Source organism: Crassostrea angulata, chromosome 5 (genome assembly GCF_025612915.1).
Source record: "Crassostrea angulata isolate pt1a10 chromosome 5, ASM2561291v2, whole genome shotgun sequence".
Taxonomy (NCBI): Eukaryota; Metazoa; Mollusca; class Bivalvia; order Ostreida; family Ostreidae; genus Magallana; species Magallana angulata.
In genome coordinates this window covers 34,895,585-35,027,777 of record NC_069115.1, presented here as the reverse complement: position 1 = coordinate 35,027,777, position 132,193 = coordinate 34,895,585, and the positions used below count along the sequence as shown (strand labels likewise).

The 132,193-nt window shown below is 31.7% G+C and overlaps 7 protein-coding genes and 1 pseudogene across 7 annotated transcripts; all 8 read left to right on the top strand.

Annotated features, from left to right (window-relative positions):
* Positions 1-9,982: 9,982 nt before the first annotated feature.
* Positions 9,983-21,093, top strand: LOC128184971 (cell death abnormality protein 1-like). The gene is made up of 7 exons (XM_052854632.1): positions 9,983-10,056; positions 16,767-16,831; positions 17,828-17,953; positions 18,033-18,113; positions 18,218-18,343; positions 19,462-19,584; positions 20,850-21,093. Exons 1-7 carry the CDS (start codon positions 9,983-9,985, stop codon positions 20,999-21,001), a joined length of 747 nt encoding a protein of 248 aa, XP_052710592.1. The 3' UTR covers positions 21,002-21,093.
* A 6,598-nt stretch (positions 21,094-27,691) lies between these two features.
* Positions 27,692-78,695, top strand: LOC128184585 (uncharacterized). The gene is made up of 50 exons (XM_052854128.1): positions 27,692-27,824; positions 34,160-34,393; positions 34,577-34,831; positions 35,594-35,728; positions 37,024-37,164; positions 37,932-38,066; positions 42,891-43,025; positions 43,756-43,890; positions 44,058-44,192; positions 44,297-44,431; positions 44,712-44,846; positions 45,082-45,199; positions 45,613-45,716; positions 46,066-46,238; positions 46,879-46,966; positions 47,081-47,157; positions 47,269-47,305; positions 47,500-47,597; positions 47,748-47,876; positions 48,020-48,162; positions 48,411-48,546; positions 48,862-49,011; positions 49,327-49,426; positions 49,756-49,829; positions 50,037-50,162; positions 50,620-50,744; positions 52,176-52,311; positions 55,179-55,230; positions 57,843-58,082; positions 62,971-63,225; positions 63,702-63,722; positions 64,280-64,420; positions 68,333-68,447; positions 68,739-68,839; positions 69,811-69,983; positions 70,412-70,499; positions 70,586-70,662; positions 70,795-70,831; positions 70,977-71,074; positions 71,234-71,362; positions 71,570-71,712; positions 74,358-74,493; positions 74,891-75,040; positions 75,340-75,439; positions 75,725-75,798; positions 76,026-76,151; positions 76,272-76,394; positions 76,583-76,707; positions 77,067-77,202; positions 77,377-78,695. Exons 1-50 carry the CDS (start codon positions 27,716-27,718, stop codon positions 77,446-77,448), a joined length of 6,210 nt encoding a protein of 2,069 aa, XP_052710088.1. The 5' UTR covers positions 27,692-27,715; the 3' UTR covers positions 77,449-78,695.
* Positions 78,696-81,899: 3,204 nt separating this feature from the next.
* LOC128183461 (uncharacterized) lies at positions 81,900-84,879 on the top strand. Its single transcript, XM_052852444.1, has 6 exons — positions 81,900-82,206; positions 83,302-83,363; positions 83,460-83,597; positions 83,684-83,809; positions 83,886-83,975; positions 84,165-84,879. The coding sequence occupies exons 1-6, from the start codon at positions 82,052-82,054 to the stop codon at positions 84,401-84,403; spliced, it is 810 nt and encodes a 269-aa protein (XP_052708404.1). The 5' UTR covers positions 81,900-82,051; the 3' UTR covers positions 84,404-84,879.
* A 3,475-nt stretch (positions 84,880-88,354) lies between these two features.
* Positions 88,355-92,644, top strand: LOC128185373 (cell death abnormality protein 1-like). The gene is made up of 5 exons (XM_052854981.1): positions 88,355-88,459; positions 88,595-88,720; positions 89,570-89,650; positions 90,780-90,863; positions 92,502-92,644. The coding sequence occupies exons 1-5, from the start codon at positions 88,405-88,407 to the stop codon at positions 92,642-92,644; spliced, it is 489 nt and encodes a 162-aa protein (XP_052710941.1). The 5' UTR covers positions 88,355-88,404.
* A 3,778-nt stretch (positions 92,645-96,422) lies between these two features.
* Positions 96,423-101,221, top strand: LOC128183460 (mucin-2-like). Its single transcript, XM_052852443.1, has 2 exons — positions 96,423-97,052; positions 99,857-101,221. Exons 1-2 carry the CDS (start codon positions 96,711-96,713, stop codon positions 100,985-100,987), a joined length of 1,473 nt encoding a protein of 490 aa, XP_052708403.1. The 5' UTR covers positions 96,423-96,710; the 3' UTR covers positions 100,988-101,221.
* A 4,060-nt stretch (positions 101,222-105,281) lies between these two features.
* LOC128185372 (protein draper-like) lies at positions 105,282-111,879 on the top strand (annotated as a pseudogene).
* A 3,514-nt stretch (positions 111,880-115,393) lies between these two features.
* On the top strand, positions 115,394-117,915 carry LOC128183465 (multiple epidermal growth factor-like domains protein 10). Its single transcript, XM_052852445.1, has 7 exons — positions 115,394-115,476; positions 115,654-115,715; positions 115,803-115,940; positions 116,064-116,189; positions 116,458-116,541; positions 116,667-116,756; positions 117,531-117,915. The coding sequence occupies exons 1-7, from the start codon at positions 115,406-115,408 to the stop codon at positions 117,707-117,709; spliced, it is 750 nt and encodes a 249-aa protein (XP_052708405.1). The 5' UTR covers positions 115,394-115,405; the 3' UTR covers positions 117,710-117,915.
* Positions 117,916-124,476: 6,561 nt separating this feature from the next.
* Positions 124,477-125,192, top strand: LOC128185371 (multiple epidermal growth factor-like domains protein 10). Its single transcript, XM_052854979.1, has 4 exons — positions 124,477-124,565; positions 124,664-124,800; positions 124,895-125,020; positions 125,095-125,192. The coding sequence occupies exons 1-4, from the start codon at positions 124,558-124,560 to the stop codon at positions 125,190-125,192; spliced, it is 369 nt and encodes a 122-aa protein (XP_052710939.1). The 5' UTR covers positions 124,477-124,557.
* Positions 125,193-132,193: the final 7,001 nt, after the last annotated feature.

The window sequence follows — 132,193 nt, the reverse complement described above, 5'->3', positions numbered from 1 at the left end:
TATTCTGTCAATTTATATCTTTATATAAACTCTTCACTACACGTAAAAATCAGAAATATTTTAATATTGGAAGCTTAAAAAATAATCAAAATACCTTTCAAATTCAAGAAAATTATAGAAAATGCGGGCTGAGCAATATAAAGTTTAGTTTGACTATTGACTTTCAAAAAGTAGTGTAAGCTGATAGACATTCTGATATTCTATCATTTCATTGAAGAATAGAATATCAGTGTCTAAAACAGCTATCTACATTACTGCAAAGAAATACATTTCATTTTATCGTACTTTAAGATGAGGAAAAAGGTAAAGACCTCGACCTGCAAAAACAAGGAGGTCAACTTTGATTAAAATTATATAATCATTTGGTTATACGACCTGTTTTACGGTGTCAAAATTTCATAAGTTTCTTATCATAAGAAGTATGTTTGAAAAATATGGTTTAAATCGTCTTATTCATCTGTAAACTCTGAATTTGGGGAAACTCGTTAAACTGTTGTAGAGGTCCAGGATCTGACTAATACAAAATATATGTAGCAGACACGACTGTCGCTACCCTTAGGTTTCTCCAACCAAGTATTGCGGGACACTTTTTCCCGCACGGAACTAATACTGGGCCAACTCTGAGCTTATTCTCTTGTTGTTGGACCCAACCTCTCTAAACCTCCAACAAGCAAACATGCGTTTTAGTTTTTAGACTTTTATATAAACCTTACATGAAATATACTTTTACGTGAGTTTGGTATGCATCAGCACCGAAGGTCTGATTCCAACTGACCATATATAATTTACAATTCCGAATAAAATATTATGAACAATAATGTAACACAATTAAGGAATAACATTATATGTACAGAAGTAAGAAAATCAATTAAGGAACATCTATTGAGTAAGTCGAATCATTTTAAGAACAGGTACATAAATGGATTAATTAGATGAAGTGTCAATAAAACTTAAACAGAAGTCAATTACAAGATTAGCTGTCCATCACTGATAGTGCCTCAGGTGGGATTAAGGCTGCGCGGAATTTAAACCTTTTTAAAACAGTTGTCGAAATAGAGGAAAAGTTTTGTAGCAATTAACACCAAGTCCGAAAAAGTTAATTTATACAATAATTAATCAAAGTACTGAAGTACTGAAAGCCGGGCTCTTGGTGTGTCTTTATGCATATTGTGTAGTAAAGACTGAAAATTTAAAGTTTCCCAAAATCTTCAAAATCCTAATGCAGGGGGGGGGGGGGGGGGGGGGCTGGCGTAGTATGTATCTTCAATTTCACTCCTCATTTCCTTATTTTCATATCAATTTGTTACATACTCCCAAAAAAGTGTTGGGGGGGGGGGGGGGGGAATTCCATGATAATTCAATTTTTTATATGTAAATTTCAAAAAAAAAAAGTTGCTGCGAGAAAAAGTGAGGGGGCAGGCCCCCCTGGGCCCTCTTGATGCTACGTGCCTGCAACAAGCGTTTTATATTCAATTCCCATTTCTTCAACGCACGGCAAAGTACAAATGTAGTTCATGGAAATTCATACGCATTGTATATGTCCAAAATGCATAGTTTTGTTTTTAAAACACGTTACTAATAAGAAAACTAAAAAAGTTACACAATTCTCTCGAAATTGGAAAAAAAGAAACAAAATGCCAACACTTTTGACAAAACGTGACTCTTTGTGTAACTATTTGGTATAACGGAAGCTTTTACTTTGATGCTGTTTGGTTTTTTGTTTACTTTTGAAGTTGTGCTATTTATAGTAACATTTGCGATTTGCCTGCATATAGCCAGGACTCTGCTTTCAGTAGAGCCCGGCTAAAAATAGTCCAAAAGAATGAATTTTACACTGTGACACTACCCTTGTGTTAGAGTGTTTCAAAATGAATGTTTAAGTTTAGCAAAAGTTTATCAAAGAAACTTTTGTTTATAGGGAGTGCAGCGTGTCAGCTGTATCATTTCATTCAAACTTGTTTTTGTTTACCTCAATTATATAACATGGCCATTTGACGCTAGTTTGAACACCTAGCAAGGTCATGTTGAAACTTTTATTTTTATCATTACTCCAGTATTTTGTTAAAGTTCAAATAACCCTATCTAAAACCAACAATAAACAGTCTTCCATTGTTGTCTCGCAAAATTCTTTTATTCAAACATCAGGGGAGTTCAATTATTTTTTGTTTAGAATCATCATACACTTTATTTAGATTAAAATCCAATATTTTTCAATTTTATTTTTTAGGTATTGTAGATAAAATAAGTTGCATATACATGTATAGCATAATAAATCAAATATCGAAGAATATAAGTAATGGATGATTATTTAAATATTTTATTAAGAAAGAAGGTAATGACATGAACACTTGCAAACCAACAATAAATTACTATCGATTTTATCAAATCCGTAATGAAATCTTTTCTGATGAAAGGCAGTGTTTATTCGTAATTGTTTCCTTTTGACTTCACAAATTCAATTGTCAATGGTAGGTAACTGTTTAATCCTGTCCAACAGTGTGCTTTCAGGTAAACTATAATTGATAATATATTATCATTTAAAAACAAGAATTACATCAATACTCATTTAGACGTTAAATATGTTGTATGTTAAAATATGACATAAATGGCATACTCTCTAATGTGACACTTTCTGATATTCAGATTAATATTTTCATCCGCAGTTCTTAAAATAAAAAGCTCTGAAAAACTCAACATACCAGTTTTAAATTATGAATAGTTTCAAAACGGAAATTAATTCCAAATTCCAAATTCCAAAATCAACCAGGAAGACTGAAACAGGTACAGCAATTATTTACATTTATCTTATTTCAGATATGTCAGGTGTATGCATCATATATGTTCTGATTTTACATGTATTTATTACTTATTCCGACATTTGTCAAGGGTAAGTTTCTAATATCCCATCAAATTATGTAAAACTGATTTCACTTTAAATGATGTGTCTAAGGCAATAATTTTATTTTAATGATTCAGATTCCCTCGAACAGTATTATTCTGAATTTCAATTTATATAACGAATAAACTTTGATGTTCATTTTTTTTTCTAAGACCAAATGGGACTACTTGCTGTCTTGGATATACTTGGAATAGAAGCCTTATGAAATGCACACGTAACCATCTTTTAAAATATGTTTCATAATTTACAGAAAGATATCACGTTCTATTAATGTACAATAGTTAATTTAAAGGTTGTAGCGTCGGTTTTTTGGGGAGAGACTGTAGTGAACGATGTCCACCTCCATCGTATGGCGTCGACTGCCAGTCCATATGCGAATGCAGTAATGACAACTGTCACTATGTGTTTGGATGTCCAGTGTTAGGTTATTCATATACATGTATATGTAATCCTTTTCTTCTGATTTTTTTGCAAGTTTATTTCATCAAGCATATTTTTAAATGGCTACTGTTCTTTATACCTATTGTATTTGATCAAATCTTACTCTTTAGATTGTGAGCATGGGAAAATAGGCCCGTATTGTGAATCACTTTGTCCATACCCAAACTATGGAAAAGAATGTCAATTAAGATGTCATTGCAATAAGGATCTATGTGATCCTGCTAATGGGTGTAAAGGTAAGAAGGTGTGAATTGTTATTCATGCCTTGAAACGCCCTTCTTAACTATCTATAAGAGGAGTTTTGATTCCGTTTCAACCGAATTAAAACATTATGTATTTTTATTTGTTCGTATTAAGAATTCAGACCGTTAACATATAAACAAAATCGTTTGTTCATTTAAAAGCAATTGCTCACCAAAAGCCCTTACAATGATATTAGTGACGTAAAAAAGTGTTATATCTTGACCGTTAAAGGGGCATGGTCACGATTTTGGTCAAAATTATTTTTTCGATTTTAATGTTTACAATGCTTCAGTAAAGCATGTTAAAAAGGCAACCAAAATGTGAGTGTCATTAGTTGAGTTATAAGCGAGTTACAGAGCTTACAATTCTTCGCTATGTAAACAAAGCTTTTGTTTACATTTTGAATGTTAAAGTGAAAATTCCAGTTTTAGACCTAAACCGAATGTGTTAATCGTTAGGAACTGTTTATTTATGCTTAAAATGAATAAGAATATAGACAAATCAGCTTGAAAAAGATTTTTACTGGCATATTGAACCTATGTAAACAAAAAAAGGGCACTAGCCTTGTTTACATGACGAAGAACTGTGAGCCTTGTATCGTGCTTAAAACTCATCGACTGGCGCCCAAATTGCACACGATCATTAGAAATACATTCCTAAAGCATGATTGTAAATAATAAAAACCGAAAAAAAAATTCACCAAAATCGTGACCATGCCCGTTATAGGACGTTGTTTACCGAGGGATTGAGTTCTCAAATTTGGAAAGTTATAAAGTTCAATGTCATGAGTAAAATTTGTTCTAAACACAAACGGTATTCTGATATGAAATATTTTTGACATAAAAACGATAGTTCTACTATGTTTTGAAATTAAGCTCAAACAAAATTAGGCTTTTAGGAAAAAAGCGGAAATTCAAACTAAATTTTAATAATTCTAATTTTTTTTTTCTGTGAAATATTTTTGGCAGTACCGTGATATTAAAAGTTAAAATTTAAATTGTTTATCAGCATAGTTTTGCATATTTTTCTGTTGGTTTTATCTCACCTTTTTATGAAGAAAAACATAGGTCTTATGCACTACAAAAAAATTTATTGTTTAAAAACGATAAAGACACTATGATTTAAAATATTAATCGTTGACTTCATATAATGTAGATGCCAGCAGAATCAGTTCAATTTAATAAGTTAAATACTATAAATGTTTTTATATTATCATCATTCAGTTTTGGGGGGAAACTTAAACAAAAAAGGGTAGGGATTTCAAATATGATAGAAAAAGAAACTCGGACCTGAATATTTATAAAACTTGTCAAAAAAAACCTAAATGCTTTGTATCTATTTAGTGCTACTGCCATTCATAAACTGTAGTTCATTTTAATAGACGCAATTTGTTTTATTTTCACAATATAGAAAATTTCATATTGTAAAATGATTAGGAATTTTTTCCTAAATTTTCCAAAAAATATTCAATTGCCATTAACTTATAATGCTGGTCATTGACCTACTTTTTTTAAAATTGATATATAACACTACAACTGAAGATTTACAAAACGTAATATATATTTTTCATTATCATCAGTAGCATTTTGTTTTTCATTTTGAGTATCAATTGTTCTTCAGAAATTTGATCTACTTGGGAAATAAATTGCAAATGAATAATATATATTGTTAACCGTTGCTTACATAACATAATGAGGATAAAATACAATGGTGGTGAAGTATTGTATATTTTATAGATTTGACAGGCACAACAAAAACATCACCTTTGAAGGAATATATTGGCATTCCACATTCAACTGATTCAAAGTCTTCATTAAGACACTATGATTATGGTAAAAAATCTATTTTCAAGGTTTCTGAAGTTAATTACATTATCTAAGTATGCTAAAATGTTATTTTATGACGTTTTGTTTAATGCAGTTTGATTTATTCATAATCACTCATTTTTAATGTGCTCAATTTTTGTAAAGAGAGTACCAGAATTACCATCATCACCAATAAGAACAAAGCGCCTAACATATCCAAGTCAACATTTAACACTTCTCCAATAATGGAATACAGTAAGATTTTCAATTTATGACAATCCTCTTTAACTTGACTTGTTAAAGTATGTCAATGTTTGTGTTTAGGAGGAAGCCGGAATTGCCGTTATCGGTTTCAATTTTACACTTGACGAAATAGAACCTAGTAAATATGGAAACACTCGGTTCAAAACATAATCTTAATAAAGGGACATATTTAATTTTAAAAAAAACGCCGTAAGCTGATTAGTATATGAAGTAAATGCCGACAGCCAAGGACGAGACATCACTCTGACGATACATGTATATAGTCGATACCAGATGTTTTGTCCGTGTATGTGATCTAACCATTAGCTTTTGGTAAGTCATCAGTATCTCTATATACTATATTCAAGATTTTGGTGTGTGATTGCATCCTGTTTTTTTTTTTTTTTGCAAATATACCACGAATAGAATATATATCAATAATATTTAAATTACTACACGTTAAACGATGTAAACAAAAAAAACCCCAAAAAACTGTAGTAATGTATGATGTCTATTTTGCATCATTATTAGACCAATGTACATGTATTATATATATATAACAAAAGTGATATTTGACAATGTATTGATAATATTAATTTATTCATTTACATTTATTGATCTTTACATGTATAAATTATAAAGCGAATTTATGCAAATTCGTATTTGTTTGTAGTTTTAAAACATTAATGATTATATCTTTTTTAGGCTAAATTTCACAAAATGATATTGGTCGAACCATCGCATAAATCATTCCCTGTAAATTCGGCAAACGAATAATTGCCTAAAAAGACAGGTTGTCAAAAAAACAGGCCTATTGTTGAGTTTGTCAGTTAATATTTGTTTGTTTTATTCAAATTGCAACAAAGCATGCTTTTTCCATGACTTTGATATCATATCTATAAGACACACCTTTGGCGTTTGGGTTCGTCCTTGACAAAAACACACACTTCCGAACCACCAGACAAGATTTCGGCAGCGATGATTTTAATTAAAAAAGTTGATTTGAGGTGTCCCTGACCAGTTGTCGTTATATATTTTTTATGAAGTACATTAGAAAAACTATAATTTAACTAGTCTTTTTATTTGATTTTTTTTACAAGCTGTGATCGCCACGTCAGATATTTATACCTAATAGTATAAAATGCATTAATATTTAAGAATCATGCAGAGAATATCAGTATTGCCTTTCTCCTTCAGTTGCATAATACTTTTATTGTTTTCATCAACAGGTCTGCTATTACCATCCAGTTTCAAGAATGAATCGGAGAAAAGTAAATGTAAGATAGTTATTAGGACTTTAATGATCTGAATCATCAAGACACGCTTGATTGCATCAGTGTTTCTAATATCGTACCTTGTTTGACTGTTCATTAACGTTAATGTTAAGAAGTCTTTCAACAAATATATCTTATTGTAAAAAGGTTTAGATAACAAGATATTTCTTTTATTTGTTATCATTCACAAAATCGACATTTGGTGTTTATTTCTTTGTAATTGATAAAGTATTGTAAAAAAAAAAAACATAGTATCTTCTTACATAAATTAATTCATTTATTGGTTAACTTTAAATCAGGCACGAACAGAAATTACAAGATATGTTATTGTCCATAAAAGTTCGATTTCATTTCATATCAATCAATCATGCAATGTTGTTGTTTTAGGAATATCCAGTAGTAATTCGCTGGCAATTAAAACTGTGTTATAATGTAAATAAATTTTCGAACATAGTGAAATTTTGTCGATTTTTTTTTTCCAAATGAACATATTCTACTGGCATTTAGTACAAGTAGTTGGAAGTTTCTTTCCTACTGATGAAAATAAAAAAATGTGCAAAATCCTTGGGTTTTGCTACATTGTTTCAAAAAAGGAACAATGAAAATATTTTCATTTAGATGGACATTATATAATTTATGTATTTAAAGGCCGGGGTCGACCTAGATTTTCTGCCACCTGGTAGACAATTAATCCTATAAGGGCAAAAAGGCGGGGCTACCTTCATCTCTGTCGGTGATGCTGATAGGATGTGGCTCAGTCTGCTTTGTTTATATACTGGGGAAAACCCAATCTATTCAGAGGGGCTGTATAAATTTTCATATAGAGGGATTTTGATCAGTTTTTAATTTTATTTGTGTTGTTTTGTAACATATATGTGTGAAGATGATAAAATTTCAATACTGATATATGGCATCCCTGAAACAATGATGGTTTCAAGCATGAAACTTGATCCAAGTAAAATTTAGCAGTTCCCCCGCTTACAAAGAATAATCAGAGGTTCTCTAGGGATATTTTTCATTCAACTGATTAAAATCCCAGTCGATTTTCATTATGATGTGAGAAGAAAATATGAACACTAATTAACAGCTGGTTGTTGAGAACTCAAATACGACGTTAATAAAACTTTCATTTGCTTTTACAAGCAAACATATATTCATATAACCCTTATTTACCCCATATTAGTTATCCTCTGGTGGGAACTAGAAACCAGAGTGAAATTGGAGGGAAATGGAAGGACATCACAATAAGCAGGGGGAAATGAATATTCCAGCTTTCAAAGTTACTAAATGTCGTGGAGAATCTTTTTTTTAGCTTTTGACACACTGAGTTGGGATTTTAATGAAGTTCCTGTTGAGACAGTGATGGGGTTATTACAAAATTCTTAGGACAGTGACCCACATTTTGATGACTTTGTGATAAGTCAGGTTCGGCAGACTGAAGATTAAAGAATGTCAGCATTGCTTGTGTTGTGTCTTACATCACAGTGAAGTGAGCGAAAACATTTCTTTAACGTATTTTTTTTTTCTTTAACCTGATATTTTGTTGGATTTAGTTCTTGCGAAGGTAAGAAACGCACGGACAGAAGATTAATATCATCCAAATTTTAACAAAACAAGTATCTGTCTGAGTCAAAATTCGGGCTAATATACTCTGTCCCAAGATATCTTGGATTTACATTATCCCTAATTGCATAATATTTATAAATACCTCAGGTTCAAACGATGTTCATTCAAAAGTATAAAAAATTTCCAAGATTTCTCAGTCGAAATGCCCCTGTTAGCTTATCAGGTTTCAATACAATGCTACAAAATGTGATGTCTACGGGGATTTTGTATTGCAATAAGCCCGGATGATAACGTTGTAAAATTGCACGATGTATTCCGAGTGTATTCCGAATGAAGAAAAGATGTAAACATTCCCCATTATAAATCTCCGTAAGGAATCATTTTTCGCTCCCGTGAATTTTTCCGAGTGAAAGAGGATAATGTGTAAATGAATTTATCTTGGAAATTATCCATTTCAACTATTTCAATTGCACTTGTTTCACAGGTATGAGTATTTTTATTAAAATTCGTCCAAACGTGCTGCATAAATATCTTGGGACAGACAGTATTATTTACTGAATTATTAAGAGTAAAACAGATCGAGATTCAGAAGACACAATGATTATTATCGTCAACATTAATCACTAAAAATTATCTAATATCAATTGATGCAAACCTATACATGTATGTCTTCCAAAATATTTGGGTCAAAATACGACATCGTTTTCTTGAGTTTTCCAGAGAAAAACTACAGATCGCTAGATCATGTTTTTCAAATTACATGTAGCCATGTTTAATATTTATTTTGAAATTTTGCTTTTACTAATCGTCTGATATAATGATTATTGTATTTCACTGAATAAAAATAAATGATTAAACTTTCTAACGTGTGTTTTATTTCCGCTAGTAATAAGGGAAACTCACCAACCACGCAAATGTAACACCCCTACCCCACAAATATACACACACCCCCAAAGTTGTTTTGAAAAACTTATATTTACGTTCCTCTCAAATTAATATGTTCAGATGTACATATATGTATAGTATATGCCCTGATTTACGATGTCTTTATATTTTGACTTTTAAGTACAATAAATATTTTGTTAAAACAGACAACCTAACACGAAAGTGTCTAATAAACATTTACCTATCTATTGTTCTTCGCTAATGGTCTACATAAACGAATCAAAATATTTTTTTTTAACATATAAGCGGGACAAGTATGATTTATACTTCCGGTTAAGTAGAAGGATTCAATTTTTGTCGATAGATTTAATTTTTACCTTGTAAATATAACAACTAAGCTTCACTTCTGACAAATGAAAAAATGCTGTAATGAATGGTTGTTTTATAACAAAGTGTTTATGACTTAACGTTATATTACAAGAAGGAAACATTATTTAGAGGAAACTTCAAACTACTCTACTAAATGCAAGTATACTTTGAAGTGGTATTGAACCGGACTTAATTAAAATCTATTTAAATATATAGAAAATAATTGTCATTAAATCAGGTTTCTAAACAGTGTTCAGATGTTTTCCATCTACGGTGTCCTTTTGCTTCTGCGATTTTTTGTTTTCCTTGTATCTAAGGAGATACCTGCCAGGTAAAAACGTTTTTTTTTACTAATTGCATTTTAACGTCACCTGGAACGCTCGGTTTGCGTAATGCAATTTTTAATGTCGACCTTCTTGCGTTCATAAATCTTTTTAACTAAAACGGATATCCGTGATCCCTAGAATAAGGATTCTGAATACAGGATGGGCGAAAATGGTCAAAACGTATAATGATGTATAATGTTTAAAAACCTTCGTCTGTACCGACTACGTATTTAGAAATACGATACAGCTGTTTACTTGAATTAAGTTGTTTTCCTAAATTTAGCTATCTACTTAAACTTAGCTGTCTTCTTTAATTTAGCTGTTTACTTAAATTTTAAATTTCATGATATCTAGAGCAGTATGGGGTTAGGGTGGTCATAGACTATAATTATTTTGCTTAAAAATCTTCTTTTTCTCAGCTGTTGAATTTTCTTTGGAGCTAAGTAGATATTCAAAGGAAAGAATGAAGCTGTTTATCAAACTAAAGATATCATGATAGCCCTTGGGGGATTTAGTTTTGGGTGGATGAAAAAGGGCTGGGTTTTATAATTTAAATACCTTGCATATTCAAAAAGATCCCATAGTTGCATATTATACTGTAATACATCATCTTTAAATCCTTTTCATTAAAAGCAAATAAACACTCAGTAAAAGTGCTTCAAAAGATGAAAGTCATCATACCTTTGGAAAAGTAAATTTTAAAAAATATATTGCAGTTCATGAAAACAAGAGTCCTTGTCATATGAAAAAAATGACAATAACAAACTGTCAACCATCTCAAAAGTCCATAAAACGAAATATAATTCAAAGCAGAGCAACACAGAGCTCTAAATAGATAGAGGTAAGATCAGGTGCTTAGGAGGAGTGAGCATCCTCTGCTAACCGGTCGCACCCGCCGTGTGCTCCTTGTCACGATTGGGCATGTTATAATCGAGGTAAATATCAAAATCGGGAAAAATCATTATAGGGAAAAACAAAACGTTGATGATTTTGGTTTGTTTGTGATGGTCAAAATACAAACCTTGAGCTAACTCGGACCTCCATTACATCGAAGGTAGGATCAGATGCCAAGGAGGAGTGAGCATCCTCTGCTGACCGGTCACACCCGCCATGTGCTCTTTGTCGTAATTGGTGATAAAACGAAAAAGTAGTTTAGATGATTAGTGGAAGATTGTATTTGCTGACAATCAAGGTCGTTGTATTGACCATAGAGCTTACAAAAAGATATCTAAACTGAAATATAAAGGCAGATATATCTTTTTGAGCTTAAAAGTTATGCAACGATACTTTTTGAAATGATTTGTATCATTTTAAAAGAAATTGTACATGTTAGTAAAGGAATTGAGACACAAATATAAAGTACCATCTGTACTATTTTTTAAAAAAATTATATCTACTTTTATCAGTATTTATTCAATTCGGTAAAAATGCAGAAAAAAACAAGACTTTGAAACAAGGATAAGAGAATATTGAAATAAATTTATAATTTTATAATTCAATTTACCTTCATTATAAATAAAATGAAGCAAGTACTTGTGAATGCATCTATGTGATAAGTATTTTGTTTACATTTGTAATTCATTTATGATTGGTGTAATGTACAAACATATTTTTATGATACAAGTCATTATGTCGGTAAATTTGAAAAAAAAAAACTACTCTGGCTTAAATATCATTTTGTCAGTTACCGTAGTTTGAAATTGTATTGAAATTTCCTCAATTATTTTTGATACTGAGTATACTAATTAAATCCTTTATCAAGACTTCTGCTTTTGTTTCTGCAATGCAGATACATGTAGCATTCGAATAAATGTCTGAAATTCCGCAGACTGAAACTAAATTGAAATTTACTGAAAATAACTTTTATTACAGTAACTGTTATGCCTTTATCATAGTTTATCAAGTAGCATGAAATGTTACCCAGGTCACACAAATCTGTGAAAAACGTGAATTTGATAGACTATACATGTAAACAACAAGTGTATCCGTGTAGATTCATAAAATAAATTAGTTTACGTGAAGGCCCTGGTTCTGGGGTTTTTTTGGGACTCCTTCCTAATGACATTTTAATTTACAATCTTAGCTTTAGACCATTCCAATATGTTTTGTTTAAACATTTTGAATAAACCAAACAATAATGCTATTGATGGTATTCCCGTGAACTGTCTGATCTGGTGACCGTCTAAAAAACAACCCTCTAAAAAACGAGTTTTTTGTCAATTAACACATCAATCGTTTTATTTATTCCATCTGAACAAATGAAACGTTTATTTGGCATAAAGTGAAAATGGTGACTGGCTCTTTATTTCCAGTTTTACAATAGAAGTGATCTGGTGGTGGCATCAACCGCTTGTTGGAAAAGAGCGTTGGTATAGTTGCACCTTTTTTGTATTTAGATGCTTCAAATTGACTTCACGTCGAATCAGCCGCAAACAGCTTTATATTTATCCCCTTGCGCAACTTGATGCGAAGGGGATATAGCATACCTGCTGTGCGTGTGTGTGTATGTTTTGTCTCCTTAAGCTAATAGGCAAGATTCAAAGAAAACCTTTACATTTTTTTAAAAACTTCATACACTTCTTTAGTATGGTAAAGTCACAAACATCGCCATTTCAAACTGGAATTATATGTACAACTTGACAATAGACATTTCCAGTAGTAAATGAAACGTAAACATTTCAAATCAATAACTTGATATTTTGTTGGATTTTTTCTTGTTAAGGTACGAAACAAACGTTTTTAATACTGGTAAGTTAAAAGGATGCCAAAAGGGGAAAATAAATTGAAGCAGACAGAAGATTATTATCATATAAATTTTAACAAAACAAGTAGCTGTCTTAGTAAAAAAAAAACCGGGCTACTGATATTATTTCCCGAATCATTAAGAGTAAAACAGGTCTAGATTCAGAAAAGACATTGATTAATATCGTTACATTTATTATTCGAAAATTATCTAATATCAATTGCTGCAGATCTACATGTATATCTTCTAAAATATTTCGGTCGAAATACGACATGTTTTCTAGAGTTTTCCAGAGTAAAAAATACAGATCGCTAGATCATGTTTATCAAATTACATGTAGCCATGTTTAATATTTATTTTAGCTTTTACTAATCGTCTGATATAATGCTTAATGTATTTCACTGAATAAAACTAAATGATTAAACTTTCTAACGTGTGTTTTATTTCCGCTAGTAATAAGGGAAACTCACCAACCACGTAAAGGACGAGTGCACTTATGGGCCCCGGTAAAAAGTGAAAAAATAAAGATTCAAATTAGGCATATTTTCCCCCTAACATTACCTATTGATATCTTTTCCATAAGAATTAACAAGTTATAGCGCTGAATTTATTGTATATAAAAAGCACGAAGCCTTACAACATAGTAGGGGTCAGCCGACATTCGTGATTTTGTATAGCAAATCGAGGACGGGCATTCATTTCAAAGCCTTTGTTTACTGTCGGCCTAACCGAGTACAAACTTGTGGAAAAGACAAAATACGCATTATACATTTAGAAAACTCCTGTGAAAATAAGAAGTTTGTGCTACATTAGGCTGGTACCTAAAAAATGAAAAACGTATGAAAATTTCAAGGTTTTTCCTATAGCAAGCGATAGCTATTACCTGCGTGACCCATGTTTGAAACAACGCATGGAATAAATTATTTTAAACAATCACGTGGGTTTTATCAAGGTAGACGTTTGTCAAATGTGCTCACTGTAAAACATTGACACGTAATAAATCGCTTTCCATTAACTTTGTATGGTCAGAAATATTTGTTTGATTACTATGGTAATATGCAACTTCAAAGCTTTATTCGATTTTTTTTCCAGACATAAAATAATGCATAAAGTATAATTCAGCAAACGCGCCACTCGATCCACCAACAGAACAATGTTGATTTAAATGTCTCCTCCCTCTGATTTAAATAGACACAATTCAAGCAGGTTCGGTTCGATTTTTCCGGATTTAAATTGTTTATAGACATTTAAAAATCCTCAATTTTTTAAACTGTTTTCTTATTTTGGAAAACTTAAGCGTGCATATAAATCTGAAGTTTCCTTCAGTCTTTAACTATTACGAGAAAAAAGCAATTTGTTGACATTTTCTACATAAAAACGGCACTGAAAAAGGGCCCATTCTCTATAGCTTAAGTGCACTTGTTCTTTAACACCCCTACCCCACAAATAAACACACATCCCCAAAGTCGTTTTGAGAAACTTCTATTATATTTACGTTCCTCTCAAATTAATATGTTTAAATGTACATATATGTATAGTATATGCCCTGATTGACTATGTCTTTATATTTTGACTTTAAAATACAATAAATATTTTGTTAAAACAGAGAACCTTACACGAACGTGTCTAATAAACATTTACCTATCTATTGTTCTTTGCTAATGGTCTACATAAACGAATCAAAATATTTTATTCAACATATAAACCAGACAATAATGATTTATACTTCAGGTTAAGGAAATGAATTCAACTTCTGTCGATTGATTTATTTTTTACCGTGTAAATATATCAACTAAGCTTCACTTCTGACAAATGAAAAAATGCTGTAATGAATGGACGTTTTATAAAAAAATTGTTTATGACTTAACGTTATATTACAAGAAGGAAACATTATTTAGAGGAAACTTAAAACTGCTCTACTAGATGCAAGCATACTTTGAAGTGGTTTTGAACCGGACTTAATTAAAATCTATTCAAATATATAGAAAATATTTGTCATTAAATCAGGTTTCTAAACAGTGTTCAGATGTTTTCCATCTACGGTGTCCTTTTGCTTCTACGATTATTGGTTTTCCATGTATCTAAGGAGTTACCTGCCAGGTAAAAAATTATTTTTTTTTACTAATTGCATTTTAACGTCACCTGGAACGCTCGGTTGGCGTATTGCAATGTTTAGTGTTGGCCTTCCTGCGTTCATAAATCTTTTTAACTAAAACGGATATCCGTGATCCCTAGAATAAGGATTCTGAATGCAGGATAAAGCGAAAATGGTCAAAACGTATAATGATGTATAATGTTTAAAAACCTTCGTCTGTACTTCTGCTGACTCTAAGTAGAAACCGACTACGTATTTAGAAATACGATACAACTGTTTACCTGAATTAAGTTGTTTTCCTAAATTTAGCTATCTACTTAAACTTAGCTGTCTTCTTTAATTTAGCTGTATACTTAAAATTTAAATTTCATGAGATCAGGTGCCTAGGAGGAGTTAGCATCCTCTGCTAACCGGTCGCACCCGCCGTGTGCTCCTTGTCACGATTGGGCATATTATAATCGAGGTAAATATCAAAATCGGGAAAATGTCATTATAGGGAAAAACGAAACGTTGATGATTTGGTTTGTTTGTGATGGTCAAAATACAAACCTTGAGCCAACACGGACTTCCATTATACATCGAAGGTAGGATCAGATGCCAAGGAGGAGTGAGCATCCTCTGCTGACCGGTCATACCCGCCATGTGCTCTTTGTCGTAATTGGTGATAAAACGAAAAAGAAGTTTAGGTGATTTGTGGAAGATTGTATTTGCTGACAAGCAAGATCGTTGTATTGACCATAGAGCTTCCGAAAAGTTATCTTAACCTGATATATAAAGGCAGCTACATTTGTATATCCTTTTGAGCTTTAAAGTTATGCAACGATACTCTTTGAAATAATTTGTATCATTTTAAAAGAAAGTGTACATGTTAGTAAAGGAATTGAGACACAAATATTAAGTACCATCTGTACTTACTTTAACAAAAAATTATATCAACTGTTATCAGTCTTTATCCAATTTGGTAAGAATGCAGAAAAAACAATACTTTGAAACAAGCATGAGAGAATATTGAAATAGATTTATATTTTATAAAGAATAATTAATTCAATTTACTTTCATTCAAAAAATGAAATGAAGCAAGTACTTGTGAATGCATATATGTGATAAGTGTTTTGTAATTTATTAATGATTAATGTAGTGTACAAACGTGTTTTTTTATACAAGTCATTATGTCAGTAAATTTGAATCAAAAAGAGGCTTCTCTGGCTTAAATATCATTTTGTCAGTTACTGTAGTTTGAAATTGTATTGAAATTTCCTCAATTATTTTTGATACTGAGTAAACAATTAATTCCTTTATCAAAATTTCTGCTTTGGTTTCCGCAATGCAGATAGCATTCGAATTCTAAGTCTGAATTTCAACAGACTGAAACTAAATTGAAATTTACTGAAACTAACTTTTATTACAGTTATGCCTTTATCATAGTTTTGCTATTTTTCTTCGATGCGGAAACCTTCTAGAAATAAAGTATGTTGCTTTCGCTGACTGAAACCTGATGGAAAACTTCCTGAAGCAATGTATGAAGTTGTGCATTGCGGAAACCATACATAAACTATCAACGTCAGATTACACCTACGTTTCCATATACATGCTGTCTCAGTTTTGCAGAATCTAGATTTTTCATCCAATGCTTTGCACCAAAATTTTAAGTTTGATAGTCCCAGTTCAAAGATTTTATGCAAATAAGAGGGTCATTACTATAGTTTAAATTTCTGGAGTATGTAATTAAGGTTTAGACTCCAGAAATAAGCTTGAATTCATATGTGTTTGGACTAAGATGCTAAGCTGAACATTTTGGCATGTGAGCTTCTTTGTCATTACCAATGTTAATTTCTTTTTTACATTTGTGAGAAAATCTCTCCCTATGTCTTATTTAGAAATGGTTCTACTTTTAATGCTGATGAAACGAACATTCTGGACTACATGCAAGAAAATCCTCAAGGTTTATTATTTACTTTTGAATTTATTTTATAATATGTGGTATTTAATTTTTTTTATTGAAAAATGAAGTTCTTTTTCATCATTTTATAGTTATAAGAGTAAAACTTTTATATATACTGCTTTTTTTACAAGTAACACATTCATTTGCATTCACGTATTCCTCAATGCTGACATTGATATGTTGTATACAGGGTTATTTTCACCCCGTGGTATTTTTGCTCTCCTTCTCTTGCAAACGGTTTTTTTTCGTCTTGAATCGTTAAAAAAAAGTTCATCAAAGTAAGATGATATGCGAAATTACAATTAGCTCATTCTTCAATTCGTCCGCTGACAACGAGGGCGAAAAAAAAAAGACGGGGGAAAATTTTACCGTTCAAAAAAGACATAATTAATATATTTTTCATCGAATTAAACGTTTTAGAAAAAAATTGAATATTATTTACTTAAAACAATTAAATTTGTCTTTGTTGTTTCACAAATGCATGTGAAGTTGTTGCAAGCATGATAGTGAATTGATAGCTGTACGACCATTTTGTAATTTTGGGCAATGATTGCAATCGCTTAGTATCTGGGGGGGGGGGGGGGGGGTACATGTATTTGTTTTTGTTATTTTTTTAATCTAAATTGAGTGTACAAACATATTATTTCATGAATTATTTTGTAGAAGGGAAACTTAACGTATGATTATTCTCTCTACGTTCATTCTCATGAAAAAAAAATTTCCTGCTTGAAACGGATACACCTAATACTATAGTATCGTTCTGGTTGTTTGTTTTTTATTGTTTTTGTTTTGTTTGTTTGTTTTCTTATTTTTGTTTGTTTGCTTGTTTGGTTTTTTGGGGTTTTTTTTTTTTTTGTTTTTTTTTTTTTGTTTTGTTTTTTGCGCTTTATGAAACGCAAAGATTTATTCCAAAGTGATCGCGTTATTTCTGATGTAATTTGTTTATTAATCATAATTTGCTTTTCTAATATCATACATCATTTAATTTATATACAGCCTGCAATGATGGATATACTGGTCCCAAATGTACACTTCGATGTCGCTATCCGAGCTACGGGAGGACATGTCAACAATTTTGTAATTGTGCAGAAAGCTTATGCAATAGTACAACTGGATGTGAAGGTAGTTTGACCAATAGTAAAAGTGTTTAAAGTGTAAAAATTGTTTTTTTTTACTAACAGTATTTCTAACAAATTCAAAGGTGGATCGCCGACGTTTTCAGTGGTATTTACAAAAAGTTTTAAGACCGACGCTGGCGTTCAAATACCCACAGATGCAACAGGTATGTACGTGTAGTTGTTAAATTGTTTCCATTTAATATAAAATGTTTCAAATCTAATTGCTTTCATTTTTTCATTTGATCTCTTACATATTGTTTATTTAAAGCCTGCCGAACTGGATACACGGGATTGAATTGTGATAAAAAGTGTATATATCCCGGGTTTGGAGCTGGTTGCCAATCGGAGTGCAATTGCAATGTAAACCAATGTGACCATGTCAAAGGATGCATTAGTAATGTTATTTTGTTCAATTAAATCCTTAATTTGCAGATATTCTGCGCATGCAGTATTTGCCTAATATCTGTCTTTCTGTATCAGTATTTTAATACTTGGCAATCTCATGATCACTTAAAAATGATTTGGGCATTTTTTCTGTTGAATGTTTTACATTAAATCATCGAATTATTCCTGGTATTTTTATTAGTCCCCTACCGGTGGCACCGGAGGGGACTATAGCTTTCCTCTGCGTCCGTCAGTCTATCTGTCCGTCCGTCCGTCCGTCCGTCCGTCTGTCTGTCCCCTTCAGTTTTCCACACTTTTTTTTTTTATGCATTTGAGGAATAATATGAAATTTGCTGAATAGCCTCAACATGTCAAACTACAGATCAATTTTACACTTTTGTAGCGTCTTATTGACATATTTTCGAGAAAATTAATTTGTTATATTCCAATTTTTTAATGTTCGGGTTCGTTATCGGGTTCGGTGTGTATTGAATAAACGAGGCCAGTATGTAGTCAGTAATAATATCGTGCGTTACTTGTACCATTCCTTTTATCATTTCTAACAAACAAATAGATTCTGTAAAATAGTGACAAGCATTGTGTTGTAAATTTAATCGGCAGTTTTTTTTTTGGTATTATTACAATCGGGTTCGTTTTCGGGTTGGGCTGTTTAACTGTTTGGTTTGATTCGGGGCACAGAAGACGGTAACAAATGATATTGTGCATAACAGTGCATTGTTTTCACAAATTTTTACCAGCGAATACAGAATAGACTTGGCGAAATTCCAGGAGGTGAAATAAAGAGTATTATTTTACCTATTTTGTACAGTATTTAATTTCTATATCAACTATATAGTTTTAATTTCCCGGCTCTGTTCTTTTATCTCAGATTAAAGCATGACATCTCGTTTACAATAGCTTTGAAATAGTTGTATGTTTGGAAGCTTTCATAGAATAATACAAACCGGTAGGGGACGTGTATTGCTTATGCAATACTCTCAGAATGCTTGTTTAGTTTGTTCTGTGGTGATGACGCAATAGTGGCATTTTAATCAAAACAAATAAGTTGAGATACTTTTTTTTGGAATCGTTTCATGTTACGCTAACAAAATGAATTATCGTTTTAAGGCATGCATGGATTCAGTAGAAACAACAGTACGCCTGATATTGGATGTCTATATCCTCGCTATGGAAAAGATTGTCAAATGACGTGTAGATGTGAAGAGATGTTCTGCAATACAAGAAATGGTTGTATAGGTATAATAACAATAAAAATGATTAACATTTTAGCAGTAATTAACTTAATTTTAAATTTCCGAGGCAGTCATTTTAGCTTTAATCGATATCAATCTTATATTTGATACTGTAAACAAATTTTTATACGCAACTACTTTATTTTGCGATTTACTGGAGAATACTAGTTCGTGTCATAATCAAGCCTTATCTTCATAAGATTCGTTCTTAAAGTCATACGACAAGGATCAGATTGCATCTATATTAAATTTCTATATACCGCATTCATTCTTATATTCTATAAGCAGTGGTTTAGAGGCACAAATGGAAAGTATTTGGGTGTGATCTTTTTGGAAGGGGGATGAACACATCTGAAATGTGTATACAAACACAAGAAACGTTGCTTGACAAATAAAAATTCTAGGTTAAAATAGATATTAGCTTTAAAAAAATGCGTTTATAAATTTAATGAAAATGGGTAACCTGCATACGCACAGAATATTTTTAAAAACCATATTAAAACATGAAGACTGCCAAACCCAAACGAGGAAGCACTCTATTCCATTATCCCCGCCAATAGAGTCTGATGGAAAATATTTTAAGGTGGAATAACACATCGTCACAGAATGGCTGACCTCTCATCGAAACGACATTTCCTTTTATTAAAATGATTTTATCGAAAGCAAGATGTAACTTACTTCAAAGGCGAGTGGTTAACGTGTCGGGCTTGTGATCAGTACTTCCCGAGTTCGAGTCCCGCGAAGTCTTTTTTGCTATTATAGCTTTTTTATCCCCAAACTGCAAATTTTTCACTCATTTGACATTTGTACAGTTTGTTTATTATCTGTGATTTTATATCTTTCCTAATTAAATAATTTACTGTTAATCTGAGTGATTTTTTCCAGGTGTGTTATTCAACCTTAAAGGGAAAGGAACGTAGAAAGTGGTTTTGGCAATACTTGATATAACCCCTTTTTACAATTTATGTTCATCTAACTTGATGAAACTTTCAAATTGCGTCTGCAGGTTATGTTTAGTATTCCATTTTGATTCAATCAACTTTCTTGTAAGTTGATTCAATCTATATGGATAGGTTTGTACATGTAAAAATAATTAAAAACGCTATTTCATTTTTTTATATATCTATTAAAGTTCCGGTGTTTAAAATAAAATATGGGATTTACATGAATGTGTGGTATAACGCAATTATTAAATGTCGTCTATTTGCATCATTAATGATTAAAGAAAGAATTGTGACGTTTTTCAATGTAACTGCAAATAAGGTATAGTACGTTTTTATCATTTTTCACTGACAGATAATTGTACATCAGATAAACACCACAAAAGAAAGCAAGCAATGATGTTTACCACAGTCATTCTAGGAGTATTGGCAATGTTGCAGTTCTCTGTCTATTTTTTATTGACATGGACTTAAAAACGACTGTACAATCATTTAAAAGCCTTCATTACTAAAATAAATTACAATTTGAAGGAAGAATGACACAAAACTTCAAGGAACGCAATATGTCACATGCCCTAATTACAATTCAAATTGCGCTCTGTGCACGTAACTTTTTTTTTTACAAAAAAAAAACATCCGTATGCACATTAATTGAGGTCAAATTTTTTTATGCTAAGAACTATGGTAAATCTGTTTCTGTCAATATGCAAATTAATGTCATTTTAAGAGATAGAATGTCGTTGAACTTTGAATTTAATTTTTCACCATTTATATAACGTTTTTTTCATCATCCAGATTGTATCTCATACCATATGTAGTGTACATCGATGGAATAAAATGTTTTAAAATTTGTCTTCTCTGTATTAATTATGAAATCATTTTTTCCTTGTTTTATAATTTACACGCAATTTAGAAAATGGAACTAAAAACGAGGGATCAGTAAACTTAATTAAATTATTATTTTACCTTTCATCCTACGATTTTTATTAAAATTTTAATAATCGTGAAAAAACCCAAACGATTTTTATCACGATTATAATATTTCATATTTTAAGAAAGTAGCTCTTTGTCGATTTTTTGTTTTTATCAACGATGAAAGTGTCATGGAAGAGCAGGAATTAGATATTCATCTGTCATCCAACAAGTCCTAAATGCTATTCTGTTAAATGCAATGGTCGCGATTATCACGAGTGTCTGACAGCTTCTGTAAATGTACAATGAACGTGTTATCATTTCCATCATTTATTTTTTTGTGAGCTTGCTCACAGTACCTTTAGTTGGTTTTTGTTGTTGTTTTTTTTTTTTTTTGCGTGTTAAAACAACGACGAATTAATAAAAATACAAGCTAAATAGAACTTGTGTATTTTTCGTTTATGTATTAAAATTGCCTGAATGCTGTCAATTACAACACGGAATTCAGTTCATTAGAAAGATACCAATTAAATTATGATTATTCTTTTCTAACAGGAGGTTAATGCTTTTATATATCAATTTATCACTAAACAACTAATCTTTTATTTATAAACAAAAATCAATCAAGGAGAATCAATACCCTCATACCCTCATAATTGTTATTTATTTTTAATATATTCATGATTAATAATATTCTGTTTGTAAAGCGAAGGGTATAATTTTTTCCGTAAAGCATAAAGTGATTGATCTGTATACAAGTACGAGAACACATTTAGAAAAACAAGTCTTCAATTGAATTCGACCGGTGTGGGTTGGGGTGGTTGGTGCTTATTGCTAAACAACAATGATTACATCAAAAATAAATTAATTAAAACATACTGTTTTTTTCAAATAATATTTATTAATATAACTTATTATAACTTAAGGTACTGTGAGTAAGCTCACAAATATTACCCTCCGCGAAAGTACGAGTGTAAACACGTTGCCATTTTTAAAGTGCTAAGCATAACTGCAGCGCTTTTTTGTCGCCAGATTTCTAAACCTACTTCCACTTTCGTTTTCGCGTTTCCTATATACCGCCACCTACTGGCGGATGCTGGAGAGGCCGTACCCTGGAGATGAAGTACAGTTGAAGTATCATATCTTTGCAGTAGGGAGAACTTATTTAAATTGAGGTTATCCTGCATGCAGATGCATTTGTTCTACAAGTATTAAATTAACAATAAGTTTCATTTAAATGTCATTATTATATATCAGATCCGGGTGCTCCAAAAGCCATATCATGATGATTTATTTCGAGAGAAAAATGGATTTTATATGCATTAAGTTGTGTTTTAGGGGTTAATTAATAATTGGAAAAATTCTACAATATCAATAGGTTTTGAGTGTTTTAAATGTAATATGTAAACGGTGTGATCGTTGGACCGAGCGCAGATTTAACACAATGCAGTTTGACTTTTGTTTTAAAAAACGCATAGAATAGGATCCGCCTGCCTACTCATACCATTCGTCAAAGTTAAACTAAACGTCGCGTGCTCAGTCTACATTATGACGTCATATTTCAGACGTAAAACGTTCAAGTTTTGTCTTCGGAAATAGCCGAAGAGAGTTACGTGATTCCGAACTTTTTTTTATTTCTTCTTTCATTGTTCATCAATTGAATTCATATGAATGCTGCTGTAATGAAATTAGATATTTTATTAAGTATCTAAAAGATCAGTTCCTTGACGTTTATGTTTTTATTTTCCATCTGATAATTTGATAAGACATACATAGAACAAGTCGTGTTTTTTTATTGAAGCACTACTGAAACTTATCTGGTTTCCTTTTTAATTTCTTTTAATTCAAATTACCTTCAAATGAAACATTGGAACTTATTTAATCGGGTTCAGGGACAATAAACATCGATAAGTACCAGTCAATCAATGATCGAACTAACTTTTTAAAACAAAATGGCTGCCAATATGGCGGCGCCCAGGGCTGGAAGAAATTTTTTTTGGCCTTAGTACCCCTGATTCAACTTTCATTTTTCACTGATTTTCTTACATATACGTGTTACCATTAATCCTCGCTTTGCGAGGCGGGGCCCGCCTCTCGCTGCGCTCGGTAATATTTTACAGTTATGAACACCATGTTTTATATAAAAATGCAGAATTTTTGCAAATATGATTTTATTAATGATCCAATTTATGTGCAGTATGGACAAATTACGCTTTAATAAAAACACTTAGTAACAGTAAAAATTGAAAGTGATTTGTAAGATTCAACATTGCTATGAAATATATATATATATATATATATATATATATATATATATATACACGTAACTATTAGATATTTAAATTAATTCGCGTATTATGTGATAACTGTACCCATTATATAAGTATATATGAAATGAAACCTTGCAGATTTAATATTGCTTGATAACGTCGAAAAAAAAACCTTTAAGTTTTCTATCTGAGTTCACTTTTTCTTAAAAGAACTCGTACCCTATTAGGCCTACATAGCGACGAGTTTTTTTTTAATACGACCTCTGAACCGCTGGTGAAAACAGTTCTTCCATCCAAAGGCAACTTCGCGGGCCTTTCCGGCAGACCTTGTATGTATTGCAGGTGTCACTACATTATTCAAGTTTACTATATATTCCTACCATAAATGTGCATCTTTAGATAGAAGTTTAAAATTCAAATCAAACTTCTGCGAAAATCCTTTTGATATTTTTTAAATCAAAGCTTCTACAATTTAGTAGCAAAACACAGGTGCATCCAGCAAGGAACGAGAGTTTGTTTACGTCGAAGTTACACGTGTGCTTGAAAAGCACAAGACCACAAGCCAAGAACCTATCACCCCTCTTCCCATAAAAAACAACACACATCACAAAAATGACCTACCTCGTATTATTACAAAACGTGAATAGTCAGACATCTTACACATACCGGTAGTTTTTCATCTCATAAAAAGGTAGCCCCTGTTGCAGTCGGATACGGCCCAATTCGAAGAAGAATTCGAATGGTTTTGCCTCAGCTAGGTTTTGATGTGAACCTACGGTGAAATACTGGTGTGACATCTGCATAAGCGTCCATGACAACATCCTTTTAATAATACTTGTTAAAAACACGATACTTTTTACGTCTGATGAGATGTGAGCTAGACTTCATCAAATTCAATGATATACCCAAAAATATACCCCAGAAGAGACCGTCTAGTTGATGTTTAAATGAAAAGAAGCGACTCCATTTTGATATTCTAACATCTGGTAATGTTTATTCATTAGGGGGTCTATGCATGGTGTATTGTTAAATAAGGCTGGAAATATTGTTCGAATACCAAAGCTTATACTTTAAAGAATAAGTAGCATTCCATGCAAGGAAGATCTTTAATGCAGTTAGTATTATCTTACTTTTGTCAAAACTTTTTGGCTTTTTATTTTGCAATAATATTGGTATCGTAATTTGTCACTGTTTTTTTTTAGTGTTCATCTTTTTTTGTTTGGAAGTTGTCAGATGTAAAAACAAAGAAATGATGAAAATTAGCAAATAAACATAAATAAATATTAATCATCATTTGATCATTGTTATTGGCGACAATCTAATTTTACAAGAAGCATGCACTCTGTAGCTCTGCTAAACAGTAGCGAAATTTGTTTAAAACTAACAAGCAATACCATTATATAATTACTACAAATGATCTCGATTTCCAGATATTGCTAAAATTTTAAAATCAAGCAATGTCTTTTTAAACATGCTTTAAGGCAGATTGTTATATAATTGTAAATTTGAAATTTCGATTTTATATATTAAGTGCATGTTTCTCAATAACGAACAATATGATTCTTTACATATATTTCATATCAATCGATATATTTTTAACACCTTCTTCCCGGCTTAGCGCTTTTCAGTACTTTCAGTACTTTGATTTACAAATATTCTCTCTCCTCTCTCTCTCTCTCTCTCTCTATCTCTCTCTCTCTCTCTCTCTCTCTCTCTCTCTCTCCAATTTACAAAAGTTTTTTCTCAGTGCCCGCTAATAAATATGAAAAAGAGAAGAAAAAAAACGCAACACTAATTGCAAAAGGTAACCACTTTCATTTCTTAAATCACAGTCGTTAAAATCGTTATATTATTTTTTAATTGTTTTTTTTTAAACTATTATTTTAATTTTAACGACTGTAAAACGTCTGATGATTTAAGATATGAAAGCACTTACGTTTTGCAATTAGTGTTTCTTTATATATATATATATATATATATAGAGAGAGAGAGAGAGAGAGAGAGAGAGAGAGAGAGAGAGAGAGAGAGAGAGAGAGATGTTTTTCTTATGTTATGATTGAAAAAAGCAGGTACATGTTGTTGATTGCATCGTTCGACAAAACATCGAAGTAATATATTTAAAATACAGAATTTATGACTGTTTTATAGATTATAGCGTTATCTGTAGTCACCCGTTCTAAACGGATTTTATTCAAGGGCTTGTCAATACATGAGCCGACCAGGAAGATTATAAATTATATCTTCTTAGTCCCCTACCCTTGATTCGATCAGCAAACAACCACTACTAAGGCGGCACTTTATCACGTTTTGATATCAACATAAGCTTAAGGACACAGAATGCCTAGGTAACATATTCTTATTATGCTGATTTATTATGCTTTCCAGCGAACAAGTTTTGGTTACCATATTTTGTAATATACGTATATCTGAATTAAAGCTTATATCAATGATACAAAGGCAGGAACTTACATACAGCTTCCCTCTCTCTTACACGCACTAAATTTAGCAATCAAAAATTCTTCTAGTCTAAATAAAGTAATCACTGTTGAAACAGACCTGTAATTCATTTACAAAAACGAACTACAATGCGTATCCTACCCAAGGATGATAATCCTTTTAGCATTTAACATTGCATACGGAATTATTAGCCGGAACACCCTCTCATTTTTAAAATAACCGACCCGCTAATGCAGCAACGAAAACTCCTTGCGACAAAACTAAACCACCTTCAGAACAAACAACAACTACGTCACCATTTAAAAACAATACGTTACATTAGGATTACGGGATATGGCATTCAGCATTACAATTAAAATTTTTCTTTATGAAGTAAAACTATAAAAAAAAAATACAATAAATTAAATTAAATTAAAGGTTTCATGCGTTATGCCTAAATCTCATAAAATACGCTCCTAATTTTGTTTTTCGGGAGGGGGAGGTGGTACAAATTTTCAATAACCTTTTTTATTTAAAAAAAATAAAAGTTTTTCAACTTTCGATCCCTGTTAAGTTATCAAAAAAAAGTTAAAAAGTTGTTGTTTGTTTTACCCCATCCTCCACCTCCCCTCAGTCGACATTCAAACATTTCAAAAGCCCAACTTAAATTTCTCAAATTTGTTAGTATCAATAGTACGTGCCGACAATGGTATACACACATGTATACACGATATGATGTATTGGGTCGTGTTTAATGTAAAGGAAATGTTTTTGCTATTATTGTGGCCTTTGTTTTATGCGCAATTATGTAAATATATAAATTAATTAACACAGTTTCCAACATTTTACAAAATAGAAATGATTGTGAATAGGGTCAGGTTTAAATGTAAAGAAGTCAAGTGACATTTGCTATCTCTGTGACCTATTTCTTTGTGAAATGACTTGGTTGTTAAGTAATTATAGTCCAATACGCGCATACGAAACCATTTGATTGTATTTGTTAAAAGGTAATATAAACCGGCTGGCTATTGGAAACGAGATGATTTAATGAATTTTAATAATATATTTCGAGACGTGATATGCCAAATCTGTCATAGTTTATTTGAGATTAAAACACCTTTGAGCTAAAATACGCTAAACATTTATAACATCATATTGTAAAAAAAAAAAAAAAGAACTTTGTTACATACAAAAAATGTGATAATTGTGCATGTAGTTAACCCATGCCGATACTCGGTATTCGGTTCAGGTTTTAGGGGCAATAAAGAAAATGTTTTTTTTTTTCTGTTTCGTTGGCATTTGTTTCATCTTTGATAACAATTTAAGTGTTAATACTTTTTTAGTTGCTGAAAATACAATATTTTTTCACTTTGCCCAGGGTGCATATTTGTATTCGCTGTTAGTTACTTCTCGTTCAATATTTACATTGGACATGGTTTTCTCGCGGTGTCAGTTTTGGAAGTTACCCTCCCAAAGAGGCACTATTTATAGAATCGTATATCTGTCACAGAAACATGGGTATGTTATCAGCAGTGTTGACAGGGTTAAAGTGTTGTAAACATGTGCGATAATGACTAAACCCGGAAGTTTAAAAATATACGTATTAAGAAAGATGAGGTCGCATCTAGGAACAGAGGTAGTTTTTCTACAGATAATGATCTCGGGAACAATATGCTTTGGTAAGTTTTGCTGTTGTTATGCTTATGTTCTAATTGTTTACATTGAACAAATAATTCGCTTGTACATAACTCATTAAAAATGACAAAACTATCATATTTATATTATGCTTGATAAGGTTACTCCACTCAACTAAACATATGAATAAAAGTTTATTTGAAAAAAATCCGTATGCTCTCTTTGTACTTTTACAATTTACTTTGTAAGCCGTTCCAAGCACCCCCCTCCTTATCGCAAATATTTGGGGTGGGGGTTGTCACAAAGGAAAACGCGACACCAATATACATGTAGTTTCTTTTTTTAGTTCAATGCAATCTTGACCTTTTCTCCGATTGAAATTGAATGAATCTGATTGATTGAAATATATTTTCAGCTTAGAATCACACCTTTAGAAATAACAAATACTATACAAAAAGGTTAAAGCGGTGTTGCAAAAATTGTCTTATTTGAATTGAATATCTCAAAAATTCAGAAGGATAAGGTACCCGATGCCCTAAAAGTTGATAAAATTACCGCACATGATAATTGTATAAAATGTTACCTGAAAAAAGAAATACAATACAACTGTAACACAATTTTATACCCTTATATTTTTTTTCAAAGGAGAATGAACTGGGATTTTTTCAAAAAAGAATTTTGATTTTTAGCATTCTGTGATGTAATCAAAGTACAGAAAGTATTGATAGACGGAGGCATAGTTTCGGAGCAAAATTAATGAAACTAACAATGGTATATGATTTTTTTTAATTTAAGGTATAGTACATGTATGTTTGGGTTATGAAAGCTCTGCGATACCAAATGCCACAGGATTGAAACTAATTCGAGAATCTAATATATCCATGCTTTAATAAATGTTTTACAAAAAAAGATAATTTAACGGTTGCGATCATAATGAATGATTTACAATATGTACTAAAATAATTGATACAAACACTTGAAGATTGAACTATCATCTTCGCATGCTTGAGCTCATTTTGTGCAAATACCATGAAATGACAAGTTTCTCTTTAAAACTTAAGTGAATTTTCTTGCAAAGTTAAAAGTATGAACAATGCTTTCAATTTAAAAGTCTTCAATTTATCATAACAATTAATCATTTTAGATGGTTCATACAATAAATATTGCCCAAACAAAATTTTTTCTAAAGAAATCATATCAAAATCACTTAAAAATCATATCCAACTCACAAATTCATGATTTTGTTCTATGATTTAGACATGATCCATTAAATGAATCATACCCAAATCATAGGTGACAAATAAGGAAGTATGATCCTGATGTGGTTTGTTTCTTGGTTTTGAGTCTGCTATGATTTTCTTGTGATTCTGGTATGTGCTATTATCTTAGAAGGCAACAGAGCATGCGTTTGAAATGATTCGTTAATTGCCAGATAAACTGACCACTAAGAATTAAGATTTCTGCATAACAGGAAGTTGAGTTGCAAATTTTGAATGTTCATCTTGGAGCCTAAATGTGATGTACATGTCAGGAAAATTTGTTATTGTTGGGCATCTTGCTCTATCTTAGCATATTTATAAAGTGAATTTATGGAAATATTTTGGGGGAATGTATTCTTATTCACTTGAGGTAAATAATATTTTATAAAGACTAATTTACAATACACTATCAAGTGATTTATTAAGTGAAGCAAGCAACTAATGCATGGATGTACATGTATCATTAGTTCAGACCGGGAGCTACAGACCTGCAGCTAGGTTTTGAAATGCATACATGCTATTTTAATTTGAACAATTCATGTAATAATTGCTAGAAGAGTTTGAAATAACAGTATAATTATCATCTAAATTATGGAAGACTTTGATCCTGCGTTCTAATTCAGATTATATTGGCTTAACGATACAGTTCATGTGACATATATGTATACTATTTTTCATATTTGGTAATTGACAATGTATTTCAAATATTAAAAGTATATAATTATATGTTGCAAAATATTAATTAAGTGGTCATTTTTTTCTTTAAGAAATTATTGTATAATTGTCCTTTAACAGGTCATATAAGGATCATGGTTTTGATATGAGTTGTTAGTTACAACAGATCATACCAAGACAATGGTTTTGATATGAGTTGTTAGTTACAATAGATCATACCAGGATCATAGTTTTGATACGAGTTGTTAGTCACAACAGATCATACCAGAACCATGGTTTTGATATGAGTTGTTAGTTACAATAGATCATACCAGGACCATGGTTTTGATACGAGTTGTTAGTTACAACAGATCATACCAGGACCATGGTTTTGATACGAGTTGTTAGTCACAACAGATCATACCAGGACCATGGTTTTGATACGAGTTGTTAGTTACAATAGATCATACCAGGACCATGGTTTTGATACGAGTTGTTAGTCATAACAGATCATACCAGGACCATGGTTTTGATATGAGTTGTTAGTTACAATAGATCATACCAGGACCATGGTTTTGATATGAGTTGTTAGTTACAACAGATCATACCAGGACCATGGTTTTCTTGCAATTTGTTTAGTTTAACAGATCACCCGAGAATCATGATCCATTAACTCATTTGCATGTGAAATTTTCCTATACCGAAATCATCTCAAAACCATAATTACACACAAGTCATTGATATGATCCCGTAGGCTATTTTTTCTGTTTGGGTTAGTTTTCTGGTGCCTCATTTTACATTACGTTCCCTGGATATATTTATAATGCCCGTACCTATTTTTACCAAAATAATATCATTGTAAAATGAGTTATAACACATAAAATACTCCCGTAATTCACTATTTAATTAATAGAAACCATTTTTGTTAAATGTAATTATTTTTTCACGCAATACATTTATCAACTTGTAAAAACATGCTTACCTTCCAAATCACTTTGATATTTATCAACAGCGCTAGCCAGACATGCAGGAATGGTCACGCCTCACCGCACGTGGCCTAGGTACTCTACCTATGCACCACGTACGGACTGTGTTACTTTCTTTCGCACTAAAGAGTAAAATCTGGATGTTTAATGTATTTGTTTGTGTTGAAAGCTTTCATTATCCTTATAGTTTGCATGTTATGCATATGTCAAAACACTTTACTGATAATATAGTCAAAACGGAATTAATCGTAGAAAGTAAACTAAACAACATGGTATACGAAAACATGTCATACTACGATCACGTGCATACTACGGATTTATATAATTTAAGTTTTACAGATAAACGCATAGTCTACAGTGGTTGTTGACTAAGCAGGTTAAGAATCAATATATATATATATGGGGGGGGGGGGGGGTGCAGCGTTAAAGAGCAATACGTCTCAGCGGGGGATTGATCGATAATACGCCAACGAAATGATTTGCAATCAAGACAAAGAAGCACACCATGTATATTCCCATACGTTGCACGAGCTCTCGCATGCGTTGGATACGTTTTAGTGCTCGCATCAAGACTCCACAGAATAGTGAAAATGCACACTACTCAGACGCGACCGAATGCGATCCAAATCATCACAATGCAACGCACGAACAATAGTACGAACGTTTCACAACGTTTTGTGTACTTACAAGAGTGATGCACAATTTTTAAAGGTCGTAAGATGAATCGCTGCTGTATATGCGTGTGATTTGCTACAATGAGACTGTTGCTCAACGTGTCTCATGAAATCTTGCAACGATTTACTATCATTGCACGACTGATCGTCCTCAGTATGCCATGCTTTACCACTAGAATATAATCCCTGTATAAGCATCTCTGTTTCAGACCACAATTGACAATATACATTTATTGCATGATGGTGAGGGAAATATGAAGACTTATATTCCAAGAAAAATCATATTTCCGATCAGGCTTCGCTCGATGGAAATTTGTTTTTCTGGGGGAGTAAATCTTCATGTTCCTGGAACATTAATATAATAAACGTTTTATTATACCGAACAACATATGAATATACAAAATACGTTGATTTTTAAAAAAAAAAGTTTGACTTTTCAACAGCAATGACGTCGCGATTGTTTGATTTCCTATGTTACTTTCTCACTTTTCTTTCATAATTTCAAATCATAGATACTTAAGTTGGTTTTGTGATATAAAGAGAACCATAATGATAAAATATTTTTGATTTAATCAAATTTGTCTACATCGTATGCTCATATCGGCTTTTTCATTCATAAGAAATATCCCTGTCACGTGACTTTCTAGACCAATCAGATACATGTAAAATAGAATAATCTTATTGTGGTAAAATGAGAAATGCTGTTGCATATCTGCTTCTTCTTGGGCGCCAATTTCTCTCACTTTCAACTACGTCTACTGACAAGCGTCTGAAATAGGAGTTATATATACCCCCTCTGACTCGCACGAGCATTCGTACCATGGAACGCATGATCAAACGTCCTATCGCATTGGCACACGTTCAATAGTTCGATCACCTGGTCTCTCGCGCATTCTTATTGCATTATTTTTCAACAGTCGCTTTAATTGTACAACAGTCGCATATAGACGCACGATAAATCGCAAGATTTGATGCGTTTACATCGCACAACGCTTTCTTAGATCGGGCGAATTTCGTATAAATACTTTTTCAAATGCGATTATTTCGGCAAAGGTTTGCGATTTATATCTATTTTTTTTCGGTCGCACGAATATTTTGTCGGCTCTGCTCGTGTGCCAATTGTGAAAGGGTCCTAAGGAATCCTCATTATTTGACGTCACGGGCAAGACAACCGCAATATACCACAGGCACTTGTTTCTGAGAAAAAAAAATTACCCTATAGTATAATAATAACACAAGGTATCTAACTCCGAATGAAGTAAACCACCCCCTCCCGTGTGTTGCAGTCGTTTTTGCTTTTATACGAAATGCAATGCATATGTGTTTAGTACCATTTTTTTCTACAATAAATTATCTAAACAACCATATATAGCATGCTTACTTTTGTTGTATTCTAATGTGCATAATCTGCGTCAAAACATGATAGACTCCAATTGAACCGTAGGCACTGACATGATGGTATCGCAGAGAATGAAAAAAATTAAATAACGTGATTTCAAAAACATTTTTAGTGTCTAAAATTTGCAAAAAACTAATGATGTTTAAATAAAATAAAATGTTGCAAAATAAATGGTTCGTTACTTAAATATGAATTGATGATCAGCCACTGCTAGCTGCTATTTTTACCTACTGGTGAATTCCAAGGTTTTCGGTATACCTCGGGGATTTTCATTGCGTTGAAAGAAAAAAGAAGATAGATTTTAAAAACATTTTAGGCGGTAGAATTTGAAAACACAGTGAATTTTGCATTGGAGCATAAAGAAGGATTTTGTTCATGGTATGAATTAAATACAACATTAAACTATGAATTAAATGAATAACTATATAACAGACAGCTTACACATATAAAGAAAATTACAAAAACAAAGACTTGTTTGGCATCCATGTTTTCCTTCGAGGTTATAAATAACTCGTTCATTTTTCCTGTGTAATTTTAGAAACAGACTCCTAACTAATCAGAATCCGATTTACTATTCTCTGCGATACCATCATGTCATGCTATACAGCCTCAGATTTGATCACTCCTTCTTTTTTCATTATACTTCTTAAGTCATAATATAAATTTAGCACAATTTGCTGATAACGATTGCAAAGTCTCTCTCTCTCTCTTTCCCCCCCCCCTCTCTCTCTCTCTCTCTCTCTCTCTCTCTCTCTCTCTCTCTCTCTCTCTCTCTCTCTCTCTCTGATTGCTGATACCCTCTCTTCTTTTTTGACAGAGCTTAAATTTCTAATATTTTGTTCGTCGGAAAGACGCAAAAGTATAAGAAGTATGGCACACACTCTAAGAAAACGGTTATGTACATCATTTCGAGGTTGATTTGTAAAACAAAACAACAATCAAAGCGTGCTTAACATCTGTTTTTTATCATTAAACACTTCAACAAATAAGCACAGGGATGGTTTTACTCTATCATCAAATGAGCACATCAAATACTCATCAAATTGCTATCCACAAATAGTACTTGTGGTGTATGGGTGTGCAGTGATCATAAACTTAGTTTATGATTCAAAAGTCAAGATCATAACAGGCATCAGTAAGACAGATGTCTATTTTATGTTTCCTTCTATTGTTAAATCCAGTTTTAGTTTCACAAGAAAAAGTAGAGGTTGTGCTGTGACCAGAAACTAATTTACAATAAAACAAATAGTTACGCAAAGTGATTTGCAATGTCTTATCCTTTAATAAAGCAGGGCTATTTAAGAAGTTTAAGATTCAATGATGTATCATTTTGAAATTAAAAAAAAATAGAAAAATCAAAAATATGAAATCATTCTACAGTTTACGATAATGACATATTTTTTTCAGTTAATCTGGTTCAAGATCAAGGGTTGAGAGGAATAGCGGACATGGGCGCACCTCCTCAGCAAAACGCTTGGACAGCTGGTAAAGCTATTGATGGTAACATCAATCAGAACTACTTATCGAACTCTTGTGCCATAACGGATGTTGAAGGAAACCATAATACTTCTACATGGTGGAAAGTTTGGTTGAAAAAAAAGTTTAACGTAGCCTACATAGAAATATACTTTAGATCTGATAGTAAGTATTTGACTTTTTTTAAAAGCGTTTTAATCGGAAATAATATACATATCAGTATATGCATGCAATACTTTTATGAACATTTTGTTTTATTATAGACTTATGACTTTTTAAGATTTGCATAACTATCGTTCTTTTAGTTTTAGATTTGACAAATTAATACACCTGATTTATGGTTGACAGGTTTTGGGAGATCAACCGGGTTTTCCATTTATACATACATCCCGAGAACTTTTTATCCCCTTACCGGTCCCAAACACAAGGTGTATCAGCATGACCCACAGTCTGGATGTCCAATGTCTGTTATGAACGTCACTATTAACAACCTTACGCAAGGAATAACGTTCATCAATAAAAGACCAAATGGATATACATCCAAATGTCCAGACGACAACGTGCTGTATACTGGGATAGAAATATGTGAAATAAGAGTAATGGGTTTGTGGTTTTTTTTTATTTCTTTCTTATTGTAAATATTCTTTATGTTTTATCAGTGATATAGTATTAGAGGAATTTCTCCTTAAATTGAAAGAAGAAAAACGGGACCAAACGTCGTTGGTAATTTAGTTGGTAAAGTTTGTAGAAAAATGAAACATAAACCAACTTTTATATTGTAAGGGTGATACCATCAGCCTAATAGACATATTCAGTGAAAAAATAAAGGCCGACTGGGGAAGGAGTTACGCTAATGTCACAAATATAACATTCACTTTATAGCACAACTCATTCTGATATACCAGCTGAAACTAACTGACTACTCAAATTGAAAGTCCATAGTATATCATTCAGAACTCTCTACGTATAGCTTTACCAAGGCTCTGTTATAAAAAAAACAACAAAATTGGTAGAAAAAAACTATTATACAATCGCAAATTTCATTCGATTATACATATACATATTTTCATTAAAATATATAAACAGCCTCCGTATTAAAATTTTTCTTAACACATTGTTTAACCATGATACTCAAAGTAAAGACATCACTTTTTCGACATTCCTTTAATCACAAATTGACTAGACAAAATTAGAAGAAAAAAAAATCATGGTATATCATTAAGTTTAAAGTATGCTTTTTGAAACAAGTGTTTTTTTTTTATAATAGTTACCTTGAAGATAATAGTGACAACCATCCGAGCATTTAAAAACACAATTGGCATTGACTATAAATCAGTTTATAACATATTACTTTGTACTTTTAAGGTTGTGATTCAGGAAGGTATTCGAACGGATGTACCAAGCTTTGTTCCTCTAATTGTACAGGAGGCTGTGACGCCTTCAATGGATCCTGTATACATGGATGTTCTGACCCAAACGCACTCACAATTGACTGTATCGGTAAACCGTTTTATAAAAATATTTCTTTTTTATTGTGAAGGAATGGAGATTTAAGATATTTGTTTTTAACAATGGCATTATCTCTTACAATTTTTGTTTTAACAATGAAATTGACCTTTACAATTATTGTTTATTTTGAAATACTATTCACAAAATAAAGTATCAAATCTTATTCCTTAAGTATTTATCCTAATACACATAGCTTAATTGCCATTGAGTCTGTCGCAGTTTTGTATCGACAATTAAAAAAAGTTGTCAAGAGACGGAATACTTTAAATATTCTGATTTATTCTAATAAGTAAGGTAATGAAGATGATGGTATCATAAAAATACACATGCGGTCACAATCTTGATTTAATTGTAATGATGCCAGGACTATAAAATCAATAATATGACTGTATATAATTATACTTTTCGTTATCACCACATGTCATTTCTATAACAGTCCATTTCATTATCATTGCTTTTATTTGATATTATGTCAGAAGCATACGTTCTCTCATTTTCAAGCTTTACGTTCACCATTATTGACCTTTTGCTTTTTAAAAAATCTTCATCTTTCACATATTGATAAATATTTACATTGCACTGTGTTTTTCCATTAAATTCCGTGATGTTTAAATGCCTCTAAACTGCGTATGAATTTACGAGTAATTTACATAAGTAGTTCTCAAACAGTGATTTCTATGTTATCGGTTAAAAAATGTATTTCATGAATGTTGTCAAAACACCATGTTATATAATTATTCAACAAAAAAATTGACTTTATTGTTAAAAGCAACATTTCAAGAGTTATTTATGTGGATTATATTTTCATGCTCGTCGATCTCATCTCAACAGTCTATGTGAAAACCAGTTTAAACCGGTTTTATAAAACTGTTACTTATTCACTCTCTCCGTAATCTGCACTTTATATCGATTTATTTAAGTAAACAATTGATTTCTTCAGTAAGGGAATGAAAATATAAGCATTAAATGATTTATTTTTGACGTCGTTGTGTCAATAACTGCCGTCAGGTGAGCAGACAAATTATCATAACGCGCTAACGCGCGTTATTCAATTTGTCTGCTCACCTGACGGCAGTTATTGACACGACGACGTCAAAAATTTATCATTCAATGCTATACCATATCTTAGCGCATTTTTGTCAATATATCCTAAAACAAAACATCTGTTCATTTCTAGTCTCTCTTATTTCAAATTGATTACATTTTAACATTGATCATAATTTACAGGATCCTTATTACAATCTTAAATATATTTTGGTTTGATCTGTGTATTTTTTTTTCTATAGTGTGTACGGGCAATAAATACATATCAAACAAATTATGCATAGACTGTCCAGGCCATTGTAAAAACGGTGCTCCGTGTAATAAGTTGACGGGAATGTGTGATAACGGGTGTGCAAACCAGTGGACTGGAGCATTTTGTAACAGTATGTTGTTATTGTTATTTCAAAATTATGTTATTGAGTGGTAACTGACACTTTGTAAATATTTTGGTCAAAACTTAATGCAATGTGTAAAGACGTGGTAACTATAAACGAAATAACTTTGTAACATCATTGCAACTAGAAAAAACCCAACAACTATTCTTTGCCTTTCTACTTTTCATGGAAAAAACCAGTACATTTTAATTATTCTTTCTGTTTGGTTCTTTTTTTTGGGACAATACAGAATCAAACATATCTAATGCAAACCATCATTAAATGTAAAAATAAGGTCCAACTATTTCTAAAAAAAAATCGTTTTTCAAGATAATTATAATATTACAGGGATATAGATAATGTTTATCGCCGAGAAAATGGAATTCAAAAACCGTACATATAATACAATACTATGATTGCTTTGAATCGTTGAGCGAAACATTAAAAGGGAATATTGCCTAACCATTACATGTTTTTTTTTTAATGCTTTCAATTTAAACGCCGCTGAAGTAAACAAGAAATCTTCTGCTTTGACAATCGACGTTCGTTAAACGTAATTTCAAACGATATGATCAAAGGCATAAATTCGGTTTTTTTTCTCATTTAGTTATTTAAAGGAATGCATTGAATTTAATCTTCGAACATTGGTTTTGTGTTTAGCCTTTGAAATTTATTTATATAGTAAGTGAAGAACATCTTAATTACTGCTTAAAAAAACCCTTAAGTTCCATTCGAACATAATTAAGTAATTATCCAATATATCTAATTTATTACAGTATGTCCCGCAAACTTCTACGGTAGTGACTGTAACACTACGTGTGGGCATTGTAGAGGTAACGATGTTTGCAACAACATCACAGGGAACTGTCCCAATGGTTGTCAGTCACAGTGGCAGGGAGACAGGTGTGATGGTATGTATGTAACGCTTTCTCCTTTTTCATTATGAGTTTGTAACATGTTATCTGTATTACTATATAAATATTGTGATGGCATTTTAAACAAGTAAGATAGACTCCTTATACGACATTTTGACACTATGTTATTTTACATGTAATGAAAGGTATCACTATACAATCTCTCTGGGGCCCCCTCTTTATACAATAAATAATGTGAAATCTACATCAATTTTGATAGTTTTTCAGACACGAGTAAATAAAAACGACATCTTTAAAACAGTTTCCATAGTTCCGACACATTTCTGTTGCGGGGATAAAGTAATTATCGCTATTCCTAAGAAAATATCACAGTGGAAAATTATCCTGGTTTGTACGCGAGGTAAATAACAGTCATTTAATTATAATGGAGAAGACAAATTAAATTTTTGAATGTTTTTAATTTGAGGAATAGAGCACATTGAGATGCAATTTTCTTCTTCACATCTATACATGTAGGATTGTTTTAAATAAAATACAATAACTATTATATTTTTTTTTTAAATACAGTAACTAGTGGGTAGTTGATGAAAAAGTGTACCTATATGCTCTCATATATTTTGGTTGCTTTACAAAGTGGGGGGAGGGGGGGGGGGCAGAGCGAAAATATAGGGAATTGGTAGTTAACAACTTAACAGTGTACCCCTACCAAATGTTTAGTTTTATGTCTTGCGTAGGATTTTCTTATTCTGGTAAAAAATAGTATTTCATGAAGATACAATGTCAAAATTTACGTGTATGCAAAAATAAGTATAAAATTCGAATACTTGACAATATTCATTTTTTGTTATTTTACCAAGGGACCATATGGCACAATATCTTTTGAACGCCCATTGTTGCTCAGGTGAGCGATGTGACCCCATGGGCCTCTTGTTTCTTGTGAAATCACGAGGCCATAACCAGCTATACAGAAATAAAGTTGAAAGTTTTTTTATGAAATGCGGGTATATTTTTAGTACAATGCTTGAAAATAATTTAACAAAAGTTTGTACATGTATTTATCTATAATCTATTATATAAAAGTGATTTTTTAGCCGGGCTCTGCTGAAAGCAGAGTCCTGGCTCTAGGCAGGCAAATCGCCAATGTTACTATAAATAGCAAAGTAAACAAAAAACCAAACAGCGTCAAAGTAAAAGCTTCCGCCATACTAAATAGTTACACAGAGAGCCAAGTTTTGTCAAAAGTGTTGGCATTTTGTTTTATTTTTTTTTTATTTTCGAGAGAATTGTCTATCTGTTTTAGTTTTCTTATCAATAACGTGTTTTAAAAACAAGACTATGCAATTTTGAAACATACAATGCGCATGAATTTCCAAGAACTACTTTACTGTACGTTGAAAAAATGGGGGTTGTATACATAACGCTTCTTGCGCATGCAAAATTCAAAGCAGCAACTGTTAATCTTTTTTCTACTAGAGAGACATATTTTTGTTTATAGCCGCTTACAAAATTTGGTCGCTCTTTGACGCTTTCCCGACAAAAGCATGAGAGAGAGAGAGAGAGAGAGAGAGAGAGAGAGAGAGAGAGAGAGAGAGAGAGAGAGAGAGAGAGAGAGAGAGAGAGAGAGATTTTCAGTCTTTACTACACAATATGCATAATGACACCAAAAGAGCCCGGCTTTCAGTACTTCAGTACTTTGATTTGTTTATCTATTGCTACATAAATAGCTGAAGTCCAAATTCTTCGAGTCACCGGTAATATGGGGTTGTTATTTACAACATCACATTAACATGTTTTTAAATAATATGATCTGAAATGTTTTCATTTCTCGTTTTTAATTGGTTGAAAGTAAGGCTGTAAATTAATTAATAAACCAGAAAGTGTTTTCAGATAACAGAAAATAAGACGTTTAAGCTCCCGACATTTTAATCGGATTGTCAGTTACAGCATCACGTGTGTTTAGAAAAAAAACACGATGAATTAAATTGATTTGAATTTTGATTATATCTTAATTGATTATTAAATATATTTGGTGAATTTATTTTAATTTATTTAAAAACAAATGAATTAAAAGGTACCTATTTACGTCGAATTTTCAGATAAAAAAAAAATAACTTCACGTTGTCAGCTCCGACAATTTTCTGAGTCCGTGAAACTTAAGTCGACATGTTTTTTTAATATGAAAAGGATATATATGTTTCAACCCCTGTTTAGCAATAATTTCTTTATTTCTAAACATACTGGCACTGTACCAGTTATCGGCTACAATTTTACGTTTTCTTTTCGTATATCCTTATTTCTTGATATTTTTGGATAACACTTGACATACTTTAAATGGTGAACTCCTTAGTTATCCATTTGTTTGAATATATCATTATTTAGAACTCAAAAACATATTGTTTTGTGATTTTAACCACGCTCCGAATTTGACGAGTTTTCACGATTTACTGTACCAGTTATCGGCTTCGTGATAATAACATAGTAAAATTCCTGTACATGTTGATTTTTTTACTTTGCAAAATGTAATTTGAATTATGCCCCTTGTGGGGTCAGACTAAAGGTCGTAGGGGTTATGATACATAAACAAACCTCATAAAATTATTCGTTTGTTATCATACGGTCATACACAAAATCGTAGACTATTCAATACATATTGTGCAGTCAAGCGTTCAACTGCGCTATGAATCTCTCGGAATTTAGTGAACTCCCTTTGTTTAAGTATGTTATATGTATTGATATAATATGTCAAATCAAAGAAGGAATATGATAACGTATCACAAAGAGGTAATATTTTATTTTTAATTTATTACGTCACATCCCCCGCTGCTGAAAGTGCAAAGATGTAAATCAGCGGTAAACAATGATCGTTTAAGCTCATATTTAAAACATAGTAAAGAAAGTTTTCAAGCAAACTTACTTTTCTTAAGTCGAAACAGACGACTGAATTAAAAAATCTAGGATAGTCCCGTGCTATTAACCCGAACTCTCAGTTTAGCCGATAACTGGTCTGAGCCAATAAGTGATACAGTACCACTACTCCATTTCTATCAACGTCTCGGATAACGATATCCACAGAGTAACACAGTGGCCACGGAGTTACACGGGCGGCCACGGTGCGACACGACACTTTTTCTTGAATTTTCCAAAACACCGCTCGCATATAGGCACCGTCACACAGATACCTGGTATATGAACCCTTCGATTTCGTTACACCCGATTGCATACCTTAACCTCGTGGCCGACATGTAGTATTCCTTTCGTGGTCTTTAGATTTTATGCATTTTTTTCTTATCTTATGTTCATTTTCTGTTCGTAAATAATGCATTGACCAATTTATTTGATGTTAGTATTCTCCTGGCTTCAAAAAGTGCGTAAAATTTGATAATTTTATCGCGACCGGGTAACACGGTGAGGCAAAATGTACGTCCACACAGGTGAGACCTCTACAGCGAAGTACTTTGAACTGTTTAGAGGTCTGTCCCTTATATAAGGGTTGTAGGGACAGTAGTGATTAAAGAGAAATATGGCGGACAGTGCCTATTTACGAGCGGTGTTCAGCTTTAATTTGCATGCTAACGATGTTGCAATTATGAGACCACATATTTTAAAAAATAATAATGTTCATCAACGTCAATGTTGTTTTGATCTCGTTGATTTGAACATTTAGCAATTCTCTGTTAAACATTAAAACCGGTCTGCTTTTAACCTTACATGTACTTCACAGTACTCAACAGAAAAGATCTCAAAGAGCAGCGGAAATTTCAAATGTACATTTTTTTTTAAAAAGATCACAAAAGAAAATATTACGTGACCGAATCGTGTTCCGCATTAATAATATTCTGTTCTGGAAGGAAGTTTTAGTTCCTCGATATATTAGAACGCAGGTATAGTTGACACTAAATTTGTTTCTATAGGGATGTGGGTTTTTAGCTCACCTGGGCTGAAAGATCAAGTGAGCTTTACTGATCATATTTTGTCTGTCGTCTGTCTGTCCGTCTGTCCGTAAACTTTTCACATTTTCGACATCTTCTTAAACAGTACTGGGCCAATTTCAACCAAACTTAATATAAAGCACCCTTAGGCAAAGATGATTCAAATTTTTGAACATTCAGGACCACGCCTTTTTTAAAGGGGAGTTTATTAGGAATTATTGATTATTTTTGAGAATTTTTCAAAAATCTTCTCAAGAACCATTTGACCAGTAAAGCTAAAAACGTGTTTGTAAGCATCCTCAGGTAGTGTAAGTTCAAAGTTGGGAAAATCATGACCCCCAGGGGTAGGGTGGGACCACAATGGGGGTCGAGTTTTTACAAAGGAATATATAGAGCAAATATTAAAAATCTTCTCAGAAACTAATTCCCAAAGGAAAGCTGAAACTTGTTTGGAAACATCCTCAGGTAGTGTAAGTTCAAAGTTATGGAAATCATGACTTCTGGGAATGGGTGGGGCTACAATGCGAGTTTATACATTGGTATATATAAAGTAAATCTTTAAAAATCTTCTTCTCAGAAATTCCTGGACGTCACAAGGGGTTCAGAGTTTGATGTAAGTTAATATTCCATAGACATAAACACTTGTTTAATACCTTTTTGAGAACTGCAATGGTCAGCATGTGTTCTGACTATAAAATTATCCTATCAGAATAGGGACTAATGATAATAAGAATAAGAATATCCAATAGTAACAATGGATTTTTATTTATACAGGATCTACATGTATTATACAACATTATCAAGATAGTTTGTATTATGATTCAATTAAGCTGATTTTATCATACTTTTTGTTCCACGGGTGAGCGATGTGGCCTACGGGCCTTTTTGTTGTTGTAAACCACGGTTTGTATTCCTATATTTCCTTTCTTAGAATGTGTAAATGGATTTTACAACTCGTCATGTACAGGAGTGTGCGGCCATTGTTCCAATTCAGAGTTTTGTGATAAAGTGAACGGGCATTGTTTGAATGGATGTACGTCAAACTTCCAAGCTCCTTTATGTCAAGGTAAATTTAAAGCATGCAAAGATACGTAGATTTTACAATAAAATCTTGGGTGTGTCTATTTTCAGACTTGAAGTAAAAAAATGATTAGCTTTTAATCAGCTGAATTAATCTATCAGATCAAAGATAAACGCAACCATTTGTTGTTGCACTTGCTCATTCTTTCTCTTGATTTGGCCGTGCCCGTTCAATGTTTGATTAAGTAATGTTAAAATACATTACATATATTCAATTTTGTATACATACGATCTGTTATATTAATAGCATTGGTATCTCTAATAATACCTGAATACGCATTGTGATTGTTTTAAACTTATAAACTCATATATTTTTTAAGTACATAATTCACTATGACTATCTCATTAAGGAGTTTACAGTCTCTGCAACTTCTTGTTTTCTATATAAATATAATTTGAAAAAATAAAAATTATGTTAAAAGAATTGAGATACTGGAATCAAAAAGTAATGATTAATGTGAAAGATAACATGTTTTAATCTTATTGTATTGTAATTCCATTTTTCTAATTTGCTCCCCATATATTTCATTCTAATTTGTAATACTGCAGTAACATCAGTAACAACATCGTTAATATTACACCTGTATCTGAATGTAAAATTTTTAAACATTAGAATTCTAAAAAAAAAAAAAGTTTGTATTTAAGTCGATATGTTACTATGTTCTTTTCGTTTTGATTTTGTATTTAATTACTCTTGATATTGTTTTTATTCATAGAATGTGTTGGCGGATTTTACAATCGCACATGTACTGGAGTGTGTGGACATTGTGTAAATGGAGAAGTATGTTTACCAGATACTGGATACTGCGCTAATGGATGCAGCAACCACTATCTATATCCTTTTTGCCAAGGTGAAATTATATTTATTATTATTAATAGACTTGTTAGTTTTTGCTATTCAACAGTTGACCAAAGATTTCATTTTCAAAGCAGAGTTACAATTTGATACACTGCTTTATGCATATATGTATCCGTTGCAGAGAAATCTATCAAAAAATGTACGGTTGTTTGTTTTCAGTATGCAAAGACGGATATTATGGAGATACATGTAACATAAATTGTGGTCGCTGTAAAGATGGACACGCATGCGATAAACACAACGGACATTGTTATAGTGGTTGTGTACCTAACTTCCAGCAACCCAAATGTGAAGGTTATTTTTACAATCATTTTATCTATGAAAAAAATATTTGATTTTGCAGACTATTTTATAAGTGCTTTTTTAAAACTTACACGCTTATTGTTTATTATTCGAAGTGTGCGAAAACGGTTTCTACAACGCAAACTGTACCGGCAGATGTGGTCATTGCAAAAGTGGACATGCGTGTAACAAAGAAAATGGAAATTGTTTAAACGGTTGCAGTTCAAACTTCCAAATGCCTTTGTGCCAAGGTGTGTAATTTTACGCAATTTTCTTTAATTAGTAAACAATAGAATTCTGTTTGTGATGCTTAGAAATGAAACAGGAATAAATTTGTTCTGAAAAAAATAAATATTCATATTTATATTAAGATATACTACTTAAAAACAGTTCATACTTTATCATAATAAAAAAAACGCATTAATTTTACTTCAGTGTAATATTTAGTAAGAAATGATACTTTGATTCATGCAACGTCTCCAAGACATTGAAAAACATATATTTTTCATCATACGATTTTGCAATTTCTAGAGTGCAACATTGGCTTTTATGGAGAAAACTGTAACAAAACCTGTACAAATTGCAATTCAAGTGCACCTAGTTGCGATAGACTCTATGGCCACTGTCTTTTTGGATGTGAAGATGGAAGGAAAACTACTAGTTGTGGTGATTTGTTTTTCCATTTTTTGTTTTGTTTTGTTTTTTGTTTTTTTTGTTGTTTTTTTTTTTTAATTTTTGTGGATTTTATTCTAATTTGGATATTTTTCTGAAATGAAAACGTGTTGAACAAACAATAAATTTGTGTAACAATACTGTATCCTAATTTTAGAAAAAGCTAATGCAATATAGATTAGTCCTTGCCTTTATTGAAAACAGAATTGAAACTTTTATATTCTTTTAGAACCAATAGAAATAAAGGACAACGAAAACGACTCCACAACAGGTGCTGTAGTTGGAGGCGTAGTTTCTGTCCTTGTTGTGCTGGTCGTTGTGGGTGTTTTTGGTTTTATCTATAGACGGTAAAATAAGTTTGTTCAATAATATGTCATAAATTTATTATTTAAAGTATATAAAAATCTTAATCAATATCAATGTCATTTTATTAAATTGTATAGCCTGCTCACTGTTCGGATATCTGTAAAATACAAGGACAATTTATATATCTTATTATTCAATTAAACGCGTTGTTTTTATCATATATTGCTAAATAGGATTAAATGCGAACTTTTCCGGCAACATGCAAATAATCTTTAATGAAAACAAATCAGTGTTATTGTCGATTTTAAATTCTGAAATGTTCTCAACATGATATTATGATCATAATTTTTTTAAATTACAGTTCCTTTCAAAAACGAAATATGGTGAACTTAAAAAAAATAATTTTAACTTAAACAGCTTTGCCTAAAGATGTCAAATATCCTAATTTTTACAGACGTAGAGGGGGAGAAAAAGATAATCACAATAACGAAACTTCGAAGCCGCATACGTTCCATTCAAAATTGTCTAGCAAAGGAAGAAAATATGCAGATTTTAAAGGTAAGATTAATATACAGTGGTGGATCAACGTGTGCTTTCAAGAATTAAAAGACACGAAGAACGGATTTATTCTAAGAAGAAAAAAAAGATAAGCATACCCATTTTCTTGTAAAGGAAAAAGATCTGCTGGATGGAGAAATATAATCATTGTAAAATGATCATTTTACAAAGCTAAACAAAAAGAACAGTGGTCACACACCGTAATGCGTCATTAAGTTTTTATTACATGCTTAATTCTCATTAACGGCTTCTTCTTTTTTTGGGGGGGGGGGGTGTTTGTTTTTGTTTTATTTTATTTTATCTTTTGTATGTGTGTGTACATTTTTTTGGGTTGGTTTTCTTTTTACAGACGATTTACCAAACACATCTACTGGAGAATATATGAATCATACATTGCCAGAAGACGACGGGGGATATTATAATACGGCAGAGGTCAACACTGTTATTCGCGTCGAAGATTTACAGCGTGTAATATCCGAGAAAAGCGCCGGAGAAAATAATATGTTTCAATCAGAGTACAGGGTATTGAGTTTAATATATTGACTGAATTATGCTCATTATTTGTTTCTTATTTTGACACTTATGATTCTAAGCAAGGACAGCTACCCCACATGATTATTTAATTCATTGCAAATTTGCTTTTCTGCCAGCTTTTATCATAATTATGGCTAATAGGTTTAACTATTCATAGATTATTATTGTGCAAATTTTATTTGAGAGGATGAAAAATACTTTTGAATACATTGTGAATTTTATAGTGATTTGCGCTTTGATCTATTTGCACAGTCCAAAAACATTGAGGTAAAATTTGAAGAGTTTTGTGAAAATGATGTTACTCTTTTTAATGAGTAACTCAAATCTACAAGACATTTTAGCCAAAACACTTGTTTTAATGTATAAAAGAAGGAAATATTTAATAATTTTACTTGTAATATTAGCATCTAAACACTTAATTAATCAATTACTTTCTTACTTACTTAGTAAACGTATTCATATGACTAATATATCTGGCTCTTAAAGAAAAAAACAGTAACATTTTCGTTAGTTCATTATTTTACATAAATGCAAGTTTCAACGACTACTCAAAAATTGTTAAAATTAAACCCACCAAAACGATAAGAATAAATTTAATCAAATTGTTGAAAACGTTTGTATTTTTCAGAGACTTCCTGAAGGAAATACTTCTGTATGTAAAGAAGGGAAGAAGCAAGAAAACATAGTGAAGAACAGATTCAAAACCACGTTCCCATGTAATATATTTGTTCAATCAAAAATACGCATATTACATGTAGATAGAGATACACTTTTAAAAAAAAAATAGTCAAAAATGATTTTACAGTACATGTTTGTAGTTATTTTTGTAGATGACCACTCAAGAGTTATTCTGAAAGACACTTGGGATGACGGGGATAATGATTATATCAACGCTAACTTCATAAAGGTTAAATACATTGCATTCATATCAATAGATTCTATATTTTTTTTTTATTGATGAACATTCATTTTCGCTAGTTAATACATGGACATGTTTTTACATTTTCGTTTTAAACAGGATTTTAACGGTCAAAGGATGAATATAGCTGCACAGGGTAATATTTTTCTTTTTTTTTCTCCGTTAGTACTTATTAGGCTGGTTTTCTCATAAACATGTATTTCATGAAAATCAATAATGGAAATTCAGTAATAAATGTTGCAAAAAATGTTGAAATATATTAATCATTTGCTAGTCGTCATTGAAATCATGAGAATAATACAATGCTTATTTGTCTTTAACAATGTACAGGTCCAAAAAACAATACTATCACTGACTTCTGGAGAATGATTTGGCAAGAGAACGTCAAATTTATCGTAATGCTAACCAATATTGTCGAAAACGGAAAGGTACATGTATTAACGATTCGTACATGTATTTATAAAAAAAAATATTTCTATTGTGTAAACATTTTCAGTTTTTTTTTCTTTTCCTTTTGTTTGTTTGTTTGTTTTGTTTTCAGTAAGCAAGTTGAAAAAATTGTTTCTTTAAATCTTTAGAACAAATGTACTCAGTATTGGCCTACTAAAGATAAACCACTAGAAGTTGGTCCGTGTAAAATGCATCTACTGAAGGAAACGGTGTATGCTTTCCATACATTTAGGAAATTTACAGTCCAGAACACGAACGTAAGATAATGAAATTAAGTTGTTTTCTTTTCAGTTCTGTTGATAGACTGTTTAAAATATATTGATTTATTTTTTTCATACAACTGAGTTCTGTTTACGACTATAACATATTTTTTAATTACTTACATTTGCTTTCTTAACAGTCTTCTGTAAAAAGAATGATAACTCATTTCCACTTCACTGCTTGGCCAGACCACGGGACACCAGAAGAACTAGGATTGGTTCAGTTTCACAAAGCAGTCACCAGAAGCTATCAAACAGGAGGACCGATGTTAGTTCACTGCAGGTAAGTACTGATACCGATTTGCATCAGTGATAGTTTATAAAACCGACTATGATGAAGACTCAAAGAAAGAAAGGGAAAATGATTTGTGCAAAAAATATATATGAAATTGAAGAAAGAAATAACTGAAAGCATTGAAAACCCAAAAATAGTTTTTTCTAGCACAAAAGAAACGATGTTTAAATCAAAGCCGATACTTTATTGTATTCATCTAGAGATGAACAAATTGATATAATTTTGCATTGTTTAAGCGCTGGTGTTGGAAGAACTGGAACATTCATTGGTCTAGATTCCATGTTAAAACAAGGAAGAGAAACAAAGAGAATCAACGTGTTTAAGTTTGTTAAACAAATGAGAGATGACAGAATGACGATGGTCCAGACACCGGTAAAAAACATATAAGCCAAATTGTGATTGATTAGCGAAACGATAACATGAAAAAACTCGATAATATATCAATAACGATTTGGCATAGACTGTAGTGAATCAATGCAATGCCTCACAATCAGCGTGTAGATTATATAGGCAAAAATGCCTAAAATTTAATTTTTTAGAAAAGTAATGTTGATTTTTCTAAAGTTAAATGTATTACTTTTTTTAAATACTGTGTAACAATCAAAATGCTGAATTTCAACAGTGGTTCCGAACAAGCAGGACCAGTATATATTTCTACACAATATTGATACTTTTTTGCATTCTTAGGGCCAGTACATATTTCTTCACAAAGTATTGTTGTTTGGATTCCAAGACGAGAATACGGTTATACATGAGAGCGACATACCGAACAAACTCACTGAATTGTTACAGGACTCAGCACCGTTAAATCAGACGGCCCTTTATAAAGAATACAAGGTAAGGCATAATTTTTAATGATGGAGGAGTTTGATATCTGTTTAAAAAAAATTTTAAAAATGTTGACTGTACTAGATTTAGAATCATGGCAAATGTATATTAACAGGAAGAAAGTAATCTTCACACTATTTTAAAATCAAAATAAAAGAAAACAATAATGTTTTTGTTACATGTTAATGATATGTGATATGTGATGTTTGATAAACTTTTCTTCAAACTTACAAATGGTCTGCAGTTTGTAAAAATCGTCCTTGCATAGCATATTATAGAAAGTTAATCATAAAAATTTTCAAAACATTACATATCATATTAAAGTTTCTGCAAACTGCGAAACCAGTTTTTGATGACGACGATAAAGAAGACGGAATGAAGCCAGAAAATAAAGACAAAAACTCAAACATGAATGTCATATCTGGTTTGTCTTTCAATTAATTTTAACTGAACTAAATATTAGATAGTTTAACTATAGTTAATCTGTAATTGATGGCAGTCATTCGTTCACAACTAATGTTCGAAATATATGTTTACATGTATTTCTTTTCAAAATATTTAAGGGCTTGTTTGTCATGTAATTTGTGGCTCAGATTCTATAGCTAGAATTTGAATTAAGATCAGTGCATTATTGAAAGTAAACTTAAAAAAAATATTTGTAAGTGTTTATAGTACAAATTTTCAATATATCAATTTTATAACTTTTGGAATAAACTGTGGTAATGTGATTATGTTTTTTAAATTTTTCTTTAGTTTCCAAGTATCGACCTTACTTGACGTCGTATGTAAAAGGGAGAACCGACTACATCAACGCAATATGTGTTCCAGTAAGTCATAACTACTAAGAAACCTGATATTCTACACATGATATTTCTTCTGTATCACAAATAAATAACATTCTATGCGCATTTTCTTCTATTTAGTAAAACATACTTTATAAATTCAAATTCAATACGTATTTTTGTTTTGTTATATGACAGTCTCGAATGTACATGCGATGATGTCAATGAATATCAATTTTTGTTTTGTTTTAGTCTTTCTCGAACCTCAGTGGGATTATTCTCACACAAGCCCCTTTTCAAGCCACGACTGTTGATTTGTGGACACTGTGTGTAGATCATGATGTTAAGGCGATTGTAATTTTATCTGATGCCAACGAGGTATTTTCATTGATCGACAGACAGTCGTTTACATGTTTTTTTTTTAAATTATCAACTTAATTGCGCTGTCTATTTCAGCAGCAGAATGATGATCAAAAATTATATACCAAAGCACGACTTAAATAGCTGTGTTCTTTTTTCTTTACAGGAAATAGAGTGGATTCCGAAAAAAGGTTGTTCGTGCATATGTGCACCTTATAATTTAACCTCAAGTGAAACAGGAAGTAGCATCAGTGGAGTTACACAAGACAAATTATTAATTGAAACTGACGTGAGTTTCGTTTGACATTATATTCATGTTAATTTGCAAACTACATTGAAATTGGTGCATTGTTTCGAAAATACAAATCATAGATTTGAATAATCAAAAACAAACGATGTACTGACAATCAGCAGGTCGCTCCAATTGTAAGTATGTACTTTTTAATGCAAATCATTTCATTTTGTTGTGATACAGAGTACCAAACAGGATGTTGATGTTTTCCATATACCTTTTGAAAACGATAATGCTATGTTAAAGGGTGTAGAATTGCTGCTTGAAAAAGGAAAAGTAAACGAGTTTACCTCAGTCGTCATTAGCAAGTAAGTTTAAGTACAAAACAAAAAATCATATTGACGCAAGCGTCAAATGGGCCGCAAAAAATATAATTATTGTATGAATCATTGGTTGTTAACATAACAACACACCATAAAGAAGAAAATAAGAGTTGGTTGAACTAATTTTTATGGTAAATTTTAATAAACTTTCAGCAACTTGTTAGTTTAACATTTTACTATTATCATAAAGAATCGATTTCGTTACTGTAAGCATTTCTAACGGAAATTGTATGACCATTGCCATAGTATGAAGTAATGGAGAACACATTGATTTGTACATTACTCTAATACAAAGTTCAATTCATCATTTTTCTCTTAGAGATTATGTATTTCAAACCATTTTGGTTTTTTTTCGTTGCATTGTATTGAATGATAACTTAATGCATTAGTTTAATATATGATTTCAAGGGACCTCATAATAAAATAAAAATGGATTAGTTCAAATTTTCCAGTCAATTCAAATTTTCATTTCTGTCATATTCTTGCGAAAATAATTGATATAATGTCATTTCATGATATTTTCTACCACATTTTACATGGAAATATAATAAATACACACGCAAAGTCATTTTATTTGACACGGCACATAGAAATTCAAATATATCATTTATATAAAATTTAATGACATTCAGGTCATTCAGGTTTTTACTAGGTCCCGCATACCGATCCTGATGCATTGTTTTGAAAAGAATGAAGAACTCCGAAATTTTCCGAAGAGATTATAATCTCGATAAAAACGCGCCAAATACGACAATCTACCAAGTATAACCTACTTTTCGTTTACGAGTAAAACAAAAATATGTGATATTTTCTAAAAGGCATAAAACATATTTCTACATGCAAATTTAGTTTTAATTCATAAAAATAAGCATCGTATTAATTCTATTAAAAAGAATTAACCCGCAGAAACGCAGTAACAATATTTAAATGTGTATCAAGTAATGGACCGCCTTTCGGCGGCCAGTAATAACTGAAAGTTTGCTACAGAAAAAAAATTCAACCTAATTATTAAGAACACATAGAATGACTTCCAAATAAGCATGAGTGAAGAGCCGATCAGGGGAAAGCGCTCTGGATTAAATCTTCTAGTATACACATCCGAGGAAAAGGCTTCTTTTTACACATATCGGATGTTCGCTATTATGCACATGCATTGTGATTGCATATCATACATGTTAATCACCGTTTTCAGTATTTGCCAGTTTGACTGGTACATGTACATTTTATTCTTTACTTAATGCCCTCCAACTGTAGAGTTTATATTTTGCAGGGAAGATACGGTCTAGCGGGTATATTCTATGTTTTAGATAACGTCCTTTAATTTTAAAGTATTAAACTTTTTATGATGGTCCCAATTCGGCTGGTACATTTTGTGTTTTATATAATGCCTCCAACATTACGGTATATATTTGACAGGGACGGTGCTGGTCCAGCTGGTGTATTCTGCGTTTTACATAACGCCCTCCAACAGTTACGTATGGACGGAGAGGTGGACTTATTGACCACTGTCAGATTAATCCACACAAGACGACCGGAAGTCATCACTAAAATGGTAATGACGGAGAAAAGCTTATATATATATATATATATATATATATATATATATATATATATATATATATATAAACAAAAGCATATTGACTGGAAACAGTATACAATGTATACTTTATAAAGTATATTCTGTATATTTTTGCCCCATCTAACAATTTTCAAGACACATTTGAGTTTAAAGAGAGATGATATGAAACAATAAATTTCATTCAGGTTTTTTTAATGTTCTCGCTTTAAGGGGCAAAGACAAAACGTTAGCATATAATTCCCTGTATACAGTATCTTGCATACAAAATCAAAACGATACATTAAGTCACGTTTGTTTCTTTGTAGGAAGAATACAGGAGATGCTATGAACTGTTATTGTTATCTGTATCAGAAGATGGAATATATGCCAATATGTAACAACTACCGTGTTATTTATGCCCAAGTGATGAACAATGCAAATTACATGATCAATATAAAAAATGGCATTTCTAAATGCAAAATATATGTCTGAATGAAATATTGCTATTTGTAATTGCAATTATAACATTTAACAACAGATTTTGTCTATGGATACACTTTATCAGGTACCGTATATGATTTGTTTTATCTTCATTCTGCTGATATAGTTTTTTCACGTCATTTTTTCCTACTCCTTTTCTGATCACACTTTTTTTTAAGTTTAAACTAATTCAGTAGATTAATTCAGTAGATGCCAGTATAAATGTAAACAAGCTAGATGACTGTAGTTAGATGTATTTTACAACAAATATTATTTATAGTATTAAACAGTTGAATCATAAAATATCCTGTACAAAAATCATTACATTGTTTCCATTGTGTCTTATCCGTATAAGATTGCCAAATTTTTTAATTGTATTTGTCGCAAACCAGTTATTCATTGTGTATATCATTACATAAATGATAAAAAGTGTGTTTCATTACTCAGACTTGTTGTTGTTTTGACATGTATATCATATTTTATTTCTAATTAGACCGTTGGGTTTTAAAATTCTCTTTATAAATGATTACCTGTATTAAACTAAAGTTTGGAAAGTCAAAATTTAGAACACTAACACTGTAATGGAAATTCAATCTGTTCCTTTATAGATCCTCTCTTCAACTCATTTTTTCCGTTTAGTTTGATTGTTGTTCCCCTGAAAAATGTTCAATAGCCACAGTTTAAAATTTATTCCCCAACAAACGCATCATTATCAAAAAAAAAAGCAATATGTAAAATCTAAGATTTCAACGTGTGTCGCTAATGTTTATCAATTTTATTGCAGGAACAGAAAAACGTCATTTTTAAACAAAAATTAAATCACAAATTATCCACTTTGTTTCTAGTTAAGTGAAAGTAAACTTAAACGTTTATGATATTTTTAACAATAACGACTATTATATACTGTCATCATGAACAAGGGATTGTGTGCGGGTATTTTATATACCGGTATTCCCCTTAACTTTCGACTGAAAATGAAATAGGGATGTGCATGTATAACTCACACCTGCTGATTCCACAACACTAAACAAATAAACCATCACAAATCAATATGAGTTACACATTTTCTCTAATATGATTAGTGTTTTACCGCAGATATTTTATGTCAAGGGAATCCATTCGGTGTTTTGTGTCAGTTATAAATAAAGCGGTAAAAGTTTTGACTCTTCGGTTATTAGAGGTTATGTATTCAGTGTAATGTTGAGCGTTTGACGACATTATTCAGAAGTCATTCTTTTCTGACGTTACAGTAGGTCATATTCTAAAATTGTGAACAACGATACATTTCACCCCAAGACTCACACAACGCTTTGTGTCTGATTTGGTTCAAGTGTACATAAATTGAATAGCAGTGTTTGGAGAGAGAGAGAGAGAGAGAGAGAGAGAGAGAGAGAGAGAGAGAGAGAGAGAGAGAGAGAGAGAGAGAGAGAGAATGTGGTTGATGGATAGGCGGATTGATAAAAATAATAGATATAACATTGGTTTTTTTTAAATTAATGCTTTAAAACAATATAAGTGACGTATAAATTATGCTCCTTCTCCATCATAAAATGTAATTTACAACCTTTTCACAAAACAGACACCGGATGTGATCACTACATAACGGGATGCCAACTCTTAGTGCTAAACACTTGTCCATAGTTCATTGACTTGGTAAATTCAAAACAAGATTATTATTTTGTTCCTGATTTGAGAAAAAATATATTTGTGTATAAAGGTTGCTATTATTTTGTATGCATATACATATTGTAGTAGAACACCTATTTCATTGAAGGGAGGCCGACAACCTATTTTAAATCAATTTTTAATGGAATGTCGGTTAAGAGAGTACGTATGTCCATACAGAAACACATAATTCTGTTTTGAATGCATTATAGCTATCTAGAAGAATTAAAATATAAAAGAATATAGTCATGTGATCTTTACAAGGACATGTAGATCTCAGTACAGGTTTTTATATTTGCTTGAAAAGCCAGCAGGCTTTGAAAAGAACTTCACTGAGAAGATTACCCTATTTTCAGTTTTAATTGTTTCCGCAAAGGAACCCTTCAAGATAAAGACCATGCACAATGAATTTTTAAGGCATTTGGATTTGTTTTAATGATAATGAAATCTAAATATTTATTCGTTAGTTTCATTTTCACATTTCTAAAGTGGAAGACAGGAGAGCACACAGCATGTACAAGTAAACTCGTCTGAGTGTCTTTATCAGATATTACCAAGCCCCTAGCAATATTTAACTTACCACCTCTCTCCCAAAAATAAAATCCTTTCAGTTTTTCCCAAATGAACATAAAATTCGTTTGACCCAACAAGGAAGTTAAAGTTGATGAACAATATCTTACTTCCCTCATCAGTTTAAGATAATGTGGTCGGATCAGGTAGCACGAGTTACAATTTTGCAAATATTTGTGACAGGATCATCATGTTTTGGTAAGTATATTGTCTTTATTGCATTGAAAACTTATTTTTGCTCATAAACATGAAAAAAATATATATATATAGATGTATATCTGTGATTTACACAGATTGCCAGTATGTATTATAAATGGAGAAGCGATTATTATTACAAAAAAGAAGACCGATGCAAATCAAATTCAGATATAAACGTGTTGCAATTTGTTTTATATCATATTTACCGCCTTTACTGTGTCTGTAATTATAACAAAAGTTTGTTAAAAAAAATTAACGTAACGTAACAAGAGTTGAAAAAACTGTAAACGCTAAAGGCCCTGTCACACCAAGCTGCGTCCCCACGGCGTGTTCACAGCGTTGTAAAATTCATGGAATCGCGGTAGGATCGCAAGGAAAATTGAGAAAAAATGTAGTTTTATTTAAAAATTTTACAAGTGGAGATGTCACGGCGACCGAGGAGTTCTTACGGAGCTCACACGGCGTGAAATTGCTTTTCACGGAGTTCTACTTGGCGATTAACTGCGCTCTCGCTGAGTCTCCGCCGAGCGCTCATGACGTGCTAGAAGTTTTAACCGCGCGTACACGGCGTGCTCTGCGCGCTGACTGCGCGCACAAGACGTTCCTTACTTCCTGGTAGGTACATATTAATGTGTACAATTGTATGGGAAACAAACAAGAATTTACAACTAGTAAATAAATGATTAAAAAAAAATGTTTTGATTATATGAAAAGGTACATTGTAATTGAAACATAACCAATCCTAAACAATTTGTGAAGGACTATGACAAAACTCTTAGTAGTCAGGTCTACAAGAAAGATCCGTTATTAGATGTTAGAAAACATAGAAAAGATGTGAAAACATCAGATCCAAATGGCATGAATTCCATCTACGTCCATTGACAGGTCTTGGAATATTAGTAAATGCTACTTTTTACAAAGTCATCTACATCCAGTTTGATAATTATTACATCGCTTGCTATTGTACAACAGCCATTGCTCGTGGCCCTGACGACAGCGCACTAGAAACGCCGTGGGAGCGCGGTATAAACGCAGAAGAAACGGCACGAGAGCGCGATGAACGCAGCAACAGCTCTTTGGGGTCCCTGTGTGAACGCAGCCAAATGTTCAAACGCTGTGAATGCGCAGTGAGAGCGCACTGAGAGCGCGATAGAGACGCAGTGAGATCCCATAGCACTCCGTGAGGTCTCCGTGAAAGCGCAATTGACTTTTCACTGCGTCTACACTGCGATTAGCTGCGTTCCTTGAGCGCACCGACGGAGCTTTCGCTGTTGGAGATCTTACGGCGCTGTCACGGCGACCTCACCACGCTTCTACGGCGTGTTTAACAGAACGCAGAGCAACGGCGCGTACTTTGTGCATGTTCTGCATGTTCAAAGTGTGCGCCGTCGCATGGCGTTCTAAAATGTTCAAGGCGATCCCACCGCGACGGACGAAGATGCCGTTGCGTTGTTACGGCGCTGTAGGAGACTCTACTGCGTTTACCTTAGCGTTTTACATTATGTAAGAACGCAGCGGGATCGCCGTGAGGACGCAGCTCCGGTGTGACAGGGATTTAACGCCCGTTTCCTGTCTTCATTTTACATCCAAATATTTCGAAATTTTTGTCAAATATTCAAAAGCAAATTTATCTACTAAAACGTATGTTGAAATCCTAATTGATTATTATCAAAATAAAATTTGTAGTCAAATAATTAATTCTTAAACATAAGTTTTGCTGACGTCGGGAAGAGGGGGGGGGGGGGGGTGGGTTCTTAAAGTTTTTATTAAAATCGGTATCCATGAATGAGGAAAATATTATTTAGCGGCCGATGTGTGCATTAAAACTAAATAATCACATGTTTACGTTAGCTATAAAAGTAAAATTTCATTAAAATACATATCTGTTAATTATTTTTCGGAAATTTACAGAGCAAAATTCTTTTTTTGAATGTATTTCGGTCTGTAGACATATGCCCCCCCCCCCCCCCCCCCCCCCCGTGAAACAAGAAACCCTTTGGTATAAAGATGCTGAATAACAATATATAAAACCCATCAGAAGGAATTTTTGTTTCACGGGGGGGGGGTGTTTTAAATTTAATGAAAATATACATAAACGTTTACATTATTATAAAAAAAATAACTTAACACTGTAATTAGACAATTTTCAAAAAGTCATTTTTAGTTAGGCGGCTAGACAATGCTATCGTTCGCATTCCTTTAGTATATATCGTCTCGTTAACTGTTGGCATTTTTAAATACACTGTATACTTTAGGATTATAACTCAAGACTTTTCAACCTTATCATTGTTTTACTTTTATCAATCTCGGACAACTATCCTTATGAAATAATTTTTTTTCTTATTTAATTATTTTGGTATACTTGTTATTTGTTGACGAATATTTCTTTGTTTATTACTTGGTCTACACAAATTGTATTATAGTGTATCATATTGTATGGATTTTAAAAATTTGCTTTCAAATTTATACCACCAAAATGCGGGGAAATACTGCGGCGGCACCTAATTTAGAAACATATTTGATATATTGCATATAGTAATGTCCAATTACATATTGTATTTCGGTACATCAGGTAATCTGAAAATGCAATTACATTTTTGAACTTTTTATAGTGAATTTGGCTCACACACCTGCTCAGAATATACAGGGGACAGCGACAATGAATAAACCTCCTCTTAGAACTCGCTGGTCAGCAAATAAAGTTGCTGATGGAATTACAACCCAGACTGCTTCCGGAGGATCCTGTGCGATCATGAACTTTGATCAACGCTATAAATCGGTTTGGCTAAAGGTTCTATTGGGACGCCTGTTCAACGTTGCTTACATCGAACTTTACCTCAGAAATGAACAGCGTATGTTGATTGATTTTAGGATCTCCATTTGCAACGGAAGACCGTTGTGATTTTGTACTGTATCTTTTTCTTATTATTAAGGTCTTCCGTTTCCAACTGAATACCACTTGTTTTCCTACTGTTTCTTATTATTTTTTTTCCAAATTTTGTCCACGCGATTTGTCGAACACTATCTAACAAATCTCGGTTATGTTTCACTGGTGATTGAACGTTGTCTATTCTTCACACGTTTTTGAAATTCTGTATGTTGTCACTTCCGGTTCCTAACACTGTGGCGAATAATTATGCCAATGCAAAAGTGGCATTTTTGCGCCTGCTTAAGATGCAGTTTAATAAAAATCCATATACCAGTATACCAAATGATAGACCATTGCTAGAAAGTATAATACCACTTTTGGTTTTAGTGTGTCTCATATTAAAGATGAGATATTTACCTTTAAAATCCTATAAGAGTTATATCTCCTATAAGAATTTCAAACAGAAACAAATTTTCTCCTCTTTAAAGAGGGACCAAGAGACTCGTAAAGTATATATACAATTAATTTAAAACGATTTAGATTTTGCAATGCATTATAAAAGTAAAGTTGTTGATCGTAGCAATGACTATCTAAATAAATCATTGGCATGCTCATTTATAACGTAATGAGGGATTTTTTAGGCCTATGTCCTTAAACTTTGACACAATATATTTAAAGAAAAAAATGTAATTTGTCAAGCATTTTAGAAGAAAAAAAAAGTTTGGTTTGATAATTCTTATCGATTCCCTAATGGAAACATCAATGTGTGTCCCTATTAAGAGTGCATGACTGGCCCCTGAATTTTTCATTCACGTGTCTAAAACATGAACAACAACTTTTGACAAGTATAAGATGAAAAAATGATATTATTCTTAAGACATTTTAGATGATATCAAGAAAAACGGACACACCACTTTAATTGGGGTTTGGAAAAGTCTTAAACTCAATTACAAATAACTTAAGGTAGTACGAAACACCCCTGAAATTAGTTATTTGAAAATTTTCTCAAATACACAAAATAATGACTTAATATTATGTAAAAATTAATTTCAGTCCATTATCTTAAGAAAAAAATATAGATCATACCCATCAATTACTCAAGGCCAAATAAATTTAGGATACAACACATTTCGAATATTTTGAAACATTCATTTGGATGGTGTTCATATGATTTTTGTGCAATTTAGCCTTATATCATTTAAAAATGCGTAACTTGTGTTCTGTTCATAGTAAAGACCTGAAATTTGGACATAACCACCACCAGTGTTTAGGTTTTATGTTAAACAAATTTCAAGGTCATATCAACAGGTCAAAGGTCAAATATGATGACGTCATCTAGGATTTTTATCAATTTATACATCTGTCAAACATACTTAAACCTTAATTAATCTAAAACCAATGGCTAAATTTTCTTTATTTTGATATATTTTAATTAAAGGGTCATGACAATCAAACTGTTAAATTTTATTCAAATTTGAATTAAAATATACATTTTCTTTTTAGATACCGTTAAGTGATGCAAATTTTCGTCTTAAAAGAGTATTCACAAGCACTAGTTTTACATTATATCGCATGAAAAATTATCTTAAGCTACCAGTTAGAATTTATTTCAGTATCTTTAACTAACAAGAAGGTATTCTGTTTAATTAGCAGCACAAATATTTGTAATATCTTGAAAAATAACTTAATGGCATAGAAAATTATAACAATGACTATTTCATTTTACACTCCACTGAAAGGAGGTTCCAATGGTAGGTTTGGGGCAATGTGGGCAAAAATTGTGAGGTCGGATTTTTTTTCAAATTTTACGTATTGTAAGATTTTATTCTAAAGAAAAAAATAAAAAAAATTCAGAAAAATTGAATGATAGGAAAAATTTTGCTTATCTGTTTTGTACTACCTTAAAAACGATCAAAATTTTGTTATACATATTAGAAGCAAAGTTCCTGATTTTCACAAAAGCTTGGTGTTTTTGTTTTCTGTAAATCATTGGCACTCCCTCCCTATTACGTAATTAGGGATTTGTAGGGGCCAAAGTCACACATATTTTGATAATAAGTGTAGAGGAAAAAATGTTTGCAGTGGTGATTCTTACCGATTCCGAAAATCGAAACACCAATGTTTGTCCCGAATGAGTATACAGGGCTGGCCCCTAAAATTTTCAATCTCATGTTTTTCAAACATGAACAACAATTTTAGATAGCTATGAGAACAATAAAGGATACTATTCTTGAGACTTTTCGTTCATGTATAATATCCAGAAAAAGGGGACTGGCCACTTTATCATGGGGCAAGAGACTCGTACCGCCTATAATAAATAGCTAAAAGGGATGTGCGGCCATTTTGTACATTTGATTATATGAAATGTAAGCATTTTTCGAATTGGCTTGTTTTTGACCGAAACTGACCAAAACTGTTGCCAAAATATACAAAAGCATTAATGTAAGGATCTACACACTGTTTTATATGAAAATCATGCATTTTGAACAAATCAAATCCTTTTAATCACTTAGAACAGCGGTCCAACTGCGCAGCTGCAAACTAATTCTGAAGATTTAAAAATCTGAAAAAAATATGGAGGTGGTTTTACGGTGTTATTTCTACAACCATTGGATGAGCAACAGTTTGAATCTTGCATATAAATGTTGTAGCTTTGCCTCAAAATAGGTTACCCTATTTTTTTTCAGTTTGTATGGGATATCTTTTTTAAACAGGAAATATCCAACCTATTCTTAGAACTGTGTCTATGGAGACACATTGACGTTATTTTTTAATAGAAAAATGTGTTGAACGTGACACACATTTCTTTACCAGTTCAAAGGGGTTTTTCTCATTCCTTTAAGTATAAATTAGATTTAATTATTATAGGATGTAGGGTAGAGATCTTAAAATTCAATTGTCTAAAATAAAAACTAAACATGTACATACAAATTTAATATACTCCAATACATACAGACAAATATATTTCGTGCAAAATGATGGTTTCTCTTACCCATTTTAAGAATAGGTTATCCTAATTCGAGACAGATTATATCTTACATAATTAAGCCAACAAAGATTTGTTCACACCAAATGGTTGTAGACTGAACAATGACACTGACTTCCTTTCGTATTTTGTCAGATTTTCAAAACCCTTTGTTGATCATTGTAAACATGTACATTTGGTGATCCTATACATTTTTTGAAAATGTGGGGATGTCTGAACTCTTATTGGTATTTAAGGACGACGGACTAATTTGACTTCTACAATAGGGATTCTCATTAAAATGTTATATAAGTTAAATAAGTTAAGATCTATTTAAAGCAATCAAAACATGGCATAAAACTTGAATGTGATTTTTAGTAGGGAACATTTCCAAAAATGTCTGCATTACTTCTTTTTTCAATTGGAAATAGTGAGGAAAAGCGCTCTTACGAGACAAAAAATCAATTTTCAAAACTCTACAATAAATTTTCTTTTCAAATTGAAATATAACACATGTATATGATGATTCTGAATTAATATCAATTATAACATGACCATGTCAACGACTTCGTTTTTTTTTTTACGGTGTGCGGTGTGTCGTTATTTTGTTTTTTTTAATGAGAAGAGCTGCGCAAACTCTAAGAAAAAGTCTATATACATTATTTCGCGGGTTGAATTATGGATCAAAACAACTATAAGAGTGTGCTAAACAAATTAGTATGATTACATACTTCAAAACCTGAAAACATGGGCAGTTTTACTTTATTTTCAATACGAATATCAATACGAATATCAAAAAGCGGATCGAAATGTAAAATGATTTGTTCACTGGCTCAAACTCTGTTAAATAATTTTTGTAGATGGTTATAGATAACTTGAGCTAATATGAAACTCCCTACTTTTAGGTGCGCGATATATCTTCGCAAAGGGGTCCGTCGTCATTAACATCGGAGGACTTACTTGATACTCGTAACGAGATCGTGTTTATTATAATTGTTTCTCATTATTATCTTTGAGGTTGAGGTTGAGGTTTCAAGAGAGAGAGAGAGAGAGAGAGAGAGAGAGAGAGAGAGAGAGAGAGAGAGAGAGAGAGAGAGAGAGAAGTGAAGAGAGGGAGAGAGAGAAAGAGACAGACAGACAGAGAAACAGATAGTCAACAATTAACTTTTGAATAACCGCTAGTTATTTCTTTGATGAATCGGTAGCTAGCGTCAAGTTAAGAGCCGTACCCGCAGGAGATGATTTAAACCAGACGAACAACCATGATAATACGACGTCATAAAATGCATCACTTCTTTCATTTAAGTATATGTTGATGTTAATGAAACGTATTGCTAGCAGATATACATAAAAGCTAGTAATAGTACACAATGGTACTACATATAAGTCTAATATTTTCTTCTTTTTTTGCCCCAATAAACGAAGTTTAGGCTGTTTGAACCAAATAAGACGCAAAGCTGTCTATAAAAAATAATTTATCTGTTAAATGTACAACGAAAGCATACGTTATAGTATGACTTTTAGATCAATTGGTTTTTAATACTAGTAGTTATGTGTTTCATGAGTTTCTATTGAGGAGTGAAAGCAATGTATTCAATTTATTATTAGAACCCGAGGTAGGGAGATTACACTTATATGATTATGTTGATCCCCGAGTAGTCTTCTTCCAATTTGAAATGTATGCAAAGAGGTAAAGCACATTAGTTTTATTAGATAAATCTGTTATTACTTACTAGATATGTTCATAAACTAAAATACAAAGTGTTGTTTTACATACCAGTTTGTATTCACTCTATGACCATTTCGATTGCGGTGCATATAGGACCACAAAAATTGTTTGTAAGGATGTTTAATCAATCTTATTTTATTATATCATTCTGAACCTTTATTTCTAAAATAGTTTTAGATCGATCATCGGGTTTTTCCATTTACGCATACTATGATGACATCTTTAATTCTTCATCACCGAACTCAAGCAATATTGTGTATCACCATGACCCTCTGTCCGGTTGTCCAGCTCCAGTACAGAACTTCACTGTCAACAGACTGGCTAAACAAATAGTGTTCACAAACAGCCGACCAGATGGATTTCAGACAAACTGTCCTGGAAAAAACAGCAATCTTTACACATCGATCGAGATTTGTGAAATAAAAGTTATGGGTAAGACCATTATAAAATACATTATACTTTCATGTTAACTACTGAAATCTGATTGGTTTAGACGCAGTTGATAATCCGTTTTATTACCCTCAGCGTTACCAACACACTTGACAGCGGGTAACACAACAAATTGTTACATGCGTGTAAATTATGCGCGTAGGCTTTCGCCGTAGCATTCGCGTCATTTCTATATAAAAGCATCATTTTTTTTTAGTGAGAAAACAATTGTCAACCTCTGCTTTGCGTCGGTTGACAATTGTTTTCTCAGGGTGTCAATTTCAACTGTTTCCTTATTAAACAGGCACTATTTATATAATGTTACAACGTACATTAAGGTTTACATGTAAGCAAATGTCGAGCCATGAAGCTACGTAATGTTAAATCTCGGTTCAAACAGCCAAAAATAAGCGTTTTGATTATCTTTGCGCTTCATTTATATAATCTTATTGGACAGAATAATAATTACTTTCCTTCAGGTTGTGACCAGAACAGGTATGGTGTTGGATGTACAAAGATATGCCCATTTAAGTGTAAAAATCGACATTGTGATGCATTCAATGGTTCCTGCGCGGAGGGATGTGCCGATCCAAATGCCTTGACTGTTGACTGTTTATGTGAGATTTCTTTATATTTTGTTTTAAATAGATTTCATTTGACTTATTTTTGGAACATAATTAATCATAATTTCACAAATATCACGGAATTTGAATGATTCCGCCATATTTATCAATAAATATAGCAAACTTTTGTTAGTATCACAATGCTTTCTTCATTTTTTTTTATAATTAAGAGGGTCGTTAAAACCAGATATTTTGTGTTGTATGGGTACCAGTATTGTTTTGAATATCATTAAATATATCTATATGCTGTAAAACGTTTATTGTAAACATTTAATTGTCATCGTTTGAAACGTTTGGTTTAAAGATAACGAATGCTAATTAAATACATTTTATTAGTATGCTTACTTGTTTTGATCTTTACCAACGCACTTTTGGTAAACGTCTCATCATCTATCAACATAACTGAGGTGTGTAATTTTAATGATTTCGGTTAGTGTGTAACGATGGACAGTATATTTCAAATCGGCAATGTGTGAGCTGTAAGGGACATTGCAAAGACGGTGCAACATGCAACAAGCTGACGGGCCAATGTGATAGTGGATGTGACACTCAATGGACGGGATTGTTCTGTGAACGTAAGTTCACAGCAACCATTGTTTTTAATATATAACAAAGTTTACCTCAATGCTGATCAAGTTAAGAGTACAGGTGGACATGTTGAGAATGTTACATTTTAAGTAATTGTTGATTAAACTAGATGTATTATGTCTATAACAATGTGTGCCATTGGCTTTGGTAGTTTGAAAGTCTGAATTACTTTATAATTTTAAATTTGTGTGTCTTTTCAATTGTTTTGCTTTCTTTTTTTAATGAAAATAATTTTTCTTGTTTGTATTTTAGGATGCAGTGAACACTTTTACGGCCTTGATTGTAACACCCCATGTGGACACTGTCTAGAAAACGATGTATGTGACAATGTTACTGGTCGATGTCCTAATGGATGTCAGAATCAATGGACGGAGGACAAGTGTGATGGTGGGTTTAAGTGATTTTTCATATTTTTCATAAGTTGTCAGATGAAAATTTGTATCTTTGAAAAATGGACTGGGGGAATGATTGATATATTCCTAATGCTCAAGCTACACGAAATTTTGGAAAATAGATAGAGTTTGAAAGGGGAGAGAGTAAACGTTTGGTTGCAACACATCTACGTGTAGCAGATACACGAGTGTTGGATAATTTGAATTCAAACAAGCATTTGGACATCCCGATGTTATGTCAATATTAAAAAAAACCAAAGTATATAAAACTATTAATACACAAACAATATGAAATGTGGAAAAAAAGTTATACTCAAGAAATAAAGGAAAGAAAAACACGTATTGACTAAGTCACAAGAAGATATTTTCTGATATTATTGTTCGTAATGTTTGTTTATTCAAGTTTAAACTGCTACGATTATATAAAGTAAATCTTTTTTCAGTATGTCGTGATCAGTATTATGGCAGTGATTGCAACACGCCGTGTGGACACTGCAAAGACGATGACGTGTGTAACAATGTGACAGGCCACTGTCCTAGAGGATGTCAGAAGCAATGGATGGGAAATATGTGTGATGGTAGGTTCAACGGTGGGAATGTGATACAAAAACCTTTAAAATACTGTATTTGCAAATTGTCTCAGCCTGTGTATGTTACAGCTCTACAATTATATCTCATCATCATTTGTTATAGTAACACATGTACATAAAATTGTTACTGAGTATGTGTCAAAATATCAACATAATATTATTATTTTATTGCCAGTTTGTGCAAAATATTGAATACTCAAATTAAGACTTCAACTGTTCATTATAGTTTAAACAAAGAAAAGCTTCGCCAATGTTTATGATCGAAATGATCGTTACATGTAACCGTATATAAGTGATCTAAACTAGAACAAATAAAGCAACGATCGCAAACTTTTTTGATTTAGGGTAGTTTAACTTTTCGTCTTTTATTCTTCTGAAATATTTGAATCCAAATATACTTATTGTAATATTGGAATTTGTTTAGAATGTAAAGACGGTTTTTATAACGCAAACTGCACTGCCCTGTGTGGCTTTTGTGCCAATGATCAGCCATGTGATAAACGCACTGGAGCCTGTATCAACGGTTGCAGGCAAAACTTTAAACTTCCGCTTTGTCAAGGTAATTTTTTTATGAATAGGGAGGTTAAGAAGCATTGAACGGTACGTTGTCGAGTACATGTGACTAGCATAAATCCCCTAATTTTTTTAATTTAACATCATAAATTCTGCCTACCGCTTAATTCTACAAGTTGTACAAAACGTGTAGAACCAAAAGTACACGTAGATGAATACTTGTAGCATCTTTAAATAGAAATACAGACTTTGTTTATATCAGACGTTGTTTAATGTAAAGCAGACAAAAAATTGAGGCCGACTGTGCTCTTGGTTTCATTAAATTTGTAGAATAAATTTCATAAACAATAAGAGTAAACTAAACAAGTTGAAAATGTTAAATCTAATTATTTTACACGTTCGCTTACACGTACAGTTTATTAAACGTACATCGAATTTTGGTAGATGTACGTGGAAACATATGTGTAGTTCCACACGTACCCGTATACGTTACACGTTCAAATGCTTAACCTCTCTAATATTCCAGCGTTTAGGAGAGTTTGATGGTCGTGGCCATTTTTAGACTCTATTAATTTTCTAAAAAAGAAACACATTTTTAAAGCAATACGAGCTGTATTTTTTAGAGTTTTATTTTGCTGCAAAAACCTGCTAGTATGATAAGTCTACATGTAAATTAAACTCTTATGATAAAAAAGGTTTGAAGAAAGATTTCTCTTCTAAGAAATATATAGCAGAATAATTTTTGTACAGGCCGACAATAATTAAATTTTGCTTCATTTCAGGCTTCTTTACGGCTTTCCGAATAAAAATATGGCTGACATATTTAAAAAAAAAAACGTGATATTTTGTCATTTTAGTAGAAATAAAATTTTTCGTCAAAAAAAAATCAGCATGAAAATTGCAGCTCATATTGTCTTTACATTGTAAAAAAGGCAAATCTAAAAGGTAAAATGTACGGAATGTTTTCGTAAAATATTGATGTATATAGCTTAACAAATAATATTTTTACATTTCAAATTAATATGATGATCAATGTATTGACCACCAAGACTTATTAATGGCATTTGTAAACAAAGACAAATTTCTATATGTGATTGTTTTTCTTGACAACTTTTTTTTTAAATCAAACATTTAATTAACGTTATCCATCATACTAAAAAAATATGATACATTATTCCGAAAAACGGAATACGTTAGTTTAAAATCAAGCGTCTTCTTCTGCGTTTAAAATAATCACCTTAAGTAAAGCGAGACCTTTCCTTTTTGAAATGTTTTAAAATGAAAATTTGAAGATGTATTTTATAAAGCACATTGATTTTTCCTTTTTTTTCATATGTTTCTATTATTATGTTTAGATATTCCATGACTGCAAAAATACATTCTATACCATATGATTTGAACATTAAAGCTAGATTCCGTTTATTTAACAGTGAATCTATGTTCATACTTCTAAAGATTTCATTTGTAAAACACTGGATAATCATCGGTTAATTATAAAGAACAGAAACATCCTGGCCCTGTAAATTGTTGCATTTTGTAACAACATTACATGTAATTCCAATTTATACGAAGATGCAATTCTTTACAGAGTGTGAAGATGGGTTTTACAATGGCAGCTGTACCCTGCAGTGTGGAAATTGTAAAGCCAGTACAGCTTGTGATAACTTTAATGGATCTTGTCCAGATGGCTGTGCAGATTTTTACGAGCCTCCGTTTTGCACAGGTGTTTCACCTTTTTTTTTAATTCTAACTAAAAAAAATTACCCTGCGTTGTACATTTAAAACATGAGAAAGATTGCTTCACTCTATTTTTTATCATTTAATCAAATATGTTCAACATGATTTACACTTTACTTACATAAAAATGTTAGATATAAAATTACATTATTTCATATTTCAGAACACACAATAATTTCATTTGTTTTTTTTTTTTAAAGAAATAAGCAGAAATTTTAAAAGTTCACCAAGATCATATCATTCTCTAAATCTTTTTGATCAGGTATCAACCAAGTTCATATCTTGGTAAAACTTTTAACATTGCTATTTATAAATGATATTTACGATTAAAAGGTGAAACCGTTAAAAACAATAGAAATAGCTGAAGTTTTAAAGTATACAAAAAAACAACAGTCAAACGATTACTATGTGTGGTAATCATTGTAACGTCATTAAACAGTTCACACAGAAATAAATGTTTTGCTTTTCTATAGATTCATTAAAGTGAACACATTTGCAAATATAAACATGTGAATAAAATATCATAATAAACAAAACGTATACATTTTTATGTACATGTAAAACTATGCGGAAATCAGGCTTTCATTTACTAGTTTAAAAATAGTCTTCAAAAGAAAGCCTGATTGCGACAGCAATTTACTGTAATAAGCATACATCTTTATGTTAGCCCAAATGATGCTATCAGATGACTCAATCGAGAGCTCGGGTGCAGTGGCAGGCGGGATTGTATCAGTGTTGGTTGTATTGGTGGCTCTTGGAATAGTGGGTTTGGTCTATAGACGGTAAATGGTCATATATTTTAAAGAATTCGTCTTCTGTTTTCGTTTGTTTTCAGATGATTGACATTGTTTGTACTTCAGATGCCAATTCGTTAATGTTTACATAAAGTGGTGTAAGATAATTAAACAAGTTATTGTTTGAGCATTACATCTTATTAAAATGTCAAATAATCCATCTACATTAATATTTAACTAGAGAGACATTTGAAGAGAAACAGGAAAGGGTTACATCGTTCAGATATTTATTGTGTTTTTTTTGGTAACTATTAAATTAGCTGTGTTTCTTTTAAAAAGACACAAAGGAGGAAAGAAACCTGAAGCAAACAGCAATGTAATACAAGCTAAGCCCAGTTCAAATCAGTCGAGGAGGGAACAAAAATATGCTAATATAAGTGGTAAGGTTCAGTTGATAAATTCTTGAAGTATATGTAAGTAGTTATATTGTTTAAATCTCATGATCAAATGGTTAATTTTCTTTAATTCAACCATTATATTAATTACAAATTGTCATAGGTGTGATCCTGCAAACACAAAATGTTGCAGTTTACTGGCTGTAAACTGGTTTTTTGACGACTAAGTTTTTAGAGAAACCCTATACAGACCCCTGCTATTATAACCATACGACACGGGCAAGTTCTCACCGACAACCTCTCGCCAATTTTGCAAAATGTTCTTACTTGCAAATAGAAGTCGATTTACAGTATTGGATTATTGAAATATACATGTAAAAGCAACTCAAGAAAAAAATACTTGCAAAACATTACTCCTTTTATCGTATTTATTCGTTTATTTAAGAAATACCGGTTTTCTTATATTTACATTTGTTGCAAATTATGGCGATATCATTGCCCCATACTTTCTTTTTTGATGACACAGAAAGTTGTTGTGATTAACATGACGTAACATAAAAAAAAGTTCAACAATGTTTCAAGTATTTGATTAGCATAATGAATAAATATTACATTCATTACGACATTAGGTGGCTTAAGCGTAAGTCGGTAATTTTGAGTACATAGAAACAGTAGTGACCCAGATTATTCATGCGATACTTTCACCTTTTGACCCAGGCTAGTGCCACGCAGAAATAACAGCGGATTGCGTATTAAGTGTTTTATAAGGGAAACACTTGCGAGTGTAAATATTAATTTATTCAAATGTTTTACGCATATTTTATTTATAACCATGAGCATATGTTTTCATGTAAATAATGTCGATTTGTTGTATGTGAGTTGTAAACATGATAGGACAATCAATTATATAGTAAATTTCATATACTTTTTTTTAATTCACATTAAACATTAAATCACTGTTTCAATGTTCATGTGTATTATGCGCTTTGCATTGATGAAATGACTTTGGTTTGTAGAGAATTCACAGAGAAATCTGTTTAGCGAATTTACAAACGAAACGGCAACAGACGACAATGGGGGGTATTATAACACCAAGGAACTAGCTACATTTATCCGTGTAGAAGATCTACAAAGAGTTATACAGGAGAAAAGCAATGGCGAAAGCAACGTATTCCTATCTGAATACAAAGTACTATTAAGATTGAATGATATATCATTTATTAATATATGTTGAAAACAAAGTGTGCGTAATTGATTCAATCTTTTGATAAAAGCCTATTCTTGCAAATATGCTGTACAAAAAAAACCAAATATTTTTCCCTTTTCTTACACACCTAATTTATGCACAATAGCTTCATTTATATTTGAGGACGATCACTGTTCTCTTAGTGTAAAGTAACAGTTTTAATTTAACGTGAATTTGTGACCTATGGTTCTCTCGTGTTTATTACTCAAAGCATTTCAATTTGTATCCCCATACAATACATAATTCCGAGGGATAATGAGGTAGTTATAATAGAAAAAGAATATAATCATTTTATTCTGTAGAGTTATTTCTATCGTTGTATATAGGTATAAATAATATTTTATTTATTGTTCTTAATATTTTCTCTGCAGAGACTTCCAGTCGCAAATACTTCTATATGTAAGGAAGGAAAGAAACAGGAACACATGGCAAAGAACAGATTTAAAACGACGTTTCCATGTAATTTGTTTTTTCTTCAAGTTAATACATTGCATTGACTTGATGGAGTCAAATTTCCTACAAAGTGTACATGATTAATCTTTTAGATGACCACTCTAGAGTTATACTCAACGAAAAATGGAATGAATCAGACAATGATTATATCAACGCCAATTTCATAAAGGTAGAGGTTTTTGTTATGTGTTGTTTTGTTATTGTTGGAACCTGTCCGCGTCTATTTTTTAAAATCTTAAACGTTTAAATATTTTATGATAATAAATTAATCTTTAACTCTTCATTTCGGTTGTTTGTGAAGAACAATGAAGCTAAAAAGGCCTATATAGCTGCCCAAGGTAATTGAAAAACTCCTAAAATCATTTGATGTTAAGAAAGTTATACGTTGCAATTTAATAGATGGTTATTATAATTAGGAAGTGTGGATTTGAAAAAGAAATACGTAATTATAAAACTAACTTATAATATCTTTAAATCATGTAGGTCCTAAGAACAACACCCTGGAGGACTTCTGGAGAATGATTTGGCAGGAGAACATAAGGTTCATTGTAATGCTCACCAATGTTGTCGAAAATGGAAAGGTATTTATAGTTATGTTCATCTATACCGCTAATTAAACAATATGTTATCTGTTTTATTTTTATCTCTTTGAAAACAAAATTCCTGCTTTAAAAAACTCTTATAAACCACAATTGTAAATTATTATTATTATAATTTTGTTTTGTTATTTTACTAAAAAGAATAAGTGCGCACAGTATTGGCCTGAAAAAGTCAAACCATTGGAAGTTGGTCCGTGCAAAATGCATCTACTAAAAGAATCTACGTACGCTCTTTATACTTGTCGAAAATTCACTGTACACAACTCCATGGTAAGACAACTCAAAATGAAACTGTAAATTTACTTCTATTTTTAAAGTATTAAAACGAGCTATTTCTTCTCTGATTTACCAACTCTATGGTAACTATGGTAAAACAACTCAAACTAACATGAATCGCTTTATTAAATTCTTTTAAAAACTGTTCAAGAATTATTATTTTCCTGCATCCATATGCATTTTGAATGTCAATTTTTTTAGTCTTCTGAAAAAAGAGCGCTTACCCAATATCACTATACGGCTTGGCCAGACCACGGGACACCAGAAGCACTAGGATTGGTTCAGTTTCATAAAGCAGTCACTAGAAACTATCAACCAGGAGGACTGATGTTAGTTCACTGCAGGTATATACATTTTTTTTTTCTAATTTTCTAATGAATTTAAACGATGGACATTAAAGACATCTATTTTTTGTAAGATAAATTTTTATGTCCAATATAAAACCCAATGGCAGGAAACTTCCTATTAACCAACAAAATAAAAGGAAAAGAAAGAAAGAAAGCAAAATATGAGAAGATATCCAAATTATTTAAAGTACAGAAAATTTATAATCAATTAATTTAACAAGACATAACTGTTTAAATACTTTATGACTTATTGCTTTTGCTTTTGCACGACAGAGTGGTCATCGTGCATACGCCTTTACCAAATTAAACACATATATATGTCACTTACTTAGATAATAGTTTCGAAAGTATTAGTATAGTTCAAACAAATTGACAAAATTTAATCTGCTAAATGAATCAGCTATATCTTGATTTACTGAATAACTTATCTTGTAATGCACAGACCCTGAAACACACTACTACACCAGCTGTACGTTTCTAGCACGCTTCTCACACACTATACGGTTTGTACAATACGATGCGTTTCTCGCACGGTACGGCACGCTTCTCGTACGCGTACGATACGATACGTTTCTCACACGGTACGATACGATTTTTATACGATACGATACGCTTCTTGTACGATACGATTACGGTTTCTGTACGATATGAATTTGATTTCTAACAATCGATGATTATAAGTTAAAAAACAAAAACACCTAATTCACATTTATTTCAAAGTGTTTAGGATTATCACCTAATGAAGTTTTAATTAATAATTCATATCGTAAATAACAATCTTAAATGTGGTCTTATAGATAAATGTCCGCCGGATAACGTAGTTGTAAACCTTGCGGGAATTGATCGACTAATTTCACCAAATGTATTTACCTGTAAAGGTCGTGAATATACACAGGAAATGTTTCAATCCAAAATATAAGATCCATACTACACATGATGTTACATTTAAAATGATTAATTTTTTAAATGGATAATTTTAATGCTGATTTTCTCGAAAAATGCATTTTGATTTCAAATACTAATCAGGACTATTTTCATTATTTTTTTTTTAGGATGGAAAGATATACATTTAAAAAAACTACTTTTAGAATCTACGTTTCACTTTACTCTTGTATGGCTTTGTCTTACAAACGCCTCTATATTTTTCTTAGAATTAAAATACACGCAAACATTACAAGATAAGAATTATGAAAAAGGAGAATTAAGAATAATGTGATATGTACTGTCTGTTTAAAAACAATTTCTGTTAAGTCTCCTGAGCCGAAAAAATTTGCTAATGATCAAAAGCTACCATGTTTTCTCATTCACTTAATTTCTACAATAATTTAAATATTAATTTTCCCCGTTGAAATTAGTTTTTTTTGCATTGTGAATGAGAGAGAGAGATTTCAGATACGTATTCAGTTTGACACCCATTGATTTGAGATTTCGTACAAAAAGGAACATTATATTTGTATGATATCAAATTAGATTACATTGTACATCACAGCGAGTTTAGCCGTTGATTAAGAAATAATGTATACAAAGGTTTAATCGGGGTTAGCATTATAACAATTGGAAATCAAATGCAAGTTTCCGTTCTGTGAATTGTACCACGCTCTCTCTCTCTCTCTCTCTCTCTCTCTCTCTCTCTCTCTGAAAACAATTTAGAGTGCGATTAAACGCTGTATATTTTCATCTACCGGGCAATTTTCTCCACTTTGTCTATTTCTCGTATTTTATTTCTGCATTGTCGCTACCTCAGTACCCGCAATAATCACCAATGTAAGCATTTTATTTTAAGAGATTCTCAATAATTATTTCAAGGTTATAAAATATCTGTAGTGTATTCATTTCGTGTTTTCACATTTTCTTATTAATTCCATGAATACAAATGCATGTACATATGCCATCACTGTATGGAATTACACTTCCCCGTTAATTGGTAATCTGCAGCACATTTACTAGTTCTCAGTGTATATCTAAAACAGGTATTCTCCTTATATTGGTCGGGATCAACAGAAATTACGCAAGTTGAACACGAACACATCAGTATACACACGCTGCTACACAGAAGTATACACACGCGCCGCCGGGCTTGTAAGGTGAACAGGTGACCGCGGCCAGGTACTGGTCTTTTATGCGTGTCAAAGTTTAAAATACATTTCTGTAAAGAATGCACTTATATTTTCTGGTCTAATTAATTTATCATTTTGATATTGTTTGATAGCAAATGCAGAAAAAAAAAATCATCCGGTGATTTTGACCCCCTCCCCCGGATTTTTTGTTATTCGTTACATACCGGAAAATGCAGTTCTCGTAAAAAGCTTTAAGTTTCTCGCACGCTTTTCATACGGTTCTTATACACTTTGTACGATACGATACGTTTCTCATACAGTACGGTACTTTTCTCATACGATACGTTTCTCGCACGGAACGATACAATTCTTATACGATACGATACGTTTTATCGCACGGAACGATACAATTCTTATATGGTTTGGTACGTTTCTCGCATGATACGATACGCTTCTTATACGATACGAAAGTCGCAGGCTTCTCATACGCTTTTTAGGTGTAGTAGTACGTTCCAGGGTCTGTGTATTGTTATTTGAATGAGATTATACAACTCATTCTGTTTTTTGCTTCCCTAATTTATTCAGCGCTGGTGTTGGAAGAACTGGGACATTCATTGGTCTAGACTCCTTGCTTAAACAGGGAAGGGAAACAGGAAAAATCAACGTGTTTGAGTTTGTTCAACAAATGAGAGAGGACAGAATGACCATGGTTCAAACACCGGTAAAAATATTAAACACAGAATCAAACAGAGTACTTTGATAATATGGTATTATATTATTATTTGATAAACATAATGCACGTGTAGTATATTATTTTGATGGGAAAGACTTGTTGATGCCACGATTTCACCCCCATTCCCTAAATTTGGCAGCAGCAGTATAACTCAATGTGACATTAGGAAACACATCATAAACATTAATCCAATAATAATTGCTTTTTTAATTAAAGATATGAGTGAAATCTACACTTTTCAATTATTTATTTAAATTGGCAGAAAATAAAACAAAATTAACAATCTTAATTAGTTTTCTATCAATTATATCTGTGTTATTGATAAAATTAATATATTTCTTTGTTATATTCACATTGTAATAATTAAATATATATCTTTAAACAGGAACAATATATATTTCTACATAAAGCGTTGCTTATTGGATTTCAAGACATGGACACAGTGTTACTGAGGAGTGAAGTCACCCACAAATTTAACATACTGCTCAGTGATAAATCTCCGTTAAAACAGACAGCGTTGTATAAAGAACACCAGGTAAGTCCATTCTGTCTAATTAATACAGGTCAAAGCAGTTGCTGACAAGTTGTTAATTTACACTTAAAGATGTATGTTGAGAGACCATGTAAATTCCAAGATGTACAGTGTGTTTTGAACTATGTGTGACACATCGATTTAAAGATATGTATCTAGTTTTTATGTTGAATGTTGTCTTGTATTTGCTTTTCACCAACTAATTTAAACAAAACTGGTTGGGATTTAAAAAGGTATATTAATTGACTGTACATTTTACTGAATACCTGTTCATGATCTAAATATGAACTGTGACGTTTTAGTTCCTGCTAGCAATGAAACCTGTACATGATAACAAAGTCAACGCAGATTCGATGCTTCCGGAAAATAAGGAGAAGAATGCAAACATGGACATACCTCCAGGTTTGTAACTCAATCAATTTTAAATATGTTTATCAAGATCTGATGATATTAGTCAACTGGCCTTACTCTAAAGGGTGCACGGTTGAAGCAATCTATACATAGATATTAGACAGGGATGCATAATTTACATTTACATGTTGGCAAATGTGAATAGTCAAAAATGTTTATAGGTGTTGCATGCAGTGATTTTAAATACACAAATTTTGTCATGTTTTAAATTTTACCTTTAAAAATGTTGTTTTTGTATTTGATTATCAATGTTTCCTTAACTTTTTTTTATTATAGTTTCCAAGTATCGACCTTATTTGACGTCATATGTAAAAGGAAGAAACGATTATATAAATGCAGTCCGTGTTCAAGTAAGTCAGACGATCTATAGCCATTATTTCTTAAACTTTTGAAACATGTACAGTGTATACAATATTTAGAAATCTTATAAATGCGTCAGTTAACTTGAGAGGTATGTTTTCATATACCAAATACCTTTAGTTTGGGAATCATTCACATTGCTGCCTAATGCATATACTAACATGTATCTACAATGTCCTTGGCAGATACACTTAATCATATGGTTTTTATTTTGTAGTCGTTTTCAGATCTCTGTGCTTTTATCCTTACACAAATGCCCCTCCAAGATACAGAGGTAGATTTATGGAGACTATGCGTTGATCATGATGTAAATGCGATGGTTATTTTGACCGAGTACATTGAGGTACCAGAATAATAGAGAACATATTTTAAATATTATTTAGCTTAAGAAAGAAATATGTAAGCATAATATGCATTCATGAAAACGTTAGCCTTTTATCTGAAACTTTTGTTTTCATTTAAGGAAATACATTGGATTCCGCGAAAAGGAGATATGCGTGAGTGTACACCATATACTCTCAGTTTTGACGGTAGTGGAAGTAGCATTAGTGGGGTATCGGTTAATACTTTGGTGATTGCATACGACGTGAGTTTGATTAATCAATTGATTAACTCATTGTTTCATGTAACTTCTGTTCTGTTCTTACTTCACGGTGCAATGCATAATAAGTTGTTTGTCCTCGTTTTATCCCAAATATTAACTCTGATATTGTGCATTATTATAAAAACAAAAGGTACTTTACAACAAGATATCAAATTACCTTCATAATATAGGATAAGAGAAGAGAACTTGATGTGTTTCATATACCAGTTCGAAATGATAGCGCTATGTTAAAAGGCGTAGAGTTGCTGCTTGAGAAAGAGAGAAAAAACAACTTTAAATCGCTTATCGTTAGCAGGTGAGATTCAAAGGAAGAAGGAATTGCAATGCTATGTACAAAAAATACTTGAATGATTTATGATAATAGTTTATACATAAGTAATGTTTTTCGATTAATGATGCTTTTCAAAATTGAAAGACGCTTTCATATAATAAATGGTGTACCACTGATCCATTAAATATTTTAAATAATGCATTTTACATCTTAGTTTATTAACGAAACAATACGGTGTAGGTGTAACAGATATATTCTGTAATGCACATAACAGTCACATGATTTTAAGTTTATATCTCACAGGAATTGTGCTACATGTCCAGCCAGTATTTTCTGTATTTTACAAAACTCGCTCTAACATCTTAGCATATATATTTATTAAGGGACGGTGCTGGTTCAGCTGGTGTATTCTGCGTTTTACATAACGCCTTCCAACAGTTACGTATGGACGGAGAGGTTGATATTTTGGCCACAGTGAGAATGATCCAAACACGACGACCGGAAGTCATTACTAAGCTGGTAAACCTAAGAAAACTGAATTCACTATTACATATACATGTAACACTTACATTTAATCGATAAAGTATTAGTAATACGTTTTACATTGTGTAAGAAAATAAAATCAGTATTTATTTGTTTATTCTCACGTTTGGCTTAAACATATTATACAAAAGAAGTATTATACTTTTTTAGGAGGAATACAAGAGATGCTATGAACTCCTTTTTCTTTCAATATCAGAAGATGGAATATACGCCAATATGTAGTAAAACAATAATCCCTCCGTATACACGTAATACATTCGGAAAAAATAAACTATCGTCAAAAATTGTCAAATGAATTAACACTGACGAATTTTAATCAGGTTCTATTTTGTGTGATGTAGTATGTTTTTCTTTCAATTATTGTTATAGAAGAAATAAATTAATTGTTGTCATATAAATCATTATTGCAATGTCACTGTTAAGTCGTAGAGTGGTAACGAATGCGTATAACTACTAAAACGAATTATATTGATGTTTGTGAAATATCTAAATGATTATTAATCAGTTCATGGTGAACATATTTTACAAAAAATGATTGATTGATAGTAAAATAAAAGCTACTAATATCATTGATATATCTTGTTTAGTTTTTATTGATTTTCGTTTATTTTCCTTATATGTATTGTTTGTTTGTTTTTTGAGGTTTTTCTATTGTTTAGGATTTTCTTCTTGATTTTGTTTTGCTTTTGAGGATATCATTTTGTTTGCTTAACTGTTTGATAGGGTTTTTTTTAAAAGTAGTTATTTTTAAAAGTAGTTAAAAGTAGTTAGTATCTTTGAGTAATCAATCAATGTTATGTGCATGAGACAGCATACACGTATGCATGTATTTGTATTTGTATTTTCGCTTTCTGTGCATTTTTATACAAATCATTTTTATGGATGTACCGCACTTGGTTTTTTTTTTAAACAAATAATCAGCATTTGATAATTTTATGATGTAAAAAGTGTTCACAAACATTTTATTTTCATTTTTAACGTTATTAGAAATATGTCTTACCATTTTACATAAAGTATCAGTTTTAAACTCCATTTAGAATCTATACTACTATATTAAAATAAAAGACTCGAATTCAATACCGAGAAATCGGAAGCATACTGTTTTTTGTTTTATATATTTTAAACATCATTGGTACTTGAAGATTACCATTTTGTTTTAATTTTTTCTTAGTTAAGCTTCGAATATTAATAATCACCGAAAATTCCTAAAAAATTCCCGGAAATCACCTGGATTTTTGGATTTTACAATCTTGCGCTTGCGCAATACATTCACGCAAACGGGATCTTTAGTTTATGTTTCCACAATATCACATATGCATGAATAAACTCAGAAATGATAATACAAATACGGGTACATTTTCATTGGACTTTTGCTATTTATTCTGTTCATATTAATGATTTCCTATGAGAGAAAATATAAAATAACAATTTGAAATATACATTTCAACTTAAAACTTACTTTTGTCTTCGTGATGACAAAAAATATTTGATTACAAGCAAAAAAGTTACATTTTATTTGTTAGGAGAGTGAACATGAATATGTTTTATAGTAAAAATGAATAATGTCATACGGACCCAGTTTTACAAAGACAATACGTGAAGGTCGGTGAAAAAGTGTTGAATACATGTAAGTCTGCATTTGTATTAAACTTATTTAGATATCCAATGAATAAACAAAATTAGTACTTACAGTCACCATTGCAATATACATCACATCAATTCTTAACTGATTTCACAAATAAGATCAATCTTTTTAAAAATTAAACGTTATATTTTTTTTCATATTTCTGAAAACAATATACATGTAAGGCCATTTAACTTTCAAATAGTATATAATAACATTTACTGTGCATTTGATTTAATCTTCCATCCTCTTATCTATTACTTGTTAAATGGTAGTTCGAAGCACAATACAAGTACATTCATTTACATGTATCATTATGTTTTTTTTAAAAGGCAGATTCTTCTTGCTATGCATATACATGTACATATGTTTATTTCTTAGATTTAATAAAATCTTCAATAATTTTAAAATTCTAAAGTTCCTTTTTGTTGACTCACTTAATTTTGCAGGTTTTCAATTAAACTAAAAAAAATTCTCTAGTCGTCTGGAGTCGTTCTTTGTCTCATTAGGTCCAGTATTCTTATCATTTCTTGATATCCACCGGTTATTGAATATGGTCAGTCATCACAGTGAATATTCGGCCAAATAGATAAGTGTCTGATATATTTCACTGCATAATTCTGATAATTTGGTTGTAAACTCTTACTTGCGTAGGCTATTATCCGCTTGCCATCAGAACCATTTTGCGCTAAAACTGCACCAATACAGATGTCGCATGCCTCAATGTACGGAACAAACGGAAGCGAGAAATCTGGGTATCTTAATAGAGAATACTTTGAACGTTTTGAATGCACTCTCACAGTTACTAACTCAGGTGACTTTAGTTCTTTTTCTTCAAAGTTTGTGTAAGGGCGCAACACTACAAGCAAAGTCTTTTATAAACTGGCGGTAGTAAGAAATAAGTCCAAGGAACGTTACTTTGGGGGTTTTTTTCAATTCGTTTTTTTTTTTTCAAATCACTGGGCTTTCAGCTTTTACCCCGAATCGTCGAACCTTTTTAGCACTTACTGGAGTGTTTTGAAGTGGTCAGTGGTGGTTTTAGAAAAAACGTACAGAAGACATGTGTTTCACAGTTATCCTGAGAGCACAGAGTCCATAAGTATCTGAAACGTAGAAGCACTGTTACACAGTTCAAACGGCATAAAATCATATTCATAATGCCTTTCAAAAAAGGAAAATGCAGTCTTTGCTTTGTTATATTCCTTGGTGATATTCTTGACACAAATCTATGACACAAAAGTATTTAGAGTTCTTAACTGCAGCTTCCATTTCGTCAATACTCGGAAAGGGTATGTATATGTACACATTCTTTTTGTAACTTCATTTAGTTTACAAAACTCGTTGCACACGTGGACCTGAAATCTTTCGTCGGGACATGGACGATTGAAGTTGAGCACGGACTCTTGGACGGAAGCATACGTTTATTAGCACACGTTGTTTATATCTCAGATCCAGTAATTTTCGCAGGCTTCGGGAAAATCTGTACGGCCGCAAGTAAATGGTTTCTCTGTCCCCCGTATCTATCGAATGTTAACTAAATTATTCCTACCTAATTCATTTTATTAGATGCAACCACTTTCTTATCTGTCTGCGATGAATTTCTCCAGCCTTCTGTTTTCTTAGACGCGAAAGACATAGCTGCCACTCTTTTCCTCGACTTGTCCACAAGAGAATTGATACACTCCTCTCTTTTTTTTCATGACGAAAAGATCCCGCGAAAGTCTTTGAGTTTGAAAGTAATATACCTTTTAATTTCTTGTCCGAATTTTTTAATGAAATGATCTTTTGTAAGGGTTTCTTTTTGTCGTCTTGACATAAACATGTACGCTTGTATGGCCAACTTTGTTATATTTTGCGGCATATTATAACAAATATTATGTCGTCTGAATAAAGTTTCCATGAACAGTCTGTGATTGAAACACATGTCGACACTACTAATAAACCATTTAGAGTTACCATAACAGTAGCCTTCTTCGTCGTACAATAATTGTAAAGAATGCTTTTGAGTTTTTTATTCAAATAAACAATTCCCATTTTCGTGCTTATATGCCATACATGTACTCTAAAAACCATAAGCTACGTTTTAGTTTTGATCCCATTAAACCATTTGTCTTAATGAGAAATAATTCTCTATTTTCTATCAACATACATTGTATTCTGTGTTTTGATGGTGTACGGGTTTGATTTGTTTACGTTTTTAAAACACTATAAATATATATACGATGTTGAACTTATCCGTATGTTTCTTCATGTTAGGAAATGCCTATACAAACAAATATCTTCTATGATTTGAAGGAAATATTTCCATTCTCGGTAGGAAACCAATATGAATTATATATCAACAAAACTCTGATGAAATCTGAACACAAGTTTTTAGAGATATTTTCAAAATGTATAAATACAGTTAATATTCGATAAAACTTGATTTGCTTTAATTTTTTTTTTAAATGTTTTATTTTTGGATATTTTTTAAACTTTTATCATTTTAAACGTTGCCATTGTAATGGAGTGTTTCCTCTGATGTTAGACTGCAAAATATCTGTCTATTTCACCGATGCTCTTAAATCTATTTGTACAAAGTTTCTGTAGTGTTGCTAACAATCAAACCAGAGTCTAACGCTCAAAGAACATGTTATAAAAGATCACTGTGTTCATGTTTTGAAACTTCATTGAGATATGTATCCACTATTAATTGGCAAAAGTAAATGTATGTGTATTATAAAACTGTAAGTTGTAAGTCAAGAGATCTTTCATCGATCAGTTGCATAGCAGCATTTTTATACATTTCAATGTATTAGGTGCATGGAAATTTGCATTACATTAACCTCAAATGGAAGTGCCAAATATCTATTACAAGATATATTTTCCTCAAGAATGTATTTGATAAAAATTTATAAATCCTTTATTGGCGATAATTGAAAAAAAATAATTTCAAACAGTTTTTTAGAAAATAATTTACTAAACTTCTATTCAAGCTCAATACATGTATATTTTTAATGTCTATATGTCTATATTTTATGCCAAAAATTAATAAGGTATTAAGCTCTTGTTTCCTATACGCTACACAAATATAGATATTCAGCATGCAGAGCGTGGATCTGACTTCCGGTTCTTATTATTTTTTCAAAATCAGGCAAACCATAGGAAATCAAATATCATGATTTATACAGTTTCTAGGGAACTAAATCTGTTTTAGATTTTATGCAGAAGTTAAAAACAATACAGGAAACATCGGCAGTAAACTATCAAATGAGTTTGAGTCACATTGAATCAGCCATGGGACCTTTTATGGCAATAATTAGCATTTATTTGCTATTATTTCACCGTGTTGTTACAAATTCAAATTTATGTCAAGGGTAAGTATCTTAGTATCTAAGCTTACGTATAATGTTTTGACATGCATGGCAGTTAAAGAAGTATCGTTTAAAGAAACGGGTAAATGCATGAATATGAAATATGATATATATTGTGTTTTACATGTTCTGATTTATACATGTATTTAATGAACCGTTAGTCTAAAAGTACTGACTGAATATGAGATATTCAATAAACACACACAAAAGTAAATTGTATTTAATTAATTTGCAGATCTGTGTAATTGTTGCACTTGTTTTTACAACTAAAAACAGTAAGTTTCCCAAGATAAAGTCATCATTATATTAAAAAAAAGTATTGATTCCTTTTTATTTGCTATTAGAAATATACAAATCACACCTTAATACTATTATTAACTTCGATTTTTTTTTGGAAATCTGAGAATAGAATTCTTATTAACGTGCTTTTCAAAAACGTCATATGCATTACTTATTTCTTTTAAAATATATTTAGCATTTAAATGATTTTGTCTGTAACAGATAGATAAAAAGTATGTATATATCTAAAATAGATCGTCCCACAGTACGCCATTTCAAAGGTATTGGTCATGTTAATTCATCATGTAAATGTACTTGTAATTTAGAGAATTAACAGATACACTGTTACATATCTTATTTACAATATATAATCAACATTATCAGGTTTGTTGTTTTTTATTTCAATATGTTCGTTAGTTTACTTTTTCTAAATTCAAAAACCTCGTAACTTTTGTCACTCTAAAATTAAGTTTTACATCATATTATTATAATGATAAAAAAATATACTGATGTATTTAGCAATAAAAACTATACGGCTACAGTTCCTACAAGACATTTTAACCGTTTGGTAGCGTCGCAAATAGAAAGTAGGCTTGTTTAGTTCAATAATGCTTATTACAAATATGATCCCAAAATGTGCATACTTACAAAAATCCGTTGCAAAGCAAATAAAAAGAAACGTTAGAATAAAATTCATTTATAGGATTTTTTTTGTTTAGATATTTATCAGCTATGGTTGTGAATACTGCTTTAATTAGAAAACAAGTTTACTTAGAGTTAAAAACTTTGTATTTGAGCCTTTTTGAATATATCTTGTAGACCTGATGGTTTAGAGTGCTGTGTGGGTTTTATGTGGAATTATGCTGAAAACAAATGCATACGTATGTATTATAATGTAATATATAGAATTTTGAATTCCAAAAAATATAGTATAAATACATTTTTTTTATTTTGAAATGTTCGTGCTTACCTTAAAGGTTGTTTAGATGGGTATTATGGAAGAAATTGTAGTCAAACATGTCCCGTGCCAAGTTATGGTTGGAACTGTCAGCTTACATGTAACTGTAACAATGACCAATGTCACTACATGTATGGATGTAAACGGTTGCAGTCTGGTAAATATATTGATATCGCAAATTATTACATCGAAATTCAAAATTTTAAGTTAAAGGTCTTTAATTTATTTAGCTATATTTTTCAGAATGTAGCAATGGGCGCATTGGCCATTACTGTGAAGTTAGTTGTCCTTATCCCAACTACGGAAAAGAATGCCAATTACAATGTCAATGTAACAAGGAACTCTGTGATCCGGCTACTGGATGTAAAAGTATGTATATATTTAGTCAACTGTACAAGTACAATTTCTTATGAATATTTAGTAATTCTCACTTACTATTTTATAGAGCAGGAAAATCGTATTCTAACGTCATCTTCGGGGGGAGACAATCACATCACATATTCTACGAAAGCAACAAATCAAATTGAAGAACTCAGTAAGACTATTTATAAAATTATTTAAAATTGTATTTTTATTTCTTAAGCTTGTATGTTTCTATATTTCTCATCTTCAGTGAAAGATAATATATGCAGGATAGTCAACTCATCTTAAATTTATTTATCGTACACTAGTATTATATTATGTCCGTTCGATTATTTCTTAAGCATTTCTTCCCTCATTGCAGAAGATGTTACGACAGTCCTGTTCACAAAAACATTCATCAGAAATGGTTCAGGGAATGAACTGAAAATTCGTCGTAGAAATACAGATCTCTCTCAAGATATCAAAGACCATGTTATTATCAGTCTCGCGATCCTTGTCTTGATTTTACTTGCGTTATATATTAGTCTAACTGTAAAGCAACGAACAAAAATACCACAACATTCAAGTACAAATGAACAAATCCGTCTTGGAAACATTTAACATCAGTGTTTCAAAAAGTGAAATTGGAAAACGTGATCATAAACAGAGAAGTTTCAGTATCATTTTCAATATAAGACTTTTTAATGTAACAAAGTGCATTTATACCAATTTTCAAATTACTACATTGTTCAAATTTGTATTTACTTTTACTGTTCATTCTTAGATAGTTTAACAAAGTCTTGGACTTTCAGCAGGACGTATCTATCTATTTCTTGCGTCATAACAAGTTAAACTGACGCTAGTTTCAAGTGAAATATACACCGATTGCGTAGTCATAGCTCAAAAGCCAGACAAATCTCGTTGGTTTCGAAGAGCAATGGCTTGGTGTCAGAAATAGACAGGCCTACGTCACAATGCTGTTTCACACCAACTACCCAAAGTCCAAGCTCTTGTTAAATTGGTTCTAAAAGTCAACTAATCACAATTCTTATTTTTAAGACTGCTTTAACATAACCATATGTTCTAAATTTGCTTAAACTCTTCTTGGAATATTATGACTTGTCTTTTTGATAAGATAAAAATATTAAAGGTCACGTGTTACTTTTACTTCTGTTAAACATATCAACAGGTAACACACACTGCTATTAGACAAAACAAATCATATTTTGCTACATTGTATAATGAAGGTGTACATGAATATACAATATGTTACACTTCGGTCTGCAGGTTCTCCAATTCTTCAGCCCTAAAAAGAATAGAATCCTTAATTTGTCTAATTATAAAATCGTAGCTGATAGTGATAAAACTTACCTGGTTTGAAAATATTAGGAAATTTCAAAACAACAGTATTCATTAAAACATCTGCTCAATGTTAACAGCTCAACGACCATTACATTACCAATATATTTTCACATGTTTATGAGTATGATATTGCGATCGTTATTTCAATGTTCTGTCAAGTATTGCAAGAAGCGAAAGATGACAAATATACCTTGTTATAGCAAAAAGCTATTTAAAAGTGTTATAAAAACATAACTTAAAGCTATTAGAAGAATCAGAATTAACCAGGTCCACTGCACGGTTTGTTTTTTCTTGTGGCAGCTTTTCTGACTCTGGTCAGTGCAAATAGGATTCATACTCTAGTACCAACTTTCTTATACAGGCGGGGATTATCCTACACCCTAATAAATGTATGATATACAGCAGAATTTACACGGTGCTTATTTTTATCTCAAAATGTTGTATCTAAAGAGAGGAATATGTTTAGGAATGATTACTTACATGTACCAGGTCGACTGATCCGGATATTTTGGTGTTATTGTAAAGTGTCTGCTGACGAGTTGCTAGTTCATTATTGTACAGTTAATGTAAAGGAATGTGCTACCTACTAAGACCAATTTAAGCCAAGTGCCATTTTCCAACGTACCAGTTCATCCTTAAGTGATTAATTAAAAAAAACAAAGACGTAAAAATGCATTGCCAAGAAATAGCAGTGCCTGTTGGGTCAGTATATCTATCAAAGTTTTCTCTCTTGGATCTTAGAAAAATTGTACGACATCGACCACCGGTGCTTTTTTTAGGTCCCAGGCGTACTTGTTTAACATACGTTCCACTAAATTATTTTACGTTTTAGCTTACTTTGAAATCACTTTGGTACATTTTGTTTTAAATGTAAAATGAATGAAATCTTAACAAACAATAACATCTACATACATGTATATATAAAACATGACTGTCAATTTAGCACATTTTAATTAAAATTGTTTAAAATAGCATAGTACTGGACGATAGTCCTGAAAATTGTCTTTGAGCAGAGTAAGATATTTTAGACTGCAGATACAATTCGTTATTTGAACAGAGCTTTTTCTTCTCGTAGCTGCACACATTTGTTTGAAAGTTTTTAGGTAGTATTATCATAGTTTGAACTAATTCCTTCCTGAACACAATCATGAAGTCGCTTGAACCGGAAATATAGAGAGGACATCCCTTGGTAGTATTCGTTTGTTAGTAATAATCTTCTCATCCGATTCTATCTGGAAAATACAAACTACACACAAGTTGTATTTTCAACATATAATAATATAATTCATGAAACAAAGATTAAACAAATTTCCAGAGATCGAGTAGAGATTCGTTATGTACTTTAGGTGTTGTTAATATTAGAGAGAAAACATAACAGAATGTAGAACTAAACGGGAATTATTTACTTAATGGCGATAGTCTATGTGAATTGTTTACTGTAATCCTACATAAAAAATGTTAACATGCTGTAACATCTATTTATTCCATTAATGAAATCAGTTGAAAAGGTGCAATTAATGGAAACATTATGTATATTTGGTACTTTTGAATTTTTTTTAATGAATGCAGAACAAAAAATGAAAAACTTGTCAAAAAATATGGGGAATTACATATTCAAGACTCTATCAAACAAAAACTTGCTGGTAAAATTACATAAACTATATTTTTTGTTAACTAAATATATAACTCTAAATTAATATTTAATAAAAAGTTTTGTAAACTGAATAAATATTTTGAAAATTTTATAAATATGAAATTTTGTGAATTCTTTGGAGGTTGTTTGAGGAATAAATGTAATAATTTTGTATATTTTCTATGTAAATCAATTAGACTTTCTCATTATACGACTTCTGTCAGATTTTCTTTAATTATAACAAAATATAATGTATTTTTGCGCTTAATTTAATAAATTATGAGATTAAACTTCATTGCGCTAAAATTGGGTTGTTGAATTTTTGACCTTGTGAGCTGAGGCTCTCCGTAGAAAAACAAACGTGCAAAAGTATAAATAGTTTGGCCTCTGTAGTAACTTTATCCGTTGTTTAATTTGTTTAAAATTTGAAAAAAGAGTTTGTTTGGACACAAATTTCTAAAACACTGGGTCTACCTTAAAGTAATATTACTCAAATCTAAGTGACTACATCTATATCGGTGACTGATTTATAAGCATATAGTACTTCTTTTAAGATATGCAAAAGACAGATCATATGCTTGTTTAAAATTGGCCCTACAAAGAAAATGTCAAGAATATATTAAGGCAAATTAGCTTCTTCAAAATGGAATGGCAAACGTGTCGATAGAGTAAGCCCGAGGTAAAGTTATATATTATTGACTGCATAGTATAAATTGTTGTTTCGAGCGCTGATTCTTCCTGTTGTGTTTTTAATTTTTCCATACTGCATCAATTAATTCTAAGGTTTCTGGAAAGAATATAAATGGATTATTTTTTGAGCCACTTCCTTCCTGTTCTCAACCACGAGGTCATTTGACCCGGAAATAGCTGTACGGCATGCGTTGGCAGTATACTTTGGTAAAAAAAAAATTGCAAACATCACATCTAAATCAAATACTTTATCATGATTATTATTAAATGTGCATTTAATGTAGATAGTTTATTAAGTGTTTTTTTTTTCTTGTTTTCATACACGCACATTACACCATTTAGGTCCTTTTTTGGCATTGTAAAATTTGTCTACGGATTTTTCCGTTTTCCCGATTACAAAAAAGAGCACACGGCAGGTGTGAACGGTCAGCAAAGGATACTAACTTCTCCATGCCACCTGATGCTACCCCTATTTTTTAGAGGCCCGTGTTTGCTCTGCTGCTGTTTTGTATTTTTTGTTTGGACTTTTGATTTTGAACACTCTTCCTTATCACTACATGTCATGTAACAATGTTGCAAGCACCGATTGTGTATGTTTGAAATTCATCATGGTAATACATTCCTGCTATCATATCCACTTTCGTGTATTACGTTTACTTGCAGGTACTTTTGAACACTGGACATAGTTTTTTATATTTACGTCGATGACAATTGATTCATACTTAATTATAAAGATTGGCGTCATAAATATGACCTCTCTACACGTTAAGTATAATTTACACACTAATAATTGCTTGTTGCATTTGGCGAACCGATAAAAGGAAATCTTTTTGCAAATATAAAATCTATGATATCGGGAAGAGGAAATACTTTTTTTTAATGAAGACAGGACTATACATAACAAAAACTTTAATAATTTATACATTCTGTATACACAATGCATTATATGTTTGTGTTATACATGTTGGTTTTGAAAATACAATTTGCGATTGGTAAGCTCCTTTTTCTCACATATAAGAAACTTGTAACTGCTCTAGGATGTTAATGATAACTCATATTTTTTTTATTAAACTGCTTTTAAAACGTCGATGCTTTTAAAATGTCGATGCTTTTAAACTCTTATACAGTTTGTGAGGTTGGGAGAGTTGGATCAAATTGTGATGTATATTGCCATTATCCAAACTACGGAAAAGATTGTCAGTTAAGATGTTATTGTAGCAAGGAATACTGCAATTCGGCTACTGGATGTGAAGGTATACGTATGCAACAATGTCAATTTACTTTTATTTTTGTGTATTGAAATCTAAGACTTGATTAAGTGAAAAATGTAATTTAAAAACCTACGAAATTCTATCTCTTTACTTACTACTACTTTTTTATTCTCGAACAAAAACATTTGGAATGCAAATTTAATAAATAATAATAATCCAATAAAAAGTATGGTAAGATCTATTCAAATAAATTGTTAATAAATTGTTCATTGTAATTTGTTTTTAAGAAGTTGGTACTTCATAATTTGAATTTTCAATGACTTCGAAGTTGACAATGATGTAAAATATGTTGTTATGGGAATTTTCAAAACGTACATACTTTATTTAAATTATAACAGCATTATGACAAATTAAGTTTCGTTTTTAGTGAAACTACAAGAGTTTTATTTGTAAAGCAGGAAATACATAAAATAGATTATAAGTACGCTGTCTATTTATTTTGGTTAAAAGTTGAGGTTTTTTTAAAATGAAGAAATCAGCGTTTAAAACAGTTGCTAGTTTAAACAACTGAATTTTTTTTTTTATAAAAAAAAAATCATAACCAACAGTATCTTAAATCATTTTCTCAAAATAGAAAAAGTTATGGTTTCACAAAATACGTTTGAATATGATAGAAAGATTTAATTATTGATAAAAACTGAACAAAACAACAGTAGTTGTATTTCACATTTTGTACGCAATAAAATGTAAAAAACAAAATGATAAAAATCATGAAGTTTAGCCAGGTTGAAGAACTCTTATTAAATTACATTTTGAGCTTTTCGGGCTACACATTTTGAGGTTTTTTTGGACAACAAATTTTATGCAGTAAACAATTTTTACTTTTACTAGTAAGTTTCAAATATACTATACCAAATCCAACTGAAGAGATCGGATCATCGAACAAAATTTCTCCAAAGATTGCAGTAAATGGTAAAAACATACTATTTATATTTCAATCATTTTTCAAATCAAAGTTATATTTACTTTTCTCATAATCATTTATTTTTATTAATCTAAATGTTTCCACTTTTATTCTTTTTACACATTTGATCATTTTGGAATATAATTTTCTCTTTTAGAAATATGTCAAAATAAACCAGCATCAATATTAATAATGTTGTGGGAGTCAACCAACAAAACTTTTAATTATCATAGTATCTTTGTTAGCCTTTCTTAAATTCAGTTATAAAAAATCACGAGAATAGGAATTAGGCACCACTCCCGCCGGCAACCAAAACTATTCTTTGCCCCCCACCCCCCCCCCCCCACCTTTTTGATTTTAGAAAATTCCTTTTTTATCTTTTCCAGTGTTATAATCTAATTTTTTATGCCAGTGATATATTTTGATATTGTAAAGATACTTACATCGACTAAGTAAAGTTAATTTCAGAAAAATTATATTCTCATTTAGATAAAAGAGTTACATGTATGCAAGACATATTTTTATATAAAACCACGCATATACCGATATTTCATGAAGTGTAATAATTATATACATGGAGCAAATACCATTGTTGAAATGCCACATATATTAAGTAACTAAATAGAAAGGTTCATTTTAATGAAATCAACATTCAAAAATAAATATATTAACTGTAAGTATTGTAATATGACATCTAGATTATGTGGTCCTTAAACGTGATATGACGTGTTTTTGATTTGTTTTAAGATAACCAGAAAGAAATTTATTGTATGTATTTTTTTTAAATCGTTAATTAAAATCTGTATACAGATGTCATTATTATCTTTTCTATATTCCGAATTTGATATTGGGATAATTGGGACTATTTGTGATGTACTTTGTAGTTTTCCAAACTACGGAAAGAATTGTCAGTTTCTATGTAATTGTAAAGAGGAGCTGTGTGATCCAGCATTTGGATGTAACTCTATGTGATGATAAATTCATGTTTAATCAGATATTTATAAAACAACACGTTTGAATAACTTATTTGCATGTTATTAGTGTGTGCCTGTATAAGATTATAATTTACGCAATTTATTTTCCATGCATTTAAATTAAACATTCGAGTAGTCAAAGGTTTTTTCTTTGTTTTCCTAGTCAGCCCCATGAGTACTATAGTTATACCAACTACAACTAAGGACGTAAGGTCAACTGCAAACACTTTGCCAATCTTCATTTATGGTATGATTATATTGTTAAAGTTTTTAATTCCGTTTTTCCATAAAATGTTTTCTAGAACAGTGAGAAGTGTCATCGTCTTCTTGGAAAATATATGGTTGATTTCCGAAAACTAACATACATGTACCATAATTGAAAATCTAATAGTTCAATATACTTTGTGGTACAATGATACCTATACCATCATCAAGTACCGATCAGACCAACCTTACAGAAATTATACCCCAACTAAACCCTGGGTTTACTTTTGGGTTTTTTCTGGTTTTACTCTGGGTTTATGAGAGTGTACCCAGACTAAACTCAGAGTAAACACAAATAAAACTCAAAGTGGACACAGAGAGTAAACCCGGTCAGAAGTATATCCCTAAAAGCAGACGCTAACTGTGTATTAGGAATACACAAGAGGCAGGAATTACAGGCAGAAGGATGGTAAAATAAAAGACGGCTCTCCTTCACACTTCAGTGCATACAGTAAAGCTCTAAAAGCAATTTCCAAGTAAACCCTGAGTAAACCCAAAATAAATCCCGAGTGGACCCACATTTTCAAAAAGCAGACCTAGAATAAACCCAAAGTAAACCCCAAAAGTAAACCCGTGGTTTAGTTCGGGTTTACTCTGGTGTTAGGCTGGGTTTGATTGGTACTGTAGGTAATACTCCCTCAAAACATACAACTCGTTTTGACTGGCTTTTGCGTTGGTTTAAGACTATGGACTTCCACTTCTCGGAATTTTTCTCCAAAGACTAACGGAGTTAATTTGCCCATTAACCACCCGTTTTTCGTCTGAAAATATCACTTTCTGCTATTGTTCAGATTGCCAATGTCTTTTCCCTCGACAGCATATAATTCGGCGTTGTCGGTTGGGACTTTGATTGTCGGCAATACAAATAAAATTTAAAGTGAGCAAAGTTGTGATGACGTCAGCCATGTTTGTTGCAATACTTTTGGCTACTCAAAGAATATTTAGGTCAAAGTTACCTATCACTAATTCTTATTCGTATTAATCCTTTTCAAAATAGACTTTTCTCTTTGATAGGGTGTTCCAAAAAAAATAAAATCAATCAATCAGATCAGGTTATAGAAGCCCCTATACAAAACGAATAATAATAATGAGAGTGGCATTCTTTGTCCAACGATCAATTTGATGTGTGACTACTAATGTATAGAGCCATTTGCGTGAAAGCATACGGTTTATTTGATTATACATGTAAAATAGAATACAAATGAAACATTATGAAAATCATGTCTTTAAGGAATTATAATTTCCTTTGTTTCATTTAAATATGAATTAACATTTTCAGTGTATTTAGGTAGATTAAATATGAAAAAGACATATATCAAACACTTGAAATATGCAACAGATATTTTGATGTAAGAAAGATAGGGGCATAAAGTGTAGTAAGGGGAATAATCTGTCTCAGCGAACTACTTTTGGGGGCGTAATAATACGCCATCATATTCAAAAGACCTTTCCATGGATATACCGTCTTTGTGATTAATAACATTATCTGATTCAATTTCCTTTGTTTTGAAGATGGTTAAGAATTTTTTCTAAAGCAATCCAAATGCCAATGTACATATTTTATAATTCAAAACATGCCTTTTGTTAGTTAAATCTCTATTTTTTGTGTATATTGTTTTAGAATGCGATATTGGGAGAACTGGACCAAACTGTGAAGCAATTTGTCGCTATCCCAATTACGGAATGGATTGTCAACATCTTTGTAATTGTATACAGGAGGACTGCGATCCAGCTTATGGGTGTCAAAATAAATATATGTTATAATTTATTCATGTTACATTATTGGTAAGGTAAAGATATCCGTTCCTAACTATCCTATTTCAAATGTTTTTACACAATGTTTGTTAAATTAATTACGCACATTCTCCTAATTTTAGTCCATCCTGATTTTTAAAAGACAGCTTTAATGTAGTTCAGATCAATGATATTATTTAATTCACCTCAGTTATATACAGACTGCCTTAGATTTTTAAAAGTTTATTGAAACATCAAATAAAATCAGCCTTCGATGATTTCAAATTTGTTTTAGATAATGCATCTACAATTTTTTTTAATGATAAATCCGAAGCCGTATAAGGAATTGTATCTAAAAGAAAAAGATAAGTTGGTTTTCATAAGATTAAAGCATAATACAAAACGTTTCGTGACAAATGTTTCTTTTTGTATACAACAACCATTTTTCAATCATAAATGTATTTCCGTCTTTTTCATAACTCAGTAAGTTTCTAGCAACTAGTTATCGTTTTTTTTAAATATACATTTTTTATATATATATAAGCTATCTGTAGACCCAAAGCAACCTAAAGTAGAATTATAAAGTACTTCGATCATTTTGTTTATCTTTCTTAAAAAAACATTACATTTAGGTAGGTCTTAATAAGCCAAAACAACATTGACTGAAGACATAAATTGGCAAAAAGTCTTAATTTATAAGTATAGATATTTTTTTAGTTAACCAGTTACATGTATTACTCTTTTTGTACTTTTCCTAGTAATATCCAGAAATGTTTTTAAATCCACTCCATCTGAAGACATCAGCTCAACTGATACAACAGTTCAGGTCACAGAAAAAAGTTAGAATATACACTTATTTTGATTTTTTAAAAATATTTAAATGGCGGTTTTACTACTTTAGAATACGTGTATCATTTTATGAAAAAAAAAAATTATTTTACCGTATATTTATCTATTCAAAAGCTAAAAAAAGGTCGTAAATTAAGGTTGTCAAAGATAGAAAAAACTAAGACGAAGCGACATGTTACATCAAACATCTTACATTAGGTAGATTGTTATCGCTTTTTCTTATTATATGATGTCAAAACTGTACAAAACAAAACAAAAGTATAAAATGGTACAATACTTTAAAAAAAAAGTTGTACAGCGAATATGTTATTTGTCTTACGAAGAACAGAAATCTACAAAAGAAATTTGTTGACAATCCATGATCCTTTATGTGTTTTGCTTTTTTGTCTTACGGGTTTTTAAAAGACAGTCGGCATCCAAGACAGTTCAAAAAATGCAAAAAGAAAAAAGATCAGACGTACTTCCAGAGAATAAACAATACTATTTTTGTTTGTCTGGCAATTATAGCAGTGATGTTATATGTATCACATGTTTGTTTAACAGTACATAATAATAAGTCCACAGGGCAGATCTTGTATTACAAACAGTCAATATCTCGTGATTATGTAAAACATATAAGATAATTTTTTTTTGGCTAACTTAACCTAATTCCAAATAAAGAATACTCATACTCTTACCGAGTAACCAAAGTAAATAGAAAACTGCACAATTTTCTATCGAGGTGTCAAAACATTACAAGCTTGTATATAACAATAACATAACTAGCCATATCCAAATCTAACGATGTGATGGGGCTTAAAAAAAAGAACAGTAAAACATTTTATTGGCATGTTTCATTTCATGCGAGACAATCATTTCTTTGTCAACAAAACCAAGAACAAAACCAGTTTTTTAATAAGATAACCCTTTTACCTGCAAATGTTAAAAAAAATATTTCGCGATAAAGAACATAATCTCTTTCTTCCAAAAATTACGAATAACGAATAAAAGTAAACAAGTAAAAATAGCATGTCCCTGTATCAAATCAAAAACACTCTCTTTACTGCTACTAGACATTATTTAAATGTTTGTATAATTGGTCAAAAGATTGAGAGAGAGAGAGAGAGACAGAGAGAGAAAGCTGTATCTTAACTTGTTCATACGTAGAGCATGCCATTGCGTATCGATTCATCTGAGAGACAAAACCTTAATATGCAGGAGAGGAAGCTATATTACTATATAAGTAATGATATACAATAAATTGAAGTCAAATCGTTTATCATAAAATTTTATTGTAAGGTAATGGTTAATGTTCTTTTATAGTATAATAGTCCAGACTCAAAATGACACAATATACAAACTTTTTTGCAAAATACACACACACACACACACACACACACACACACACACACACACACACACACACACACACACACACACACACACACACACACACATATATATATATATATATATATATATATATATATATCAGGCTTGGGGCGAATTACATTGTAAAGTAATGCATTACATTACCATTACTTCATGAATTTGGGCATTAAATTACCATTACCATTACTTGATTTTTTTGAAGTAATGCATTACATTACCATTACATGAGTAAAGTAATGCATTACCATTACCATTACTTTTTTTTTAAGTAAAGCTAATAAAGAGTTTTTGCAAATGTTTCAAATATACAACACTCTTTAACATATCTACAGCTTCATGCTCAGTATCAGGTTCAAATTCAATGAATAAACAAGAGTAATTCTATATTTGCTCAATATACATGTATAATCATATTGTGGCAATATGAACAACATATTACATAAGTAAAATGATATTTATAGACATTTGGCATGATACAATATCAGATATGAAATAGAGACACAGGATAACATGTGTAACAAAAAACAATTTATGAAATTATGTTGCGGATTTTAAAAGCTAAATATAGATATATCCCCAGATTACACAAATCTTTATAATTTTGGACACTTAATTTTATTAATTTATAAACAGATGATTTTTCCCAGTTATATTTCTTAATATATTTTAATCGTATTTCATTTTACGGAGGACACTTTAAGACAAAAGATTGCTGTTGCACTTAGGATCGAAGTTTCAAAGGGTTCATCTTTTAAATGCATCCATCTTCCGGGCTATGCTAAATAAATGTTTTGCAGGAGCAGTCAAAGCTTGGACTGGAAAATACTGTTTGACGATCTTTATCTTAGGATATATTAAGTGCAATAATAGATTAAATACATAAATCTTGTATTTTCTATCAGTCCAAACTAATGTACAGTGTAATTAATATACAGTACCGTCAACGCGGATCCCGTATTTTCCGCGCACCCCCGCGGTCCTAATTGCAACGCGGTTTAAACACCTGTCTCAGGTAAAAACCGCGTGCCCCCGCGGTTCAATCACCTATAATGACAACACCCCCGCGGTTTGAACGATCGATTACAGGTGTTAAAAAGTATCGACAAGGAACACGAGTTATCTCCCTCGATTAAAAAAAATATAACATGCATTAAACGTAAATGTAAGTTAACAAATGCATAAAGATAATCATGATCCTTTTATAGAAAATCACATATTTTGAAGGTAAATATTTTTTTTAAATATTAGCTGTTTATTTGGTAATACTGGGATAATATTTTAATTCTAATCATTTAAAGCTGTTATCTGTACAATCCAAGGAAAATTGGGCCATACCCGCAGGTGGTTGAAAAATTATGCTTTACTAACTTATTGATATATCGATATACAATTAAATTAAATTTTAAAATCTAACAAAAAAAATGTAAAATTAATAAGACTTATTTACTTAAATTAAATATTTTACTTTATAATTATTCAGGTATGTATATTTTTATTTTCAATATCATTTTATCTTTTTATCCTATCAAACCGTTAAAAATTCATTCAAATTTTAAAAGTGGCTTAATCGTTCATATTATGGAAAATCACGTCCTTATAATTGCTGTAACAAGCGTCATTGTTTTGATAAAAATTTTATAATTTGTTCGGAAAATTGATTTCAACCAGCTCTGTAGACCGACTAGTTGTAGCCTTATAAAAACACATGCTCACAATTAAATGTTCAAAGGAAAATCAGTTCTCCTAATTAAAACACAAAAGGTACTCATAATTAAAATTGTATGATTCTTCACATCGCACGGGTTTTATTCAGTTTTAAACTAAGTGTTGCCCTGAAAAGATATATACACGTATATTCTGTGATTTTCATAAAACAATGGCTAGGCGTTCTAGTGTGCGTGAAGATAGACATTTTCTTGTGCGGTACTTGTGCGATGACAATTTTCAAGTGCGGAGTCGTGCATACTTCCGATGTGAGAGTGACATTACGATCACTGTTGGTGAGGAGTATGATGTTCAGTGGGGCCGGGCCAAAGAAGTTGACAGAGCCGTTGTCCTTGATTCCGGATCCGACCAGGAACTTCGAGTGAAGATGAGAGAGTTGGAGACCAGGACTGAGCCCTCATCCCCAACACCTCCCGCAAGCCCGTTATCGCCATCACCACCTCCATCACCCCCAACCCCAGCACCGAAGCGTCAGAAAACCACCATGTCTTTCGTAAGTAAATTTTTCAACTTCGTTAGTTTTTATATCTTTACTTAAAATGTAATAGTAATAAACGACGTAGATAAAGAATTTAACGATTGTTAATTATAATGATTATATTATTTATTCATTTATTTTACCAGACATGGAATTTTGACCCGCTTGCATAATTTTTGTTATAAGAGTAAATTGATCTAATCCGTTAAGACTAGTCAGTGATTAAGCAGTCTTGTTTTCATTTATATTTAGTACTTGAAAATTATAAAAATTGATTTATATACATTGAAGAAGGCTACCAAATAGTTATGCATGCATGCATTTGTAAACTTTATATCTTTCTTCATTTTATTATATAAATTCAATAAATATTATTTACTTAAATTATTGTATTGCTACCACATATTCATGCATGTAAATTGGTGTAAAATGTTTAATCCCGATCCCGATCTAAATGTTGATATCTTGTCAAAAACCAACATTAAAGCCTTGTACATATGGATTTAAAGAAATATTTATTACTCATTCATACACATGATACATATAATTAAACATTGATCTCCACAAAATTCACATTTAACGATTGTTTTCTACAAGAACACCTCGCCGTCAACGGACATAATGATTTGTTTAAATTGTTGCAAATAACAATTGATTGAGTTTTATACCTAATCACAAACTGCACACAAAATCACAGTCAAAAATTTTGTTCTACATTACGAGCACAGTATCCACAATTTCACATCCACGGTTGAAGAAGGTTACTGGCCCTTGCACAAACGTCCTTGTCTGATGTCAGCAAGTTGTTGAAGTGCCCGATGCTTTTCCCTCGCGATCTTTCACTGAACAGTTTTTTTGGCACATCACCGGTTGCATTCCCCTTCATCAACACACACACTGGCACAACTTTGTACACATGGTCAATGTAGGCACAGCATTTCTCCACAGTCATTTCGGACCTCCAAAATTGCACAACGCACTCTTGCAACTCCTGTTTTGTCCTCGGGGCTTCCCTGGCAACACATCTCTTTAACTCGTTCCACACCATTTCGATGGGGTTAAGGTCAGGACTTTCTGAAAAGAAAATAATCATTGATAAATGAAAAAAAAAATATTATAATAAATTATTACTAGAAATAATTTCAATAATTATATGCATTATCAATTTGATTAATATTTATAATTTTTTATTTATACTTTGAACAATGTGCATATAAACAAGTCATAAACAGAATACTAACTTAAATTAAAAAAACTAAATTATGTATTAACATAATCTACAAATTAGATAATTACCTGCAGGCCAATCGTTCCACCAATTTATCTGGTTCTCATCCATAAATTGCTTGGACAACTTTGACGTGTGTTTCGGGTCGTTGTCTTGTTGAAACCTGTGTCCGTCGTTTCCACCAAACTTCGACTGGATAAATGGCACCAGTGCATCGCGCAAAATGTTCTCCACGTAGAATGTAGAGTCCATTATCCCTTCGAAAAGTCTAATTTTTGAAGCTCCTCGTTTGCTTATAGCAGCCCAAACGTGTATCTTGAGTGGATGTTTTGGTTTCGGTAACACTGCGGCACAAGCATCTTTTTGACGGTAACTGTGCAGTTTGTTCTGATGTAACTGAATGGAGCACTCATCCGAAAATATCACATTGTCGAAAGTGTCATCTGCCGCAATTAATCGTTCACAAAATTCAACACGTTTCAGTTTGTTAGCATCACGGACCATTTGTCCATATCTTGGTTTCGAATGAGTATAGCCACTTGCAGCAATAGCCCTCTTAGTGGTGGTTAGTCCAAAACTCGCACCATCTTCTTTTAACACTCGATGAATTTCTGTGCTCGAAACCGTGCAATCCTTAGCGATACACTCCTTTATCAGTTCGGCATCTCTTAAGCTTACACATGTCGACACTTGCGGAATATCAGACTCACAAATGTCCCCAAACAATCCGATCTGGTACTTGTGAATCCAGTAAGATATTGTGTCCCGACAAACTGTGTACCCAAGGAACCGCATTTCTCTTCTAATTGCAGCAACCGAAAAACCGTCCTTGTGCATCTTAACTATGCGCAGTTTAAGTTCATGATTTATCCGACCCATCTTTCCTAATTACAACACTGAAATCATTAAGTAGTTGATTTAATGTGCTAAGCGCTTAAGGATATTACACAAGATTATGTAATTGTTAGGTCTACCCACGGTAAAAACGGGGGTCATCCCCACCTCGTATTCTCGCCTCCAGCCAAATGTGATACCTTCAAATTTACCTGTCTATAGTCTGTATTCAAAAAATGTTAAGCAGTAAAATAAAAAGATATTTGAAACCTTTGAATAATTACAAAAATAAAGATAGTAGTTTACGTTTATAGAAAAATTGATTTATTGAAATAATATTGATTAAAAAATAAATAATGTTCACAAAATAAGTAGTTCTTACCTAATTGCTGGTTAATTATTAAACAGACTATAGATATGTACAATTGTCACATTGTCTTCTTTTCTCCAGCTATTCAAATAACATGTAAAAATCTCCAAAATGCGTGTATTCCATTTGTAATGTGGGTATGTGCGAGATAATACAATATCTCTAATGATATTTCAAAAGATTGCTTAACTTACCTTACTTAATTTAATTAAAATATATCATATTTAAATTTGTGTAACTGACATTAACTTTGTGTTGTCGTGCGTGTGACAGCCCCCCCCCCCCCACCCCCCACGTGGCTTAATAATAAGTGTATATTTTGGGTTTTTTTCATAGCATGGCACTTTATTTTCATTTATAATGCAACTCTTTTTTAATATATTGCAGACAAAGTCAGGGAAACCCAGAGCTTCAATGATTACATCAGGTTCCCCTCCAACTGTAAACGAACAGACTCTCCCCATTGCTGTGCCTGCAACTGTGCCCACTGGACCGCAGACTCCGCCCGTTGTTGTGCCTGCATCTGTGCTCACTGGACCGCAGACTCCGCCCGTCGTTATGCCTGCATCTGTGCTCACTGGACTGCAGACTCCGCCCGTTGTTGTGCCTGCATCTGTGCCCACTGGACCGCAGACTCCGCCCGTTGTTGTGCCTGCATCTGTGCCCACTGGACCGCAGACTCCGCCCGTCGTTGTGCCTGCATCTGTGCCCACTGGACCGCAGACTCCGCCCGTTGTTGTGCCTGCATCTGTGCCAACTGGACCGCAGACTCCGCCTGTTGCTGTGCCTGCATCTGTGCCCATAGGACTTCAAACTCCGAGAGCTTCTACACCAGTCGTGAGATTCCGTCCGCACCGGTTATCCACCAGTGATAGTGACTCTCTCGTCGGCGGGCTTTTGAAGGAAGTGTCCGATCTGCGTAAATCCGTCGACATTGTTAATAAGAAGATAGATGCCACCAACAGGCGCACAACCCATCTAGAAACTCTACTGACAACAGCCATTGCCAATACAAACATCATTATTGACATTATAAGGAGGCAGTCCAGCGACAACACTTTGACGCAGCTGAATTCGGCGATGCACAGCCAGACTAGCGCAGAAGAGACCCCTTCATCAACGCCCACAACTGAAGGAATCCCTCCGGAATTCAAGATTGATGACTCTGAACTTCGCGTCCTTGTCCGGGAGTCCAGGAATGCCGGCAACTTCGCGGTGAACCTTACACGGAAACTGTTTCCTGAACTGTTCGGTGAAGGACAGTTGCGATACGAGTATAATTGGTATGGAGGCGGGAAGTTAGCAAAGAAAGAACTGGATCCAGTGAGGAAACAGGTGGTGAAACAGTACGTTGTGTATTTCTTCCCAGAGTTCCAGTCTCACGAAGCTTGGAGGGAGCGTGTGGTTCCAAAGATAAACGAGTGCCTGAGAAGGAACGATAAGCGTCTGAAGAGGAAGTCCATCGTTATCCCTCAGCTGACCGAGTGCCATGACGACGTTTTTGACTTTGTGGATTAGAGACGATCGGCGTACACGTACTTGTGTGTGTAATGAGATTGTGTGTGTCTTATGATACATGTATTAACTACTTGTCATTATGACGAACTTTTTACATGCTATGCTGTGAAATTTAAAATATATTGAAGTTTCCCATTTTTGAAAGCTTTTTCATCTTGCGATAAATGTGTGAAACAACTTTTCTGTGTTGTTATTCTGTGTATATACACATTCTTTATAAAGAGTAAACTTATTAAGAGTTAATGAAGCGAACAAGATACAGGTAAAGTTTTCATATAATACCCGCTAGGCATTTATACTACTAAATTAAAATTACTGCTTTACTTTAGATAAGAGGTAGTACAATGTCAAGTAGTTTGACCTCAAATATGATGACTGTTTAATTCATTAAAAAGAAGTGGACATACACACAGTGAAAGACTTAACTAATTTGTTCACAATATCGTTATGGTAAAGTACTGGTTGATCGGGGATCATCGATCACCATGTGATTTTATACACGGACTTGTCTCAGGCCTGTGTATTATGGGCAGTCAAGCGGAGAACGATTTCCTGTCAGTGCTTGGGTTGTTTATTTGACACATTTTAAGAAAAACAGGAAACACATTTGAATTTTCATGTTGCCAGTATTTTGCTTACAGAGTGTCGTCGATGCAAATATTCTGTTTATGATCTTCATATGAGAGAGAGAGAGAGAGAGAGAGAGAGAGAGAGAGAGAGAGAGAGAGAGAGAGAGTTTAAGGCGTAATTTACCTACTTTCATTTGAACTATACCAATTTTAGATATTCATAAATTGATATTCATATAATAATAGGGTACATTGTGATTGAATCCAACATGCAGTTTAGAGTCCACGTGCTACACCTGTCAATCAAATCAGCCTGCTAGCTGCACTACGCGTTTCTTCCATGGTAAAGGAAAAAAGTTTCGTTCTGTTAATTTTCATTCTCTCGATTAGTTTATACTGAAGCTTTAATGGTTTTTTTTTGCGGAGAGGAACATCTTAAAATACGTTTAACAATTTAAGAACGAAATAAAATGACACAATAATTATTGTAACTGTTAGTAAAATTGTTTGATACGGGTAGAAATCCTTATGGTCACTCGTTTCACGGATGACCCACCAGTCTATACCTGTGTATTCTGTGCGTTCAAGCGTAGAGTGGATTTCCTGTCAGTGCGATGGTTTCACACCTCTGTGTAAAACAATTGGGACTAAAGTTACAGTTTACTTTGACAGTCATAAAAAGTTCAAGATGGGGGGGGGGGGGGGGGCTACGAAAAACGTTATTCGCAACTGTTACAACATATTTTAGCACCTTTATTTATAATCAACACACATAAAATGATAATATCATGTAGTATTTTCAGAGTAAAGTAAAATTTTCATTTTATGCCGTTGATCGTAAGGTAAACGTTCACCGTGAAGCATGTGCTTGTCACGGACTATAGTATAACATTTACTGTCTTTGGCATCGAGAGACCAAGCCGTAAGATGTGCTACTTCTTGATATGGATTTAAAAATATTTAGAATCGGAAAAGTTTAAACTCATTAAAAAATTGGTATTTTTTTTTTTAGTTTTTATCTTATCCTACATGTAGATTATATGAAGAAAATGATGAAAATAAAATGTCTTCGAAATAATAGCTTTATCCACCGTTACATGAAAACTGTTACGGTTGCATATAATTATTTCTTAAAAATCAATAGAGAGTTTTGAAAACGTGCATTTAATACGTAATCATTTAATGTGAAATGAAGCCATTCATCAGACATTATCAGTACATATTCTTAATATTAGGTGGCCGTCTTATTGTCTAATAGCGTACAGGTAAAAATCTCCGATCACCTTGTTCAACGGTAGGTCACACCGCCGCGGTTTAAACATGGCTGCAGCGAGGACCGCGATGAATTAACCGCGATGGTGTAACGCGGAAAGGATTAAATAACCGCGGGGGGAGCGCGGTCAGATACGGGATCCGCGTTGACGGTACTGTACGAGAGAGAGAGAGACAGAGACAGAGACAGAGAGAAAGAGAGAGAAAATAAGTAAGATTATTTTCAAATGGGTTATAATATTGGAAGTGCATGATATTGATTTTCATCATGGATGGACAGTGCATTCATTTTGCTTTTAAAGGTGCATGTCTGTCTCCTATTCTATTGTGACATAGCGAAGGGAAGGGGATTCGGGTGTTTAGCACTTCTTATAACAATAGATTGTTTTGATACTTAGATTATCCTGGGGGCATAGTGTGTTGTTGACACATTTCTTATTGAAGTGCAAACTAATTGGAGTAAATTGTTAAATGATTATAAACTCTTAATATCAACAATCTTAAAAATGTTATGAAATTGTGCTGTTATCTTTATTAATATAAACAATTCAAAAATGAATTTTAAAAAAACATTTTTAATAAAACATGTACAATTAAAACATTTTTTTCTCAATTAGAATTATTTCTTTCTTCTTTAAAAATAGATTTAATCAAATTCAATTTCAACTATTCATTTATTCATCACATTTGTTTTAAGTGAACATGCATAAATATGCATAGTAATGCAAAGTAATGCCATGTAATGCCAGCATTACACTAGATTTTGGAAAGTAATGCATTACATTAGCATTACTTGTAATGCTAATTTTGTGGCATTACACATTACTAGCATTACTTTGAAAACATGTAATGCATTGCAATGCATTACCATTACATTTAGCATTACCCCAAGCCTGATATATATATATATATATATATATATATATATATATATATATATATATATATATATATATATATATATATATATATATATATATATATATATATCATGGTATTATACACCAAAAGCAATTAACATGTCTATGATTTACTGAAGTAACCCAATGTTTATATTTTTAACAAAACTATTACCCAGTTCCGAATGAAATAGTTTAGTTTGAATATCATCTAGATGATAGATTAAGACTTACATCTTAATATATGTTCATGTTGTCACACATATCAAAGTAAGATATGATATGAAAAACAGATTCTTGAAACAATTTTAAAGCACATCAGTTTAAGCGGGAATAAAACTTTATTCCAGATGCGTAATGTTGCACTGAATGCATACTAGAATATACTCAAACAATAAAATGCTTTCTTTGGGGAAACAAATATATAACCCGCGTTAGCGTCTTACATGTATGCAATTTTTTTCTGCAATGCCATCAAAGAGTTAAAACACTATATTGTTTATATTTGCATCTTTTTCTTAACACATTAATAAATTTATCCTAAAAAGTAAGAAAAATTCGCTGAATTATTGTTAATGTACATCAGTACCTTATGTTTGATAAAAGAAAAAGCCAAATTGTCTTCTATGGAAATTTGAGTCTGACCTCGACATGATTTTTTGTGCAGTCCTTGATTTTTCTCAGGTCGATGAAGGTTCGACCAATTAATAAACGGGGCGTATGGATTTCAGTCCTATCATATTCTTTAGAACTATGAATTATTGATCAATTTCCGTTGGAAATAGAGGGAACCATACTTGGTATTTATAAGCAAAACCCTTTTTAAATCATTGCAGACTCAGTACAAATACAAAACAGTGCAAAATATGGAATACAAAATTACACAAATGTGAAGGTGAATAATTCAGGTAAATTTATTGATTTTTTTTTTACTTGATTGTTTATAGCAATTTTTATGTTTAGTTGTATAAGACTTTAGGAACAAACTAGAAAGCAACCAATTTTTGTCCGTAATCTGTAAGGTTTAAAAAAAACCTTTATCCTAAGTCGAATTAGGAAGTCATGTTGTACATGTTAGAGTGACGGATACCTTACCTTTTTACATGAAACATGATGACTTTTTTTAACCTTATATAAATAATTGTACTGAATTCAACGTTGGCTTCCTTTGTATCAACTGTTCCATTCCTTGCCGATATCCTAGCTATAGCAGCAACTGTCAAGGTAAATGCAACTGTCTTCAAATTGGCGGTCACCTAGCTACTGGATGGAAAGGTACATATAAAATGTTATCCGATATCTGTTGTTATACATACATCATAGCAAACGATATTGATTCAAAGGTTATTTCGATGTTGAATTTGTGTCATTTTCATTTTTAGATGGTTCGCAGACATTTCCAGCACCAGTGTTGATATCCTCCAACCAAACAAATTCTTCTGAGTTATTTACGACGAATAAAATAGTTTTTTTCTTATTCCATTTGTCTTATAGTCTTGTTGTAAAAATATATAATGTTTTTTCCCGTTTAATACAGTGAATTTATGTTTCAGAATGTCCAGTAGGGTATACAGGAAATCAATGTGATATCCCCTGTCGATATCAGTTTGCGTGTAATTGCAGCGAAGAACGGTGCAATTTCACAAAGGGATGTAATGGTATGAAATGTTAAAGTTCTTTTATTTTAAACAAATTTCAAAATAGACAACGCTGTTAAATTGCAAACATGAATCAAACATAATGTGAGCGTTAAGAATTATGTCATAATTTCGAGGATAATCTACCTGTAAAGGGTTTGCTATTAAGTTTACTACTTCAGGTTATATCATCATTGACAAACCTCAAACATTTTGCTTACATGCTTTGTTAATGAACGTCAATGTAAAACACAACGAAAGGAGAGGATCAATCGTACACTTAATGAAAGAACACATAGTACTTCCGCCAGCACTCTCCAGACTGAACTGATGAATTCTTTTAGGGTATATGTTTGAGACCAAACAATAAAGATCCGTCTGCACACCGGAAAAGCATGCCTTTATTTTTTACGTCCAGCAGTAGGGTACCTTACACACCTAACCCTCTGAACACCAAGATTTACTGAACAAGATTTAGGACCAAATTGACCAAAAATGGAATAAAGTCGCCAAAACTACAATTAAGGACTGTAATCGAAGTACGAGATAGCAATGTAATGCCTGTATTACCACTCACAAAAAGATATGCGCTCCTTAAATGATTTGACTATGTCCGAGTACGTTAATTGACCCTTAACTTGTTTGAAACGTAAGTAGCTTTATAAATCCGCGCTTGATTTCATTACATTTTTGTTCCTGGTTTAAATTATTGTGAACAGAATAGTTTAAATGCATATTTAACAGTAACCGTTTATAACTGAATAATGCTTAATTTGTAGCACAACTTTGTTTTAAATAGAATAGCTGATCCTTATGTGCAAAAAAATGTGAATTTGTTTATTTGCCAATAAGAAAATACAAATTATATCTTAATACAATCATTTATTTGGAAAAACTGAGAATAGGATTTTTATTAACACACTTTTCAAAAACGTCATATGCATTACATATACCTTTTGAAATATGTTTAATATTTAAATGATTTGTCTGTAATAGATAGATAAATATGTGTATAAAAAAGAGATTGTCCCAGATTACACCATTTAAAAGGTATTGTAAAACTCATGTAAATTCATTATGTAAAGGTCCTTGTGATTTAGAGAATTAACAGATAACATACCATGTTAACTATATCGTATCCATAGCATCAGGCGTGTTGGGTTTTTGTCAGTATTCTCGTTAGTTTACTTTTTCTAAATTCAAAAACCATGTTACTTTTGTCACTCTAAAAATATGTTTTACATCTTAATTATACGATAATACAAAATATACTGATGTATTAAGCAATAAAAACTATATGGCTACAGTTCTTACAAGATTTTTGACTTCATTAACTATTCCGAGATATCTTTTTTTCTCATTTGAATTATTTGAAAATTTTAAGCCGATCTTTCCTAAATAGCCCGTGTATAAGGACATATTTCTTCATTCTTCATCGTTTCAAGAAGCTCAAAGTATGTAGTGTGAATGAGGAAAAAAACTATACAAAACCTACACGTACGGGGAAAACAAAAGGAAACATCAGTCAACAGTATACGGTAGGCCTAAATACAGTTGACGGTAGACCTATAGTGAAAACAAAAATTATCACGTCCTATATACATTATCATGATAATAATTTATCAGAACTTTTTATAGATATCATTTTTTTGTAATGAAAGTTACTGAAGATAAATTTATCTTATCTTGTCTGATTTTCGTCATCGATAATTGATTATAACCGCATCTGCCCGACTGAAACCACCACTAAAACTCTTCACAAAACGGGCAAATTAACTATCAGCGCAGGCCTTGGGCAAAAGGTAATCATGTTTAAATCTTTTCTCTTTATAATTATATTTTAATAAATCACGCTCCGTTTTGCTCGAGGACTGCGCTCTATATACATTTTCAAATTTTATAGTAAAAATTGCCTTGAATATGTTAATTTCCGGTAAAAATCGTGCATTTAGCGGATGTTAGTGTTGCTTAGCAACGCTTTGCACGATTATTTTTACGGATTTATCGCTTACACTTGACATCATATTCGTAATTATGCATTTATTTACTTTTCATAAACAACTTGAATAATGTTGGAATTTTAGGCATTTATACCATTACAACCGTACCTAGTTCTTTTTTGCCGATCTTTCCTAAATTAACAGTGCAGAAGGACATACCTTTTCATCTCAAAAGTCTATCTAGCACTGATTGAACTACAGGGAAAGTGATATATGAAATCGAGGTGTATAGGGAACAATAAAAAATGCATGGAGATAATTTTGGTCTTTAATGCATATGAATTACAACAGGTTTAACTAGTAATACTGTGGGGCCAATTTTCGTGGATTGCTTAAATTTTACAGGTTCGTTGTGACGTAATTTCGTGTATTTTCGTATACATGCAAGAGGAATATTACTTTATAGCTCTAATTTATTAATTCGTGGGGGATGTTAATTCGTGGATGAGAGGTGCCCACGAATTCCACGAAAATTGAGCCACCACGAAATCTAATGATTCCACAGTATCTAAAATAGAATATTTAGAAAACAGTATTACATAGTGTATTATGCGATCGGTTTTACTTCGAAAATTAATGCAATCTAATAGTATTAGGAATCATTTTATTTTTACTGAAAGCAGAAGAAAATCATAAAGCCTCTACCGTAACATTTGAAACGTCAGCTTTCTAGGTAAAATTGTCAAATTTATATCAACCATGATTTTTTTTTTTTACAAAAAAAGCAAAATATTCCCTATGTTAATTCATGTTGTATGAACATTTTGACGAGAGTGTAAAGAACAAATCACAAAACTTCAGCTTATATGTCAATATTGTAATCGTTTGATAGCGTTGCAAATTGAAAGTAGGCTTATTAAGCTCAATAATGCTGATTAAAAATATGATCACAGAATGTGCATACTTTCAAAAATCTGTTGCGAAGCAAATAAAAAAACCGATAAAATAAGATTCATAAATAGGAATTCGTTTGTTTAGATATGTATCAGTTATAGCTGTGAATACTGCTTTAACTAGAAAACAAGTTTACTTAGATTTAATTACTTTGTAGTTGAGCCTTCTTGAATATATCTTGTAGACCTGATGGTTAAGAATGCTGTGTGGGATTTAAGTGGAACTATACTGAAAACAAATGTACACGTATGTATTATTATGTTATATATAGACTATTGAATTTCTTATAATAAAGTACCAATGTATTTCTTTAATTTTGAAACGTTTGTGATTATCTTAAAGGTAAAGGTTGTTCAGATGGGTATTATGGAAGAAATTGTAGCCAAACATGTCCCATGCCTAGTTATGGGTTGAATTGTCAGCTTACATGCAACTGTAGTAATGACCAATGTCACTACGCGGGGGTGTTAAGGAAGCATATGGGCAATTTAGCGTCTTATGTTGACTGTTATATTCAAAATTGTGAAATTAAATAATGATTTTGAATAAGATCGAAACCTTAGTATTATCCTTTAAAATAGATGTCAGTGCAAAAAAATCGGGTAGTATATTACTGCCACATTGGTACATTATCACGTGACAACTATAAATAGCTTACGTTTATTCCTTAAATTAAACTGAGATAGAACAACACTACCCCGCGGTTTCCAAAATAAAATAAGCATACCAAGTAAAAGCAAAACATCTCAGTTTAATCAAAACCGCTGCTAGAATCCGGTTCTAGTAAAACCTTCCTAATCTTTATATAGTTTGCACGGAAAAAGGCAAATTGCATCAAAATAACACTTAACATGGGATTCTAGCACCACTTTTCAATTTTAGCATTGATCAAACTAACGATACGTAAAAAATTTCAAGTTCAATATATCCGGGGTACCCTTGTTCTATTCGGATTTTCACATCGTAAACAACGACAGAGGAAACCCTGACCGAGAAATAAAAGAAAATTTACATACCTTTTAGCGAATGGTTGATAAAACTAACATCTCCCCCAGTATTCTTATGTTCAATTCTTAATAAATCACACCACAATACTTTATTAGAGTTTTTAGATTAGTTATATTTTGAATATGTTTACAATGCTTTCCGATCACATGACATTCAACCTTTAGTCATGTCGTCATCAATGTGTAAATCTACGTAACACAAACTATATTCTTGAAAAAAATTGTCTTCTGTATTTTTGATTTGTTTTTGATCTACGTTTCGTTGCTTAGATATTTGAATATGTACATAATAACTAAGATCTTTGAATTCACGGAATTACATGCAACTCAGATTCCATATGCTTCCTTAACATCCCCGCGTACATGTATGGATGTAAACAACTGCAGTCTGGTAAATATATTGATATCTCAAATTATTAAATCGAAATTCAAAATTTTAAGTAATTATCTTTATTGTGTTTTATATATTTAGTTTTATGGGCGAGGGACACTTCTCGTGCAGTTCAGTGTTCCTCTAGTGGGTAATTTTTTGGGCCCCACCTTCTGCTGCATTGTTGATAATTTACTAAATGTATGCAGTCTCACATTTTCATTTTTATATTCAGTATAACTTCATCTGGCATCATTAATAAATGCTGTTCACACAAGCCATAGTTTTTCTTTATCAAGGTAGCAGCAGAACACAGCTGCAAATCTGCTTCAGATTCTATTCAACAGTAATAGTAATGTAGGGTTTACCAGGATTTAAGACCACATAAGTGGAATTATACTGAAAACAAATGCACACGTATGTATTATTATGTAATATATAGAATTTTGAATTTCTTATGATATAGTACCAATGCATTTCTTTAATTTTGAAACGTTTGTGATTATCTTAAAGGTAAAGGTTGTTCAGATGGGTATTATGGAATAAAGTGTAGCCAAACATGTCCCATCCCAAGTTATGGGTGGAACTGTCAGCTTTCATGTAACTGTAACAATGACCAATGTCACCACACGTATGGATGTAAACGGTTGTAGTCTGGTAAATAGGTCTATATTGATATCTTAAATTATTACATCAAAATTCAAAATTTTAAGTTATGTGTCTTGTTTATTTAAGTATATTTTTTTTAGAATGTAGCAATGGGCGCATTGGCCATTACTGTGAATTTAGTTGTCCTTATGCCAACTACGAAAAAGAATGCCAATTACAATGTAGATGCAACAAGGAACTCTGTGATCCGGCTACAGGATGTAAAAGTATGTATCTTTAGTCAACTGTTTCTGTACAAATGCTCAAATGTAAAAAAGTACAATTTTTAATGAATATAAGGTAATTTTTACTTACTTTTTTATGGAGCAAGAAAATCATACTCTCACGTCATCTTCGAGGTGACACAATGACATCATACATTCTACGAAAGCAACAAATCGAATTAAAGAACTCAGTAAGACAACTTACAAAATTATTTAAAATAGTTTTTATTTCTAAAGCTTGTATGTTTCTATATTTCTCATCCTCAGTGATAGATATCATATGCAGGGTAGTCAACTCATCTTAAATTTATCTATCGTATTATATTTTGTTTGTTCGTTTATTTCTAAAGCAACTATTCTCGTATTGCAGAAATGTTGCGACAGTCAAGTTTACAGATTCAAACAGCTTCATCAGAAATGGTTCAAGGAATGAAATGGAAATTCATCGTAGAAATACAGATCTCTCTCAAGATATTAAAGACCATGTTATTAGCAGTCTCGCGATCCTTGTCTTGATTTTACTTGCGTTATATATTAGTCTTACTGTTAAGCAGCGTTCACAAATACATGTACCACAAGATTCAATTACGAATGAACAAACCCGTCTTGAAAATATATATACAGCAGTGTTTCAGAAAATGAAATTGGGAAACGTGATTATAAGCAACGATGTTTCAAAATGATTGTCAACATAAGAATTTTCGATGTAACAAAGTGCAATTCTACAAATTTACAAATCCCTTTATTGCTGAAACTTTATTCACATTAAGTAATTTACTTTTACTGATCGTCAAATTTAAAAGTCAACTTATGGTTTTTATCTTTACGACTGCATTAAAAAAACTATATTTTATGAATGGAATTTGCTTAAATTTTTTTTTGGAATCTTATGACATGTCTTTGTGACAAGATAAACATATAGAAGGTCACATGATACTTCCACATCTGTGAGATATGTCAAACAGTAGCACACATTGCTTTAAACATGTTATAAAACTTAAAAACAACAGCATTCGTTAAATTATCTGCTCAGTGTAAAAATTTAACCGATTACATTACAAACATACTTTTCACATGTTCATCAGTATGGTATGGCGACTGTTATGCCAATGTTCACTAAAGTACAGCAAGATTGTCAAATATACATTGTTCTAGCAAAAAGCTATCTAAAAGAGTTATGAAAACATAAATTGAAGATAGTAGAAGAGTAGTAGCTTATTAACCAGGTCAACTCCACAAGTCCGGAATTCTCTTTCTTGTGGCAAGATTTCTGACTCTGGTCTGTGCAAACAGGGTTCATAATCTAGTTCCAACAAGTTGTGTTTCCTCTTCATTAATAAGCAGTGATTCGCCGAAGCCGTTGTATAATATAGAGCAGAACAATTACGGTGCTTATTTTTATCTAAAAAGGTGTATTTAAAGAAGGGAGTATGTTAAGGAATGGTTACGTTTGTTTAATATGTACATTGTATAAAATCTTGACAAAGAATACGTCTATGTAATAAACGGTAGTCAATTTAACATCTTATAATTTAAATTGTTTAGATGGTAACCCTGACAACTGTCGTTTGTAACATTCCACTACTTATTCTAAAGCATTAATGTTGCACAAATCTAAGGGACTGCATCTATATAGGTAAGTGATTTATTAGGACCGCATATCATTTTAAGATATGCAAAAAACTGATCAAATGATATTTTAAAATACACCTTAAATAGTGAATTGAAGCATAAGTTAACACAATTGTTTTTCTTAAATGGCGGTAGAGTGAGCTCAGAACAGAATAATATATATTTAACTGCTGATACAATTTGTTGTTTTAATAAAACTGTTACTTCTCGTGGTGTTTCGATTTTCCCATGCTGCTAAATGTATTTAAAGTTTCTCGGTAATATATATCATATTTTAAAACAGTTTCTTCCTTATCACAACCAGGAAGACACTTGAACCGGAAATACTGAGAGGATATGCCTTGGTAGTATACACTTGTTCGTAATGTTCTCATCCAATTCTGTTTAAAAAATAGAAATTACATACAAGTTGTACTTTTAACATATAATCATATGATTCATAAAATAAAAATCAACCAAATTTTTAATGATTAGGTAGATATCTGTAATGTGCTTTGGGTTTTGCTAAAATTCGAGAGAAAACAGAACTAAACAAAAACATGTAATATGATATTAAATGATTTACTTGATGGCAAAATTCTATGTGGATTGTTTACTGAAATCCTACAAAAAATAATGTAAACATATGTAACATATTCAATTAAATGAAAACATTTTAAAAAGTGCAATCCATGAAAAAAAACACTATTCCTCAATTTAATAAACTATCAATAAATTTAAGTTTACTTGCAAACAAAATGGGGTTGTGATATTCAGATAACAGTACAAAATATTTCTGAACGTACATAACGTGAAACTTTTAGACTTTAATTATAAACTGCATCATGGAATGTCTAATGTTCGGTTTTATAATTAAAACATTTCCTATTAGCTTGTGCATTAACGAATCATTAATATACATCAGTCGTAGTTTGACACAGTTAAATTAGTGCGCTTATCCTTATATTAATTATATTTTTACTTTAAAGTTTACTAAATGTTTATTCCCAGTTATTAATATTGTGTATGAACAATGCAACAGTAAATTCCTTCTATTACAATATAATAGTACCAACGTTGTGCCTAAAAACAACTTAATGAAAACTTTTTATAAAGTAGTGAGGTATCAATAACAGGACATCGTATTATTTGTTTCTATGTCTGTTAATCACAATGCTTACTCATCTTCACAGCTTTAAGCTGCCTTCCCTAATTGTCCCTTTTCAATTTTTGTAAACCTCGATGACAGTAAACTGCGCATAAAATAAACGTCATTTTTAATGAAAATAGCTAAAATGCACAGAATACGAGTACATGTATATCTAGTGTTGTGTACATATGTACAATATAATACATGTATAAACCAAAATAAACTTAAGCGAAGTAAAAACGTTCTAAGCTTTACAACTTATATCATGATACTATACGAGTGTTGTCCAAAAAGTTCGTGGACACGTAATTTTATTCAAAATAACGGCGCCAATATCAGGAAAGTATTATAATATTTCAATGTAGAGTATAGTGATGTATATGTATAAAAATCAGAGCAATGTACATTTTTGTATTGGAGTTATCATTACATATCTTTGCCTATACAGGCTGCAGGGCCCAGTCTGAGGTCGAGTTATAACAACGTTTTTATAATGTTGTAGTCCTGGGTTTACATAAGAGTAATATGCCGCATTCACCGTTTGGTCAGAGGGTTCAATCGCGTTCTAAATCATAAGTAAACTCAAACTATTTTGCTTTTTTTCTGTTTCATCCATCGTTTGTTTTGTTTCTAACGGTGTTTTACCTCAGTCGACACAACTTTATAATGGCGCGCTGTTCAATGTGGTCATCTGACATCGCTTTTTCAGGCTTTTTTAAAGACATGTTCTTGTCGTAATATATTTTAGTCCTCTGCTAGTTTGAAAATAGCTTCAAATGACGTATGAAAATGACGTTCACCATACATACTACATCATAATAGAATATTATGAAGTTCTGAAATGTTTTATAAAAACTGTAAATATTCATATCTAAATACTCAATTGCAAAGTTTGAACAGTTTAAACGCTGAGCCGTGAGTATTTTTCGCGACCCTTTACATTAAAATTTTAATTTATTTCTATGGAAAACATTAAAAACTACTTTAGTATGATTTAAAATATTATGACAAAGATTAAGGTATACAACATATACATATAAACCTATTTGAAATTACAAAAACGTCATTGTCAAAGAACTTTTTGGACAACCCTCGTAATGTTACGAAGACCCTGCATTTTTATCAGTAGTGTTTTCTACTTGATAAATTCTATAAAAAGGTCACTTCACCCACCGTGTACAACATTCAGTCAATAAGATTTTTTTACTCAATTTACTAATGAATTATCTACACACTTTTTCATATTCCTATAAAATTAATTTAAACTTCAAAGCTTTTTATTCTGAATGAAGAAATTTATAATTGTATTTTCATTCTACTGAATACTCTAAATTTATTTTAAAATGTATTTATTTTATACATGTAGCATTGTTGTAAACAAGATCTGCATTTGAAAACTCATCATGAAAATGCATTTCTTGATTAATATCTAACTACATGTATTACATTACGAAAAATCATTTGATTCGCCTTGTGCCAACAGGTTTGCGATGCATTGGCATTCCATACATGTTTTCGTTTCATCACCAAACTATATCATAACTTTCAAAAATAATTACAACCCCCCCCCCCCCCTCCTCTTACTGTATATAAACATAAACTGGTTTACAGTTATACATTGTAATGTCGGAGGTCGAGAACATGAGTTAAACGATAGGTGCTTGTGAGGAATGGCCAACTCACATTAGTGCTTTGTGTTGCGATTGAACAATAAATGTCATGATATGAATGTTTTGGGTTTTTTATTGGCAAGCGATGTAAGGACGTTGTTGATGCAGATAGGGAAGAAAATAAAAGCAATGATGATATTCATTAATATCTCCCCTCTAACGAATCTCCTTTGACCTCTTTATTTGTTTGGGATTTTTTCTTTTTTAAGGGTGGGGGGGTGTAGTTTTATTTCTTTGATTGGAGGGAGGGGAGTTAAAAGGTGCCGTAAACATTTTCATTAACTTACACATAACTTTATTGCATTTCCTTGATTATTAAAATACATAACGCGTTTCAATTAAGTGCAGTATTTTAAACCGAAATCAAATTTCGAGAGCATGAAAAATTCAAGGAAGAAACTACAAATCAACTAGGAAGACGGAAATTTTGATAGAATACAAATATTTACATTTATTTGATTGAAGATATGTTAAAATTAGGCAACATTTTGATCGCAATTTTACGTGTCATTGACACATATTCAAAACCATGTGGAGGGTAAGTGTCTGTTACTCCACCTTTGTGACGAATGTTAAGATTTTCTTTTAATATTCTAACCATACGGCAATCATAAGAAGCATTTTCAAGGTAATGATACAAACATACACATGTTACACTAGATTCTCATTTTAATCTAAATTGCACGTTGATATTCATTTTTCTGTTTTTTATAAGACCAAATGGTCCTGAATGCTGCTCTGGATATGCTTGGAGCCAAACCATTAATAAATGCACACGTTTGTATCTCAAATAGAAAAAAACAAACACATGTTTTACATTTTGATACTAAGTTCTATACCTATAAACACAAATGTACTTTAAAGGTTGTAATGTCGGTTTTTTTGGACAAGACTGTAGAGAACCATGTCTAGCTCCTACGTATGGCGTCGACTGTCAGTTCATATGCAACTGTAGCAATGACAACTGTCACTTTGCGTTTGGATGTAAGCGTTCAGTGTCAGGTAAATGTAGTCTATTTTTTACTGTATTAACTTAAGAGCATTTATTTACTATGATTATCAATACTAACTTCAAATTTTCTTTTATAAAATTCCTATGACATTATGTTTCATTGTATACTGTAGAATGTGAGACTGGGAGAATAGGCTCGTATTGTGAAATACTTTGTCCATACCCAAATTACGGAAAAGAATGTCAGCAAAAATGTCATTGTGAGAATGTTCTCTGTGATCCTGCTATTGGATGTAACAGTAAGTCATTATTTTATAATGCTATGCATAAAATATATAGTTTAAAATGCTCTACCGATACATCTTTGAAAGGTTTATTCCTCATCAACCAAGTCCATATCCCTGTGAGCTTTATCAACTAAACGTCGCTAGTTTTTCATATTTACAAGTGGGAAAGTCAGAGTGTTAACTTATAAACATTTATTCATATCAATGCAATAATCAACCTAAAAACCACGCGATAAGCTTTGTGTAGCTGTGTGACGTGTTTCCTTTATTGATTTGACAGGCACAACAAGAGCATCACACAGGAAGGACATTACTGGAGTTCCACATTCAACTTATTCAACGTTTCCTTTAGGACCATATAATAGTAAAGATCTAAAATCTACGTTTAATAGTTTTTTAAAGATAAATACAGAAATAAATATATTAAGTATCATTTTAAAAGATATTGGTTTTAATCGTTTATGCTTATTGAGTTCAAATGTTTTTCAGAGAGTACAAATTCTACCATCATTACCAGGGAGACAGGAGCTTCTCAAATTTCAAAATCCAAAAACGGTACTTCTTCAGTCATGAGATATGGTAAAATTTCAAATGCATGCCATTTTTATTAAAATAAGGGTTTTTAAATCAACACTTTGCAAAATGCTATACAAGGTCTAACAGTATCAATAGTTCCTTTTACGTCAATTTATTGTTGTCTTTCTAATAGTGTTGTAAAAGCCCATTCTTTTAGTATTTTCGTTTCATGGTTCTAAAAAACAACAAAATTATGAGGTCAGGTTTTAGGCAAACACTTCACAATACATTTGAAAACTAAAAGATACACATTTGCCGTTTAGACTCGTCTTCAAATGAAACACATCTCCAATATTTCGACAGCGATGATTTCATTTGGTAAAAATTTAATCTCAGATGTATCTGTGTAAGAAGTTGTCAGCTATTGCGTAGAATATAAAAGGAGGGCGATGTATTGTTATTAATGTGTACTGATTCAAATCAAGTTTTTCTTTACAGACGTAAACATTTTATTCATAAGTACCCGTTGCAATAAAAACGTTAGTTTAACTTATTCCTTAAAGGTTGTCATCACAGAAAACAATTAGCCAGTGTTATTCATCCGATTGAATGCATGTTGTAGTGTTGGTGTTTCATAAAAACATTTCAGGAATATATGTGATATCATATTCCGTTCAAAGAAATAGTTGTAATATGTTTGTTTTTGCTGTAATCGGATATTTATATATTCATTGATTAAATTAATCATTCTTGCACAAGTAAAAATACATAAAATACATGAATTAAAATCATTTTTCTCTTTCATCTGCATATTTTTTCTATTGATTTAATCAACAGGTATATCAACACACTCGAGTTTCAACAATGGCTCAATGAAGAGAATATGCAAGAGAGCTCATACCGGCTCAAATAATTTGCTTTATCGTGTTACAGTCGGCTTAATAATTGTTGCAGCAGTGTTTTTTATATCGTACATTGGTTTAACTATTTATCAATGTATGTTAAGAATTCCTTAAACAAACACGTTGTCGTATACCGTAGAACTGTAGCTAACAGGACTGTCTTTTTGTGTATCCTTCAGAGATTTACAGTGTGGTTTTAAATTTGCTAGCATTGCCTAATCATTAACAAATGAAATGTAGTTATTTTTTTATTTCTTTATCACTGTTAACATTAAAGTAACTGTTCATGTGTTTTGATAGAATTTCTCATCTATAGATAAGCTATATATCAGGCATCAAATGCAAAATACAAAATACTTTTGGGTAGTCACAAAAGTTTGATTTCATAATGATAGTCCATCTTTGAAACAAACTGTAAACTAAAGTAATGTAGTAACGAGAGCATTTATTTACTTTTAACGAATTGTCAAGGATGATTTCCAACGAACAAAATTAGCTGTAGATTGTTTTGAAAAAAAAAACAACAACACCTCAAGCAGTATTAAGGCATTATAAAACATTTAGTTGCGAAATATTAACTATTTTTTACTACCTAGACCTAATCTAAAGATATAGTCCTATAAAATAATTTATTAAGATAGACTTTTTTGGTAGACACACATAAATATTAGGAATATTATTAACGACTAAAAAAATAACCCAATTTTATGCATGATCTATTGTGTTTAGTTTACACACATATTCAGTTGTCAAAGACAAAAATGTATTCATATTATTATATTTTAGGTTTAAAGGCGTCCACAACATTGATATATATTGTTTTCCTAATAATTTTCTTTCGAATATTTTTTCCGTAATAAACATTAATATTAAAAACAGTTAAAATTTACTTTCTTGACGTGAAATTTCGAAACTCGTTCGCACTTGTTGTAGCTTCCTGAAAAAAAAATTGAAAATTACCTTTTCCTCATTACAAAACATGTTTTGTTTGGTTACAGTAGTTTATAGCCCGACTTTCTCCACTTTGGTGTCATGTGTTTCTTTTGTTTCACAGTCAAATGCTCTTTCTGCTTTAGTTTGTTCTTCTGTACGCACGATTACATTGTCTATGTACAAAATACACGTGTTTTGCAGTATTCTGAGAGCGCTGTTAAACAGTCCGTACGGCATATTATTATATTCGTAATGCCCTCCAAAAAAGGAAAAGGCAATCTTTATTTGTCATATTCCTTGACTGGAACGTTGTTAAAACCATGACACAAATCTAAGACACTAAAATATTTGGAACTCTTAAGTGCATCTAGCATTTTATCTATTCTCGAAAGATGGTACACATCCTCTTTGGTGACTTCATTTAGTTTATAAGACTCGTTGCACATGCGTATCGGCAATCTTTCTTCGGTACAAGGTCGATTGGAGCAGAGTATGGGCTCTTGGACGGTCGTACAATTTTGTTAGCACACGTTGTTTCTATCTGAGACTCCAATAATTCTCCCAGGCTTCGGGCAATTTTGTACGGCCGCAAGCAAATGCGTTTGCTGTCCCCCGTATCTATCGATTGTTTAACTCAATTAGTCCTATCAAATTCATTGTCATTAAATGCAAACACTTTTCTAACTTATCTGTCTGCGATGGATTTCTTTGTTTTGTCGGGGTTTTTTTCATTGTTGTGTTTAAATTTTTAATATTCTTGAAATTTTTATCATTCGAAAATACTTCAATATGTTGCCATTCTAATGGAGTGTTTCCACTGATGTGAGACTGCACAATATTTGTCTATTTCTCCGATGCTCATAAATCTATTTGTACACAGTTTCTGTCGTATTGCTAACAACGAAATCAGAGTCTAACGGTCAAAGAAGATGTTATCGAAAATCACTGTGTTCATGTCTAGGAAACTTCATTAGATGTGGTATCTTTTAATTGGTAAAAGTAATTGTATAAGTATTATTTACTGTTAGTTCTTATATTCACAGTTGCATAGAAGCATGTATATACATGTCCAGGTATTAGATTCATGTGTATTCGCATTGTATTAACCTCAAATAAAAGTGTAAAATGTCACTGTTAGTATCTATTATAAGATATATTATCCTTGAATGTTTTCATGGAACACCAAGAGTAACAAAGTGCAGGAACATTATTACATCTGTTGTTGACTTTTTGAAAGAAAGATAACCCTTTCTCATACATAATGTAAAGATATTTTCTTTTATTTTCATGATTATAATACTGGATACAGCACATTTGTATTTCTTTATGTTACATCTACATATCTACTGAATGTTTTTATGTTCAGCAGTCAAGTGTAATCATACTCTACTGAATACAAATAAGCAAAACCTTGAATTCACTTCTTTTTCCTTATATAAATCTACATAGGTGATAATGCATTATCTTTGAAAAACGCATAGATATAATACATATAAATGCTTCATTTATTATTATAATCATTAGTATGAGACTGTAAAATGCCATTTGCTTTAAAATTTACACTTTCAATTCCTGAGGATCGGAAAACCTTAAATACTTTATTGGTGAAAATTGAAAAGTAAAAAAATGTAAACTAGTTTGGTAAATAATTCACTAAACTTGTATTAAAGTTCAATACATGTATATTTAATGTCTATATTTTATGCCAATTGTTAATATGTGATTATGTTTTTTTTTTCATATACGCTAAACAAATATAGATATTCAGCCCCGCAGGGCGTGGTACTGAATTTCCGGTTTTCATTATTTTTTTTTTCAAAATCAGGCAAACCATAGGAAATCGAATATCATGATTTGTATAGTTTATAGGGGACTAAAGTTGCATTAAATTTTAAGCAGAAGTTAAAACCAATATAGGAAACACTAGCAGTCAACTATCAAATGAGTTAGAGTCACGTCAAAATCAGTCATGGGACCTTTTATGGCCATAATTAGCATTTATTCGCTATTATTTTACCGTGTCGTTATATATTCAAATTTATGTCAAGGGTAAGTATCTAAGTATCATAGCTTACAATGTATTGACATGCATGAGAGTTAACGAAGTATCGTTTAAAAAACCGTAAAAGTGCATGAATCTGAAATAATCATATATTGTGTTTTACATGTTCTTCTTTATATCCTAATGTAACATTAATCAAAAAGTACTGACTGAATATGATGTACGCATGTAAATTTAATTTGATTAATATGCAGATCTCTTTGTTTGTTGCACTTGTTCTTTTTACATCTAGAAAACGGTAAGTTGTCTCAGATAGAGTCATCAATTTATTAAGAAAAGTATTGATTCCTTTTCATTTGCTACTAAGAATATACATATGATATCTTAATACTATCATTTATTTGGAAAAACTGAGCATGGGGTTTAAAATAACGTACTTTTCAAAAACGCCATATGCATTACATGTATCTTTTGAAATAAGTTTATCATTTAAATGATTTTGTCTGTAACAGATAGATAAAAATATGTATAAAAAAGATTGACCCAAACAACACCGTTTAAAAGGTATTGATCATGTAAATTCATCATGAAAAGATCCTTGTGATTTAGATAATTAACAGAGAACATATCATGTAAACTATATATTATCTATAGCATCAGGCGTGTTGGGTTTTTAGCTCACCTGAGCTGAAAGCTCAAGTGAGCTTTTCTGATCTCCTTTTGTCCGTTGTCCGCCTGTCCGTCCGTCTGTAAACTTTTCAGATTTTAAACATCTTCTCTAAAACCACCTCGCCAATTTCAACCAAATTTGACACAAAGCATCCCTAAAGGAAGGTGATTATAAATTCCAGAAATAAAAGACCTATCATTATTTAAAACGGAGAAAACCTCGAAACTGTAGAAAAAAGGGGGTGCATTTTAAAAAAGCTTCTTCTCAAGAACTATTGAGTCAAATTCAACGTAATTTTGCATACATTATCCTTATGGAAAGGAAAACATAAATTGCAAAAATTATTGGCGAACTCTGTTTCAATTTTGAGTAATTAACGAAAATAAAAATAAAGAGATAGCCGCTGTCAATCAGTTTATAACTTCGGGTTCGGTATTCCATATCGAAAACGAAAGTTCATTGTGTAAGGCAGCTAAGTTTGAATGTTGAAGCATGGCAAACGGGTCAAACTGACAAAGATGATTTTGCTTCTTGTGCAACGGTTTACATGCGAAAGGGTACTTGAAACATGCTAAATATATTTGTTCCAATTTCGTGAAATCAATTGAGATTCAATCTTTCGATGCGGTAACCTTTTCACTCATGAACGTGGTTTTACGTTGTTTTGAATTTCGATTTTGCTTTTTAACTTGAGAGGAAATATTGCCTGTATTTTGGGATTTTTACGTATCGATTCAAATATAGACTTCGGTTAACCAGACAGTTAATATTTTACCTGCGCAAAATTAGCCTAATCTGAAGCACTACATGTAGCAGCATATCATATTATAAATACTACTGGTATACATTTTATTGGTAATTCGGTACGATCTCTCCGTTATGGTTGATTTAAATGCAACGTGTTTTGTTAAGATGCTCTGCATTTTCAGTCTAAACGGAGATTGTTTTTGCTGCTAGAAATATATAGGTATATGTATATTATGAAAAATAAATTGTGCTCTTTCTTTGTTTTGGTGCATGTTTGTTCTGTTTTAATTGTTTATTTACAATTTTCTCTTTACTAATCATTTTCAGCTGAGTAAAGTTTCGAGTTATTAGCAAGATACAGAGCTTTGCTCACAGAACTGAGGTCATGCTTTTGTTCATTCTGAATAGGAAATACCAAGTTTAAAAATCTTAAGTTGAATGATATTAACTCTTGTGAACAAAAAATTGACTCAAACCAGGCAGAATTGTGAGTTCTGTATTTGCTTTTAATTTTATGATTAACGCTAAAATTTTGATTTATCACTATAAATGTCTCACTAAACGTTAAATACTTGTAAAGAAAAATTAAGGGATGATATTCTATAACAACTTTTTGGGGTTCCCTCCTTATACGATGAATCTACACCACTGTTGATGGTTTTATCCAGACACAATCAAATTAAAACGACCTCTTTAAAACAGTTTAAAACATTACTCTTACGGATAAAAATCTATTATCGCTATTCTTTAGAAAAAATTACAGCGGAAAATCATCTTGATTTGTAGCCATTTTTAACGTTGATTTTGAATAAAGATGGTAATAAAGTGTGGGCCTTAGTAAAATAGATTATTATGCCTGTCAACCTGTCAATACATTGCAATCTGAGGCTCATTGGGGGGATGGGGTGGGGATAGATTGACAAGCAAAAAAAAAAAGATTTTGAGTATGGCTTTGTCTAACTTTGCAAAAAAAAGGGGGGACCCCTCCCCCTCCACTCAGTTCCGACGCCTATGCATTGATTATACATGTAAAAGCTCTTTAAGATATTACCTGACAACATTTTTCATTCGAGTGTATTCATCGATCAAGTGAGTAAGGTTATAAAACGTAGCACGAGTTCACGCCTGGTAAACAACAATCGTTTATAATGTGGAAGACCAATTAAATATTTGAATGTTTTTAATTTGAGCACCTTGAAGTACAATTTTCCTCTTTCACATATAGGAATCTTTTTAAATAAAATACAATAACTAGCTAGTACAATGTAGTTGAAGATTAATATGTGCCTATATGCATATTCTCATATATAATTTGATTGTTTGATAAAGTGAGGGGGCAGAACTAAAATAAAGAGAATTGGAAGTTAAGAGTGTACCCCTACCAAAATTTTCTTTTCTATCTTGCATATGATCTTTTTTTTGGGTAAAAATAGTATTTCATAAAGGTATAATGTCATAGATTAAATGTAGAAAAATAAGTGTAAAATTTGGAAACAGTTTATTTTATGGTATTCTTTTTTTTTGTTTTTCTACCGAGGGGCCATATGGCACAATATCCTTTGAACACCCATATTAAGCCGTTGTTGCTCAGGTGAGCGATGTGGCCCCATGGGCCTCTTGTTTGTCAGTTTGCTTGTTAGTTTACTTTTTCTAAATTCAAAAACCATATCACTTTTGTCACTCTAAAAATATGTTTTAAATCTTAATTATACGATAATACAAAATATACTGATGTACATTGTATTAAGCAATAAAACCTATATGGCTACAGTTCTTACAAGACTTTTGACTTCATTAATTATCCCAAGATATCCCCCTTTCTCATTTGAATTCTGAAATGTTTAAGCTGATCTTTCCTAAATAACCAGTGTAGAAGGACATACTTATTCATTCTAAAAGCCGACCTAGCACTGATTGAACTAAGACATGTAATCGAGGTGTATAGGGAACCAAAAAATATGATTACAACATGTTTAACTGGTATTAATTTAAATAGAATAATTAGAAAACTGTGTTACATAATGAATTATGTGATCGGTTTTACTATGAAAAATTATAAATGCAATTTTATAGTATTAGGAATAATTTTATATTTACTGAAAGCGGAAGAAAATCATAACGCCTCTACCGTAACATTCAATACGTCAGCTTTTTAGGTGAAATTGGCAAACTTATATCAGCCATGATTTTTTTAAACAATAAGCAACACATTCCTTCTGTCAATTCATGTTGTATGAACATTCTGATGAGAGTGTAAAAAATAAATCACAAAAATCAACTAATATTTCAAGATTTTAACCGTTTGAAAAACCGTCGCGAATAGAAAGTAGACTTGTAAAGTTCAATAATGCTTATTTAAAATATGATCACAAAATCTAAATACTTACAAAAATCCTATGCGAAGCAAATAAATATACGATAGAATAAAATTCATTAATAGGAATTCTGTTGTTTAGATATTTATCAACTATGTTTGTGAATACTGCTTTAATTAGAGAACATGTTTAGTTAAAGTTAAAAACTTTGTATTTGAGCCTTCTTGAATATATCCTGTAGACCTGATGGTTTAGAATGCTGTGTGGGATTTAAGTGGAATTATACTGAAAACAAATGCACACGTATGTATTATTATGTAATCTATAGAATTGCTGAATTCATAATAATATAGTATGGATACTTTTTTTTTTATTTTGAAACGTTTGTGATTATCTTCAAGGTTGTTTAGATGGGTATTATGGACAAATTGTAGTCAAACATGTCCAATGCCTAGTTATGGGTGGAACTGTCAGCTAACATGTAACTGTAGTAATGACCAATGTCACCGCATGTATGGATGTCAACGGCTGCAGTCTGGTAAGTATATTGATATCTTAAATTATTACATCGATATTCAAAATTTTAAAGTTTTTTTTTTTGGTCTTTTATTAATTTAGTTCTATTTTTTTAGAATGTAGCAATGGGCGCATTAGCCATTACAGTGAAGTTAGTTGTCCTTATCCTAACTACGGAAAAGAATGCCAATTGCAATGTAGATGCAACAAGGAACTCTGTGATCCGGCTACTGGATGTAAAAGTATGTATCTATAGTCAACTGTACAAGTACAATTTTTTATGAATATTAAGTAATTCTTACTTACTATTTTATAGAGCAAGGAAATCGTACTCTAACGCCATCTTCGAGGAGACACAGTGACATCACATATTCTCTGAAAGCAACATATCAAATTGAAGAACTCAGTAATTAAGACTACTTATAAAATTATTTGAAATTGTATTTTGTATTTTTTAAGCTAGTATGTTTCTATATTTCTCATCCTCAGTGATAGGTATCATATACAGGATAGTCAACTCATCTTAAATCTATTTCTCGTACACTAGAATTATATTTTGTCCGTTCTTTTATTTCCAAAGCAATTGTTCTCTTATTGCAGAAAATGTTACGACAGTACTGTTTACAAAGAGATTTATCAGAAATGGTTCAGGGAATGAACTGGAAATTCGTCGTAGAAATACAGATCTCTCTCAAGATATCAAAGACCATGTTATTATCAGTCTCGCGATCCTTGTCTTGATTTTACTTGCGTTATATATTAGTCTAACTGTAAAGCAACGAACAAAAATACCACAACATTCAATTACAAATGAACAAATCCGTCTTGAAAACATTGAACAGCAGTGTTTCAAAAAGTGATATTGGAAAACGTGATCATAAACAAAGAACTTTCAATATGATTTTAATATATGACTTTTTAATGTAACAAAGTGTATTTGTACCAATTTTCAAATTACTACATTGCTAAATTTGTATTTACTTTTACTGTTCATTCTTAGAAAGAGTTTAACAAAGTCTTGGACTTTCAGCAGGACGTATCTATCTAGTTCTTGCGTCAAAACAAGTGAAAATGACGCTGGTTTCAAGTGAAACATACACCGATTGCGTAGTCATAGCTCAAAAGCCAGACAAATCTTGTTGGTTTCAAAGAGCAATGGCTTGGTGACCTACAATGAAATAGACAGGCCTACGTCACAATGCTGTTTCACACCAACTACCCAAAGTCCAAGCTCTTGTTAAAATGGTTCGAAAAGTCAACTAAACACAATTCTTATCTTTAAGATAGCTTTAACAAAACCATATGTTCTAAATTTGCTTAAACTCTTTTTGGAATATTATGACTTGTCTTTTTGATAAGATAAAAATATTAAAGGCCACGTGTTACTTTTACTTCTGTTAAATATATCAACATGTAACACACACTGCTATTAGACAAAACAAATCATATTTTGCTACATTGTATAATGAAGGTGTACATGAATATACAATATATTACACTTCGGTCTGCATGTTCTCCAATTCTTCAGCCATAAAAGGATTAGAATCCTTAATTTGTCTAATTACAAAATCGTAGCTGATAGTAATAAAACTTAACTGGTTTGAAAATATTATGAAATTTCAAAACAACAGTATTCATTAAAACATCTGCTCAGTGTAAAAAGTTCAACGACCAATACATTACCAACATATTTTCACATGTTTATAAGTATGATATGGCGACCGTTATTTCAATGTTCAGTCAAGTATTTCAAGAGGCGAAATATGACAAATAGACCTTGTTATAGCAAACAGCTATTTAAAAGTGTTATAAAAACATAACTTGAAGTTATTAGAAGAATCAGAATTAACCAGGTCCACTCCACGGTTTTTTTTTTTTTTTTTGTGGCAGCTTTTCTGACTCTGGTCAGTGCAAATATGATTCATACTCTTGTACCAACTTTCTTATACAGGCGGGGATTATCGTACACCCTAATACATGTATGATATAGCGCAGAACTTACACGGTGCTTATTCTTATCTCAAAAGGTTGTATCTAAAGAGAGGAATATGTTTAGGAATGATTACTTACATGTACCAGGTCGACTGATCCGGATATTTTGGTGTTATTATAATATGTCTGCTGACGAGTTGCTAGTCCATTATTGTACAGTTAATGTAAAGGAACGTGCTACCTACTGAGACCAATTTTAGCCAAGTGCTATTTTCCAACGTACCAGTTCATTCTTAAGTAATTAAGTAACAAACAAAAATTACGTAAAAAAGCACTGCCAAGAAAAAGCAGTGCCTGTTGGGTCAGTATATCTATCGAAGTTTTCTCTCTTGGATCTTAGATAAATTGTACGACATCGACCACTGCTGCTTTTTTTTTTTAGGTCCCAGGCGTACTTGTTTAACATACGTTCCACTGAATTATTTTACGTTTTAGCTTGATTTGAAATAATATACATTGTTTGTACTAAAATTGTCATTATATTTTAATCAAGTTAAACATTTAAAATCACTTTGGTACAATTTGTTTAATATGTAAAATGAATGAATTCTTGACAAACAATAACATCTACATACATGTATATATATTACATGACTGTCAATTTAGCACAGTTTAATTAAAATTGATTAAAAAAATCATAGTACTAGTTTAGGACTATAATCCTAAAAATTGTCGATTGTAACATTCTACAACTAAAATTGATAAAATAATGTTGCACAAATCTACATCTATTTTGGTGAATGATTTATAAGGACCGGATAATATGCAAAAAAGATCAAATGTTATTTCAAAACACACCTTAAATAGTGCATTTGAGCATAAAATCACACAAATCTGCTTCTCTTCAATTGTGGTGTGTTGGTAGAGTGAGCCTTGAGCAGAGTAAGATATTTTTGACTGCAGATACAATTCGTTGTTTGAACAGAGCTTTTTCCTCTCGTGGTGTTTTGATTTTCCCAAGCTGCACAAATTTGTTTTAAAGTTTTTAGATAGTATTATCATATTTTGAACCAATTCCTTCCTGAACACAATCATGAAGTCCCTTGAACCGGAAATACCGAGAGGACGGACATCCCTTGGTAGTATTCGTTCGTTAGTAATAATCTCCTCATCCGCATCTATCTGGAAATTACAAACTACACACAAGTTGTACTTTCAACATATAATCATATGATTCATGAAACAAAGTTTACACAAGTTTCCAGAGATCAAGTAGAGATCTGTTATGTTCTTTGGGTGTTGTTAATATCAGAAAGAAAACAGAACAGAATGTAGAACTAAACGGAAATTATTTACTTCATGGCGATATTCTATGTGAATTGTTTACTGTAATCCTACATTAAAAAATGTAAATATGCTGTAACATGTATATATTCAAATGAAATCAGTTGACAAGGTGCAATTAATAGAAACATTATGTATATTTGGTACTTTTGAATTTTTTTAATGAATGCAGAAAAAAAATTGAAAAAAACTTGTCAAAAAATATGGGGAATTACATGTTCAAGACTCTATCAAACAAAAACTGGCTGGTAAAATTACATAAACTATATTTTTTGTTAACTAAATATATTACTCTGAATAAATGTTTAATAAAAAGTTTTGTGAACTGAATAAATTTTTAGAAAATTTTATAAATATGAAATTCTGTGAATTCTTTGGAGGTTGTTTGAGGAATAAATGTAATATTTTTTATATCTTCTATGTAAATCAATAAAACTTTCTCATTTTACGACTTCCATCAGATTTTCTTAAATTATAAGAAATTATAATGTATTTTGGCACATAATTTAATAAACTATGAGATTAAACTCCATTGCGCTAAAATACGGTTGTTGAATTTTTTTTACCTTGTGAGCTGAGGCTCTCTGTAGAAAAACAAACGTGCAAAAATATAAATAGTTTGGCCTCTGCAGTAATTTTATCCGTTGTTACATGTAACTTTATCCGTTTATCAAATTCTAAAAAAAGAGTTTGTTTGGACACAAATTTCTAAAACACTGGGTCTACCTTAAAGCAATAATATTGCTCAAATCTAAGTGACTACATCTATATCGGTGACTGATTTATAGGCACATAGTACTTCTTTTAAGATATGCAAAAGACAGATCATATGCTTGTTGAAAAGTTACCTTACAAAGAAAATGTCAGATTATATTAAGGCAAATTGGCTTCTTCAAAATAGAATGGCAAAAGTGTCGATAGAGTAAGCTCGAGGTAGAATTATATATTATTGACTGCAAAGTATAAATTGTTGTTTCAAGCGCTGATTCTTCCTGTTGTGTTTTTAATTTTCCTATACAATTAATTCTAAGGTTTCTGGGAAGAATTTAAATGGATTATTTTTCGAGCCACTTCCTTCCTGTTCTCAAACATCAGGTCATTTGATCCGGAAATAGCGATACGGCATGCGTTGGCAGTATACGTTGGTAAAAAAAAATGCCAATATCACATTTAAATCAAATGCTTTATTTATCATGATAATTATCAAATGTGCATTAAATATAGATAGGTTATTTCGTGTATATTTTTTGTTTTCATACACGCACATTACAACATTTAGTTCCTTTTTTGGCATTGTAAGATTTGTCTACGAATTTTTCCGTTTTCCCGATTACGAAAAAGAGCACACGGCAGGTGTGAATGGTCAGCAAAGGATACTAACTCCTCCATGGCACCTGATCCTACCTCTGTTTTTAGAGGCCCGTGTTTGCTCCGCTGCTGTTTTGTATTTTTTGTTTTGACTTTTGATTTTGAACACTCTTCCTTATCACTACATGTCATGTAACAATGTTGGGAGCACCGATTGTGTTTGCTTGAAATTCATCATGGTAATACATTCCTGCTATCATATCCACTTTCGTGTATTACATTTACTTGCAGGTACTTTTAAATACTGGAAATTGTTTTTGATATTTACGTTGGCGACAAGTGACTCATGCCTAATTATAAAGAGTGACGTCATAAATATGACCTCTCTACACGTTAAGTATAATTTACACACTAATAATTGCTTTTTGCACTTTGGTAAATTTATAAAAGGAAATTTTTTTGCAAATATAAAATCTAGGATATCGGGAAGAGGAAATACTTTTTTTTAATTAAGACAGGAATATACATAACAAAATATTTAATGATTTATACATTCTGTATACACAATGTATTTTCTGTTTGTGTTATACATGTTGGTTTTGAAAATACAATTTGCGATTGGTAAGTTAGTTTTTCTCACATATAAAATAATTGTAACTGCTTTAGGATGGTAATCATGCCTTATATTTTTATCAAACTGCTTTTAAAATGTCGGTGCTTTTAAACTGTTTCACAGTTTGTGAGGTTGGAAGAGTTGGATCAAATTGTGATGTATATTGTCGTTATCCAAACTACGGAAAAGAATGTCACTTAAGATGTCATTGTAGCCAGGAATACTGCAATGCAGATATTGGATGTGAATATACACGTATGCAACAATGTTAATTTACTCTTTTCTTGTGTATTGAAATCTAAGACTTGGTTAAGTGAAAAATGTAATTTTAAAGCCTACAAAATTATATATCTTTATTAACGACTTCCATTTTTTCTCGAACAAAAAACATTTGGAATGCAAATTTAACAAATAATTATCATCCGATTGAAACCTGTGGTAAGATCTATTCAAATAAATTGTAAATTGTAATTTGTTTTCAAGAAGTTGATACCTTACAATTTGAATCTTCCATGCCTTTGTCTTATACAATGTTGTAAACAATGTTATTCTGTAAATTTTCAAAACGTACATGGTTTATTGTAATTATAACAGCATTGTGACAAAATAAGTTTCTTTTTTAGTGAAACTACTACATATATACATAGTAGTTTTATTTGTAAAGCAGGAAATAGATAGAATAGTGTATATGTACGCTGTCTATTTATTCTGATTAAAAGATGGGTCTTTTTTAATGAAGAAGTTAGCGTTTAAAATAGTTCCTAGTTTATACAACTGAACGCAAAAGTTATTTAAAACTATTGATAAATAATAAAAGACATTAAAGTACATTCCTTATTAAATTCTGCTATAAGCTCCAAATGTTGAGATTATTTGGTATATCTGCTACTGAAGTGAACATCATTCAGTTAGATACGTTAAACATTGTCATTTTTAGAAATGTTTTTTTTTTATTGTCCGTTTAAAGGTTCTGTGGAAGTTTCATATTGAACTTTATTCTAATAAGTTTTGTGTAAATTATGAATCACCAATTGTACCAGTTATGACTAAAGACATACGGTTAACATCATGGCTTACATTTTTGCCAATTTGCCACTATGACATTGAGGTTTAGGGATGGTGCAAGCTAGTTAAATTTTTGAATTCCTTCTGCATGTTTCCATGTATTTCTTTGTCTAAAACAATGAGGGGTGGCATTTTCATCTTATGAAATAATGGACGATTTCCGAAAACTTTGGCAATAACAGGCCATAAATGAAAATCGAATAATTAATATACTTCAAGGAGTTTAATTTGCTATTAACTGGTATAGTAACATCAATGCCATCGTAGGTACATGTAATACACCCCAAAAATACTCATCTTACTTTCAATGGCGATTTGCGTTGATTGAGACAGAAGGGCTTCCGCTTCTCGGATGTTTTTCTCCACAAACTAACGGAGTTATTCTGCCCAATCACCACCTGTGTTTTGTCCGAAAATATCACTTTCTGCCAATGTTTAGATTACCAATGTCTTTTCCCTCGACACCATAGAATTTGGCGTTGTTAGTTGACTTTGCATGTTACCCGTCAGCATTAAAAATAAAATTTGAAGCGAGCAAAGTTGTGATGACGTCAACCATGTGTGTTGCAACACTTTTGGCCCTCAGTGTATATTTTGGTCAAATTGACCTATCACAATTCTTATTCGTAATAATCATTTTTAGAATATAATATTTGTAGGATAGGTTGATCCAAAAAATAAAAGAATCAATGAAACAATCTTTTTATAAAAGGCCCATCTACAAAACATATCATAATATGATAGTGGTATTCTTTGTCTAATAATCAATTTGATGTGCGACTCCTAATGTATAGAGCCATTTTTGTGAAAGCATACAATATATTTGATTTTACAAGTAAAATGATATACAAAATAAACAAATAAGATGTTGTGTGTCTTTATTGAATTATAATTACTTCGTTTCTTTTAAATATAAATTAACATTTTCAATGTATTTCATAAAATATGACAAAGACGTAAAATACTTGAAAATATATTGGATTAAAAATAAAACATATATTTTGTTGTTAGAGATATGGGTGAATTAAGCGAATTTAGGAGAAATAACCAGTACTTTCGGCGGCGTACAAATGTAATAATACGCCATCACATTCAGAAGACCTTTCGATGGAAATACCGTCTTTGTGATATTTAATATTATCTAATTCTATTC

Bases quoted from the DNA above. Each gene is read 5' to 3' on its own strand.
- LOC128184971 (XM_052854632.1), top strand. From the start codon at position 9,983: ATGTTTTCCATCTACGGTGTCCTTTTGCTTCTGCGATTTTTTGTTTTC. The intron at 10,057-16,766 runs GTAAAAACGTTT...TGTCTTATTTAG, and splicing joins TCTAAGGAGATACCTGCCAG to AAATGGTTCTACTTTTAATG. The intron at 16,832-17,827 runs GTTTATTATTTA...ATTTATATACAG, and splicing joins CATGCAAGAAAATCCTCAAG to CCTGCAATGATGGATATACT.
- LOC128184585 (XM_052854128.1), top strand. From the start codon at position 27,716: ATGACTAAACCCGGAAGTTTAAAAATATACGTATTAAGAAAGATGAGG. The intron at 43,891-44,057 runs GTGAAATTATAT...GTTTGTTTTCAG, and splicing joins TCTATATCCTTTTTGCCAAG to TATGCAAAGACGGATATTAT. The intron at 70,832-70,976 runs GTAATTGAAAAA...TAAATCATGTAG, and splicing joins GGCCTATATAGCTGCCCAAG to GTCCTAAGAACAACACCCTG.
- LOC128183461 (XM_052852444.1), top strand. From the start codon at position 82,052: ATGCAGAAGTTAAAAACAATACAGGAAACATCGGCAGTAAACTATCAA. The intron at 83,598-83,683 runs GTAAATATATTG...TATATTTTTCAG, and splicing joins ATGTAAACGGTTGCAGTCTG to AATGTAGCAATGGGCGCATT. The intron at 83,810-83,885 runs GTATGTATATAT...ACTATTTTATAG, and splicing joins TCCGGCTACTGGATGTAAAA to AGCAGGAAAATCGTATTCTA.
- LOC128185373 (XM_052854981.1), top strand. From the start codon at position 88,405: ATGCATTATATGTTTGTGTTATACATGTTGGTTTTGAAAATACAATTT. The intron at 88,721-89,569 runs GTATACGTATGC...TACTTTTACTAG, and splicing joins TTCGGCTACTGGATGTGAAG to TAAGTTTCAAATATACTATA. The intron at 90,864-92,501 runs GTATGATTATAT...ATATTGTTTTAG, and splicing joins TTTGCCAATCTTCATTTATG to AATGCGATATTGGGAGAACT.
- LOC128183460 (XM_052852443.1), top strand. From the start codon at position 96,711: ATGGCTAGGCGTTCTAGTGTGCGTGAAGATAGACATTTTCTTGTGCGG. The intron at 97,053-99,856 runs GTAAGTAAATTT...AATATATTGCAG, and splicing joins AGAAAACCACCATGTCTTTC to ACAAAGTCAGGGAAACCCAG.
- LOC128183465 (XM_052852445.1), top strand. From the start codon at position 115,406: ATGTTAAAATTAGGCAACATTTTGATCGCAATTTTACGTGTCATTGAC. The intron at 116,542-116,666 runs GTAAAGATCTAA...AATGTTTTTCAG, and splicing joins TCCTTTAGGACCATATAATA to AGAGTACAAATTCTACCATC. The intron at 116,757-117,530 runs GTAAAATTTCAA...TTTAATCAACAG, and splicing joins TTCTTCAGTCATGAGATATG to GTATATCAACACACTCGAGT.
- LOC128185371 (XM_052854979.1), top strand. The intron at 124,801-124,894 runs GTAAGTATATTG...CTATTTTTTTAG, and splicing joins ATGTCAACGGCTGCAGTCTG to AATGTAGCAATGGGCGCATT. The intron at 125,021-125,094 runs GTATGTATCTAT...ACTATTTTATAG, and splicing joins TCCGGCTACTGGATGTAAAA to AGCAAGGAAATCGTACTCTA.